We start from the raw sequence: 144,179 nt of genomic DNA, 5'->3' as shown, positions 1-144,179 counted from the left end.
CACAAGCGTAGAGAAGGGAGGGAATGACTGCGGCTGAGAAGACCCGAAGCTTCGTGTGGAGCGACAGACCAGGTAGCTTCCACACAGCGTTACGCAACTGCTGAAAAGATAATGCCGCTCGACTGATTCGGAGTGAGACCTCTGCTGTTAAACCGGAGACGGTCATGAGCACACTGCCCAGGTATGGGAAACTTTCCACTCTCTCCACAACTGCCCCATCACCGATTGGGAGTTGTGGGGGTGGAGTGCTCGATGGTACAAAATACCCAGACAGGTGCTTCATTTTGGTGGGGCTGATGGTAAGGCCCCACCTCTTAGTGGCACACTCCAGTTTTAGCAGAAGCGCCTCCAACTCCTCCTCTGAGTGAGCCGCAATTATCAGGTCATTGGCATACATAACGTGGTTGACCAATAGGGAGCCATCCCTTGACGGCATCCGGGCATTGATCAGCCTCCCACTGTATCTGTACCAGATGGAAATTCCTCCGGTACTGCTACTGAAGGCTTCACGAACTACGTGGTTGAAATAGATGTTAAATAATGTTGCAGCCAGAGGACATCCCTGTCGCACCCCAAGGTGAACAGGGAATGGCTCCGACTCCCGGCCATGTAGTTTTACCCGGGTCCGCTAACCATAATGAAGGTCCTTAAAGATCGTGAGCAGCGGGTCAGGGACTCCGAAAGCACGAAGAACCCAGAGCCCAGGCCTACTGATGGTGTCATAGGCCTTTACCAGGTCAATAAAGCAGAGATGAAGGTCTTGTTGGAATTCCCTACACCTCTGCTTTAGCAAACGGACAGAAAATATGGCATCTGTGCAGGACCGCCCTTTCCTGAAACCACATTGGGGCTCCGCAAGCCTCTCCTCAGCATGCCTGGTAAGGCAGTGTTGAATAATCCTTGCCAGGACCTTTCCCGGCACACTGAGTGAGATGCCCCTGTAGTTGTTACAGTCTGTGCGTTCTCCCTTCTTAAAGATGGGGATCACCATGGCATCCGATCACCTCACTTACACCACCATCACTAATACCACCAACACCAACACCACCATCACTAACACCAGTAACACCACCACTATCACCACTACTAACAACCACAATCACTAACACCACCATCACTAACACAACTAACACCACCACCATCACGAGCACCACCACCACTAACACCACCAACATTAACACCACCACTCCTCCCCCTGCCAGTATGGGACACCAAAGACAAAGATCCCCGTAGAGACTTAACAGGCTGTAGGGGCAAGTGCTGTTAGCCAGCAGTACGTATGAAGGCCGGCACGACACACGAGGGTGTTGGATTGCCAGGACCACGCCCGGCCGCCTTTGTCTCCCCAGTGGCGATCTTTACACACCACACCAGGTACTCATTCGAGGTTAAGTCGATCTAGGGGAGGCCCAGCACCGGTTCAGATAATCGTTACTGCTGTTGGCCTTTAGAGGGAATCCAACTCGGGGACGCCGGGTTCATAGCGCAGCGCGCTGTCAGCTCCACGACCGTTCCACACACACACAGACTCACACAGACTCACACACACAGAGAGACTCACACAGAGCGTCTCACACACACAGACTCACACAGAGACTCACACACACACAGAGACTCACGCAGAGATACACACACACAGACTCACACACACAGACTCACACACACACAGAAACTCACACAGGGAGACTCACACAGAGTCTCACACGCACACAGAGACTCACACAGAGAGACTCACGCACACAGACTCACACACACACAGACTCACACACACACAGACTCGCACAGAGAGACTCACACACAGACTCACACAGAGAGACTCACACAGCCTCGCACAGAGAGACTCACACCACCACCGCCACCACTCACCCACAGCTCGGTTCCACTCCTGCTCTGGGGTCTGTCCGGGCCTCTCTAACGGCCAAACTGCCAATGGGAAGCACGTGGCACGAGACGCGGGGGCGGTACAAAGTAACCACGCCCCCGTGACGTCAGAGCCATGAGCTCCTCCCCCTCACACCTGAGCTCCTCCCCCCCTGCTCCCCATGCGCGACCACGCCCCATGGCCCGACATTTCCCTCCCCCTCGCTACCCCCCCTGCCCCCCCCGCCCCTCCCCGTGACCCCCCTTCCCCCCCCGCCCCTCCACATTCGCAACCCCCCATGCCCCCTCACAACCCCCCATGCCCCCCCTCGCGACCCGCCCCCTCACCCCCCATGCCCCAACCCCCTCCCCTCGTCACCCGCCCCCTCACCCCCCATGCCCCGCCCCCCTCCCCCGCTGCTACTTCCGCTTAGGCCGGGGCCGAGTGGAGGCGGCGCGCGCTGTGGATTGTGGGTGGCGAGCGGCTGATTTGGATTCCAGCTCACGGCCACCGTCAGTGGCTCGCGAAAGCTTCTGAAGCGGCGGCTCGCTGGGCCTCCTCTACGTCGACTCAGCCTGAAGGTGAGAACCTCGCGCGGTGTGTCCACATCAGCAGTGGCGGCGGCGGCGGTGGGGGGAGACAGAGGAGGCGCCTGGCCCACAGCCGTCACGTTCTGCTGAGTTTGCTTCAAGCAGAGCTCGGCCCTGCTGCTGCTGCTGTTGAGAGGCACTCCCAGAGGGCCGTGTGGCTGATGGGAATTATAGTTGTGGTTAAATTATAGTTGTGGTTACAGTTCATAATAACGGTTTTTGGGTTAGATCGCGTTTATTTATAAATGTGTCGTAACCCTCCACCACCCGACACGGCCAATCAGCAAAAAAAGTGTCACGTTGACAAAAGACAAATAATTCACTACTTTAGCCCAGTACTCAAACTGTAAATGTGGATTCACTCTTCAACACACCGGTGGGCTAAAGTAGTGAATTATTTGTCTTTTGTCAACGTGACACTTTTTTTGCTGATTGGCCGTGTCGGGTGGTGGAGGGTTACGACACATTTATAAATAAACGCGATCTAACCCAAAAACCGTTATTATGAATAATATTGGTCGCGAAAGCCTACGTGTTAAACTGTGGTTACAGTTGTTGGTCGTGGTTATTGTTGTGTGGTTGTTATTGTGGTGGTTGTGCAGGTGGTGGCACACGAGTTAACCCATAGCACCAGGGTCTAGCCCTCCTCTTGTACCTAGCCAGGCAGAGCAGTCAACCCATGGCACCTGAGTCTGGCCCGTGGCCTCCTCCTGCACTTAGCCTGGCACAGCCGTCAAACCTTGGCACCTGAGTTATTGTGGGGACATCACCGCCACGTAGTGGTGAATGGCGACAGTTGATGTGTGTGGGCTTGTGTGTGAGTATGATGGTGAATGCGTGAGTATGATGGTGAGTATCATGGCGAGTGTATCATGGTTAGTTAGTAATACTGAGTGTGAGTTTGACTAATTCTCCTCTCTCTCGCTGTCTCTGCTTTCCCCCCTAACTACCTCGCCTGGTGTACAGGAGGTTGTGGGTTCGACCCCGACCCTGATGCCTGCTGTATATTTGGAGTTTGCGTGTCTCTGTCTCTCCCCGTGGTCGTGTGGACTTTTTCTCCGGGTCCTCCGGTTTTTCCCTCCACATTTAGAAACATTCGTTTAAAGTTTTTACTTAAAACTTTCGTGACTGTGATGATGAGCCACTTCGTTGAGCTATCATTGGTGCCAAATCGCTTCTGAAGAAGAGATGTTTAGCTCAGTGGACCTTAGTCTAGTTTTCTCTCTCCTTCCCGAGCACAAAAACAAGCAGGAGCAGGGGTAGGAGCATTCTCCACTTAGTGGTGGTGATGACGCCACGGCGCTTGTGCCAGGATATGTGCACCACAGATATCCATCACATAGAGACCCATAGAGTCATCACACATAGACCTATACACTCACCACGCACATACCCTCAGACTTGCACAGAGAACCATAGACTCACCACAGAGACCCATAGACTCATCAGACAGAGAATCACAGACTCAAACAGATCCACAGACTCGCACAGAGCCCTATAGACTCACCAAACAGAGACATAGACTCACCAAACAGAGACATAGACTCACCAGACAGATACCCATAGACTCAATCGTATCCATACTCACACAGAGACCCATAGACTCACCACAGAGACCCATAGACTCACCACAGAGACCCATAGACTCACCACAGAGACCCATAGACTCACCACAGAGACCCATAGACACATCAGACAGAGACGCATAGACTCACCCCACAAAGACGCATAGACTCACCCCACAGAGACCCATAGACTCAGAGAGAGACCCATAGACTCACCAAACAGACCCATAGAATCACCACATAGAGACCCATAGAGTCATACAAAAACGCATAGACTCATCACACAGAGAACCACCGAATCAAACAGACTCGCACAGAGCCCTATAGACTCATAAAACAGACACACATAAACTCACCACACAGAGACCCACGGACTCTCACAGAGACCCATAGACTCACCACACACAGATCCATCGACTCACAGAGAGCCCCAAGGGCTCGCGTGTGTGGTTATTTAGTTGAAGGTGGAGGGGGATTACCAGCCCCTTGCACCCATCCAGAACTCCCTGTTGCCACTGTGTGGCTGCGAGGCGACGTGAGGTTTACAGCTGGTCAGGTTTGGCGCCCCCCCCCCCCCAAAATGGCATTTCTCACAACCACCGCCGCGTTATCGACCGTCGCCATTCGCCAATATGTGACAGTGACGTCACCACGGCGCCTGTGCCAGGCCAGGTGCACTTTGAAGCCACGTGAAGTGTCGAAGGCTCGCTGACCGGAGGTCCTGGAACAGACCCAGGTGCCATGGGTTGGCTGACTGAGATGACTGGCAGATGCACCACCTGTACCCCGTACTGTGCCAAATTGCTGCATATTTATCATCCGGTGTTCCGCTCGTTGTTGTGAGCGTCACTCCTCCGTTGTTGGTGGAGGGCGACTGTCTCCAACTGCCCAGTAGAAGCGTCCTTCACGAGCCTCCCCCGCAGAGGCCGATCCCGACACCGCTGGTACCAGTCGTCGGCAAAGCCCACTCAGCTCCATATCCTCCCGTAACGCATCAGTCCGCCTCCACTACAGCCCATGGCGTTCCCGCCCATCCCCCTCCATCCACCCACATACTCACCTACCGGCTTACTGACGCACTCACCCACTCATATCTGCTCACGCACCCACACATTACATTTTAAATGCAGGCCACGCAAAGCATCGTGATCAGTTTACACCAAAATCTACTCTCAACCACTTAAACCACATATTCGTGAATGATGCGCACCCTAATCTGCCACTACGGTTGTGTGCAGGGTGTTGTGATGTCACGTAGTACGACGTTTCTCCTGGTCCCCCCCTTCTCCGTTATAACGCGCCGTCTATCTATGGCCTCGTCGCATTGGCCTTCATGGACGAGTGGTGATGGTGAAAGATGATTCAGCGGTGGACACTGAATTTACCGGGGCCCCATTTAACGTTTAGGTGACACGGGACACGGTACGTGAAGAACCTTTTATCTTTCGATTTAAAGCTTTCGTGACTGCAATGATTCATCTTCTTTGGTTCTTTCGGTAAAGTCACGTAGAATTAGAATAAAATAATAAATTGATAAAATAAAATAACACAATAATATTCTCACGACGTTTCGGCCACAACACAAGCGGCCTTCATCGGGTGAAGGGACGAGACTGTCTGGTAGGACAACACTCCAGCGTTGTCCTACCAGACAGTCTCGTCCCTTCACCTGATGAAGGCCGCTTGTGTTGTGGCCGAAACGTCGGGAAAATATTATTGTGTTATTTTATTTTATCAATTTATTATTTTATTCTAATTCTACGTGACTTTACCGAAAGAACCAAAGAAGATGAACCTTTTATCTGTCCTATAAGCAGACTCCTCTGCGTGGGATATTTAACACCTCTTAATGCACAGACAACAGCCAACTCAGCCTCGCCTGCCGGAGGAGCTCACTGATGATCGGACAGTGCCCAGATCTCTCAAGCATCTGTGAGCTACTCGCACACAAAGATCCCCCGTGTAGCCTTTAACAGACTGTTGGGGCAAGTGCTTTATAACATCATCAAAGGGGCGCTGCAATATGATGCAATCCAAATCACCGATCAGAGATTTTCCTATATATGGTCTTTGTTGATCGTGAATCAAGACTAATTGTATTGATTCCACTCAATCGATCCTGCAGCAAGCTCGAAATGTCCGATTTTATCTGCAATATTCTGCGTTTCACAGATCATACAAAGCAACGGTATTGATGCCCGATTTGTATGAGCGAGTGGGTGGCAGGGTGAGTGGGTTTTTGAGTGGGTGAGTGAGGGTGTGGGTGGCTTTAGTAGTTGAGCGGGTGGGTGAGTCAGATAATGAGGCACCGCAGTGGCGAGATGTTAACTCCCTCGCCCAGAATACAGGATGTAATCAATTCGATCCCGACCCTGAAGCCTGTATATTTGGAGTTTTCATCTTCTTCCGTGGTCGCATCGATTTTTTTTATTCCTTGGGATTTGTTTTACACGTAGGCTTTCGCGACCAATATTATCCATAATAGAGGGTTTTTTGGGTTAGATCGCATAAATATATAAATGTGTCGTTAAAACCCACCACCACCCGACACAGCCAACTAGTAAGGGTTGTCACGTAATCAGAACATGCCAATTTATCACTAGTACAGCACACCGGTGTGTTGGAGAGTCAAGCCACAACATTTACAATCTGAGTACAACTTTTCGCCAGTAATTACAACTAGCTTCATCAGGCGACAGCCAGATTTGTGGAGAAGTTAGTCTGTTTCGTTCCTTATAAAGAGGCATAGATGTGGTGACCACACTTTGGCGCTCTTGATGCAAAGTGGGGAGGGGGGGAGAGATTAATGAGTCAACGTACATTATGCATGCGCATTATGTGAACCCTTTGCGCTTGTCCTTCTGGTCCATTGTGTGCATTAAAATAGCCGGGTTTTCCCTCCGCATTTCAAATCAACATGCGTTTAAAGGATTTGAATGCAATAAATGTTTACGTGATAAGCCACTTCGTCGACCTATTATTTGTAACCAGGTCACTTGCTATACCTCTGTGTGCCTTACCTGGTAAAAAAAAAAAATGTTTAGTTTCAGTTTATTGGATGGTTGAGTGGGTAGGTGGGATTTTGAGTGCGTGGGTGGGTCAGTTGGAGATTGAGTGGGTGTCAGGGTGAGTGGGTGGGTAAATTGGTGAGTGAGTGTGTTTGAGATCCAGTGGGTGGGTTTGTGAGTGGGTGGGTGAGTAGGTGGCTGAGTCGGAGTGTGGAGTGCCATGGTGGCGAGATGTTAACTGCCTCGTCTTTTATAAACGAGGTCATGGGTTCGATCCCGACCCTGACGTCTGTATATTTAGAGTGAGTGGGTGTGTAGGTGGGTGCATAGGTAAGTTCTTGAGTGAGTGGCTTGGTGTGTTGATGAGTCAGTGGGTTAGTGAATGAGTGGGTTTGTGAGTGGGTGAGTGAGTGTGTGGGTGGCTTTAGTAGTTGAGTTGGTGGGTGAGTCAGATAATGAGGCGCCACAGTGGTGAGATGTTAACTCCCTCGCCTGGTATATTGGAGTTCGTAGGTTCCCCCCAACCCTAAAGCCTGTATACATTTGGAGTTTGCATCTTCTCCCCATGGTCGGGTGGAATTTTCTCCGGGTTCTCCGGGTTGTCCCTCCGTATTTAGAAACATGCATTTATAGAATGTGGCTGCTATAACGTTCTACGTGAAAAGCCACTTCATTGAGCTGTTATTTGTGGGCAGATTGCTTCTGATAAAGATTTATATAGCTGTGGGCCTTACCTGGAAAAAAAAATCGTTTTAGTTCAGTGTTTTTTTATGATTGGCTGGGTGCGTGGGTGAGTGGGTTGGTGTGTGGGTGGGTGGATGAGTGGATGGGTGAGTAGCTGGATGCATGAGTGTGAGTTATAGATTGAGAGAGTGGCTTGGTGAGTGTGTGAGTGGCTCGGTGGTTGAGTTTGTGGGTGGTTGAGTAAGTAGCTGGTTGAGTAAGTGGCTGGTTGAGTTAGTGGGTGGTTGAGTTCATGGGTTGTTGAGTTAATGGGTGGGTATTTGAGTGGGTGGGTGTGTGGGTTCATGGATGGGAGAGTCGGAGAATGGAGCGCCATTGTGGTGAGATGCGAGCCACTTCACCTGGAAAACAGGAGGTTGTGGTTTCGATCTCGACCCTTCTGCCTGTATATTTGGTGTTTGCACGTTCTCCCCTTGGTCGCATGGATTTTTCTCCATGTCCTCCGGGTTTTCCCTCTGCATATAAAATCAACATGCATTTATAGGATTTGGCTGCAATAAATGTCTACGTGATAAGCCACTTCGTTGGCCTATCATTTGTAACCAGGTCACTACTGAAAGTGATGTACAGTATATAGCTCTGTGACCCTTACCTGGTAAAATAAAATTAGTTTAGTTTATTGGCTGGGTTGGTGAATGGGTAGGTGGGTTGTTGTGTGCTTGGGTTGGTGGGTTAGAGATTGAGTAGTTGTCAGGGTTGAGTGGGTTTGTTGTGAGTGGGTGGGTGAGTGGGTGGCTACGTCAGATAGTGGAGTGCCATTGTGGCGAGATGTTAACTTCCTCGTATTTTATGCAGGAGGTTGTGAGTTCAATCCCGACCCTGACGCCTGGAAATTTGGAGTGTGCATGTTGTTCCTGTGGTCGCGTGACATTTAATCAGAGTTCTCCGGGTTGTCCTGCTGCATTTAGACACATGCATTTATAGAATTTAGCTTCTACATGAAAAGCCACTTCATTGAACTGCTATTTGTGGTCACGTGGCTTCTGAAAAATATCTATTTTGCTGTGGGCCTGACCTGGTAAAATAAAAAAAAATATTTAACATTTAGTTTAGTTTGTGGATAATTGGGTGGGTGGGTGAGTGGGCAAGTGCATGGGTGAGTGCCTGGGTGGGTTTATGGGTACTGAGTGGCTGGGTGAGTCAGTGCCTGGATGCATGTGACGGTGGGTATTTAAGTGAGTGGGTGACTGTGTGGGTTAGTGGGTGGGAGAGTCATATAGTGGGGGGCCACAGTGGCGATATGTTAACTACCTCGCCTCGTATACAGAAGGTTGTGGGTTCGATCCTGACCCTAATGCCTGTAGATTTCCCTCCACATTTAGAAACATGTATTTAGAGGAGTTGGTTGCTATAAATGTATACATGATAAGCCACTTTTTTGAGCTATAATTTTTGGCGATGGTGCTTCTGAAAACGATATTTATAGCTCAGTGGGCCTGACCTGGTAAAATAAACCTGGTTGAGTTAGTGGGTGGTTGAGTTAATGGGTGGTTTAATTATTGGGTGGCTTTATTATTGTTTGGTTGAGTGATGGGTGGATGATTAGTTATTTGGGTAGTGGGTGATTTGGTGAGTCGGTGAGTGGCTGAGGGAGTGGGAGGTGGTTGGGTGAGTGTGTGGGTTAGAAATGGAGTGGGTGGCAGGGTGAGTGGATGTGTAAGTGGGTGAGTGAGTAGGTGAGTGGCTGGGTAATTAGGTGAGTGGCTCGGTAAATTATTGAGCAGCTGGGCGAGTAGGTGAGTGTATGGGTGAGTGTGGGTGGGTATGTGGTTGGGTGAATGAGTGTGTGGGAAGGAGGTTAGGTGGGTAGTGGGTGGGTTATACATTGAGTGAGTGCGTTAGTGACTGGGTGAGTGAGTGGGCAGGTGGGTGGGTGAGTGAGTGGGCAGGTGGGTGGGTGAGTGGGTGGGTTAGCAATTGAGTGGCTCGGTGAGTGAGTGCTGGGTCGGTGAGTGGGTGAGTAGGTGAGTGTGTGGGTGTTAGTTAGTGGGTGGGTGATTGATGGGGTGGGTGTGTGAGTGAGGAGATGGGTGGGTGGGTTGGTGAGTGCATGAGGGAGTAAGTGGGTGGTTGGGCGAGTGCATAAGTGAGTGGGTCAGTGAGTGGGTGTGTGGGTGTGTGTAGATTAGTTTGGTATGAGATTGAGTGGGATGCTGGGTGAGTGGTTGAGAAGATAGGTGGGCAAGTTAATGAGTGAGTGGGTGGGTTAGTGGAGGGGTGAGTGACGGGTTGGGTGAGTGAGTGAATGGGTGAGTGACGGCTGGGTGGGTAATTTAACATGGGAAGTTGAGTGGGTAAGTTAGCGTGTAAGTGAGTGGATGGCTGAGTCAGAGAGTGAGGCGCCAAGGTGGTGAGATGTTCACTATTTTGCCTAGTATACAGGAGGTGGTAGATTCGATCCCGACCCTGTCGCCTGTATATTTGGAGTTTGCAAGTTCTCACCCGTGGTCGCCTGGATTTTGTTCTAGATACTCAGGGTTTTCCCTCTGCATTTAGAAGCAACATGTGTTTAGAGGATTTGGCTGCAATAAATGTATCTGTGATAAGCCACTCGTATATCTATCATTTGTAGCCAGGTCTATTCTGAAAAGGATCTATATAGCTTAATGGGCCTTGCCTGGTGAAATAAAAAGTAAATTTCAGTTTAAAGCTTTCATGACTGCAAGGATTCATCTTCTTGGTTCTTTCGGTAAAGTCACGTAGAATGGGAATAAAATAATAAAATTAAATAAGACAATAAAATTCTCACGACGTTTTGGCCACAACACAAGTGGCCTTCTTCAAGTGAAGAGACAGGTCTGTCCGGAAGACAGAGCTTGAATGAACGCTGACATGCAAGGACCGCGTCTATTAAGCTGTGTGGGCGGAGTTAAAATATGAATTTGCATGTTACCTGCATCACCTCCGGAGAGGAGGAGGGAGGGGGCTGGGAACACAGGCAGAGAGGAAACAAGAAAAGGGGCAAGTGCAACAGCCAAGGTGCGCTGTTGTGTCCTGAGTTGCCTTATGACTATGCTGTAAACTGGACTACTATATAATACAATATTATACCTTCCAATCTAAACTACATTGTATAACATCATATCATAGACAAATTCCACTTTTGAATTATACAATGCGTTACTTTACACTACCCTATACTTTAGATTATAAACTATTAGACTTGTGATATTACACTATGTCTTATTCTATGAACCCAACTATATACCACACTGATGTATATTCATTATGCAATTACGATGCTATATATTGCCTTATGAGTTATGTTAAACATTACAATGTTATACTATTAATTATTATACTCCATGTTGTAAACCATACCATTGACCGTGGTGTGAGAAGTATTAAGAGGCAGTGCCAGCGAAAGGGCTGCGGTCTGAAAATCACCATAAAATACAATCAATTAAGAACCGAAATGGTTTAAAACATCTTTCCAATGGTTACTAAGCCAGAATCCATCTTCTCGGTTGAAATTGTATCTGTGCTTGTATATGTGGATGGCCTCATGAACGAATCTCTCATGGTAGCCGGTTGGCTTGCAAAGAACCTCTGTCTTGGAGAAGTCAATGTCATGTGAGCCCACTGAATTATAACAGTGATCTGCCACGGCAGAGGAGTTCGTCCTACCGTGTTTCAAGTCTGCTTTATGTTCGCGGATGGGGTCTGATATATGTCGTGTGGTTTCTCCAATGTAGCTGCTACCACAGACGCACTTTAGTTTGTAAACGCCCGGGTACTGTATGTCTGGAACCACATCCTTTACAGATGGAACCAGATCACGGATTTTTTTGTACTGTGTTGAATTGGACCTGGATTTTGTGTTTATTCAGGATTTTGGAGATATTTTTGTGACCCCCGCAATGTACAGTGAGGGAAAAAAGTATTTGATCCTCTGCTGATTTTGTACGTTTGCCCACTGACAAAGAAATGATCAGTCTATAATTTTAATGGTCGGTTTATTTGTGGTGAAGGTTGTTTTGAAAACGAGCTACGTAGCTCATTGGGCCTAACCTGGTAAAATAAACATAATTTAGTGTGTAGGTGAGTGGGCGGTGGGTGAGTGAAATATTGGGTTAGAGATATAGGTGGGTGGCTTGCTGAGTGGGTGAGTGGCTCGGTGGTTAAGTTAGTGGGTGGTTGAGGTAGTGGGTGGTTTAATTAATAGGCGATTTAGTTTGTGAGTGGTTGAATTATTGGGTGGTTGACTGATGGGTGGGTGAATAATTCCGTGGTAATGGGTGAGTAGATGAGTGGGCGGGTGGTTGGGTGAGTGGGGGATTAGAAATTGAGTGGATTGCAGGGTAAGTGGATGTGTAAGTGGGGTGGGTAAGTAGGTGAGTGGCTGAGGGAGTGGGCAGCTGGTTGGGTGAGTGGGTGGGTTAGGAATTGAGTGGGTGGCAGAGTCAGTTGATGTGTAAGTACTGGGTGAGAAGATGAGTGGCTCATTGAGTAAGTGAGTGGATGGGCGAGTAGGTGAGTGGATGGATGAGGGAGTGAGTGGGTGGGTGAATTAGTGGGTGGGTGAGTGGATGTTTGGGTGGGTGGATGAGTGAGTGAGTGTGTGGGTGAGTGAGTGAGTGTGTGGGTAGGTTGTTAGGTGGTTAGTGTGTGGGTTATAAGTTGAGTGGGTTAGTACCTGAGTGAGTCGGCGGGTGGGTTGGTGAGTTCGTTGTTGGATGAGTGGGTGAGTATTAGTGGGTAGGTATGTAGGTGAGTGATTGACTGTGTGGGTGGGTGAGTGAGTGAAGAGATGGGTAGGTGGGTTGGTTGGTGGGTGCGTGAGTGAGTAAGTGGGTGCGTGAGTGCATAAATGGGTAGGTGAGTGAGTTAGTGGGTATGAGATTGCGTGGGTGGTTGGGTGAGTGGTTGAGAATTAATTTTGATGAGTTAGTGGGTGGGTGAGTCGGTGAGTGAGTGGTTGGGTTAGCGTATGGGTAAGTGAGCAAGTGGTTGGGTGAGTGTGTGGGGTAGTGAGTGATTGAATAAGTGGGTGAGTGAGGGGCTGGGTGGTTGGCTTGGCTAGTGAGATTGTGGGTGGGTAAGTGAATGGGTGAATGGGTGTATTGGTCGGTGAGTGTGTGAGTAAGTTAGTCGGCACGTGATTGAGCGGGTGGCTGGCTGAGTGCGGGAGAAGATGGGTGGGTGAGTTAGTGGGTAGGTGAGTTGGTGCGTGGTTGGGTGAGTGAGGGGGTGGTTGGGTGAATGGGGGAGTGACTGGTGGGTGGGTAAGTTAATGTGGGAGGTTGAGTGGGTGAGTTAGTGTGTAATTGGGTGAGTGGGTCAGAGAGCGGGGTGCCACTATGGTGAGATATTAACTACCTCACTAAGTATACAGGAAATCGTGTATTCGATTCTGACCCTGCTGCCTGTATATTATGAGTTTTAATGTTTTGCCTGTGTCTTCGTAGATCTTTCTCCGGGTCCTCCAGATTCATCCCTCCCCATTTAGAGTCAAGATTTGTTTAGAAGAAATGTCAGCTTGATAAGCCACTTCGTTCACGTATCAGTTGTAACCAGATCACTTCTAAAATGTTTTATATAGCTCTGTGGGGCTTACCTGGTAAAATACAAAATAGTTTAGTTGTAGTTTATTGGATGGGTGATTGGGTAGGTGGGTAGTTCGGTGCGTGGGTGGGTTAGAGGTTGAGTAGGTGGCAGGATGAGTGGGTGGGTGAGTAGATAAGTGGCTGGTGAGCAGGTGGGTGGATGAGTGCATGAGTTATAGATTAAGTGGGTGAATGGGTCAGTGTGTGATTTGGGGAATGAATAGGTGATTGGGTGGGTTAGTGGAGTGTTGAGTGAGTGGGTCGTTGAGTTAGTGAGTGGGGGGTATGCAGGTGGGTTCGTAGGTAAGTGGTTAAGTGAGTGGCTGGGTGTGTTGATGAGTGAGTGGGTTTCGCGATTAAGTGGGTGCCACGGTGATTGGGTTCATGAGTGCTTGGCTGGGTGTTTGAGTGGGTGGGTGGGAGGCTGAGTCAGAGTGGAGCGCCAGGGTAGCGGAATGTTAACTCCCTCGCCATTTGTATAAGACATCGTGGGTTCGATCTCAATCGTGACGCCTGTATATTTGGAGTTTGCATGTTCTCCCTGTGGTTGCATGGATTTTTCTCTGGGACCTCCGAGTTTTTCATGCATATTTAGAAATATACATTTAGAGGCTTTGGCTGCTATAAATGTCCACGTGATAAGCCACTTCTTTGAGCTATCATTTGTTTGCCACGTCGTTTCCGACAAGGATCTATATAGCTCAGTGGGCCTTGCCTGGTGAATTTAAAATAATTCAATTGTAGTTGAACTATTTTAAGTGAATAGGTGGATGAGTGGGTCGGTGGGTTGGTGAGTGGCTGGTTTAGTAAGTGAGAGGTTGGATGAGTGGGTGGGTGGTTGAGTTGTTGGTTTAGAGATTAAGTACGTGGCAGGGTGAGTGAGTGGGTGGTTGAGTTGTTGGTTTAGAGATTCAGTACGTGGCAGGGTGAGTGAGTGGGTGGCTTTACGAGTGGGTGGGTGGGTGGATAAGTCAGAGAATGGGGCGCCATGGTGGCTAGGAGATGTTAACTGCCTTGCCTGGTATATTGGACTTCGTAGGTTCGATCCCGACCTTGACGCCTGCTGTATATTTTAAGTTTGCATGTTCTCCCCGTGGTCGTGCAGATTTTTCTCCGGTTTCTCCAGTTTTTCCCTGCACATTTAGAAACATGAGTATTTTGAGCATTTGGCTGCTATACATTTCCATGTGATAAGCCACTTCGTTAGGCTATCATTTGTGGCCAGGTCGGTTCTGAAAAATAGCTCTGGTAATATAAAAAATGGTTTCATTTATAGTCTACATAGGATTGACTTCCCAGGAAGTAACACTCATTGTATAAACCCCAGAAGAATATTGTTTTGAGTCACCTAAACCAGAATGTGAACTGATATATTCGTATTTTCAAGCGAGGTTCTTGGCCACAGACCACCTGGACAAATATGATGTAGTTTAGTTTGCATATGAATTATTACTTGGGGTTTGTTGACATGATAAAGTTAATGTTTTCTTTGACAGGTCTATTGTGTTGTACACTCTGACAGGGGCTCAGGCTTGTTGGGGCAGCATCTGGCTGAAATGCACCTTCACAACAGGAAGATTGGAGAGAGGCTTCACAAGGAAGAGAAACTATCGGTATTGAATCATGAAAATGTAAAACATGTGGAAAACTAGGCCCACCGATCCAACCCTAGCATCATGTCAACTATGTATTATGTTGACATTCCTTCGCACTGAGAGTAGGCATGCTAATCGGATCTAATGAATATGTGTAAACAGGCGATTTGTGTGTAAACAAACACACATTTCATACAGCTGTTTATTAATCGTAAAAATCAAGCGATTGAGCTAGTGAATGAGATAGACACATGCTGTCATTATTTCATACATGAACACAACTAGCCAGCCAGCGGTCATGCTTTTCCACACCTAATCACATTCATCTCTTTGTTTTAGCCATCTTTGTGATGAAGGGAACTGTATTGTTCATGTGTGTGCAATGTACTTTTCAGAATATGAATTATGTTGGGTAATATATGAATTATGGCTATTAAAAGTATCTGTATTTAAGTCCATCAGGGCAAACTCTTCTGCAAAGGAGACTTAGAGCATTCAACATTGCGTCCCTTTATATTTTTGCTAATCGCAATATTTTTCGATTTAAAGCTTTCGTGACTGCAGGGATTCATATTTTTGTTTCTTTCGGTAAAGTCACGTGGAAGGGAAATAATAAAATAATACAAATAAAACATTATATAATAAAATTTTCACGAAGTTTCGACCACAACGCAAGCAGACGTCCTCAGATGAAGAAACAGAGCTGTCGGAAAGACAGCGTCTTAATGAACGCTGGGCAGTGTTCATTAAGACGCTGTCTTTCCGACAGCTCTGTTTCTTCACCTGAGGACGGCTGTTTGCGTTGTGGCCGAAATGTCGTGAGAATTTTATTATATTATGTTTTATTTGTATTATTTCCCTTCTACGTGACTTTGCCGAAAGAACCAAGAATATAATCGCAATATGTTCAGGAGATAAATGTCAAGGTCTGCTAGCCAAAAGAAGGCTTTAGGAGAGAGTTCATGTAGTTTTGCTATTCATTCATTAAAGGGCAATAGAGTAAATGCTAAAATAAATGTTTTCAGCTAATTATTTATATACGCTAGATTTACAAGTCTATAATGTACAGAAAATACCATGGTTGGCCAGACCATTGCTCGGCATCTGCATGTGGCTCCTGGGCAGTTCAAGTGTGGCTCTGCAGAGGCGCTGCTAATTTGTAACTCTTCAATTTAACTTTATATGAAGTGAGAACAATCTGGTATCGGAGGCAGGCCATGAGTACTCCCAGGGCACTGAGATTTCTAAAGTCAAAATTCCACAGCCAGTCGACACGAGTCAACTTCTGTATGGCTAATCTTTATCTCTTGTGGCTCCCGCGGCCATCTGAAGATTATGGTATGCTGCTGGTAGGGTCAGGAAAGTTGGTCACCCTTGGTATATATCTGTATATGCGTTGATGATTTTGTGCAATGTTCAGCTGCTCCGTCACGACAGGGGTCCCAGTCAGTTTGAGACTGCTAAATTAAGGTTCTCATGTGTTTTACAGATTTTGATAAAAATTTCAGTCTTGAATTTCTCCCAACAGGTATAGACCCTGGGCAGGAGGATGTAGAGTATGTGGGTTTCATACGGCTATATGCTGTGGTTACATCCCACATGTGATCTCCGCTTTAAAGTCATGAAACTGGTTGTAGCCCATTTAAATTTGAATATACCCGTTTAACACGTAGGCTTTCGCGGCCAATATCATCCATAATATCGGTTTTTTTTGGGTTAGATCGTTGAAATATAAATTTGTCGTTAAACCCGCCACCGACAGCCAATTCGTAAGGTTTGTCACATAAACAGAACATTCCAATTCGTGAAGGGCTCACAAGTGACGTCATCACATCTATCCCTCCAAGGAATGAAACAGGAGGATTTCTCTATGATTTTGGCTGTCCACCTAATGATGATAGTTGTAAATACCAGCGAAACGTCATACTCAGATTGTAAATGTTGTGGATTTTCTCTCCAACACTTCGGTTTGCTGTTCAAGTAGCGGATTGGCATGTTCCGTTTACGTGACAACCTTACTAATTGGCTGTTAGGTGGTGGTAGGTTTAACGGCTCATTCATTTTTATGCGATCTAACCCAGAAAAAACTATGTTATAGATTTAATATACCCTTTTGTTGAAGGACAGCCTGGGTGACCAAAGTTTTATAGGAACGGCAATAATGTTTACTTGATTAAATTAGTTTTATCATGGAGCGGTGAAATCAGCTGTTGTTCAGATGTCAGTCTAATTAGTATTACATCGTAGAAATATGAGAGTCCTTTGTGTAATATTCTATTAACCACTGATGATGGTAACATTGGTTTAAGGTTACATTTTAAGAAGAACTAGATTGGCGTACATTTTATCTTGTGCAAGTACACAAATTTATAAAACAATATATTTGATAAAAAAATGCATATATTTTCTTCCATTGCACACAGTTGTACCATTGATAACAGGGCACACAGTTACAACTGACATCACCAGATATCACTGAAGTTCCCTCAGAGATCGATCTTGCATAACCAGTGTTCACGTAATCAGTTATGTTTTCGCTAATTACCAATTACACTCAGCCGGGTTTGAGAGACTTGTATGAATGTATGTTGAACTTCCTTTCCACCGTACATAGCCAACCGTGCTAAACGGAGGTGTGGGAATTAAGCGCAGAACCTATCGTTAGGATCAATGCTGTTGTAATTTTTTTATGAGGATATCAATTGGTGGCTAAAATGAGATGTTCAAAGACTACAGCATGATAATCGGTACATAACATGAGTGTCGAATTATGTCTTAAGAATTACCCAGCCATTTGTACGTAAAATTCAACGTTTCTGGGTGACATCTTAAGTCCGTGTTCTTCATTGCAAGGCCCGTGGGCCGGTGGCAGTCCCTGGTGTCCTTTTTACTGCGACCCCTGACGTGCAGTCCCCGACAATACACACAAGTGAAAACACCCATCATGCTGTCAAACCCCCCAATGGTTTCAAATGTGAGATGGCTCTTTCACTGATAATGTCTTATTCGCGAAAGTGGCCCCCCTCCGAAAATGAGTGAATATCACTGTTTTAGGTCAAGGATTGGCCAAATAAAGTAGGTATTATTTGCTTATGTTTCTAAATGTCCGTAATAAAACTATATTTATGCCACCAGCTGAATGAGTGGCAGGAGGACTGGGTGACGTTCTTCTCACGGCAGCAACTGCAGCTTCAGCTGGACATGATAGAGAAGGACTACGGTGAACGGGAAACCCGCGAGCTCTGGTCTCGGCTTCAGGTTCGTAAGCTGTTTCACTCTCGCCCTTAACCCTTTCCTGTTCCGAGACGACTGCTCATTTCAGGATGGGTCTCGTTCACCACCGAATCTCGGAACCCGCAAGCGGTTCAGCGGTAATTTTATTTAGAGAGGCATAGCGCCGTTGTTTTTAAAGACATTGTACTCGCCGCAGAGCACCGTAGCAACAGGACAGCACTCTATTATAGCTGGTACCAAACTGTGCTACACACGTTCCCGCACGGCCTTGTGGGATCCTCGGTACTAATAAAGTTAATTAATATTTACTTCCTATTACGTTCCGATGACGTACACGAGATTCAGCGGTGAACGGGATGCACCCCGCAACTTGCGGTCATCTCTGAGCAGGAAAGAGTTAATACATGCAGCAGTGTAGCTCATCATGTGCACAGCCATATGGGAAACCCATTTGATCGCAGTGGGTTTTCGAGGTGACTTTAAAGGTAAAGTGGTGTTTCACACGCAGGCTTTCGCGACCAATATTATTCATGATAAAGTTTTTTTTGGCTTAGATCGCCCATTAGTAATGTTTCTGACATGAACAGAACGTGCCATTTATGTTATTGCTTCGGCACTCTGGTGTGTTAGAGAGGAAACGCGGAACATTTTAAAATGAGTACGACCTTTCGCTGGTGATTACAACCAGCATCATCAAGCAATTGCCAGAAGCGTTCTGACTTCTGGCAATTGCCTCATTGCAATTGGAGGTGGGTGTACGACGCATGTAAATTTATGCGATCTAACTCGAAAAAAACGTTATCATGAATAAAGCGGTGTTGTTTTTTGCGTGGTGTGCAGCTTCGGTTGGGGGATTTTTTCCGGGACGTAGAGGTGGTTCTGGCACTGCTCCACAGTGATATATGGACTGGGAATGCTGCAGAGATTAATGAAGGGCCCGTCATCTTTGACCCAGCCTCCTTCTATGGGCACTCGGAGTACGAGCTTGCCATCGCTGGGTACAAAAAAAAGCTACAAACAACCAAAACAATAGCAGCAACTGCCGTTCACTGCCCTGTCTGTGGCATGCAAGGTTCATTCGTATAACCTCAGTGTGGCAAGGGCTGGCTCATTTAATAAATAACAGAGACCAGGTAGAGTTGTGGTTGAGATGTCTACATGCTGAGGTCTCCACCCTCTCTATTTGCTAACTTACAAAGACTGATCCTTCCTTGCTAAGGCGTTTTGGGCAAATCCTGTTAAAGCTGATACAGTCAACAAAACAATAGTGGAACGATAAAACTCTTACTTATCCACGGCACTTGAGGATGCTTGAATGTTCCAGAAACACAGTTTGTCGAACAAGGAACCCCTGTTTCAGAGACAAGTTGCCACTGATGTGCTTTACCAGAAATCCAAGCTGAAGATAATTCATTACACGTCAAATGGAATTCAAACCCTCAGAGCTGGGATATGCTTCAGTGAACAAAAACACATTTGACATGATGTTTACTGTGCAGCCATTGGTGACCAAGTTGAGACCACAGCATTCCTGCACTTAATTCGCAGGAACGTTTGTTGATAGATGGCTCACTGAATTTTGAATGGAGGACCTCAATGGCATTGGCTCGGTGCTCTGACATTGAAATTAACCTCGAGCCACTCAATTACCTGCATTACGTTGAATTTGTTAAAATGTGTTCATTGTTATGTTGTTCGTGCTGGAACAGCAGCATTGTAAGATTTTGAATGTTTGGTGTTGTTTGGGTACAGGATGTTCCAGGAGCTTTAGCTCTACGCTTCACTCATCCTACCACGCTCTCATCCCAAAGTCACAAGGCTTCGGCAATAACCAGAAGCTCTAGCAACTCTTCCACTACCTGAACCACTGGAATTACTTTGGGACAGGATACCGAGGGTAATCCATCTCCACCATGCGCAGTCTCCTCAAGTGAATGAACGGTGCAGGAAATCGTGGGCTATGGTGTATAACTATAAAAATTCTTATCGGCCATGATATACATTGTTGAATAAAGGCCTTCCCTAAGCCACCAAATAAATCTCACAAAACTAGTCCATTTAATTGCTGTGCAATGCCCTAGGCATTCCACGTGAGTGTGACCGGGGGTCCCTTTGTTCCGCATCCTGGCCATGATATCCGCGCGAAAACTGGGTCAGTTAATGTTAGAATCAGAATCTTTAATTAGGCTGGACGAATCTGATGAGCTATGAAGCTCTTTTTTTCACAGATGTCCAGTCGGGGCGAGTCAGAAAGTTACAACAACAAACAGCAATACAAACAGATAGGAGGGCAAAGTAAAGGAACGCGAAGCAAATTTTGACTTAAAACTTTCGTGACTGCAGGAAATCATATTCTTGGTTCTTTCGGTAAAGTCACGTAAATAGAAAACAAAAAACAATAAAATAAAGACCACTTGTGTTGCGATTGAAACGTCCTGGGTTTTTTGCTTTTATTATTTTCAATTTATTTTTTATTTGTTATTTTTTAATTTATTTTTTTATTTTATTTGAATTTTATTTCTTGTTTTCTATTTACGTGACTTTACCAAGAATATGAACGCTAAGCAAGTCATGAAATGAAAATATATAAGAGTTCAAATTGCATTAGTGCATCAATTCCTGCCAAATTTTTTTATCACCAAATGCCATTTTGGGCAAGGCAGCATAACAAAAACAATCCCAGATGTTTGGCTAGTACCAGTTACAGTGTATGTTTTTGTTGTTGTTTTGCTATGGGAGTAAACCCATGCAGAGAAAGGGACCAGAATTAGGAAAGCGATGCCAGGCACTCCTTCAGAAGATGCCATGCACGGGCGTGACCACTGCACCACCCTGACGCCCAAACAAATGTAATTCAAATAATCTACAATACTGGAAAAATAAACCCTATTAGTATCAACCGAATGTCTGGACAATCTGACCCCCTCTACACAAGTAACAGTTGAGAGTCAACGCTGTGATGTTGTGCGATTGGTGCAAGCGACCCATCGTTGTGTTTTAATGTTGAGCGGTTAAACTTGCACTGTTGTGGGGTGAGGTCAAGTCCGATGGCTGCTTCCAGCGGTGTCAAGGTGAGCGTTTTGAAGAGGCTCGCGAAGGATGATACTTGGCAGTTTGGTGCAGTCTCCCTCCATTAACAACAGAGGACAGAGGAGCGACGCTCACAACAATTGGCTGAGCACTGGGCGTATACAACGCATGAAGTCGGCAGCAAGTTTATCTCAGGGAGTTGACCCGCACACGACAACTGGGTCTGTCCCGCGTGTTCACGCTATAACGCGGTTGCCTTCATTTAGGGAACGCGCACCGCCATAAGGCGACTTGTGAGCAGTCGACGCCGAACTACTTTCTTGAGCTGCGCGGTTGAGCGAGACGAGACGGTAACGCGGCGGCGTCCCCTCAAGTTGTTTGTAACCCAATTCTGACTGCGCTTGGACATTCATTACGGGGGAAATAGTTTTCGCTTAGCGCGGCACTTTTCAGGAACGCATCTACTGCGTTAAACGAGGACCCGTCGTACAGGTGCTGTGCACACTGTACTGGGAATCAAAATCTGTTTTGACCCTGGAGAAATCCGAAGCGCTATCAAGCTCTCACTCACAGGTGTCCAGTAAAAGGCGGTGGGGGGGTCACCAAGTGACACGCAGCTTGACCGTGGAGTAGACCGCGAGGACGCCAACGTCGCCTAGGCAACGCCGCCCCCCCGCCCCTCTGGCTCTGCCTGCCTCGCTCTGTGCACGTGAGGTGCCAACCACGTGACGCGGGCCACTGCGCGCGTTGCGTCACCGCTCACCGTGGGGGGCCCCTCCGCTACGTCCACATCGTACAGTCGCACATTCATTACTAGTTACTCTTAATCATGTTTATGGTCATCGTCATTAAAGGTGAGTTTAATAATAATACCACTACTACACAATGTGTGCATTAATATATACGGCATGAATAAAATGCACCTGTAAATATCCTAAGTAAGTTTGACCTGACATTATTGCACAACAATTGCCCAGCCACCGTGGGATGTTTATCCTCCAATGTGTATCTGGCTCTGACCTGACTTATATAAAAGTGCAGCTCTGCAATTGCTTGGTCACACCACCGCTGGTGAAAAGACTTTCATGAGAGCGAACTCTTTACGAGTATTTGGTCTACTTTTCCATATAACAATAGGTTTTACCCTTTCTGGCAATACAACAGGTGTCAAGATGTTAAAACACCAAACAGAATCCTCATTCAAGGAATACTGTCTGCATTAACCACACGTACTTGTGGTGAACATGCAAACATGCTCTGATAATATATGCATTGTCTTTGAAACTGATTAGTCCACACCAGGAAGGTCCCATATTCTACTTTTCCACGTTGACCAGATGTGTTGGAAGAGCCGGCTGAAAGCCACACTTTGCTGCATCACACATGACTTGCCGATCAGCTAACTGTGGTGTACCCATTTAGCGACCTATGGTCTGTGAGTTCAGTTTACTAACCATTAACAGCATGGCAGCTTTCTAATTGGCTTGTGTGACAATTAACCCATGTCATTATCTCTTGCACAGCCTGAAATAAGTTTTGGCGTCAGGGATGGAAATTATGACTCACCCACCTGCACCTGCCTTGTGCTCCCAGACACCTAAGGACCTTACTACCGCTGTGAGAAATTGACGGGCGTAGACTGCTGCATGGCGATGATGTATTCACGTCGTTCCTGCTGTTTTCCTCTTTTGCTAGGTGATGCAATTGGTGTGCCAACACCTCCAGATGCAGTTCCTGAAGGACGTGGGCATTCGGGACATGTTCGTTTTGCCTGTAATGAATGAGTTTGTCCAAACACACAGGGAAGTCAGCTTGTTCATCGAGGTGCGTTTCCCATGTTTATTTCACTCGATTGGTCGTCTGTTTGCAAGGTCATGCTCTGCCCAGAGGTCACCCACTGAGATTTTTTTTTACCGTAACATTACCGTCACTTGGGTTTGGTGATCGATTCAACAGGGCAAAAATATTTGTAAGAAGCGTAAACATGGCAACGTGATCATTGTCAGACCACGGAGGACCTTCAGAATGCCGAGTATGATCTTTAAATTGATCCTGGATGTCATTCCTGACTTACAGTACCCCGGGGTTTACAAATTGAGTTGTACCTGTGGTGATTGCTATATCGGGGAGACAAAGCGACATGTCTCTGACCGAATTCGCGAGCACAAATGAGATTTGAAACACGGCAGAACGAATTCTTCTGCTGTGGCTGATCATTGTCACAACGCTATGGGTGATCATGAGATTGTCTTCTCCGATACCAAGGTTCTCTGTAAACCTATAGGTTATCACCAGAGATGTGTTCACCAAGCCATTCAGATATACAAATACAGGCATACCTTCAACCGAGAGGATAGTTTCAAATTAAGCAACCACTGGAAGGACGTTTTAAATCATACCAACCGTCAACTAATTTCTAACAGCAATTTCAAGTAGTGGTATACCAAGCATATTCCTTCCGAACTTTCTATTTCCCTTTTTTCTACTTCCCCCTGACAGCACATTCTTGCCGATCTTTAATTTTTCTATTTTTTTTCCGTTTCTATTGCACATACACAGTGACCCATCCCCCGCACCCTCTACACAACAAAAGACGGATTAACTCAGCCCCGCACCCCACCAAGGTCCCCCTACATGGCTCCTCCCACCCGCCCCCCCTTAACCTGCATTTAAGCTTTTCTATTTCCACGGTTTTCTACTCCGCACCTTACAGCACATTCTTGCCGATCTTTAATTTTTTTCTATTTTTCCGTTTCTATTGCACATACACAGTGACCCTCCCCCCACACCCTCTACACAACAAAAGACGGATTAAGTCAGCCCCTCACCCCACCAAGGTCCCCCTACATGGCTCCTCCCCCCCCCCTCCCATAACCTGTATTTAAGCCAGAGGTTTCCAGAGCCTCGCCACTTGGTGCAGCGATTTTTTGCTGTGACTGTTTCCACCTGAAGACGGAAGCTTGTGTTACCTTCGAAACGTCGTGTTTTAATTTATTCTTTTATTTAATTTTAATTTATTTTTTACCTACGTGACTTAACCGAATAAAACCAAAGATTATAAAATAAAACCCCAATTCAGGACCCTACTGTGACTCAGTGTGGATTTCTTGGAGTAAGTCTTTTATTATAAAGAATTACAGGGGCTGTTTGATGACACGACTAGGGAGCTGGCTTGCACTGCGGGGAACTTAATATTCAATTTGGATTCTGCAACCCTCAATAACCTTTTTAAGTTCCATTTGTGCATGTAAAACTCGCACAAACAACCATACCCAGAAACCCATAGACTCCAACAGAGACCCATGCATTCCTACAGACACTCAGACTCACACAGCAACCCCATAGACTCACACAGAGTCCTTTTGACATGCACAGAGACCAATAGCCTCACACAGAGATCCATACACTCAAGAGACCGAAAAACTCACACAGAAATCCATAGATTCGCACAGAGGTCAATAGAATTTTAATCTGAATATTTATTTATACTGGATGAATCTGATGAGCTATAACGATCTGTTTTCACAGACGTCCAATCGGGCGGGTCAGAACATAACAAAAATACAATACAAAAACACGACAGGGAAGGTAAACAAATTGTTTAAATATATACAAATTAAACTGAACTGTTTTTATCTTACCATAGACTAAAATAAACCTGTTGGACTCGCACAGAGACCTTAACCACTAAACCTCGAACAAATAAAACCCTCTAAAACCTCTAAACCCCGTAACTATCTAAATCCCTAACCATTTAAACCCATAACCATCTAAACCGCTAACCCTCTCAAACCCTTTACCCTTAAAACCCTAACCCACCAAAAACCCCTCACTCTCCAAACCCCTTAGTCTTTTAACCCTAACCTTCGAAGCCATTAAAAATCAAACCCTCAACCCTCTGAATCCCTAACCCTCTAAACCTTGAAACTCTAGGCTTCTAAAACCCTACATCCCTAATATTCTAAATACCAACCAATCTAAACCAAAACCCTGTAATGAACTAACCCTCTAGACCCCTAACCCTCTGAACTCACAACCTTATAAATCCTCAACTTCTAAAACCCTAACCCTCAAAACCCTAACGTTCTAAAACCCTAAATCCCTAATCTAATCCCAACACATTTAAACCCCAACCCTCTAAAGAACTAACCCTCTAGATGCCTAACCCTTAAAACACCTATACCCCTAAAATGCTAACCCTCTAAACACATAACCCACTAAACCCCTAACCCTCTAAACCCATAAAAAAAATTTTGGGGTTAGATTGTGTAACTATAAATGTGTCGTTAAACCAGCCACCACCTGACACAGCCAATTAGGAAAATTTGTCACATCAACAAAAAGTGCCATTTAGTGTTGGAGACTAACCCAATATTAGTTGTGAAAGTCTAGGTGTTAAACCCTCAACTCTCAAACCACTAAACCCCTAACACTCTAAATCCCTAACCCTCTAAACACCAAATTCTCTAAAGGACTTTACCCTGAAGACTCCAACCGTCTAAACACCTCACCCTTTAGAACCCTAAACCATAAACCCCAAAAACTCTTAGCTGTCTAAACCCTTAACCTTCTAAACCAGACATGGGAAAAGCACGCCCCCCGGGCCGTATACGGCCCGTTGGGCTTTTTAATCCGGCCCGCCGAACTTGTACAAATATTATTATTACTAAATTAAATTTTACCTTTCTCCTGTAATGCCCCCATTTCCCCATTAGATGGCGGACTTTGACCGGGAGTTACGACATGTTTTTGTATGTTCATGTTCGTACAATTTGTTAAATTGCCTTGCAAATAAATGCTTTGCTACCTGTTAAAGGCCAAATCCTTTCATGTTATTATTTTTACATGCCATTTATATTAGTTCACACAAACACTCCATCCATCTGTTCCTGGCCCGGCCCCTCTGTCAAATTTTAGAACCCATTGTGGCCCGCGAGTCAAAAAATTTGCCCACCCCTGTTCTAAACCCTTAAACCCCAAATTGTCTAAACCCATAAACCTGTAAAACCATAACCCTTTAAACCCCTCACCTTATAAACCTCTAATCCCCGAAACACCGAAACCTCTAAACCCATAACCTTCTCAAACTCGTAACCTTGTAAACCAAAACACCGAGCAATCAAAACCCATAAACCCCCTAAACCTCTAAACACCGACAGTAACTCTAAACCCTTAACCCTCTAAACCCATAACCTAAACTCTACCAAATAAAGACCTCAACCCCTTCACCCTTAAAACCCTCTCCGTCTAAACTCCTCACCGTTTGAAATCCTAACCCAAATACCTTGAAAACCCCAACCCTCTAAACCCCTCACCCTCTAATCCCCTAACCCTCTACACCCTTAACCCACTAAAACCCTAACCCTCAAAACCCCTAATACGCTCAAACCCTAAACATCATAACCCTTAAAACCCCCCAAACCTCTAAACTGCTTACCCCCTAAAAACCCCAAAACCTCTAAACCCCTAAGCCCATAACCTTATAAACTCCTAACCCTCTAAACCACTAACCCTTTAACAATCAAACCCCATAAACCCTCTAAACACCTAATTATCTAAACCGAGAACCCTTTAAAACCATAACCTTCTAAACTGTAACCCTCTAAAACTCAACCCTCAAAACCTCTTTACCCTTAAAACCATAACGGTCTAAACCCATCACGCTCTAAAATCCTAACCCATAAACCCCCAAACCTCTAACCCACTGAACCCCTAACCTAAACCCTTAAACACAAAATCTTTAAACCCAAAACCCTCTAAATTACTAACCCTCTTAACCCCTCTACCCTTAAAACCATATTTTTTTGAACCCCTAAACCCCTAACTCTTTAAAACCCTATACCCCTAATAGCCTAATCCTCTAAACACCTAACCCTTTAAACCCCTTTACCCTTAAAACCCTAACCCTCTAAACCCCTAACTCTAGAATCCCCTAAACCCCTAACACTCTCAACCCCTAAACCCTATAACCCTCGAAATACCTAAACATATAAACCCCTTATCCCCAAAATACCCCAAAACCTCTAAACCCATAAATTTATAAACCCCTAACCCTCTAAACCCCTAGCCCTTTGTGTAGTGTGTGGTGGGTGTCACGGGGTTGGTGGGTGCAGGGTGTGTGTGGTGGGTGGTGGGTATCACAGGGGGGTGTATGTGTGGAGTGTGCATGTGGTGGGTGTGGTGATAGTGGTCGTGGTTCACAACGATCCATGACCACCACCTCTACTGTGTGGTGGACCGGCCACCACACAGCAGCGCGCGTCGGAGGAGTGAACGGATGGTTCTCCCTATGCGGGCCAGGCCCCCTCGCTTCCTCTTCTCCTCCTGCATCACCATCGCCTGATCCTCTTTCCTTGTCATCTCCTTCTCCTCCACCACCATCTCCTGCACCACCATCTCCTCCTCCTGCTCCTTCTTCATCTCCACCTCCTCTGTCTCCCCCTCCATCTCCTCTTTGTCCTGCACCACCAGCTCCTCCACCAAGGTCTCCTCCTCCTGCACCACCAGCTCCTCCACCAGGGTCTCCTCCTCCACCTGCACCACCAGCTCCTCCACCAGGGTCTCCTCCTGCACCACCAGCTCCTCCACCAGAGTCTCCTCCTGCACCACCAGCTCTTCCACCAGGGTCTCCTCCCCCTCCTGCACCACCAGCTCCTCCACCAGGGTCTCCTCCTGCACCACCAGCTCCTCCACCAGGGTGTCCTCCTCCTGCACCACCAGCTCCTCCACAAGGGTTTCCTCCTCCTGCACCACCAGCTCCTCCACCAGGGTCTCCTCCTGCACCACCAGCTCCTCCACCAGGGTCTCCTCCTGCACCACCAGCTCCTCCACCAGGGTCTCCTCTTCCACCACAAACGTCAGCTTCCATTTAGAGGCCAGGGCAAGCGCGGAGGATGGGGGCAGGGCCGGCTCCGCTCTATAAAGAGATGCGCACGACACCGTTCCAACTTCCTGCTACAGCAGAGATCACAGCCCCCCCCCCCCCACCATCGTCCGCGTACGGACTGTGTGCAGAGATAGATTGACCAGGCTAATAACGATGGTGCAATAATGCAGCATACCTTTGCCCATCGTGGGTCTGGTTACAGAATGGGCATTAGTCTTGCGATATCACAAAGGATGAAGGGCTACATGGTAAAGATATGGCTGCCTCATTATTTGTCCTCACCCAGGAACCAATTATAAAAATACATCCGTATATAACCGAATGTATACGTGGGGTTTGAACTGTACATGTGTTCGTTTGCAGGCAGCAGGGCTGGAACTCAGTCAAAGAGGGACCTGGGTTTGATTCCCATACTTGGGCCACTTTCTCCGTGTGGAATGTGGAGTGTGTTCTACCCCCCCCCCCCCCCCCGTTTTGTCCTGCATTGGTTTCCAAAATCAGAATACATTATTTAGACTGGATGAAGAGGAATCCGATAAGCTATGAAGCTCTTCTTTCACAGATATGCAGTCGAGGCACAGGGTCAGCAAGTTACAACAAACAAGAGGAGTGCAACGTGTAAAAATGTAAGCAAGTCACAAAAAATTGAGCACATAAGCACAAAGTACATAAAATCCTGCCAGATTTTCAACACTAAATGTAAACTTGGGCAAGGCAGCAAAACATCAACAAAAACAGCCCCAGACCCCTCCAAGACAACACACAGTCCCTCAATAAAATTGTACATTAAAATGTAACTTTCATTCCTTTGGGTTTGGCATTTTCCTCCACGTAACTGAACCCTGACACACGCCACGCAACCAGTGTTGGATGGACATCCTCGCCAGTGTTAGAAATTGAACCTCCAAATCACTCAATTGGGATCACATAGCAGCAGTAGCAAAAGCAAATTTGTTCTGTACTGCAAACAACTTGGCAGGACTCTACTGAAAAAGAGTCTTGAGACTGAGTGAGGCTCATGCTGGCTAAATAAGGGTAGTAGTAATAAATATAAATACATTAACGGGAGCAGAGCCGTCCCCCGGGTACGGTGTACTGAGGAAACCGCCCCAGGCACCGTGCTTTTGGCGGCCCTGTGCTTCGATGTCACGGTGTCAGACATCAAATGTCTTTTTAACACGTAGGCTTTCGCACCAGATTGGCTCACAAATGATGACATCACATTCACATTTATCACTAAGACCGAAACAGGAGTATTTCTCCACAATTCTGGCCGTCACCTTATGAGGCTGGTTGCAATCCCCGGCAAAATGTCGTACTCGAATAGTAAATGTGGTGGGTTTACTTTCCAACACTGGTGTGCTGATCTAGTAACTAATTGGCACATTTTGTTTACATGATACACCTTACTAATTGGCTGTGTTGGGTGGTGGTGAGTTTAACAACACATGTATATCTATGCGATCTAACCGAAAAAACCCCTGTATTGTTGGTAATACTTCCGATTTAATTGTGACTTGCCCCGGGCCCCACACCTCCCTATGGACTGCCTTGAACATTGGACAAGCAACTCATGGCTTACCGTCACTCAGCAGCTCCAAAACACTGTACACTGCCAGGAGCAGCAATGGTGGTGGCGGTGGCGTTGCTGGTGGTGCTGGTGGCCACGGTCCGGAGCCAGCTGTGACCCAGCGCCTGCGCTGGCGTCATACGACAATCCGGATCCCATCTGTTGAGAGACGCACCGGGGTCACACGTGGCTCACATGCTGAGAGAGGCGTGGTGAGAGGATTGACGTTCCTTCCCTTGTCCCACGAGGTCCAGGATCGCACGGCATCAGCGGTAGTCTTGGTAGCAGCGGCAATCCTTCAATACGCGGTACTCTAATAATGCCCTGAGCCTCGCACTGCCGAGGAGCATCTTTAACGGACCTCCAAAGAGGGCGATCTTAACACCGGTGGTACTGGTTATCGGCAGGTTAACTCAGCTCCACATCTTCCTGGTGATCGGTGGAGGGTGATCGTTGATCACCTTGGTGGGAGAAATCCTCATGGGGAGGGGGGAGGGGGTGGGGGATGATTCTTACCGCAGGCAGGAGCTGACAAAGTCAACAAACTCCGGGTCGTGGCTTTTGAGTGCCCCGTGAAGTGACAAGCTCCCTGGCACCCTTCTCTTGACTGGGGAGAACATCATGCCCAAACGATCTGCAGGAGACATGCACAGCAGGAGAGACACACAGTCACCAACCACCACTTTGCCCACCTACCCACTTGCCCACGCGCCCATTTACACACCCACTCACCCAAGGAATTGAAAATACAAAGAGGCCCCCCCGCATGGCCACCCCCCCAAAATACTACAACAGCTCCAGGCCACACCCTAACACTGAATCCGTCCAGTTGCTCGCCCCACCCTTCAACTAACCAAAGTAGTGCATTCCGTCAGGAGCTGCATACATAATGCATCTTGGAGGCAACCCAAGGATCTGCACATGGTTGAGATAAAGGCAAAAGTCACCCGTGTAGCCGCAGCAGACTGTAGGGGCAAGTGCTTTTAGTAGTGAGTAGAAACAGCAGCAGCAACAGTAGCGGCACCTGTTGAGGGCCAGGACTGTGGTACACACAGAGAGGGGATAGTTGGCCATATTGAAGCAGGTGCACACGGCACCAGGTACTCATTTGAGGCTGATTTGTACTAGGGGATGCCCAGTACCGGTTCAGATAATCCTCACTGATGTTGGCCGTGAATTGGAATCAAACTCGCATTACCGGGTTTGTAGCTGAGCACGCTAACCGCTACACCACTCCTCCCCCCACACGTTCAAGACACACACGTGTACACGCATAAAACATACGATGGCTGCCATTCGCCAGATCACCAAGTAGCCAATCGCCCCCCCTCTCCTGGCTCCCCCCCCCCCCATAGCCTACAACTTCAAGAAAGGAGGGGGGAATCACGAGCGGGTGAACGTCCAGTTGGAAATACCTCCATGCAGCACGGGAGGTGGTCATCGCGGCTGTCCGAATGGAATAATTTCCTGCCGGTCGCCAACTCCGCCACTGTGCAGCCCAGTGCCCACATGTCCACTGCACACGTTAATCTGTAGCCCAGCAATACCTCCGGAGAGAGGTATGGCAGGGTCCCACCCACATGCAGAGCTGCACAACAACAACGAATATATAAGTACGTGTGTGTGTATACTCACTGTGTCATGAACAGCATCGTTATCACACACTGTCACATGTACAGACACTAAGAGACTTGCACACACACACACACACTGGAACACAGACACACCCACACGCAGAAACTCACACCCACACGCAGAAACTCACACCCAGGTGAGGTTACTCACGTTGCCTTTTCACAAAAAAGCTGGTGCCAAAGTCCGTGACCCTGATGGTGCCAGTCACGGTATCCTTGAGTAGAACATTTTCCTAAAGGAAGAAAGGCAGAAGTAATTCACACTCGGAGGTTACGCCGATAGCATTCAGCCAGCAGTGGATCAATCACGTACCACGGTGCAAACTAAACAGGGGAACTAGGTGAGGCGTAGCGCCGTCATCAACCTTGAGTCAAGTGCAACATTCGCTGTTTTCTGACAGCTGCCACTGGGGGTGCCCCTTTCAAATGCGTCAAGATGAGCGATGTTAGTCGAGGCTCATCACATTTAAAGCTCTCTGAAGCACCATCTAAGTAAAAGGGTGCGGCTCTATAGACAACTTATCCTAGTTGCTCACAGCTGCCCGATAACGAGTTACGGACCAAAAAACACACTCGAGGGCGCACGGATTTCGTGACGCTTTCCACCGCACGTTTGTCTTGGGAAGTTTTCCATTCACAGCATGGAAGCTGACAACGGGCAGCTGTCAGTTCAAACGCGTGTTTGGCACGTTTTGAAAATCATTCTTTTCGGCTCCGGTTTGTGTTTCCCAAAGTTTGGGGCAACGCTGTCATCTACATTGCTGGTTTTATCTGTGGTGAGTCCCGCAATAGCGACACGACTCTACACAACAGTTTAATTCATACCAGATCATCACCAGAGGTAAGGTGACCCTGCTTCCTTCCAGATAGACGGACAGAGCTAACACATCGACCCTGTGACCAACGTGGTTAGTTTTCTCTATGGACCGAGTCCCCAATAATGACACAACTCCGGAACAAAGTCACGCTGATTGCTGTGTCCACTCACTGGCTTGATGTCTGCATGGATGATGCTCCTGGCCTTGGTGTAGCAAAGGAACTTGAGGATGCCCCTGGTGTAAGTTTTCACCATCCCCATGTGCAATTTCCGGAACCCCGCTTCCGTAATCACATCATAGAGGCTCTCCCTGTGAAAGAGGCAGCAGCAGCAACAACAATGACAACAACGAAGCAGCGTCAGTGTCATACCCTGCAATACTGCGTGGATTCTGATAACGACAATATTAATATGATATTTGCACATTCACGACTAATATGATTCATAGCTCAGTGTGGGTTTAGGTCATCGGTTTGTTGATAAACCAAATCAGTTAGCACATCTGTCCACTTGCTTTCATTGGCTCTGTTTCCGGGTGGTGGAATTATCCATTAGGAGATACAAACTCCACGCAGAAAGGCGTCCGAGTTGAGAATCGAACTCAGGGATTTTCACCGAGGGGCACAAGCGTCACCACTGCGCTGCAGCCAACCTGCTGATCGAGTGGAGGCGTGGCTATATAAAAGTGGGCGGGGCTGATTGAGAAAAGAGGAGTGGCCTCGTGCACCCGGGACACATTACAGCTCCACAGTATCACAATGCGTGGGTGGCACAGGAATCCCAAAAGTAACATCTAGCCCCGGTGGTGTGACGTTATCACCCTCCCCTGGTGTGGAAGAGATCGGGGCTTTGATCCCGACCGTGACGCATGTATATTTTGAGTTTGCATGTTCTACCCCTGGTCACGTGGATTTTTCTCCGGGTTCTCTGGTTTGTCCCTCCACATTTAGAAACATGTGTTTAGAGTATTTGGCTGCTATACATTTCCACATCAGCCATTTTTTTTAGCTATCATTTGTAGCCAGGCCGCTTGTGAAAAATAACTGATAGGGCAGTGGGCTTTACCTGTTAAATAAAAGTTTTAGTTTAGCTAATGTAGTTAACCACGCTATGGGGGGGGGGGGGGGGGGCGGTGGGAACACATGGTACGTACTTCAACAGCTCCAGGACAATGCAGTGGTGTCCTCTGAAGTCAAAATGGTTCAGGACTTTGATGACGTTGTACTCCTCATCACTGCCCTCGCCCTGAAGTTCCAGAGCCATCTGGAGCTCCTTTCTCTGAAATTTATCATCCTTGGAGCTGTGCAGAGAAAATCCACAAATGAATCATGACTTAGACTTGCTAAAGGAATGACCAGAAACAAATTCTATTCCGAATTAAATAAATAAATATACGTTCCCCAAGTGTAATGGCATTGTGAGTTCCGGTACCGCGCTCATGGAAGGTTCCAGAAAGGATCGGGAAGAGGATCAAATAAGCAAGGGATAGAAGGGGGTTTGGGGTGTTGCCTGAACGTAGTGATTCCCTAATGTGTGAATTGAGCCGACTCCGAGCATGGCCCCAGCCACACTCAGGATTCCCAGAAGCTGAGCCAAGCCACGGCTGAGCCACTCATGTATCTTTAACAGCAGCTGAGCGGCTCAAGCCTGAGCCAAACCACGGCTGAGCGAGAGCTGAGCCTGAGTTTTAGAGACTGAGCCACAGCTGAGTCGTGACTAAATGTGGCTCTCACAGAGCAAGGCATTATAACGTGGGATATCATGGGACCTCCTTTGCCAGTACCAAAATATCAGAATAGATTTTCCCTTTTTTTCTGGCAACAAAACAGGTGTTAAGATGTTAAAACACCAAACTGAAACCTTTTACAAGGAATCATGTCTGCATTAACCATAATACTTGTGGTCAGAATGCAAACAAAAAACATACTCTGATAATATATGCATTGTCTTTGAAACTGATTGGTCCACACCAGAGACAGTTTTCTTTTGAGCCTCGTCTCAAAAACGATGTTAGACCAGAGTACGCCAAAAGGTGTACAGCACAAAGACAAGCGTTATCAGAGTAATGAGAGCTCAGGGTGAACGGCTACATCATGGACCTTCTTTGGGAGTATATTTTGGTACTGGCAAAGGAGGTCCCATGAAGTAGCTGCTATAACGCAGAACGCACCCGTTATAACATGTAACACGCCCGTTATGACATGGGACAACCCCATTACAGCGTGGAACACGCCTTTTATAGCGTGGAACGTGCCCATGATAATGTGGAAGGCTCCCGTTATAACACGGACCGCACCCATTATAATCCGGAATGCTTCTGTTCTAATGCAGGAAGGCGCCCATTATAACGTGGAATGTGCCCGCTATAAAATTGCAAGGCTGAGCGGTATGACACAGTAGGTGGAATGCGGAATGATCACGTGACGTGACAGCATGCCCTCCGTTATTGATCTCTTTACATCACTGTGTGCGTGTATTATATCTTGCAAAACTTTATCGTTACATTATATATGGGGATATTATGTTTGCTTAATGTGCTTTCCCTTAATGCGGCACTTTTCAGGAATGCATCTACCGGGTTAAATGAAGACTTAATGTAATGTAAGAGTGAACTGATCCAGAACAGGGGGAGAACATACAAACTCCACACAGGAGGACACCCGAGTCAGGAGTCGAACCGGGGACCCTCTACGTGAGGCACGAGTTGTCACCACCTCATCACACGGCCGCCCACAGCACTGGACATAACAACAACGTCGTCCTTGTGACGACACCACTCTGAATTCTTACCTCAATGGTGATCTCAAGATCTTCACTGCCACCAGGGTGTTCATCTTTTGGTCAAGGCACCGGATCACCTGGCTTTGAGCTCCATCCCCAATCTTCTTCAGCACCTCATAGCGGTAGTGGAGGTGCTCATGGTGGACCTGCACAAAATTACACAAATTTAGACTGACTATATTTTGAAAATCACAACATGTGAGCATTATTTTACGAAATAATTGCTTTTATTAAGCGTTTGGTTTTCTTAAATCTGTAATTGTGGAATGCTCTGATGTCTGCTGGCCGAGTCACCCTAAAAAAAGCTCTTTAGCTCAATGGGCTTAACTTGGGAAATACACTTCTGATTGTGAAGTGTGTGGGAGAGTGCACGTGTGCTTTCTCTGGTTGGTTGGTGCTTAAATTGAAATGACAAGAAGCCACGAACCCCGCGACTGCTGCGCCCTGTGACCGCCCCCACGGCGGGGGCTTTGTGGCGAGTCTCACCGGAATGTAATGATGTTCGTGGTCGTCGTATCCATCGTTGTTGTGCCCCCGGGATCTGTTGCGGAGCGCAAAGTACCATACTTCCTGTATGGCGACAAGCTCCAACTTCTCCCGGTGGGTCATTTGTGGGCCAAAGAGAGCCAGGATTGCTGCAGGCAAGAGAATAACAACAGCTGTCGGTGATCTTTCATTTAAGCAGCACAGCCTCAAAAAGTCTCAAGATTCCTTTTCAGGAGGTTCCTGCAGATGCTTTACAGAGAATGGGGGCGACGCTGCTGTCATTACGTCTGCTGTGTGATCCCAATTTGAGGAATTTGCAGGGGATTTGGATGTTTTGGCCAATACCAGTTATGTCCGTATGTTAAACCGTGCTTCGGCAGCCCTGCTAATCAGAAGTGAGGGGGAAAGGCAACAAACTAACAAGTTCGCAAAAATTATTGATTTAAAAGTGCATCGCTCCAGTGGCTGCCTAATGTCGGAAGAGCATTCCAGATGACTGCAGAAGCACATCTGAAAGCGTGCCATGCAGTGACCATCTTTGTTCGATGTCCAGCTATATGCAGCTCTGAGGACATCTTAGGTTGCTTGGGTTTGAAAACGGGGTTAACGAATTAGATAAATATAACACAGATATGCCAAGAAGGATTTTATGAAATAAGAATAGCTTTTACCCTTTCTGGCACAAAAACAGGTGTTAATATGTTCAAACACCAAATAGATACCTTTTGCAAGGCATCAAGTCTGCATTTACCACACGTACTTGTGGAAAAATATGCAAACAAACATGCTCCGATAATATATGGGCATTGTCTTTGAAACTGACTGGCCCGCACCAGAGACAGCCTTCTTTATGACCTTGTCTCGTCGGTGTTAGACCAGAGAACGGCAAAATTCGAACGGTACATCACCCATGCAACATGGCCACCATGAAGTCCCCCATGCATCATGGTCACTGTGACGTCCCCCTTGAAACATGACCGTCGTGATGTCCCACCATTCAGCGTGGCCATCTTGACGTCACTCATTTCTATTCTTACCTTGTGGCGATTTGCTGCGGATGGAGCCGGTGCGCGCTGAGGACAGCGCACTCCACGTGGTGCAAGACTCGCCGTTACTCCGAGCCTCTCCAGCTCGGCTGATCTACACACACAAAGACAAACGTCCACCACATGGGCTTGATTAAGATGTTGGAGCAAGTGCAGTGGGCGAGCACTGAGCCAGCATCTCTGACATCCTGGGCTCCACATTCAGGAGGGTCCTGCCGAGATGTTGCCAGTTCTCAGCGTTGGGATATTTGGCCAATATCAGTTGCCATGCTTGGATTTACAATGAAAGACGTGTGGATTTCGAGGTCACACGCAGGTCAATGGCATCGTTCAAACTGTTAAGAGGAGTGAGTGGGACTCGGGCCGGACGAGCCATGGCTAGGAGGGACAACAATGGCTCACGGTCAAGAATAATAACGGAGCGACAACCAAGGAACAGAACACATCAGAGAGGAGAGCCGCTAGAGAGATGGTGCGACGAAATCGGCGCTTGGCAGATTATTCCATCACAGGATGTGAGGGGTAGTAGGGTCTCAGGGAGAGAGGCGTTCATCCATCAGTGGATAGATAACAGCGCTGTAGATGCTCACGCGTAGACGGGCACGTACACCAAAAGGATCTCGGAGAGACACTCTGATAGACGCGCACACACTTAGGCGGGCAAGGAGAAGCACACCCAGGTATACAGGTGACAGGTAGGCACACGCAGAGGGGAGAACACACGTCCACCCATACTTCACCACACGAGTCGAGGAGCCACATGTACCTCCATGGTAGCAACTTGCAGACGAGGGTGCTCAGAGCTCACGGTGTCTCTCGCGCGGTCCGGGTCTCTGCGTGGAGAGCGGCAGACAGAGGCAAGGGACACGCAGAGTTGAAGGGGCATGACACACCCACGTCTAAACCCACGTCACGTCACAATGCGGACTCTCATCAACACGGACTCACATCCTCACCAGTCACACAATACGAAAAATACAAAAAACAACAACTGCCATTCGCCACTAAGTAGCGGTGATGTGACCACGGCGCCTGTGCCAGGCCAGGTGCACTTTGAGACCACGTGAAGTGCCGAAGGCTCACTGACAGGCGGTCACAGGTCAGACCCAGGTGCCATGAGTTGTCTGACTGAGATGACTGTGCCAACTTGCTGCATTTTAGATGCCCGGCTCAAAGGTTGTTGTCGTGAGCGTTGCTCCTCTGTTCGGACACCACTACTAACACTACTCCTAACACCACCAACACCACCACTACGAACACCACCACTACGAACACCACTACTACGAACACCACTACTACGAACACCACTACTAACACCACAATTAACACCACGAACAAAGACAAAGATCCCCCGTATAGCCTTAACAGACTGTTGGGGCAAGTGCTGTCCGCGAGCACCTATGAAGGCCGGCACGGCACACGAGAGGGTGGGTAGCCAACACCACGCCCGGCCGCCTTTGTCTCCCCAGTGGCAATGTTTGCACCTCCCACCAGGTACTCATTTAAGGCTGAGTCGATCTAGGGTGAGGCCCAGGACCAGTTCAGATAATCGTCACCAATGTTGGCTGTGAGCGGGAATCAAACCCAGGTCGCCAGGTTCTTAGAGCAGCGCGCTAACCGCTACACTACCCCACTAACACCATAACTAACACCACTACTAACACCACCACCAATAATACCACCAACACTAACACCACCACTAAGACCACCACGAACACCACTACCAGCACCAATAATACCACCATCACTAACACCACCACGACTAACACCAGCAACAAAAATTCCACCATCACTAACACCAACAACAACAATCGCCATTCGCCACTAAGTGGCGGTGATGTCACCACGACGCTTGTGCCAGGCCATGTGCACCTTGAGGCCAAGTGAAGTGTCGAACGCCCGCCCGCTGGCAGGAGGTCACGGGGCAGACCCAGGTGCCACAGGTCGACTGACTGAGATGACTGGCTGATGCACCACCTGTGCCCCTTACTGTGCCAACTTGCTGTGCTTTAGCCATCCGGCGCTCTGCTCGTTGTTGGGAGCGTCGTTCCTGCGCTCTCCGTTGTTGTTGGAGGGCGACTGCCTCCAACTGCCCAGTAGCGTCCTTCACGAGCCTCTTCCACAGAGGCCGATCTTGACACAGCTGGTACCAGTTATCGGCAAGTCCACTCAGCTCCACATCCTGCTGTACCACATCATTCCATCTCTTCTCTAGCCCGTGCTGCGTCCGTTCAGCCCCCTCGATCCGGCCAAATAAAATCTGCTTGGGCATGCGGTGATTGGGCATGCAGGCTGCATGGCCCAGCCAACGCAGCCTTGACTGCCGGAGGAGCTCACTGATGGGGCTTTGTCCAGATCTTTCGAGGATTTGTGAGCTCCTCACACAATCCAGCCTTGTTAAACCCAGGATTGATCGGAGGCAGGCCAGCCTCAACGTTTCTAACCGGCAAAGATGTTCCATTAGGGGGGTCCACGTTTCACAAGCGTAGAGAAGGGAGGGAATGACTGTGGCTGAGAAGACCCGAAGCTTCGTGTGGAGCGACAGACCAGGTAGCTTCCACACAGCGTTACCCAACTGCTGAAAAGATAATGCCGCTCGACTGATTCGGAGTGAGACCTCTGCTGTTAAACCGGAGACGGTCATGAGCACACTGCCCAGGTATGGGAAACTTTCCACTCTCTCCACAACTGCCCCATCACCGATTGGGAGTTGTGGGGGTGGAGTGCTCGATGGTACAAAATACCCAGGCAGGTGCTTCGTTTTGGTGGGGCTGATGGTAAGGCCCCACCTCTTAGTGGCACACTCCAGTTTTAGCAGCAGCGCCTCCAACTCCTCCTCTGAGTGAGCCGCAATTATCACGTCATCGGCATACATAACGTGGTTGACCAATAGGGAGCCATCCCTTGACGGCATCCGGGCATTGATCAGCCTCCCACTGTATCTGTACCAGATGGAAATTCCTCTGGTACAGCTACTGAAGGCCTCACGAACTACGTGGTCGAAATAGATGTTAAATAATGTTGGAGCCAGAGGACATCCCTGTCGCACCCCAAGGTGAACAGGGAATGGCTCCGACTCCCGGCAATGTAGTTTTACCCGGGTCCGCTAACCATAATGAAGGTCCTTAAAGATCGTGAGCAGCGGGTCAGGGACTCCGAAAGCACGAAGAAGCCAGAGAGCAGGCCTACTTATGGTGTCATAGGCCTTTACCAGGTCAATAAAGCAGAGATGTAGGTCTTGTTGGAATTCCCTACACCTCTGCTTTAGCAAACGGACAGAAAATATGGCATCTGTGCAGGACCACCCTTTCCTGAAACCACATTGGGGCTCCGCAAGCCTCTCCTCAGCATGCCTGGTAAGGCAGTGTTGAATAATCCTTGCCAGGACCTTTCCCGGCACACTGAGGAGTGAGATGCCCCTGTAGTTGTTACAGTCTGTGCGGTCTCCCTTCTTAAAGATGGGGACCACCATGGCATCTGATCACCTCACTTACACCACCATCACTAATACCACCAACACCACCATCACTAACACCAGTAACACCACCACTATCACCACTACTAACAACCACAATCACTAACACCACCCGCAGACTCACAACGGACACGCACAGACTCGCAACGGACACCCACAGACTCACAACGGACACCCGCAGACTCACAACAGACACCCGCAGACTCAGAACGGACACCCACAGACTCGCAACGGACACCCACAGACTCACAATGAACACCCACAGACTCACAACGGACACCCGCAGACTCACAATGAACACCCACAGATTCACAACGGACACCCGCAGACTCACAATGGACACCCACAGACTCACAACAGACACCCACAGACTCGCAATGGACACCAACAGACTCACAAGGAACACCCACAGACTCACAACGGACACCCGCAGACTCACAATGGACATCCACAGACTCACAACGGACACCCGCAGACTCACAACGGACACCCACAGACTCACAATGGACACCCACAGACTCACAACAGACACCCGCAGACTCACAACAGACACCCGCAGACTCAGAACGGACACCCACAGACTCACAACAGACACCCGCAGACTCGCAACGGACACCCACAGACTCGCAACAGACACCCACAGACTCACAACAGACACCCGCAGACTCAGAACAGACACCCACAGACACACAACGGACACAAGCAGACTCACAACGGACGCCGGAAGACTCACAACGGACACCCACAGACTCGCAACAGACACCCGCAGACTCAGAACGGACACCCACAGACTCACAACGGACACAAGCAGACTCACAACGGACGCCGGTAGACTCACAACATACGCCCACAGACTCATAAAGAGACCCATTAACGTGGAAAGGGACCAATCTATTTGGAAAGGGACCAAGGGAAGGCGCCCAACCGCCATCTTGCATAGGGAAGGCACCTAACCGCCATCTTACGTGGGGAAGGCGTCCAATCGCCATCCCACCCTACCTGCCCATTATAAATCCACCCCACCTGTCCATTATGAACCCACTCTACGTGCCCATTATAAACCCACTCTACCTGCCCATTATAAACCCACCCTACCTGTCCATTATAAACCCACTCTACCTGCGCATTATTAACCCACTCTACCTGCCCATTATAAACCCACCCTACCTGTCCATTATAAACCCACCCTACCTGTCCATTATAAACCCATCCTACCTGACCATTAAATACCCACCCTACCTGCCCATTATAAACCCACCCTACCTGCCAATTATAAACCCACCCTACCTGCCCATTGTAAACCCACCCTACCTGTTCATTATAAACCCACCCTACCTGCCCATTATAAACCCACCCTACCTATCCATTATGAACCCACCCTACCTGCCCATTATAAACCCACCCTACCTGCCCATTATAAACCCACCCTACCTGTCCATTATAACCCACCCTACCTGTCCATTATAAACCCACCCTACCTGCCCATTATAAACCCCAGTGACACGGCCAAGATGAACCCACCCTACCTGCCCATTATAAACCCACCCTACCTGTCCATTATAAACCCACCCTACCTGCCCATTATAAACCCACCCTACCTGTCCATTATAAACCCCAGTGACACGGCCAAGATGAACCCACCCTACCTGCCCATTATAAACCCCAGTGACACGGCCAAGATGAACCCAGACCCCACACGTCACTGACAATCGACGGCACCAGACCCCACAAAATCAACGTCCGCAAGGTCATCTCACATCCCGGTGACTTTATGCACAATAACAACCCTCTTAGAAGAACACAACATTCTTACAATAATTATAATATTTACAATAATAACATTCAAAACTACGATATTATGTACAGAGCTATATATGATTAAATTATAACATTTTTTCTTAAACAAACTTCACGTGGCAGGGCCTAGACAGGCTTCTCGCCCAGTGCCTGCACCAGGCCTCCCTTCCCCCTCCCCATGTCCTGGAAACCGTGTGGCGAGGTCACTCCCTCCCTCATCCTCCTCCTTTGAGGACTGCCACCGGATGAAAACCAGCATGGGCTGGAGTCCCGGGGTAAGCGGGCCCTGGGTAGGCTACTGGGCTGAGTGTGTGGTGAGTGAGTGGTGGGCTGAGTGTGTGGTGAGTGCAGTCAGAGTGGCTGTGTCCAGTCCATGTCTGGGTTTCCACTCTTTCGTCTTCTGCCACAGCTATTTCCCCACGGGAGTGTGTGGGGTGAGTGTGTGTGTGTGGTGAGTGTGTGTGGTGAGTGTGTGTGTGTGTGGTGAGTGTGTGTGTGGGGTGAGTGTGTGTGTGGGGTGAGTGTGTGTGGGGTGAGTGTGTGTGTGTGTGGGGTGAGTGTGTGTGTGTGGGGTGAGTGTGTGTGTGTGGGCTGGGTGTGTGTGGCTGGGTGTGTGTGGTGAGTGTGGTGTTACGGGGTGAGTGGGTGGTGCGTGCGGTGGTGGTGCTGCTCGTGGTGGTGGATGGCACCGACTCCACCACCACCACCACGCCGCTACTCTGCCGTGGGCCGTCCACCACACAGCAGCAGGCGGCCGAAGAGCGACCGGAGTGAGCGGAGCGCCCTGCCCAGTTGGGCCAAGCCCCCTCGCTTCCTCTTCTTCTTCTCCTCCTCCTCCTCCTTCTTCTGCTGTTGCCGCATCTCCACCTCCTCCATCTTCTCCATCTTCTCCTTGTTCTCTTCTGTCTCCTCCTCCAACTCCTTCGTCTCGACCTCTTGCACCACGGCCACCACCACCACCACCTCCTTCTCCTCCTCCTTCTCCTCATCCGTCTCCTCCTCCACCTCCTCCACCTCCTTCTCCTCCATCTTCTCGTCCTTCTCCTCCTTCTCCTCCTCCGTCTTCTCCTCCTCCTCCTCCATCTTGTCCTCGTTCACTTCCATCTTCACCACCTTCGTCTCGACCTCTTGCACCACCACAACCACCACCTTCTCCACCTCCTCCTCTGTCTCCTCATCACCCCCCTCCTCCTCACATTTGTTCTCCTGCTCCTCATTCTCATCCTTTTCCTCATCCCCCGTTTCCTCCTCTATCTCCTCATCCATCTCATCCTCATCCAACTCCTCCTCCTCCATCGCCTCCTCCGCCTCCTCGTCCTCCTCCATCTCCTCCTCATCCTCCGTCTCCTCCTCCTCGTCCTCATCCTCCTCCTCATCCTCCTCATCCTCATCCTCCTCATCCTCATCTTCCTCATCCTCCTCCTCATCCTCCTCATCCTCCTCCTCCTCCTCATCCTCCTCATCCTCATCCTCCTCATCCTCATCCTCATCCTCCTCCTCGTCCTCGTCCTCCTCCATCTCCTCCTCATCCTCCTCCTTCTCCTCCTCCTGCTCCTCCTCCTCCCCCTCCTCATCGGAGGAGGAGGATGATGATGATGATGGGAGCCTCTTCTCCGGCTGAGCTCTGTGGAGAGAGAGGCAGCAACACCACAGCACCACCACGTCAGCATCGCGCGACTACGGCCAGAGGTCACAGTCGGTCCCCACCCCCAGGAGTGGACTTGCCCATCACGAGTTTCTACAGACTCATAGACACCCACAGAGATTCACAGAGACCCATACTCATAGAGACCCATACTCATAGAGACCCATGCTCATAGAGACCCATACTCATAAACACCCACAGAGATTCACAGAGACCCATACTCATAGAGACCCACAGAGACTCACAGAGACCCATACTCATAGAGACCCATACTCATAGAGACCCGCAGAGACTCACAGAGACCCATACTCATAGAAACCCACAGAGACTCACAGAGGCCCATACTCATAGAGACCCATACCCATAGAGACCCACAGAGACTCATAGAGACCTATACTCATAGAGATCAGCAGAGACCCATACACACAGAGACCCATACTCATAGAGACCCACAGAGACTCACAGAGACCCATACTCATAGAGACCAGCAGAGACCCATACACACAGAGACCCATACACATAGAGACCCATACTCATAGAGACCCACAGAGACTCACAGAGACCCATACTCATAGAGACCCATACCCATAGAGACCCACAGAGACTCACAGAGACCCATACTCATAGAGACCCACAGAGACTCACAGAGACCCATACTCATAGAGACCCACAGAGACTCACAGAGACCCATACTCATAGAGACCAGCAGAGACCCACAGAGACCCATACTCATAGAGACCCATACTCATAGAGACCCACCGAGACTCACAGAGACCCATACTCATAGAGACCCACCGAGACTCACAGAGACCCATACTCATAGAGACCCACAGAGACTCACAGCGACCCATACTCATAGAGACCAGCAGAGACCCATACTCATAGAGACTCACAGAGACTCACAGAGACTCATACTCATAGAGACCAGCAGAGACCCATACACACAGAGACCCATACTCATAGAGACCCACAGAGACTCACAGAGACCCATACTCATGGAGACCCATACTCATAGAGACCCACAGAGACTCACAGAGACCCATACTCATAGAGACCCACAGAAACTCACAGAGACCCATACTCACAGAGACCCATACTCTTAGAGACCCATACACATACAGAGACACACAGAGACCCATACACACAGAGACCCATACACACAGAGACTCATAGAGACTCATAGAGACCCACAGAGACCCATACACACAGAGAGAGCCTCACCGTGGCTTCACAGCTCTGGGGAGGGCCCGGCTGGTGGTGGGGAGGGCCTGGCTGGTGGTGGGGAGGGCCCGGCTGGTGGTGGGGAGGGCATGGCTGGTGGTGGGGAGGGCCCGGCTGGTGGTGGGGAGGGCCCGGCTGGTGGTGGGGAGGTCGTCGCTGGGGCTGGCGGTGTCGTCGCTCTGGAGCCAGCCGTGAGCCAGCGCCTGCTCCGGTGTCATGCGGAGTTCCGGATCCCAGCTAGGGTGAGGGGGGGCACGGAGGGGGGTGAGGGGGGGCACGGAGGGGGTTAGGGGGGGCACGGAGGGGGGGGGGAAGGACAAGAAGGGGGGTGAGGCGGGGTGAGGATATGACGTTCGCTAGACGTACGTCACGTTCCGATCTGATTGTGTCTGTACGTGTGTGTCTGTACGTGTGTGTGTGTACGTGTGTGTGTGTACGTGTGTGTCTGTACGTGTGTGTGTGTGTACGTGTGTGTGTGTACGTGTGTGTCTGTACGTGTGTGTGTACGTGTGTGTGTGTACGTGTGTGTGTACGTGTGTATCTGTACGTGTGTGTGTACGTGTGTGTAGGTCCGTCCGGCAAAACAACCCCCTACCTCCTCGTGGTGCCGGACGGGCAACTCTGCCGTGGACAGTGCTGTGGGGGGAGGTCCAATTTCGATTGGCTCCTCCCCTCATGGCATCTGTGTCCACCACAGGGTCTAAACGGGAGCTCTGGACGGGTGCGAGGGGCTGGTAACCCCTCCACCTTCAATTAATTACCACTAAACCGCGAATTAAGTATATAGCTAATAAGCTTGTGCCGGAGGCCCCGGGGGGCCAAGCGTCTATGACGTCTCCTGGCCAAACCCCAATTGGCGGAGCCAGGAGATTGAATATCTACCCTCGGGGCTCCTCCAGAAACAACGAAAAACCACTACGGGTGGCAACGTGGAATGTTCGAACGCTCACTGCGGAGGAGAGGCTGCCACTCCTCTGTCGGGAGCTGGACCGGTACCGCCTGGATCTCTGTGGCATTCAGGAGGTCCGGTGGACCGGTTCTGGCTCCTGCCACCATGATGGGTGGACAGTCCTCTACTCGGGGCAGCAGACTGCCAAACAACAGGATGTGGCTCTTCTGTTGAACAAAAGAACGAAGGGGGCGTGGGAGCGTGGCGGTGAGGTGTGGGAAGCTGTAAGCCCCAGGCTACTTTGGGCTCGCCTTCCCATCAACCGGAGGCGAGGAATGGTGGTCGTGGTTACTTATGCCCCCACCGAAGATGAACATCCGTGAAAGGATGCAGGCAAAGCCAATGAGTCAGATGCCTTCTATGACCTCCTGTCACAGGTGCTGGCTAAAGTGGCCCCTCGGGAGAGAGTCATCATGTTGGGTGACTTCAATGGCCGAGTTGGTCATGATGCTGGCACCTGGTCTGGAGTGATTGAAGGGCATGGGCCAGATCAGCTCAATAACAACGGTAGGAGGCTGCTAGATTTTTGTGCAGCCCATGGGCTTGTAATTACCAACACGCTGTTCTGGCATCGGCGCATCCACACAACATCATGGATGCATGCCGGGTCCAAGCAAGAACATCTGCTGGACTACATAGTTACGGACCAGCGGATGCGAGCCCATGTCCTTGACACCAGGATCTACCGTGGAGCTGATCTGCCCTCTGACCATTGATTAGTCATATGTAAGATGCGCCTGCCATTCTTCCACTCCGGTGGTGGGTGTACACCCAGGACCCCATGCCAACCTAAAGTGGCCTGGTCTCAGTTATCTGATGAAAGTTGCAAGCGAGAATTTAATCATCGCTTGCGGCTGGGATTGGCATCGTCCCCGACTCCTCCTGATGTCGAGGGGAAATGGGCGAGGTTTAGGACTGTGACTCATGCAGCTGCAATGGCTGCTTTGGGTACGCGGTCCAGACCTCCCCAGAGACCCTGGCTGACAGAGAAGGTGTTCAGGATGGTTGAGAAAAAACGACAGGCCCACTGTCATCGGCTACAGAATCCCACGTCAGAGAATGAGGAGGCTTACCGCAGCCTTCGCTCGGAGGTTCGGAGAGCCGTGAGGCGCTGCAAGGATGGGTGGTGGTCGCGGGTTGCTGAGGAGATGGAGTCTGTCTCCGTGGCCCGTGATCACAAATCTCTATTTAACTCCATCAAAAAAGTAACCTGCAGCGCCACACCTATTACCATCATTAGGGGAAAAAACGGTGATCTAATCTCCAACCCCCAGGAATAGGTTTGCAGATTTGCTGGGCATTTCTGTGAGGTCCTGGGGGAGGGAAAATCCCTCAGCCAGGAAAACATCGTGGCACAAAGTGAGGATGACCCTGCTGAGGCTGCGGTGCCTCAAATATTGGAAGAAGTCACCCCCTGTGAGTGGCTGGCTGAGGTGCCATCTGTTGAGGAAGTACTGAAGGCGATCCGGAGTCTGAGACCAGGAAAGGCAGCGGGCAGAGATGATCTCCCATGCGAAATGCTGAGGGAGGGTGGCGTTTGTGCACAGACTGCCCTATATGACATCATAACAACAGTCTGGACCACTGGACGGGTTCCGCAGGATTGGAAGGATGCCCTGGTAGTCCCCCTTTTTAAGAAGGGGGACCGCACAGACTGTAACAACTACAGGGGCATCTCACTCCTCAGTGTGCCGGGAAAGGTCCTGGCAAGGATTATTCAGCATCGCCTTGCCAGGCACGCTGAGGAGAGGCTTGCGGAGCCCCAATGTGGTTTCAGGAAAGGGCGGTCCTGCACAGATGCCATATTTTCTGTCCGTCTGCTACAGCAGAGGTGTAGGGAATTCCAACAAGACCTACATCTCTGCTTTATTGACCTGGTCAAGGCCTATGATACCATCAGTAGGCCTGGGCTCTGGGTTGTTCTTCGTGCTTTTGGAGTACCTGACGCTCTGCTCACGATCATTAAAGACCTTCATGATGGTGAGCGGGCCCGGGTAAAACTACGTGGCCGGGAGTCAGAGCCATTACCTGTACACCTTGGGGTGCGACAGGGATGTCCTCTGGCTCCCACATTATTTAACATCTATTTTGACCACATAGTTCGTGAAGCCTTCAATAGCTGTACCGGGGGAATCTCTATATGGTACAGATATAATGGGAGGCTGATCGATGCCCGGGTGCGGTCAAGGGATGGCTCCGTATTGCTCAACCAGGTTATGTATGCTGATGATTGGGTAATAGCTGCTCATTCAGAGGAGGAGTTGGAGACGCTGCTGCTGAGACTGGAGCGTACCACTAAGAGGTGGGGCCTTACCATCAGCCCCACCCAAACTAAGCACCTGCCTGGGTATTGTACCATCGGACACTCCACCCCCACAACTCCCAATCGGTGATGGGGCAGTTGTGGAGCGAGTGGAGAGTTTCCCATACCTGGGCAGTGTGCTTATGACCGGCTCCAGTTTAACAGCAGAGGTCTCACTCCGAATCAGTCGAGCGGCAATATCTTTTAATTGGTTGCGTAACGCTGTGTGGAAGCTACCTGGTCTCTCGCTCCGCACTAAGCTTCAGGTCTTCTCGGCCACCGTCATTCCCTCCCTTCTCTACGCTTGCGAAACGTGGACCCCCCTAATGGAACATCTTTGCCGGTTAGAAACATTTAGGCTGGCCTGCCTACGATCCATCTTGGGTTTAACCAGACTGGATTGTGTGAGGAGCTCACAAATCCTTGAAAGATCTGGGCAAGGTCCCATCGGTGAGCTCCTCCGGCGGGCAAGGCTGCGATGGCTGGGTCATGTAGCCCGCATGCCCAGCCACCGCATGCTGAAACAGCTTTTGTTCAGCCGGATTGAGGGGGCTAAACGGGCACGGCACGGGCTAGAGAAGAGATGGAGTGACGTGGTACAGGAGGACGTGGAGCTGAGTGGACTTGCTGATGACTGGTACCAGCGGTGTCAAGATCGGCCTCTGTGCAGGAGGCTCGTGAAGGACGCTACTGGGCAGTTGGAGGCAGTCGCCCTCCAACAACAACAGAGGGCGGAGGAGCGACGCTCACAACAACGAGCGGAGCGCCGGGTGGCTAAAGCACAGCAGGTTGGCACAGTAGGGGGCACAGGTGGTGCATCAGCCAGTCATCTCAGTCAGTCGACCTGTGGCACCTGGGTCTGCCCCGTGACCTCCGGCCAGCGGGCGGGCGTTCGACACTTCACGTGGCCTCAAGGTGCACATGGCCTGGCACAAGCGTCGTGGTGACATCACTGCCACTTAGTGGCGTGTGAGTGTGTGTACGTGTGTGTACGTGTTCGATTCCCGCTCACAGCCAACACCAGTGACTGCGATTATCTGAACAACCGGTCCTGGTCCTCCCCTCGGTCGACTCAGCCTCAAAAGAGTACCTGGTGCGGTGTGTAAACATCTCCAACCCTGAGACAAAGGCGGCCGGGCGTGGTGCTGGCCACCCACCCCCTCTGTGTGTGCCACAGCACCGGCCTTCATAGATGCTGCTACTCGCTACTACTAACAGCACTTGCCCCTACAGTCTGCTAGAGGCTACATGGGGGATTTTGTCTGTGTGTAGGTGCTGCTACTCGCTACTACTAACAGCACTTGCCCCTACAGCCTGCTAGAGGCTACATGGGGGATCTTTGTCTTTGTTCTTACTGTAGGCAGTTTCTGATAAAGTTCACGAGCTGAGCTCCACATCCCCACAGCACGAAATGCAGGGGAATGCTTCCCGGGTGACGCTTCGTGGCCGGGCAGAGAGGATGGCCGAATCGGTCTGCAGGAGAGCGAGAGAGACAGAGAGAGACACAGATAGACAGAGATAGAGAGATAGAGAGAGATGGATAGAGAGACAGGGAGAGAGACAGAGAGAGACAGAGAGATAGAGAGAGAGGCAGAGAGAGACAGAGACACAGAGAGAGACACATAAAGAGATAAAGAGAGAGACAGGGAGAGAGAGACAGACACACGCACAGTGTCACTAACCACCACGTCAACAACATATCAACTCACCCACCCACACCGACTCCCACCCACCCACTTACTCACCTAACTACCTATCCACTCAACCCACCTACCACCCGACCTATCCACCAACTCACCCACCCACCTACCCACCCACCAACCTATCGACCCACCTATCCATACTTGGGTTGCTTATCAACCCCAACCCAGGTCGTAATTGAGTGGGCCCAAACCCCAACCACCACCTCCTCCCTACCGCTCCCCCCAGGCCCCCCCCACCACCACACCACCACCATCGCCACCACCACATCAACAACACACCACACCACGACACCACCACCACTGAACCACCACCAACACAGCACCACCACCACACCACCACCACACCACCCTTCTACTCACCAAAGAAGTGCTCTTTGTTGCGAGATCTCTCCACCATTTCTTTTGGAGGCATGCCCAGGATCTGCACAACCATTTCAAGACAGCGACAAAGAGAGACACGCTTGTTACACGCATTTTACACGCATGTTACACGCGTGTTACACGCATGTTACACGCGTGTTACACAGAGAGACCCATAGAGATTCAGAGACATATAGAAACATAGGGACTCCTAGAGACCCATACATAGATGCATAGAGACCGACAGAGATTCAGAGACTCACATAGAACCATAGGGACTCACAGAAACCCATACAGAGACCCATAGAGACCCATAGACTTACATAGAACAATAGGGACTCACAGAGACCCATACATAGACCCATAGAGACCCATATACTTATATAGAACAATAAGGACTCACAGAGACCCATACAGAGACCCATAGAGACCCATATACTTACATAGAACAATAGGGACTCACAGAGACCCATACAGAGACCCATAGAGACCCATAGACTTACAAAGAACAAAAGGAACTCACAGAGACCCATAGAGAGCACCTTGGAGATCTAGAGACTCATATAGAAGGACAGTGACCTACACAGGGACCCAAGCTACAGCTAAACTATTTTTCTTTAACCAGGTAAGGCGCCCACAGAGCTACGTAGCTATTTCTCATCGGCCGTACGGCAGAAAAAGATCTCTATGTGACATTGTCACATTGAGCATTATGGGTGCGTAGGTGGGTAGATAGGTGGGTAGGTTGGTAGGTGGGTGGGTGAGTGGGTAGGTGGGTAGATAGGTTGGTAGGTGGGTGGGTGTGTCGGTAGGTAGGTGGGTTGGTAGGTGGGTGGGTGAGTGGGTCGGTCGGTGGGTTTGGCGAGTCGGTGGGTCACTGGCTGGGTGACTGGCTGGGTAACTGCGTATTTGTCTGGGTGTCTGGCTGGGTGATTGGCTGGGTGACTTACTGGGTGACTGACTGGGTGACTGGTCAGGTGGCTGGCCGGGTGGCTGTGTGTCGGGCTGGGTGACTGGCTGGGTGACTGGCTGGGTGACTGGCTGGGTCACTGGCTGCGTGTCTGGCTGGGTGACTGGCTGGGTAACTGGTCAGGTGACTGGCTGGGTAACTGGCCAGGTGACTGGCTGGGTGTCTGGCTGGGTAACTGGCTGGGTGTCTGACTGGGTGTCTGGCAGCGTGACTGGCTGGGTGTCTGGCAGCGTGACTGGCTGGATGACTGGCTGCGTGACTGGCTGGGTGTCTGACTGGGTAACTGGCCAGGTGACTGGCTGGGTGACTAGCTGGGTGTCTAGCTGGGTGTCTGACTGGGTGACTGGCTGCGTGACTGGCTGGGTGTCTGACTGGGTGACTGGCTGGGTGTCTGACTGGGTGGCTGGCTGGGTGTCTGGCTGTGTGGCTGGCTGGGTGTCTGGCTGGGTGACTGGCTGGGTGGATGTCTGCGGGGCCGGTCTGGGCCAAGTCTCCCGCTTGAGGTGTCCCCCCCCCTTTCCCCCAAGGAGGCTCCCCGGTCACCTCGATGCAGCATGCCAGGTGGTCGTCGCGGCCGAAGGAGAGGAAGAGGTCCCTGCCGGTGGCCATCTTGGCGACGGTGCAGCCCAGGGACCACGTGTCCGCGGCGCAGGTGACCGGGTAGCCCAGCAGCACCTCGGGCGCCACGTAGACGAGGGTGCCTCCCACGTGCGAGGCTGTGCGGACGACGGCAAGCGACAGCGGCGGTGATGGTGAATGTGGACTGGGTACGTGCGCGTGTGTGGGGGGCGGTGGTGGGTGGGTGGGTGGGAGGAGAAACCCGCACACAGACACCCACACACCCAAACACACACACCCACTCACACACCCACACACCCATAACCACACACCCACACACCCACACACCCACACCCACACACCCACACACACACACACAGACACCCACTACACACACCCACACACCCACACACACAGACACCCACACACACACCCACACACACACCCACACACCCACACACACCCACACACACAAGTGCAGGTGTATGAGGGTCACCACTCACGTGGACGGTCCACAAAGAAGCTGAAGCCAAAGTCGGTGACTCTGGCAACGCGGCTCGCGATGTTTTTCACCAGAATGTTGCCCTGGATGGGGAGCGAGCGGCAGGGAGAGAGAGGATTCACACTCAGCGGGGTCAAGGCGTCGAACACTCTCTAGGACTGTACGTCTATGTACGGTAACTACCTCTACTTATGAACGTTCAGCTTGCGAACTATCAGAGATACGAACCAAACCCAGTCCGTATGCTCCAGTTGCTGCTGTTCAGAACCGAGAGTGCATAAGTTCGATAGATGGCGGTCGTGGCATCTACATCTGCAGAACGTGAAGAACCAGTGGTAATCTACATCTGCTGAATGTGAAGAACCAGTGGCATCTACATCTGCAGAACGTGAATAACCAGTGGCATCTACATCTGCAGAACGTGAAGAACCAGTGGCATCTACATCTACAGAACGTGAAGAACCAGTGGAATCTGCATCTACAGAACGTGAAGGACCAGTGGCATCTACATCTACAGAACGTGAAGAACCAGTGGCATCTACATCTACAGAACGTAAAGAACCAGTGGAATCTACATCTGCAGACCGTGAAGAACCAGTGGCATCTACATCTGTAGAACGTGAAGAACCAGTGGCATCTACATCTGTAGAACGTGAAGAACCAGTGGCATCTACATCTACAGAACGTGAAGAACCAGTGGCATCTGCGTCTACAGAACGTGAAGGACCAGTGGCATCTACATTTACAGAACGTGAAAAACCAATGGCGTCTAAATCTGCAGAACATGAAGAACCAGTGGCATCTATATCTGTAGAACGTGAAGAACCAGTGGCATCTGTGTCTACAGAACGTGAAGAACCAATGGCGTCTACATCTACAGAACGTGAAGAACCAGTGGCATCTTCTTCTACAGAACGTGAAGGACCAGTGGCATCTACATCTGCAGAACGTGAAGAACCAGTGGCATCTACATCTGTAGAACGTGACGAACCAGTGGCATCTACATCTGCAGAACGTGAAGAACCAGTGGCATCTACATCTACATCTACGGAACGTGGAGAACCAGTGGCATCTACATCTACAGAACGTGAAGAACCAGTGACATCTACATCTAAAGAACGTGAAGAACCAGTGGCATCTACGTCTACAGAATGTGAAGGACCAGTGGCATCTACAGAACGCGAAAAACCAGTGACATCTATATCTCCAGAACGTGAAGAACCAGTGGCATCTACATCTGTAGAACTTGACGAACCAGTGACATCAACATCTACAGAACGTGAAGAACCAGTGGCATATTCGTCTAAAGAATGTGAAGGACCAGTGGCATCTACATCTACAGAACGTGAAGAACCAGTGGCATCTACATCTACAGAAAGTGAAGAACCAGTGGCATCTACGTCTACAGAACGTGAAGGACCAGTGGCATCTGCGTCTACAGAATGTGAAGAACCAGTGGCATCTGCGTCTACAGAATGTGACGAACCAGTGGCTTCTACATCTACAGAATGTGAAGAAGCAGTGGCATCTACATCTGTAGAACGTGATGAACCAGTGGCATCTACATCTACAGAACGTGAAGAACCAGTGGCATCTTCATCTACATAACGTGAAGAACCAATGGCATACACATCTGCAGAACGTGAAGAACCAGTGGCATCTACATCTACAGAACGTAAAGAACCAGTGGCATCTTCGTCTACAGAACATGAAGGACCAGTGGCATCTACATCTGCAGAACGTGAAGAACCAGTGGCATCTACATCTTTAGAACGTGACGAACCAGTGGCATCTACATCTAGAGAACGTGAAGAACCAGTGGCATCTACATCTACAGAACGTGAAGAACTAGTGGCATCTACATATGCAGAACGTAAAGAACCAGAGGCATCTACATCTGTATAACGTGACGAACCAGTGGCATCTACATCTGCAAAACGTGAAAAACCAGTGGTATCTACATCTACAGAACGTGAAGGACCAGTGGCATCTACATCTACAGAGCGTGAAGAACCAGTGGCGTCTACATCTACAGAACGTGAAGAACCAGTGACATCTACATTTAAAGAACGTGAAGAACAAGTGGCATCTACGTCTACAGAATGTGAAGGACTAGTAGCATCTACATCTACAGAACGCGAAAAACCAGTGACATCTATATCTCCAGAACGTGAAGAACCAGTGGCATCTACATCTGTAGAACTTGACGAACCAGTGACATCTACATCTAAAGAACGTGAAGAACCAGTGGCATCTACATCTACAGAATGTGAAGGACCAGTGGCATCTACTTCTACAGAACGCAAAAAAACAGTGACATCTATATCTCTAGAAACGTGAAGAACCAGTGGCATCTACATCTGTAGAACTTGACGAACCAGTGACATCTACATCTACAGAACGTGAAGAACCAGTGGCATATTCGTCTACAGAATGTGAAGGATCAGTGGCATCTACGACTACAGAACGTGAAAAACCAGTTGCATCTGCGTCTACAGAATGTGAAGAACCAGTGGCATCTGCGTCTACAGAATGTGAAGAACCAGTGGAATCTGCGTCTACAGAATGTAACGAACCAGTGGCATCTACATCTACAGAACGTAAAGAACCAGTGGCATCTTCGTCTACAGAACGTGAAGGACCAGTGGCATCTATATCTGCAGAACGTGAAGAACCAGTGGCATCTACATCTTTAGAACGTGACGAACCAGTGGCATCTACATCTGCAAAACGTGAAGAACCAGTGGTATCTACATCTACAGAACATGAAGGACCAGTGGTATCTACATCTACATAACGTCAAGAACCAGTGGCGTCTACATCTACAAAATGTGAAGAACCAGTGACATCTACATTTAAAGAACGTGAAGAACCAGTGGCATCTACGTCTACAGAATGTGAAGGACCAGTGGCATCTACATCTACAGAACGCGAAAAACCAGTGACATCTAAATCTCCAGAACGTGAAGAACCAGTGGCATCTACATCTGTAGAACTTGACGAACCAGTGACATCTACATCTGCAGAACGTGAAGAACCAATGGCATATTCCTCTACAGAATGTGAAGGACCAGTGGCATCTACATCTACAGAACGTGAAGAACCAGTGGCATCTACATCTACAGAAAGTGAAGAACCAGTGGCATCTACATCTACAGAAAGTGAAGAACCAGTGGCATCTACGTCTACAGAACGTGAAGGACCAGTGGCATCTGCGTCTACAGAATGTGAAGAACCAGTGGCATCTGCGTCTACAGAATGTAACGAACCAGTGGCTTCTACCTCTACAGAATGTGAAGAAGCAGTGGCATCTAAATCTACAGAACGTGAAGAACCAGTGGCATCTACATCTGTAGAACGTGATGAACTAGTGGCATCTACATCTACAGAATGTGAAGAACCAGTGGCATCTTCATCTACATAACGTGAAAAACCAGTGGCATATACATCTGCAGAATGTGAAGAACCAGTGTCATCTACATCTACAGTACGTGAAGAACCAGTGGCATCTTCGTCTACAGAACGTGAAGAACCAGTGGCATCTACATCTGTAGAACTTGACGAACCAGTGACATCTACATCTAAAGAACGTGAAGAACCAGTGGCATCTACATCTACAGAATGTGAAGGACCAGTGGCATCTACTTCTACCGAACGCAAAAAACCAGTGACATCTATATCTCTAAAAACGTGAAGAACCATTGGCATCTACATCTGTAGAACTTGACGAACCAGTGACATCTACATCTACAGAACGTGAAGAACCAGTGGCATAATCGTCTACAGAATGTGAAGGATCAGTGGCATCTACGTCTACAGAACGTGAAAAACCAGTTGCATCTGCGTCTACAGAATGTGAAGAACCAGTGGCATCTGCGTCTACAGAATGTGAAGAACCAGTGGAATCTGCGTCTATAGAATGTAACGAACCAGTGGCATCTACATCTACAGAACGTAAAGAACCAGTGGCATCTTCGTCTACAGAACGTGAAGGACCAGTGGCATCTATATCTGCAGAACGTGAAGAACCAGTGGCATCTACATCTGTAGAACGTGAAGAACCAGTGGCATCTACATCTACAGAACGTGAAGAACCAGTGGCATCTGCGTCTACAGAACGTGAAGGACCAGTGGCATCTACATTTACAGAACGTGAAAAACCAATGGCGTCTAAATCTGCAGAACATGAAGAACCAGTGGCATCTATATCTGTAGAACGTGAAGAACCAGTGGCATCTGTGTCTACAGAACGTGAAGAACCAATGGCGTCTACATCTACAGAACGTGAAGAACCAGTGGCATCTTCTTCTACAGAACGTGAAGGACCAGTGGCATCTACATCTGCAGAACGTGAAGAACCAGTGGCATCTACATCTGTAGAACGTGACGAACCAGTGGCATCTACATCTGCAGAACGTGAAGAACCAGTGGCATCTACATCTACATCTACAGAACGTGGAGAACCAGTGGCATCTACATCTACAGAACGTGAAGAACCAGTGACATCTACATCTAAAGAACGTGAAGAACCAGTGGCATCTACGTCTACAGAATGTGAAGGACCAGTGGCATCTACAGAACGCGAAAAACCAGTGACATCTATATCTCCAGAACGTGAAGAACCAGTGGCATCTACATCTGTAGAACTTGACGAACCAGTGACATCAACATCTACAGAACGTGAAGAACCAGTGGCATATTCGTCTAAAGAATGTGAAGGACCAGTGGCATCTACATCTACAGAACGTGAAGAACCAGTGGCATCTACATCTACAGAAAGTGAAGAACCAGTGGCATCTACGTCTACAGAACGTGAAGGACCAGTGGCATCTGCGTCTACAGAATGTGAAGAACCAGTGGCATCTGCGTCTACAGAATGTGACGAACCAGTGGCTTCTACATCTACAGAATGTGAAGAAGCAGTGGCATCTACATCTATAGAACGTGATGAACCAGTGGCATCTACATCTACAGAACGTGAAGAACCAGTGGCATCTTCATCTACATAACGTGAAGAACCAATGGCATACACATCTGCAGAACGTGAAGAACCAGTGGCATCTACATCTACAGAACGTAAAGAACCAGTGGCATCTTCGTCTACAGAACATGAAGGACCAGTGGCATCTACATCTGCAGAACGTGAAGAACCAGTGGCATCTACATCTTTAGAACGTGACGAACCAGTGGCATCTACATCTAGAGAACGTGAAGAACCAGTGGCATCTACATCTACAGAACGTGAAAAACTAGTGGCATCTACATATGCAGAACGTAAAGAACCAGAGGCATCTACATCTGTATAACGTGACGAACCAGTGGCATCTACATCTGCAAAACGTGAAGAACCAGTGGTATCTACATCTACAGAACGTGAAGGACCAGTGGCATCTACATCTACAGAGCGTGAAGAACCAGTGGCGTCTACATCTACAGAACGTGAAGAACCAGTGACATCTACATTTAAAGAACGTGAAGAACAAGTGGCATCTACGTCTACAGAATGTGAAGGACTAGTAGCATCTACATCTACAGAACGCGAAAAACCAGTGACATCTATATCTCCAGAACGTGAAGAACCAGTGGCATCTACATCTGTAGAACTTGACGAACCAGTGACATCTACATCTAAAGAACGTGAAGAACCAGTGGCATCTACATCTACAGAATGTGAAGGACCAGTGGCATCTACTTCTACAGAACGCAAAAAAACAGTGACATCTATATCTCTAGAAACGTGAAGAACCAGTGGCATCTACATCTGTAGAACTTGACGAACCAGTGACATCTACATCTACAGAACGTGAAGAACCAGTGGCATATTCGTCTACAGAATGTGAAGGATCAGTGGCATCTACGACTACAGAACGTGAAAAACCAGTTGCATCTGCGTCTACAGAATGTGAAGAACCAGTGGAATCTGCGTCTACAGAATGTAACGAACCAGTGGCATCTACATCTACAGAACGTAAAGAACCAGTGGCATCTTCGTCTACAGAACGTGAAGGACCAGTGGCATCTATATCTGCAGAACGTGAAGAACCAGTGGCATCTACATCTTTAGAACGTGACGAACCAGTGGCATCTACATCTGCAAAACGTGAAGAACCAGTGGTATCTACATCTACAGAACATGAAGGACCAGTGGTATCTACATCTACATAACGTCAAGAACCAGTGGCGTCTACATCTACAAAATGTGAAGAACCAGTGACATCTACATTTAAAGAACGTGAAGAACCAGTGGCATCTACGTCTACAGAATGTGAAGGACCAGTGGCATCTACATCTACAGAACGCGAAAAACCAGTGACATCTAAATCTCCAGAACGTGAAGAACCAGTGGCATCTACATCTGTAGAACTTGACGAACCAGTGACATCTACATCTGCAGAACGTGAAGAACCAATGGCATATTCCTCTACAGAATGTGAAGGACCAGTGGCATCTACATCTACAGAACGTGAAGAACCAGTGGCATCTACATCTACAGAAAGTGAAGAACCAGTGGCATCTACATCTACAGAAAGTGAAGAACCAGTGGCATCTACATCTACAGAACGTGAAGAACCAGTGGCATCTGCGTCTACAGAACGTGAAGGACCAGTGGCATCTACATTTACAGAACGTGAAAAACCAATGGCGTCTAAATCTGCAGAACATGAAGAACCAGTGGCATCTATATCTGTAGAACGTGAAGAACCAGTGGCATCTGTGTCTACAGAACGTGAAGAACCAATGGCGTCTACATCTACAGAACGTGAAGAACCAGTGGCATCTTCTTCTACAGAACGTGAAGGACCAGTGGCATCTACATCTGCAGAACGTGAAGAACCAGTGGCATCTACATCTGTAGAACGTGACGAACCAGTGGCATCTACATCTGCAGAACGTGAAGAACCAGTGGCATCTACATCTACATCTACAGAACGTGGAGAACCAGTGGCATCTACATCTACAGAACGTGAAGAACCAGTGACATCTACATCTAAAGAACGTGAAGAACCAGTGGCATCTACGTCTACAGAATGTGAAGGACCAGTGGCATCTACAGAACGCGAAAAACCAGTGACATCTATATCTCCAGAACGTGAAGAACCAGTGGCATCTACATCTGTAGAACTTGACGAACCAGTGACATCAACATCTACAGAACGTGAAGAACCAGTGGCATATTCGTCTAAAGAATGTGAAGGACCAGTGGCATCTACATCTACAGAACGTGAAGAACCAGTGGCATCTACATCTACAGAAAGTGAAGAACCAGTGGCATCTACGTCTACAGAACGTGAAGGACCAGTGGCATCTGCGTCTACAGAATGTGAAGAACCAGTGGCATCTGCGTCTACAGAATGTGACGAACCAGTGGCTTCTACATCTACAGAATGTGAAGAAGCAGTGGCATCTACATCTATAGAACGTGATGAACCAGTGGCATCTACATCTACAGAACGTGAAGAACCAGTGGCATCTTCATCTACATAACGTGAAGAACCAATGGCATACACATCTGCAGAACGTGAAGAACCAGTGGCATCTACATCTACAGAACGTAAAGAACCAGTGGCATCTTCGTCTACAGAACATGAAGGACCAGTGGCATCTACATCTGCAGAACGTGAAGAACCAGTGGCATCTACATCTTTAGAACGTGACGAACCAGTGGCATCTACATCTAGAGAACGTGAAGAACCAGTGGCATCTACATCTACAGAACGTGAAAAACTAGTGGCATCTACATATGCAGAACGTAAAGAACCAGAGGCATCTACATCTGTATAACGTGACGAACCAGTGGCATCTACATCTGCAAAACGTGAAGAACCAGTGGTATCTACATCTACAGAACGTGAAGGACCAGTGGCATCTACATCTACAGAGCGTGAAGAACCAGTGGCGTCTACATCTACAGAACGTGAAGAACCAGTGACATCTACATTTAAAGAACGTGAAGAACAAGTGGCATCTACGTCTACAGAATGTGAAGGACTAGTAGCATCTACATCTACAGAACGCGAAAAACCAGTGACATCTATATCTCCAGAACGTGAAGAACCAGTGGCATCTACATCTGTAGAACTTGACGAACCAGTGACATCTACATCTAAAGAACGTGAAGAACCAGTGGCATCTACATCTACAGAATGTGAAGGACCAGTGGCATCTACTTCTACAGAACGCAAAAAAACAGTGACATCTATATCTCTAGAAACGTGAAGAACCAGTGGCATCTACATCTGTAGAACTTGACGAACCAGTGACATCTACATCTACAGAACGTGAAGAACCAGTGGCATATTCGTCTACAGAATGTGAAGGATCAGTGGCATCTACGACTACAGAACGTGAAAAACCAGTTGCATCTGCGTCTACAGAATGTGAAGAACCAGTGGAATCTGCGTCTACAGAATGTAACGAACCAGTGGCATCTACATCTACAGAACGTAAAGAACCAGTGGCATCTTCGTCTACAGAACGTGAAGGACCAGTGGCATCTATATCTGCAGAACGTGAAGAACCAGTGGCATCTACATCTTTAGAACGTGACGAACCAGTGGCATCTACATCTGCAAAACGTGAAGAACCAGTGGTATCTACATCTACAGAACATGAAGGACCAGTGGTATCTACATCTACATAACGTCAAGAACCAGTGGCGTCTACATCTACAAAATGTGAAGAACCAGTGACATCTACATTTAAAGAACGTGAAGAACCAGTGGCATCTACGTCTACAGAATGTGAAGGACCAGTGGCATCTACATCTACAGAACGCGAAAAACCAGTGACATCTACATCTCCAGAACGTGAAGAACCAGTGGCATCTACATCTGTAGAACTTGACGAACCAGTGACATCTACATCTGCAGAACGTGAAGAACCAATGGCATATTCCTCTACAGAATGTGAAGGACCAGTGGCATCTACATCTACAGAACGTGAAGAACCAGTGGCATCTACATCTACAGAAAGTGAAGAACCAGTGGCATCTACATCTACAGAACGTGAAGAAACAGTGGCGTCTACATCTACAGAACGTGAAGAACCAGTGGCATCTTCGTCTACAGAACGTGAAGGACCAGTGGCATCTATATCTGCAGAACGTGAAGAACCAGTGGCATCTACATCTTTAGAACGTGACGAACCAGTGGCATCTACATCTACAGAACGCGAAAAACCAGTGACATCTACATCTCCAGAACGTGAAGAACCAGTGGCATCTACATCTGTAGAACTTGACGAACCAGTGACATCTACATCTGCAGAACGTGAAGAACCAATGGCATATTCCTCTACAGAATGTGAAGGATCAGTGGCATCTACGACTACAGAACGTGAAAAACCAGTTGCATCTGCGTCTACAGAATGTGAAGAACCAGTGGAATCTGCGTCTACAGAATGTAACGAACCAGTGGCATCTACATCTACAGAACGTAAAGAACCAGTGGCATCTTCGTCTACAGAACGTGAAGGACCAGTGGCATCTATATCTGCAGAACGTGAAGAACCAGTGGCATCTACATCTTTAGAACGTGACGAACCAGTGGCATCTACATCTGCAAAACGTGAAGAACCAGTGGTATCTACATCTACAGAACATGAAGGACCAGTGGTATCTACATCTACATAACGTCAAGAACCAGTGGCGTCTACATCTACAAAATGTGAAGAACCAGTGACATCTACATTTAAAGAACGTGAAGAACCAGTGGCATCTACGTCTACAGAATGTGAAGGACCAGTGGCATCTACATCTACAGAACGCGAAAAACCAGTGACATCTAAATCTCCAGAACGTGAAGAACCAGTGGCATCTACATCTGTAGAACTTGACGAACCAGTGACATCTACATCTGCAGAACGTGAAGAACCAATGGCATATTCCTCTACAGAATGTGAAGGACCAGTGGCATCTACATCTACAGAACGTGAAGAACCAGTGGCATCTACATCTACAGAAAGTGAAGAACCAGTGGCATCTACATCTACAGAAAGTGAAGAACCAGTGGCATCTACATCTACAGAACGTGAAGAACCAGTGGCATCTGCGTCTACAGAACGTGAAGGACCAGTGGCATCTACATTTACAGAACGTGAAAAACCAATGGCGTCTAAATCTGCAGAACATGAAGAACCAGTGGCATCTATATCTGTAGAACGTGAAGAACCAGTGGCATCTGTGTCTACAGAACGTGAAGAACCAATGGCGTCTACATCTACAGAACGTGAAGAACCAGTGGCATCTTCTTCTACAGAACGTGAAGGACCAGTGGCATCTACATCTGCAGAACGTGAAGAACCAGTGGCATCTACATCTGTAGAACGTGACGAACCAGTGGCATCTACATCTGCAGAACGTGAAGAACCAGTGGCATCTACATCTACATCTACAGAACGTGGAGAACCAGTGGCATCTACATCTACAGAACGTGAAGAACCAGTGACATCTACATCTAAAGAACGTGAAGAACCAGTGGCATCTACGTCTACAGAATGTGAAGGACCAGTGGCATCTACAGAACGCGAAAAACCAGTGACATCTATATCTCCAGAACGTGAAGAACCAGTGGCATCTACATCTGTAGAACTTGACGAACCAGTGACATCAACATCTACAGAACGTGAAGAACCAGTGGCATATTCGTCTAAAGAATGTGAAGGACCAGTGGCATCTACATCTACAGAACGTGAAGAACCAGTGGCATCTACATCTACAGAAAGTGAAGAACCAGTGGCATCTACGTCTACAGAACGTGAAGGACCAGTGGCATCTGCGTCTACAGAATGTGAAGAACCAGTGGCATCTGCGTCTACAGAATGTGACGAACCAGTGGCTTCTACATCTACAGAATGTGAAGAAGCAGTGGCATCTACATCTATAGAACGTGATGAACCAGTGGCATCTACATCTACAGAACGTGAAGAACCAGTGGCATCTTCATCTACATAACGTGAAGAACCAATGGCATACACATCTGCAGAACGTGAAGAACCAGTGGCATCTACATCTACAGAACGTAAAGAACCAGTGGCATCTTCGTCTACAGAACATGAAGGACCAGTGGCATCTACATCTGCAGAACGTGAAGAACCAGTGGCATCTACATCTTTAGAACGTGACGAACCAGTGGCATCTACATCTAGAGAACGTGAAGAACCAGTGGCATCTACATCTACAGAACGTGAAAAACTAGTGGCATCTACATATGCAGAACGTAAAGAACCAGAGGCATCTACATCTGTATAACGTGACGAACCAGTGGCATCTACATCTGCAAAACGTGAAGAACCAGTGGTATCTACATCTACAGAACGTGAAGGACCAGTGGCATCTACATCTACAGAGCGTGAAGAACCAGTGGCGTCTACATCTACAGAACGTGAAGAACCAGTGACATCTACATTTAAAGAACGTGAAGAACAAGTGGCATCTACGTCTACAGAATGTGAAGGACTAGTAGCATCTACATCTACAGAACGCGAAAAACCAGTGACATCTATATCTCCAGAACGTGAAGAACCAGTGGCATCTACATCTGTAGAACTTGACGAACCAGTGACATCTACATCTAAAGAACGTGAAGAACCAGTGGCATCTACATCTACAGAATGTGAAGGACCAGTGGCATCTACTTCTACAGAACGCAAAAAAACAGTGACATCTATATCTCTAGAAACGTGAAGAACCAGTGGCATCTACATCTGTAGAACTTGACGAACCAGTGACATCTACATCTACAGAACGTGAAGAACCAGTGGCATATTCGTCTACAGAATGTGAAGGATCAGTGGCATCTACGACTACAGAACGTGAAAAACCAGTTGCATCTGCGTCTACAGAATGTGAAGAACCAGTGGAATCTGCGTCTACAGAATGTAACGAACCAGTGGCATCTACATCTACAGAACGTAAAGAACCAGTGGCATCTTCGTCTACAGAACGTGAAGGACCAGTGGCATCTATATCTGCAGAACGTGAAGAACCAGTGGCATCTACATCTTTAGAACGTGACGAACCAGTGGCATCTACATCTGCAAAACGTGAAGAACCAGTGGTATCTACATCTACAGAACATGAAGGACCAGTGGTATCTACATCTACATAACGTCAAGAACCAGTGGCGTCTACATCTACAAAATGTGAAGAACCAGTGACATCTACATTTAAAGAACGTGAAGAACCAGTGGCATCTACGTCTACAGAATGTGAAGGACCAGTGGCATCTACATCTACAGAACGCGAAAAACCAGTGACATCTACATCTCCAGAACGTGAAGAACCAGTGGCATCTACATCTGTAGAACTTGACGAACCAGTGACATCTACATCTGCAGAACGTGAAGAACCAATGGCATATTCCTCTACAGAATGTGAAGGACCAGTGGCATCTACATCTACAGAACGTGAAGAACCAGTGGCATCTACATCTACAGAAAGTGAAGAACCAGTGGCATCTACATCTACAGAAAGTGAAGAACCAGTGGAATCTACGTCTACAGAACGTGAAGGACCAGTGGCATCTGCGTCTACAGAATGTGAAGAACCAGTGGCATCTGCGTCTACAGAATGTAACGAACCAGTGGCTTCTACCTCTACAGAATGTGAAGAAGCAGTGGCATCTAAATCTACAGAACGTGAAGAACCAGTGGCATCTACATCTGTAGAACGTGATGAACTAGTGGCATCTACATCTACAGAACGTGAAGAACCAGTGGCATCTTCATCTACATAACGTGAAAAACCAGTGGCATATACATCTGCAGAATGTGAAGAACCAGTGTCATCTACATCTACAGTACGTGAAGAACCAGTGGCATCTTCGTCTACAGAACGTGAAGGACCAGTGGCATCTACATCTGCAGAACGTGAAGAACCAGTGGCATCTACAGAACGTGAAGAACCAGTGGCATCTACTTCTGCAGAACGTGAAGAACCAGTGACATCTACATCTACAGAACGTGAAGAACCAGTGGAATCTGCATCTACAGAACGTGAAGGACCAGTGGCATCTACATCTACAGAACGTGAAGAACCAGTGGCATCTACATCTGCAGAACGTGAAGAACCAGTGGCATCTACATCTGCAGACCGTGAAGAACCAGTGGCATCTACATCTGTAGAACATAAAGAACCAGTGGCATCTACATCTGTAGAACGTGAAGAACCAGTGGCATCTACATCTACAACACGTGAAGAACTAGTGGCATCTGCGTCTACAGAACGTGAAGGACCAGTGGCATCTATATCTGTAGAACGTGAAGAACCAGTGGCATCTGTGTCTACAGAACGTGAAGGACCAGTGGCATCTACATCTGCAGAACGTGAAGAACCAGTGGCATTTACATCTGTAGAAAGTGACGAACCGTTGGCATCTACATCTGCAGAACGTGAAGAACCAGTGGCATCTACATCTACATCTACAGAACGTGGAGAACCAGCGGCATCTACATCTGCAGAACGTGAAGAACCAGTGGCATCTACGTCTAGAGAATGTGAAGGACCAGTGGCATCTACTTCTACAGAACGCGAAAAACCAGTGACATCTATATCTCCAGAACGTGAAGAACCAGTGGCATTTACATCTGTAGAACTTGACGAACCAGTAACATCTACATCTACAGAACGTGAAGAAGCAGTGGCATATTCGTCTACAGAATGTGAAGGACCAGTGGCATCTACAGCTACAGAACGTGAAGAACCAGTGGCATCTACATCTACAGAAAGTGAAGAACCAGTGTCATCTACATCTGCAGAACGTGAAGAACCAATGGCATATTCGTCTACAGAATGTGAAGGACCAGTGGCATCTACATTTACAGAACGTGAAGAACCAGTGGCATCTACATCTACAGAAAGTGAAGAACCAGTGGCATCTACATCTACAGAAAGTGAAGAACCAGTGGCATCTACGTCTACAGAACGTGAAGGACCAGTGGCATCTGCGTCTACAGAATGTGAAGAAGCAGTGGCATCTAAATCTACAGAAAATGAAGAACCAGTGGCATCTACATCTGTAGAACGTGATGAACCAGTGGCATCTACATCTACAGAACGTGAAGAACCAGTGGCATCTTCATCTACATAACGTGAAGAACCAGTGGCATATACATCTGCAGAACATGAAGAACCAGTGGCATCTTCGTCTACAGAACGTGAAGGAACAGTGGCATCTACATCTGCAGAACGTGAATAACCAGTGGCATCTACATCTACAGAACGTGAAGAACCAGTGGCATCTACTTCTGCAGAACGTGAAGAACCAGTGACATCTACATCTACAGAACGTGAAAAACCAGTGGAATCTGCATCGACAGAACGTGAAGGACCAGTGGCATCTACATTTACAGAACGTGAAAAACCAATGGCGTCTACATCTGCAGAACATGAAGAACCAGTGGCATATATATCTGTAGAACGTGAAGAACCAGTGGCATCTGTGTCTACAGAACGTGAAGGACCAGTGGCATCTACATCTGCAGAACGTTAAGAACCAGTGGCATCTACATCTGTAGAACGTGACGAACCGTTGGCATCTACATCTGCAGAACGTGAAGAACCAGTGGCATCTACATCTACAGAACGTTGAGAACCAGTGGCATCTACATCTGCAGAACGTGAAGAACCAGTGGCATATTCGTCTACAGAATGTGAAGGATCAGTGGCATCTACAGCTACAGAACGTGAAAAACCAGTGGCATCTACATCTACAGAAAGTGAAGAACCAGTGGCATCTACATCTGCAGAACGTGAAGAATCAATGGCATATTCGTCTACAGAATGTGAAGGACCAGTGGCATCTACATCTACAGAACGTGAAGAACCAGTGGCATCTACATCTACAGAAAGTGAAGAACCAGTGGCATCTACATCTAAAGAAAGTGTAGAACCAGTGGCATCTACGTCTACAGAACGTGAATGACCAGTGGCATCTGCGTCTACAGAATGTGAAGAACCAGTGGCATCTGCGTCTACAGAATGTAACGAACCAGTGGCTTCTACATCTACAGAATGTGAAGAACCAGTGGCGTCTACATCTACAGAACGTGAAGAACCAGTGATATCTACATCTGCAGACCGTGAAGAACCAGTGGCATCTACATCTGTAGAACGTGAAGAACCAGTGGCATCTACATCTACAGAACGCGAAGAACCAGTGATATCTACATCTAAAGAACGTGAAGAACCAGTGGCATCTACGTCTACAGAATGTGAAGGACCAGTGGCATCTACTTCTGCAGAAGACGAAAAACCAGTGACATCTATATCTCCAGAACGTGAAGAACCAGTGGCATCAACATCTGTAGAACTTGACGAACCAGTGACATCTACATCTACAGAACGTGAAGAACCAGTGGCATATTCGTCTACAGAATGTGAAGGATCAGTGGCATCTACAGCTACAGAACGTGAAGAACCAGTGGCATCTACATCTACAGAAAGTGAAGAACCAGTGGCATCTACATCTGCAGAACGTGAAGAACCAATGGCATATTCGTCTACAGAATGTGAAGGACCAGTGGCATCTAAATCTACAGAACGTGAAGAACCAGTGGCATCTACATCTACAGAAAGTGAAGAACCAGTGGCATCTACATCTAAAGAAAGTGAAGAACCAGTGGCATCTACGTCTACAGAACGTGAAGGACCAGTGGCATCTGCGTCTACAGAATGTGAAAAAGCAGTGGCATCTAAATCTACAGAAAGTGAAGAACCAGTAGCATCTACATCTGTAGAACGTGATGAACCAGTGGCATCTACATCTACAGAACGTGAAGAACCAGTGGAATCTTCATCTACATAACGTGAAGAACCAGTGGCATATACATCTGCAGAACGTGAAGACCCAGTGGCATTTACATCTACAGAACATGAAGAACCAGTGGCATCTTCGTCTACAGAACGTGAAGGAACATTGGCATCTACATCTGCACAACGTGAAGAACCAGTGACATCTACATCTACAGAACGTGAAGAACCAGTGGCATCTACTTCTGCAGAACGTGAAGAACCAGTGACATCTACATCTACAGAACGTGAAAAACCAGTGGAATCTGCATCGACAGAACGTGACGGACCAGTGGCATCTACATTTACAGAACGTGAAAAACCAATGGCGTCTACATCTGCAGAACATGAAGAACCAGTGGCATATATATCTGCAGAACGTGAAGAACCAGTGGCATCTGTGTCTACAGAACGTGAAGGACCAGTGGCATCTACATCTGCAGAACGTTAAGAACCAGTGGCATCTACATCTGTAGAACGTGACGAACTGTTGGCATCTACATCTGCAGAACGTGAAGAACCAGTGGCATCTACATCTACAGAACGTGGAGAACCAGTGGCATCTACTTCTGCAGAACGTGAAGAACCAGTGACATCTACATCTACAGAACGTGAAAAACCAGTGGAATCTGCATCGACAGAACGTGACGGACCAGTGGCATCTACATTTACAGAACGTGAAAAACCAATGGCGTCTACATCTGCAGAACATGAAGAACCAGTGGCATATATATCTGTAGAACGTGAAGAACCAGTGGCATCTGTGTCTACAGAACGTGAAGGACCAGTGGCATCTACATCTGCAGAACGTTAAGAACCAGTGGCATCTACATCTGTAGAACGTGACGAACTGTTGGCATCTACATCTGCAGAACGTGAAGAACCAGTGGCATCTACATCTACAGAACGTGGAGAACCAGTGGCATCTACATCTGCAGAACGTGAAGAACCAGTGGCATCTACATCTACGGAACGTGAGGGACCAGTGGCATCTACATCTACAGAACGTGAAGAACCAGTGGCATCTACGTCTACAGAATGTGAAGGACCAGTGGCATCTACTTCTACAGAACGCGAAAAACCAGTGACATCTATATCTCCAGAACGTGAAGAACCAGTGGCATCTACATCTGTAGAACTTGACGAACCAGTGACATCTACATCTACAGAACGTGAAGAACCAGTGGCATATTCGTCTACAGAATGTGAAGGACCAGTGGCATCTACATCTACAGAACGTGAAGAACCAGTGGCATCTACATCTACAGAAAGTGAACAACCAGTGGCATCTACGTCTACAGAACGTGAAGGACTAGTGGCATCTGCGTCTACAGAATGTGACGAACCAGTGGCTTCTACATCTACAGAATGTGAAGAAGCAGTGGCATTTAAATCTACAGAACGTGAAGAACCATTGGCATCTACATCTGTAGAACGTAATGAACCAGTGGCATCTACATCTACAGAACGTGAAGAACCAGTGGCATCTTCATCTACATAACGTGAAGAACCAGTGGCATATACATCTACAGAAAGTGAAGAACCAGTGGCATCTACATCTGCAGAACGTGAAGAATCAATGGCATATTCGTCTACAGAATGTGAAGGACCAGTGGCATCTACATCTACAGAACGTGAAGAACCAGTGGCATCTACATCTACAGAAAGTGAAGAACCAGTGGCATCTACATCTAAAGAAAGTGAAGAACCAGTGGCATCTACGTCTACAGAACGTGAATGACCAGTGGCATCTGCGTCTACAGAATGTGAAGAACCAGTGGCATCTGCGTCTACAGAATGTAACGAACCAGTGGCTTCTACATCTACAGAATGTGAAGAACCAGTGGCGTCTACATCTACAGAACGGGAAGAACCAGTGACATCTACATCTGCAGACCGTGAAGAACCAGTGGCATCTACATCTGTAGAACGTGAAGAACCAGTGGCATCTACATCTACAGAACGTGAAGAACCAGTGACATCTACATCTAAAGAACGTGAAGAACCAGTGGCATCTACGTCTACAGAATGTGAAGGACCAGTGCCATCTACTTCTACAGAACGCGAAAAACCAGTGACATCTATATCTCCAGAACGTGAAGAACCAGTGGCATCAACATCTGTAGAACTTGACGAACCAGTGACATCTACATCTACAGAACGTGAAGAACCAGTGGCATATTCGTCTACAGAATGTGAAGGACCAGTGGCATCTACATCTACAGAACGTGAAGAACCAGTGGCATCTACATCTACAGAAAGTGAAGAACCAGTGGCATCTACATCTGCAGAACGTGAAGAACCAATGGCATATTCGTCTACAGAATGTGAAGGACCAGTGGCATCTACATCTACAGAACGTGAAGAACCAGTGGCATCTACATCTACAGAAAGTGAAGAACCAGTGGCATCTACATCTAAAGAAAGTGAAGGACTAGTGGCATCTGCGTCTACAGAATGTGACGAACCAGTGGCTTCTACATCTACAGAATGTGAAGAAGCAGTGTCATTTAAATCTACAGAACGTGAAGAACCAGTGGCATCTACATCTGTAGAACGTGATGAGCCAGTGGCATCTACATCTACAGAACGTGAAGAACCAGTGGCATCTTCATCTACATAACGTGAAGAACCAGTGGCATATACATCTGCAGAACGTGAAAAACCAGTGGCATCTACATCTGCAGACCGTGAAGAACCAGTGGCATCTACATCTGTAGAACATAAAGAACCAGTGGCATCTACATCTGTAGAACGTGAAGAACCAGTGGCATCTACATCTACAACACGTGAAGAACTAGTGGCATCTGCGTCTACAGAACGTGAAGGACCAGTGGCATCTATATCTGTAGAACGTGAAGAACCAGTGGCATCTGTGTCTACAGAACGTGAAGGACCAGTGGCATCTACATCTGCAGAACGTGAAGAACCAGTGGCATTTACATCTGTAGAAAGTGACGAACCGTTGGCATCTACATCTGCAGAACGTGAAGAACCAGTGGCATCTACATCTACATCTACAGAACGTGGAGAACCAGCGGCATCTACATCTGCAGAACGTGAAGAACCAGTGGCATCTACGTCTAGAGAATGTGAAGGACCAGTGGCATCTACTTCTACAGAACGCGAAAAACCAGTGACATCTATATCTCCAGAACGTGAAGAACCAGTGGCATTTACATCTGTAGAACTTGACGAACCAGTAACATCTACATCTACAGAACGTGAAGAAGCAGTGGCATATTCGTCTACAGAATGTGAAGGACCAGTGGCATCTACAGCTACAGAACGTGAAGAACCAGTGGCATCTACATCTACAGAAAGTGAAGAACCAGTGTCATCTACATCTGCAGAACGTGAAGAACCAATGGCATATTCGTCTACAGAATGTGAAGGACCAGTGGCATCTACATTTACAGAACGTGAAGAACCAGTGGCATCTACATCTACAGAAAGTGAAGAACCAGTGGCATCTACATCTACAGAAAGTGAAGAACCAGTGGCATCTACGTCTACAGAACGTGAAGGACCAGTGGCATCTGCGTCTACAGAATGTGAAGAAGCAGTGGCATCTAAATCTACAGAAAGTGAAGAACCAGTGGCATCTACATCTGTAGAACGTGATGAACCAGTGGCATCTACATCTACAGAACGTGAAGAACCAGTGGCATCTTCATCTACATAACGTGAAGAACCAGTGGCATATACATCTGCAGAACATGAAGAACCAGTGGCATCTTCGTCTACAGAACGTGAAGGAACAGTGGCATCTACATCTGCAGAACGTGAATAACCAGTGGCATCTACATCTACAGAACGTGAAGAACCAGTGGCATCTATTTCTGCAGAACGTGAAGAACCAGTGACATCTACATCTACAGAACGTGAAAAACCAGTGGAATCTGCATCGACAGAACGTGAAGGACCAGTGGCATCTACATTTACAGAACGTGAAAAACCAATGGCGTCTACATCTGCAGAACATGAAGAACCAGTGGCATATATATCTGTAGAACGTGAAGAACCAGTGGCATCTGTGTCTACAGAACGTGAAGGACCAGTGGCATCTACATCTGCAGAACGTTAAGAACCAGTGGCATCTACATCTGTAGAACGTGACGAACCGTTGGCATCTACATCTGCAGAACGTGAAGAACCAGTGGCATCTACATCTACAGAACGTTGAGAACCAGTGGCATCTACATCTGCAGAACGTGAAGAACCAGTGGCATATTCGTCTACAGAATGTGAAGGATCAGTGGCATCTACAGCTACAGAACGTGAAAAACCAGTGGCATCTACATCTACAGAAAGTGAAGAACCAGTGGCATCTACATCTGCAGAACGTGAAGAATCAATGGCATATTCGTCTACAGAATGTGAAGGACCAGTGGCATCTACATCTACAGAACGTGAAGAACCAGTGGCATCTACATCTACAGAAAGTGAAGAACCAGTGGCATCTACATCTAAAGAAAGTGTAGAACCAGTGGCATCTACGTCTACAGAACGTGAATGACCAGTGGCATCTGTGTCTACAGAATGTGAAGAACCAGTGGCATCTGCGTCTACAGAATGTAACGAACCAGTGGCTTCTACATCTACAGAATGTGAAGAACCAGTGGCGTCTACATCTACAGAACGTGAAGAACCAGTGATATCTACATCTGCAGACCGTGAAGAACCAGTGGCATCTACATCTGTAGAACGTGAAGAACCAGTGGCATCTACATCTACAGAACGCGAAGAACCAGTGATATCTACATCTAAAGAACGTGAAGAACCAGTGGCATCTACGTCTACAGAATGTGAAGGACCAGTGGCATCTACTTCTGCAGAAGACGAAAAACCAGTGACATCTATATCTCCAGAACGTGAAGAACCAGTGGCATCAACATCTGTAGAACTTGACGAACCAGTGACATCTACATCTACAGAACGTGAAGAACCAGTGGCATATTCGTCTACAGAATGTGAAGGATCAGTGGCATCTACAGCTACAGAACGTGAAGAACCAGTGGCATCTACATCTACAGAAAGTGAAGAACCAGTGGCATCTACATCTGCAGAACGTGAAGAACCAATGGCATATTCGTCTACAGAATGTGAAGGACCAGTGGCATCTACATCTACAGAACGTGAAGAACCAGTGGCATCTACATCTACAGAAAGTGAAGAACCAGTGGCATCTACATCTAAAGAAAGTGAAGAACCAGTGGCATCTACGTCTACAGAACGTGAAGGACCAGTGGCATCTGCGTCTACAGAATGTGAAAAAGCAGTGGCATCTAAATCTACAGAAAGTGAAGAACCAGTAGCATCTACATCTGTAGAACGTGATGAACCAGTGGCATCTACATCTACAGAACGTGAAGAACCAGTGGAATCTTCATCTACATAACGTGAAGAACCAGTGGCATATACATCTGCAGAACGTGAAGACCCAGTGGCATTTACATCTACAGAACATGAAGAACCAGTGGCATCTTCGTCTACAGAACGTGAAGGAACAGTGGCATCTACATCTGCACAACGTGAAGAACCAGTGACATCTACATCTACAGAACGTGAAGAACCAGTGGCATCTACTTCTGCAGAACGTGAAGAACCAGTGACATCTACATCTACAGAACGTGAAAAACCAGTGGAATCTGCATCGACAGAACGTGACGGACCAGTGGCATCTACATTTACAGAACGTGAAAAACCAATGGCGTCTACATCTGCAGAACATGAAAAACCAGTGGCATATATATCTGCAGAACGTGAAGAACCAGTGGCATCTGTGTCTACAGAACGTGAAGGACCAGTGGCATCTACATCTGCAGAACGTTAAGAACCAGTGGCATCTACATCTGTAGAACGTGACGAACTGTTGGCATCTACATCTGCAGAACGTGAAGAACCAGTGGCATCTACATCTACAGAACGTGGAGAACCAGTGGCATCTACTTCTGCAGAACGTGAAGAACCAGTGACATCTACATCTACAGAACGTGAAAAACCAGTGGAATCTGCATCGACAGAACGTGACGGACCAGTGGCATCTACATTTACAGAACGTGAAAAACCAATGGCGTCTACATCTGCAGAACATGAAGAACCAGTGGCATATATATCTGTAGAACGTGAAGAACCAGTGGCATCTGTGTCTACAGAACGTGAAGGACCAGTGGCATCTACATCTGCAGAACGTTAAGAACCAGTGGCATCTACATCTGTAGAACGTGACGAACTGTTGGCATCTACATCTGCAGAACGTGAAGAACCAGTGGCATCTACATCTACAGAACGTGGAGAACCAGTGGCATCTACATCTGCAGAACGTGAAGAACCAGTGGCATCTACATCTACGGAACGTGAGGGACCAGTGGCATCTACATCTACAGAACGTGAAGAACCAGTGGCATCTACGTCTACAGAATGTGAAGGACCAGTGGCATCTACTTCTACAGAACGCGAAAAACCAGTGACATCTATATCTCCAGAACGTGAAGAACCAGTGGCATCTACATCTGTAGAACTTGACGAACCAGTGACATCTACATCTACAGAACGTGAAGAACCAGTGGCATATTCGTCTACAGAATGTGAAGGACCAGTGGCATCTACATCTACAGAACGTGAAGAACCAGTGGCATCTACATCTACAGAAAGTGAACAACCAGTGGCATCTACGTCTACAGAACGTGAAGGACTAGTGGCATCTGCGTCTACAGAATGTGACGAACCAGTGGCTTCTACATCTACAGAATGTGAAGAAGCAGTGGCATTTAAATCTACAGAACGTGAAGAACCATTGGCATCTACATCTGTAGAACGTAATGAACCAGTGGCATCTACATCTACAGAACGTGAAGAACCAGTGGCATCTTCATCTACATAACGTGAAGAACCAGTGGCATATACATCTACAGAAAGTGAAGAACCAGTGGCATCTACATCTGCAGAACGTGAAGAATCAATGGCATATTCGTCTACAGAATGTGAAGGACCAGTGGCATCTACATCTACAGAACGTGAAGAACCAGTGGCATCTACATCTACAGAAAGTGAAGAACCAGTGGCATCTACATCTAAAGAAAGTGAAGAACCAGTGGCATCTACGTCTACAGAACGTGAATGACCAGTGGCATCTGCGTCTACAGAATGTGAAGAACCAGTGGCATCTGCGTCTACAGAATGTAACGAACCAGTGGCTTCTACATCTACAGAATGTGAAGAACCAGTGGCGTCTACATCTACAGAACGGGAAGAACCAGTGACATCTACATCTGCAGACCGTGAAGAACCAGTGGCATCTACATCTGTAGAACGTGAAGAACCAGTGGCATCTACATCTACAGAACGTGAAGAACCAGTGACATCTACATCTAAAGAACGTGAAGAACCAGTGGCATCTACGTCTACAGAATGTGAAGGACCAGTGCCATCTACTTCTACAGAACGCGAAAAACCAGTGACATCTATATCTCCAGAACGTGAAGAACCAGTGGCATCAACATCTGTAGAACTTGACGAACCAGTGACATCTACATCTACAGAACGTGAAGAACCAGTGGCATATTCGTCTACAGAATGTGAAGGACCAGTGGCATCTACATCTACAGAACGTGAAGAACCAGTGGCATCTACATCTACAGAAAGTGAAGAACCAGTGGCATCTACATCTGCAGAACGTGAAGAACCAATGGCATATTCGTCTACAGAATGTGAAGGACCAGTGGCATCTACATCTACAGAACGTGAAGAACCAGTGGCATCTACATCTACAGAAAGTGAAGAACCAGTGGCATCTACATCTAAAGAAAGTGAAGGACTAGTGGCATCTGCGTCTACAGAATGTGACGAACCAGTGGCTTCTACATCTACAGAATGTGAAGAAGCAGTGTCATTTAAATCTACAGAACGTGAAGAACCAGTGGCATCTACATCTGTAGAACGTGATGAGCCAGTGGCATCTACATCTACAGAACGTGAAGAACCAGTGGCATCTTCATCTACATAACGTGAAGAACCAGTGGCATATACATCTGCAGAACGTGAAAAACCAGTGGCATCTACATCTACAGAACGTAAAGAACCAGTGGCATCTTCGTCTACAGAACGTGAATAACCAGTGGCATCTACATCTACAGAACGTGAAGAACCAGTGACATCTACATCTAAAGAACGTGAAGAACCAGTGGCATCTACATCTGTAAAACGTGACGAACCAGTGGCATCTACATCTGCAAAACGTGAAGAACCAGTGGCATCTACAGAACGTGAAGAACCAGTGGCATCTACATCTGCAGAACGTGAAGAACCAGTGGCATCTACATCTGTAGAACGTGACGAACCAGTGGCATCTACATCTACAGAACGTGAATAACCAGTGGCATCTACAACTACAGAACGTGAAGAACCAGTGGCATCTACATCTGCAAAACGTGAAGAACCAGTAGCATCTACATCTGTAAAACGTGACGAACCAGTGGCATCTACATCTGCAAAACGTGAAGAACCAGTGGTATCTACATCTCCAGAACGTGAAGGACCAGTGGAATCTACATCTACAGAACGTGAAGAACCAGTGGCATATTCGTCTACAGAATGTGAAGTACCAGTGGCATCTACATCTACAGAACCTGAAGAACCAGTGGCATCTACATCTACAGAAAGTGAAGAACCAGTGGCATCTACATCTAAAGAAAGTGAAGAACCAGTGGCATCTACGTCTACAGAACGTGAAGGACCAGTGGCATCTGCGTCTACAGAATGTGAAGAAGCAGTGGCATCTAAATCTACAGAAAGTGAAGAACCAGTGGCATCTACATCTGTAGAACGTGATGAACCAGTGGCATCTACATCTACAGAACGTGAAGAACCAGTGGCATCTTCATCTACATAACGTGAAGAACCAGTGGCATATACATCTGCAGAACGTGAAGACCCAGTGGCATTTACATCTCAGAACATGAAGAACCAGTGGCATCTTCGTCTACAGAACGTGAAGGAACAGTGGCATCTACATCTGCAGAACGTGAAGAACCAGTGGCATCTACATCTACAGAACGTGAAGAACCAGTGGCATCTACTTCTGCAGAACGTGAAGAACCAGTGACATCTACATCTACAGAACGTGAAAAACCAGTGGAATCTGCATCGACAGAACGTGACGGACCAGTGGCATCTACATTTACAGAACGTGAAAAACCAATGGCGTCTACATCTGCAGAACATGAAGAACCAGTGGCATATATATCTGTAGAACGTGAAGAACCAGTGGCATCTGTGTCTACAGAAGGTGAAGGACCAGTGGCATCTACCTCTGCAGAACGTTAAGAACCAGTGGCATCTACATCTGTAGAACGTGACGAACCGTTGGCATCTACATCTGCAGAACGTGAAGAACCAGTGGCATCTACATCTACAGAACGTGGAGAACCAGTGGCATCTACATCTGCAGAACGTGAAGAACCAGTGGCATCTACATCTACGGAAAGTGAGGGACCAGTGGCATCTACATCTACAGAACGTGAAGAACCAGTGGCGTCTACATCTACAGAACGTGAAGAACCAGTGACATCTATATCTAAAGAACGTGAAGAACCAGTGGCATCTACGTCTACAGAATGTGAAAGACCAGTGGCATCTACTTCTACAGAACGCGAAAAACCAGTGACATCTATATCTCCAGAACGTGAAGAACCAGTGGCATCTACATCTGTAGAACTTGACGAACCAGTGACATCTACATCTACAGAACGTGAAGAACCAGTGGCATATTCGTCTACAGAATGTGAAGGACCAGTGGCATCTACATCTACAGAACGTGAAGAACCAGTGGCATCTACATCTACAGAAAGTGAACAACCAGTGGCATCTACGTCTACAGAACGTGAAGGACTAGTGGCATCTGCGTCTACAGAATGTGACGAACCAGTGGCTTCTACATCTACAGAATGTGAAGAAGCAGTGGCATTTAAATCTACAGAACGTGAAGAACCAGTGGCATCTACATCTGTAGAACGTAATGAACCAGTGGCATCTACATCTACAGAACGTGAAGAACCAGTGGCATCTTCATCTACATAACGTGAAGAACCAGTGGCATATACATCTACAGAAAGTGAAGAACCAGTGGCATCTACATCTGCAGAACGTGAAGAATCAATGGCATATTCGTCTACAGAATGTGAAGGTCCAGTGGCATCTACAGAACGTGAAGAACCAGTGGCATCTACGTCTACAGAACGTGAATGACCAGTGGCATCTGCGTCTACAGAATGTGAAGAACCAGTGGCATCTGCGTCTACAGAATGTAACGAACCAGTGGCTTCTACATCTACAGAATGTGAAGAACCAGTGGCGTCTACATCTACAGAACGGGAAGAACCAGTGACATCTACATCTGCAGACCGTGAAGAACCAGTGGCATCTACATCTGTAGAACGTGAAGAACCAGTGGCATCTACATCTACAGAACGTGAAGAACCAGTGACATCTACATCTAAAGAACGTGAAGAACCAGTGGCATCTACGTCTACAGAATGTGAAGGACCAGTGGCATCTACTTCTACAGAACGCGAAAAACCAGTGACATCTATATCTCCAGAACGTGAAGAACCAGTGGCATCAACATCTGTAGAACTTGACGAACCAGTGACATCTACATCTACAGAACGTGAAGAACCAGTGGCATATTCGTCTACAGAATGTGAAGGATCAGTGGGATTTACAGCTACAGAACGTGAAGAACCAGTGGCATCTACATCTACAGAAAGTGAAGAACCAGTGGCATCTACATCTGCAGAACGTGAAGAACCAATGGCTTATTCGTCTACAGAATGTGAAGGACCAGTGGCATCTACATCTACAGAACGTGAAGAACCAGTGGCATCTACATCTACAGAAAGTGAAGAACCAGTGGCATCTACATCTAAAGAAAGTGAAGGACTAGTGGCATCTGCGTCTACAGAATGTGACGAACCAGTGGCTTCTACATCTACAGAATGTGAAGAAGCAGTGGCATTTAAATCTACAGAACGTGAAGAACCAGTGGCATCTACATCTGTAGAACGTGATGAACCAGTGGCATCTACATCTACAGAACGTGAAGAACCAGTGGCATCTTCATCTACATAACGTGAAGAACCAGTGGCATATACATCTGCAGAACGTGAAAAACCAGTGGCATCTACATCTACAGAACGTAAAGAACCAGTGGCATCTTCGTCTACAGAACGTGAATAACCAGTGGCATCTACATCTACAGAACGTGAAGAACCAGTGACATCTACATCTAAAGAACGTGAAGAACCAGTGGCATCTACATCTGTAAAACGTGACGAACCAGTGGCATCTACATCTGCAAAACGTGAAGAACCAGTGGCATCTACATCTACAGAACGTGAAGAACCAGCGGCATCTACATCTGCAGAACGTGAAGAACCAGTGGCATCTACATCTGTAGAACGTGACGAACCAGTGGCATCTACATCTACAGAACGTGAATAACCAGTGGCATCTACATCTACAGAACGTGAAGAACCAGTGGCATCTACATCTGCAGAACGTGAAGAACCAGTAGCATCTACATCTGTAAAACGTGACGAACCAGTGGCATCTACATCTGCAAAACGTGAAGAACCAGTGGTATCTACATCTCCAGAACGTGAAGGACCAGTGGAATCTACATCTACAGAACGTGAAGAACCAGTGGCATATTCGTCTACAGAATGTGAAGTACCAGTGGCATCTACATCTACAGAACGTGAAGAACCAGTGGCATCTATATCTACAGAAAGTGAAGAACCAGTGGCATCTACATCTAAAGAAAGTGAAGAACCAGTGGCATCTACGTCTACAGAACGTGAAGGACCAGTGGCATCTGCGTCTACAGAATGTGAAGAAGCAGTGGCATCTAAATCTACAGAAAGTGAAGAACCAGTGGCATCTACATCTGTAGAACGTGATGAACCAGTGGCATCTACATCTACAGAACGTGAAGAACCAGTGGCATCTTCATCTACATAACGTGAAGAACCAGTGGCATATACATCTGCAGAACGTGAAGACCCAGTGGCATTTACATCTACAGAACATGAAGAACCAGTGGCATCTTCGTCTACAGAACGTGAAGGAACAGTGGCATCTACATCTGCAGAACGTGAAGAACCAGTGGCATCTACATCTACAGAACGTGAAGAACCAGTGGCATCTTCATCTACATAACGTGAAGAACCAGTGGCATATACATCTGCAGAACGTGAAAAACCAGTGGCATCTACATCTACAGAACGTAAAGAACCAGTGGCATCTTCGTCTACAGAACGTGAATAACCAGTGGCATCTACATCTACAGAACGTGAAGAACCAGTGACATCTACATCTAAAGAACGTGAAGAACCAGTGGCATCTACATCTGTAAAACGTGACGAACCAGTGGCATCTACATCTGCAAAACGTGAAGAACCAGTGGCATCTACATCTACAGAACGTGAAGAACCAGCGGCATCTACATCTGCAGAACGTGAAGAACCAGTGGCATCTACATCTGTAGAACGTGACGAACCAGTGGCATCTACATCTACAGAACGTGAATAACCAGTGGCATCTACATCTACAGAACGTGAAGAACCAGTGGCATCTACATCTGCAGAACGTGAAGAACCAGTAGCATCTACATCTGTAAAACGTGACGAACCAGTGGCATCTACATCTGCAAAACGTGAAGAACCAGTGGTATCTACATCTCCAGAACGTGAAGGACCAGTGGAATCTACATCTACAGAACGTGAAGAACCAGTGGCATATTCGTCTACAGAATGTGAAGTACCAGTGGCATCTACATCTACAGAACGTGAAGAACCAGTGGCATCTACATCTACAGAAAGTGAAGAACCAGTGGCATCTACATCTAAAGAAAGTGAAGAACCAGTGGCATCTACGTCTACAGAACGTGAAGGACCAGTGGCATCTGCGTCTACAGAATGTGAAGAAGCAGTGGCATCTAAATCTACAGAAAGTGAAGAACCAGTGGCATCTACATCTGTAGAACGTGATGAACCAGTGGCATCTACATCTGCAAAACGTGAAGAACCAGTGGCATCTACATCTACAGAACGTGAAGAACCAGCGGCATCTACATCTGCAGAACGTGAAGAACCAGTGGCATCTACATCTGTAGAATGTGAAGGACCAGTGGCATCTACATCTACAGAACGTGAAGAACCAGTGGCATCTACATCTACAGAAAGTGAACAACCAGTGGCATCTACGTCTACAGAACGTGAAGGACTAGTGGCATCTGCGTCTACAGAATGTGACGAACCAGTGGCTTCTACATCTACAGAATGTGAAGAAGCAGTGGCATTTAAATCTACAGAACGTGAAGAACCAGTGGCATCTACATCTGTAGAACGTAATGAACCAGTGGCATTTACATCTACAGAACGTGAAGAACCAGTGGCATCTTCATCTACATAACGTGAAGAACCAGTGGCATATACATCTACAGAAAGTGAAGAACCAGTGGCATCTACATCTGCAGAACGTGAAGAATCAATGGCATATTCGTCTACAGAATGTGAAGGACCAGTGGCATCTACAGAACGTGAAGAACCAGTGGCATCTACATCTACAGAAAGTGAAGAACCAGTGGCATCTACATCTAAAGAAAGTGAAGAACCAGTGGCATCTACGTCTACAGAACGTGAATGACCAGTGGCATCTGCGTCTACAGAATGTGAAGAACCAGTGGCATCTGCGTCTACAGAATGTAACGAACCAGTGGCTTCTACATCTACAGAATGTGAAGAACCATTGGCGTCTACATCTACAGAACGGGAAGAACCAGTGACATCTACATCTGCAGACCGTGAAGAACCAGTGGCATCTACATCTGTAGAACGTGAAGAACCAGTGGCATCTACATCTACAGAACGTGAAGAACCAGTGACATCTACATCTAAAGAACGTGAAGAACCAGTGGCATCTACGTCTACAGAATGTGAAGGACCAGTGGCATCTACTTCTACAGAACGCGAAAAACCAGTGACATCTATATCTCCAGAACGTGAAGAACCAGTGGCATCAACATCTGTAGAACTTGACGAACCAGTGACATCTACATCTACAGAACGTGAAGAACCAGTGGCATATTCGTCTACAGAATGTGAAGGATCAGTGGGATTTACAGCTACAGAACGTGAAGAACCAGTGGCATCTACATCTACAAAAAGTGAAGAACCAGTGGCATCTACATCTGCAGAACGTGAAGAACCAATGGCTTATTCGTCTACAGAATGTGAAGGACCAGTGGCATCTACATCTACAGAACGTGAAGAACCAGTGGCATCTACATCTACAGAAAGTGAAGAACCAGTGGCATCTACATCTAAAGAAAGTGAAGGACTAGTGGCATCTGCGTCTACAGAATGTGACGAACCAGTGGCTTCTACATCTACAGAATGTGAAGAAGCAGTGGCATTTAAATCTACAGAACGTGAAGAACCAGTGGCATCTACATCTGTAGAACGTGATGAACCAGTGGCATCTACATCTACAGAACGTGAAGAACCAGTGGCATCTTCATCTACATAACGTGAAGAACCAGTGGCATATACATCTGCAGAACGTGAAAAACCAGTGGCATCTACATCTACAGAACGTAAAGAACCAGTGGCATCTTCGTCTACAGAACGTGAATAACCAGTGGCATCTACATCTACAGAACGTGAAGAACCAGTGACATCTACATCTAAAGAACGTGAAGAACCAGTGGCATCTACATCTGTAAAACGTGACGAACCAGTGGCATCTACATCTGCAAAACGTGAAGAACCAGTGGCATCTACATCTACAGAACGTGAAGAACCAGCGGCATCTACATCTGCAGAACGTGAAGAACCAGTGGCATCTACATCTGTAGAACGTGACGAACCAGTGGCATCTACATCTACAGAACGTGAATAACCAGTGGCATCTACATCTACAGAACGTGAAGAACCAGTGGCATCTACATCTGCAGAACGTGAAGAACCAGTAGCATCTACATCTGTAAAACGTGACGAACCAGTGGCATCTACATCTGCAAAACGTGAAGAACCAGTGGTATCTACATCTCCAGAACGTGAAGGACCAGTGGAATCTACATCTACAGAACGTGAAGAACCAGTGGCATATTCGTCTACAGAATGTGAAGTACCAGTGGCATCTACATCTACAGAACGTGAAGAACCAGTGGCATCTATATCTACAGAAAGTGAAGAACCAGTGGCATCTACATCTAAAGAAAGTTAAGAACCAGTGGCATCTACGTCTACAGAACGTGAAGGACCAGTGGCATCTGCGTCTACAGAATGTGAAGAAGCAGTGGCATCTAAATCTACAGAAAGTGAAGAACCAGTGGCATCTACATCTGTAGAACGTGATGAACCAGTGGCATCTACATCTACAGAACGTGAAGAACCAGTGGCATCTTCATCTACATAACGTGAAGAACCAGTGGCATATACATCTGCAGAACGTGAAGACCCAGTGGCATTTACATCTACAGAACATGAAGAACCAGTGGCATCTTCGTCTACAGAACGTGAAGGAACAGTGGCATCTACATCTGCAGAACGTGAAGAACCAGTGGCATCTACATCTACAGAACGTGAAGAACCAGTGGCATCTTCATCTACATAACGTGAAGAACCAGTGGCATATACATCTGCAGAACGTGAAAAACCAGTGGCATCTACATCTACAGAACGTAAAGAACCAGTGGCATCTTCGTCTACAGAACGTGAATAACCAGTGGCATCTACATCTACAGAACGTGAAGAACCAGTGACATCTACATCTAAAGAACGTGAAGAACCAGTGGCATCTACATCTGTAAAACGTGACGAACCAGTGGCATCTACATCTGCAAAACGTGAAGAACATGTGGCATCTACATCTACAGAACGTGAAGAACCAGCGGCATCTACATCTGTAGAACGTGACGAACCAGTGGCATCTACATCTACAGAACGTGAATAACCAGTGGCATCTACATCTACAGAACGTGAAGAACCAGTGGCATCTACATCTGCAGAACGTGAAGAACCAGTAGCATCTACATCTGTAAAACGTGACGAACCAGTGGCATCTACATCTGCAAAACGTGAAGAACCAGTGGTATCTACATCTCCAGAACGTGAAGGACCAGTGGAATCTACATCTACAGAACGTGAAGAACCAGTGGCATATTCGTCTACAGAATGTGAAGTACCAGTGGCATCTACATCTACAGAACGTGAAGAACCAGTGGCATCTACATCTACAGAAAGTGAAGAACCAGTGGCATCTACATCTAAAGAAAGTGAAGAACCAGTGGCATCTACGTCTACAGAACGTGAAGGACCAGTGGCATCTGCGTCTACAGAATGTGAAGAAGCAGTGGCATCTAAATCTACAGAAAGTGAAGAACCAGTGGCATCTACATCTGTAGAACGTGATGAACCAGTGGCATCTACATCTACAGAACGTGAAGAACCAGTGGCATCTTCATCTACATAACGTGAAGAACCAGTGGCATATACATCTGCAGAACGTGAAGACCCAGTGGCATTTACATCTACAGAACATGAAGAACCAGTGGCATCTTCGTCTACAGAACGTGAAGGAACAGTGGCATCTACATCTGCAGAACGTGAAGAACCAGTGGCATCTACATCTACAGAACGTGAAGAACCAGTGGCATCTACTTCTGCAGAACGTGAAGAACCAGTGACATCTACATCTACAGAACGTGAAAAACCAGTGGAATCTGCATCGACAGAACGTGAAGGACCAGTGGCATCTACATTTACAGAACGTGAAAAACCAATGGCGTCTACATCTGCAGAACATGAAGAACCAGTGGCATATATATCTGTAGAACGTGAAGAACCAGTGGCATCTGTGTCTACAGAACGTGAAGGACCAGTGGCATCTACATCTGGAGAACGTTAAGAACTAGTGGCATCTACATCTGTAGAACGTGACGAACCGTTGGCATCTACATCTGCAGAACGTGAAGAACCAGTGGCATCTACATCTACAGAACGTGGAGAACCAGTGGCATCTACATCTGCAGAACGTGAAGAACCAGTGGCATCTACATCTACGGAACGTGAGGGACCAGTGGCATCTACATCTACAGAACGTGAAGAACCAGTGGCGTCTACATCTACAGAACGTGAAGAACCAGTGACATCTACATCTAAAGAACGTGAAGAACCAGTGGCATCTACGTCTACAGAATGTGAAGGACCAGTGGCATCTACTTCTACAGAACGCGAAAAACCAGTGACATCTATATCTCCAGAACGTGAAGAACCAGTGGCATCAACATCTGTAGAACTTGACGAACCAGTGACATCTACATCTACAGAACGTGAAGAACCAGTGGCATATTCGTCTACAGAATGTGAAGGATCAGTGGGATCTACAGCTACAGAACGTGAAGAACCAGTGGCATCTACATATACAGAAAGTGAAGAACCAGTGGCATCTACATCTGCAGAACGTGAAGAACCAATGGCATATTCGTCTACAGAATGTGAAGGACCAGTGGCATCTACATCTACAGAACGTGAAGAACCAGTGGCATCTACATCTACAGAAAGTGAAGAACCAGTGGCATCTACATCTAAAGAAAGTGAAGGACTAGTGGCATCTGCGTCTACAGAACGTGATGAACCGTTGGCATCTACATCTGCAGAACGTGAAGAACCAGTGGCATCTACATCTACAGAACGTGGAGAACCAGTGGCATCTACATCTGCAGAACGTGAAAAACCAGTGGCATCTACATCTACGGAACGTGAGGGACCAGTGGCATCTACATCTACAGAACGTGAAGAAACAGTGGCGTCTACATCTACAGAACGTGAAGAACCAGTGACATCTACATATAAAGAACGTGAAGAACCAGTGGCATCTACGTCTACAGAATGTGAAGGACCAGTGGCATCTACTTCTACAGAACGCGAAAAACCAATGACATCTATATCTCCAGAACGTGAAGAACCAGTGGCATCTACATCTGTAGAACTTTACGAACCAGTGACATCTACATCTACAGAACGAGAAGAACCAGTGGCATATTCGTCTACAGAATGTGAAGGACCAGTGGCATCTACATCTACAGAACGTGAAGAACCAGTGGCATCTACATCTACAGAAAGTGAACAACCAGTGGCATCTACGTCTACAGAACGTGAAGGACTAGTGGCATCTGCGTCTACAGAATGTGACGAACCAGTGGCTTCTACATCTACAGAATGTGAAGAAGCAGTGGCATTTAAATCTACAGAACGTGAAGAACCAGTGGCATCTACATCTGTAGAACGTGATGAACCAGTGGCATCTACATCTACAGAACGTGAAGAACCAGTGGCATCTTCATCTACATAACGTGAAGAACCAGTGGCATATACATCTACAGAAAGTGAAGAACCAGTGGCATCTACATCTGCAGAACGTGAAGAATCAATGGCATATTCGTCTACAGAATGTGAAGGACCAGTGGCATCTACATCTAAAGAAAGTGAAGAACCAGTGGCATCTACGTCTACAGAACGTGAATGACCAGTGGCATCTGCGTCTACAGAATGTGAAGAACCAGTGGCATCTGCGTCTACAGAATGTAACGAACCAGTGGCTTCTACATCTACAGAATGTGAAGAACCAGTGGCGTCTACATCTACAGAACGTGAAGAACCAGTGACATCTACATCTGCAGACCGTGAAGAACCAGTGGCATCTACATCTGTAGAACGTGAAGAACCATTCGCATCTACATCTACAGAACGTGAAGAACCAGTGACATCTACATCTAAAGAACGTGAAGAACCAGTGGCATCTACGTCTACAGAATGTGAAGGACCAGTGGCATCTACTTCCACAGAACGCGAAAAACCAGTGACATCTATATCTCCAGAACGTGAAGAACCAGTGGCATCAACATCTGTAGAACTTGACGAACCAGTGACATCTACATCTACAGAACGTGAAGAACCAGTGGCATATTCGTCTACAGAATGTGAAGGATCAGTGGGATCTACAGCTACAGAACGTGAAGAACCAGTGGCATCTACATCTACAGAAAGTGAAGAACCAGTGGCATCTACATCTGCAGAACGTGAAGAACCAATGGCATATTCGTCTACAGAATGTGAAGGACCAGTGGCATCTACATCTACAGAACGTGAAGAACCAGTGGCATCTACATCTACAGAAAGTGAAGAACCAGTGGCATCTACATCTAAAGAAAGTGAAGGACTAGTGGCATCTGCGTCTACAGAATGTGACGAACCAGTGGCTTCTACATCTACAGAATGTGAAGAAGCAGTGGCATTTAAATCTACAGAACGTGAAGAACCAGTGGCATCTACATCTGTAGAACGTGATGAACCAGTGGCATCTACATCTACAGAACGTGAAGAACCAGTGGCATCTTCATCTACATAACGTGAAGAACCAGTGGCATATACATCTGCAGAACGTGAAAAACCAGTGGCATCTACATCTACAGAACGTAAAGAACCAGTGGCATCTTCGTCTACAGAACGTGAATAACCAGTGGCATCTACAGAACGTGAAGAACCAGTGACATCTACATCTAAAGAACGTGAAGAACCAGTGGCATCTACATCTGTAAAACGTGACGAACCAGTGGCATCTACATCTGCAAAACGTGAAGAACCAGTGGCATCTACATCTACAGAACGTGAAGAACCAGTGGCATCTACATCTGCAGAACGTGAAGAACCAGTGGCATCTACATCTGTAGAACGTGACGAACCAGTGGCATCTACATCTACAGAACGTGAAGAACCAGTAGCATCTACATCTGTAAAACGTGAAGAACCAGTGGTATCTACATCTGTAGAACGTGACGAACCGTTGGCATCTACATCTGCAGAACGTGAATAACCAGTGGCATCTACATCTACATCTACAGAACTTGGAGAACCAGTGGCATCCACATCTGAAGAACGTGAAGAACCAGTGGCATCTACATCTACGGAACGTGAGGGACCAGTGGCATCTACATCTACAGAACGTGAAGAACCAGTGGCGTCTACATCTACAGAACGTGAAGAACCAGTGACATATACATCTAAAGAACGTGAAGAACCAGTGGCATCTACGTCTACAGAATGTGAAGGACCAGTGGCATCTACTTCTACAGAACACGAAAAACCAGTGACATCTATATCTCCAGAACGTGAAGAACCAGTGGCATCTACATCTGTAGAACTTGACGAACCAGTGACATCTAAAGAACGTGAAGAACCAGTGGCATATTCGTCTACAGAATGTGAAGGACCAGTGGCATCTACGTCTACAGAAAGTGAAGAACCAGTGGCATCTACGTCTACAGAACGTGAAGGACTAGTGGCATCTGAATCTACAGAATGTGACGAACCAGTGGCTTCTACATCTACAGAATGTGAAGAAGCAGTGGCATTTAAATCTACAGAACGTGAAGAACCAGTGGCATCTACATCTGTAGAACGTGATGAACCATTGGCATTTACATCTACAGAACGTGAAGAACCAGTGGCATCTTCATCTACATAACGTGAAGAACCAGTGGCATATACATCTGCAGAACGTGAAAAACCAGTGGCATCTACATCTACAGAACGTAAAGAACCAGTGGCATCTTCGTCTACAGAACGTGAATAACCAGTGGCATCTACGTCTACAGAACGTGAAGAACCAGTGGCATCTACATCTGCAGAACGTGAAGAACCAGTGGCATCTACATCTGTAAAACGTGACGAACCAGTGGCATCTACATCTGCAAAACGTGAAGAACCAGTGACATCTACATCTACAGAACGTGAAGAACCAGTGACATCTACATCTACACAACGTGAAGAACCAGTGGAATCTGCATCTAACGAACGTGCAGTGGCATCTACATCTACAGAACGTGAAGAACCAGTGGCATCTACATCTACAGAACGTGAAGAACCAGTGACATCTACATCTAAAGAACGTGAAGAACCAGTGGCATATTCGTCTACAGAATGTGAAGGATCAGTGGCATCTACAGCTACAGAACGTGAAGAACCAGTGGCATCTACATCTACAGAAAGTGAAGAACCAGTGGCATCTACATCTGCAGAACGTGAAGAATCAATGGCATATTCGTCTACAGAATGTGAAGGACCATTGGCATCTACATCTACAGAACGTGAAGAACCAGTGGCATCTACATCTACAGAAAGTGAAGAACCAGTGGCATCTACATCTAAAGAAAGTGTAGAACCAGTGGCATCTACATCTACAGAACGTGAATGACCAGTGGCATCTGCGTCTACAGAATGTGAAGAACCAGTGGCATCTGCGTCTACAGAATGTAATGAACCAGTGGCTTCTACATCTACAGAACGTAAAGAACCAGTGACATCTACATCTGCAGACCGTGAAGAACAAGTGGCATCTACATCTGCAGAACGTTAAGAACCAGTGGCATCTACATCTGTAGAACGTGACGAACCGTTGGCATCTACATCTGCAGAACGTGAATAACCAGTGGCATCTACATCTACATCTACAGAACTTGGAGAACCAGTGGCATCCACATCTGAAGAACGTGAAGAACCAGTGGCATCTACATCTACGGAACGTGAGGGACCAGTGGCATCTACATCTACAGAACGTGAAGAACCAGTGGCGTCTACATCTACAGAACGTGAAGAACCAGTGACATCTACATCTAAAGAACGTGAAGAACCAGTGGCATCTACGTCTACAGAATGTGAAGGACCAGTGGCATCTACTTCTACAGAACGCGAAAAACCAGTGACATCTATATCTCCAGAACGTGAAGAACCAGTGGCATCAACATCTGTAGAACTTGACGAACCAGTGACATCTACATCTACAGAACGCGAAAAACCAATGACATCTATATCTTCAGAACGTAAAGAACCAGTGGCATCTACATCTGTAGAACTTGACGAACCAGTGACATCTACATCTACAGAACGTGAAGAACCAGTGGCATATTCGTCTACAGAATGTGAAGGACCAGTGGCATCTACATCTACAGAACGTGAAGAACCAGTGGCATCTACATCTACAGAAAGTGAACAACCAGTGGCATCTACGTCTACAGAACGTGAAGGACTAGTGGCATCTGCGTCTACAGAATGTGACGAACCAGTGGCTTCTACATCTACAGAATGTGAAGAAGCAGTGGCATTTAAATCTACAGAACGTGAAGAACCAGTGGCATCTACATCTGTAGAACGTGATGAACCAGTGGCATCTACATCTACAGAACGTGAAGAACCAGTGGCATCTTCATCTACATAACGTGAAGAACCAGTGGCATATACATCTACAGAAAGTGAAGAACCAGTGGCATCTACATCTGCAGAACGTGAAGAATCAATGGCATATTCGTCTACAGAATGTGAAGGACCAGTGGCATCTACATCTAAAGAAAGTGAAGAACCAGTGGCATCTACGTCTACAGAACGTGAATGACCAGTGGCATCTGCGTCTACAGAATGTGAAGAACCAGTGGCATCTGCGTCTACAGAATGTAACGAACCAGTGGCTTCTACATCTACAGAATGTGAAGAACCAGTGGCGTCTACATCTACAGAACGTGAAGAACCAGTGACATCTACATCTGCAGACCGTGAAGAACCAGTGGCATCTACATCTGTAGAACGTGAAGAACCAGTGGCATCTACATCTACAGAACGTGAAGAACCAGTGACATCTACATCTAAAGAACGTGAAGAACCAGTGGCATCTACGTCTACAGAATGTGAAGGACCAGTGGCATCTACTTCTACAGAACGCGAAAAACCAGTGACATCTATATCTCCAGAACGTGAAGAACCAGTGGCATCAACATCTGTAGAACTTGACGAACCAGTGACATCTACATCTACAGAACGTGAAGAACCAGTGGCATATTCGTCTACAGAATGTGAAGGATCAGTGGGATCTACAGCTACAGAACGTGAAGAACCAGTGGCATCTACATCTACAGAAAGTGAAGAACCAGTGGCATCTACATCTGCAGAACGTGAAGAACCAATGGCATATTCGTCTACAGAATGTGAAGGACCAGTGGCATCTACATCTACAGAACGTGAAGAACCAGTGGCATCTACATCTACAGAAAGTGAAGAACCAGTGGCATCTACATCTAAAGAAAGTGAAGGACTAGTGGCATCTGCGTCTACAGAATGTGACGAACCAGTGGCTTCTACATCTACAGAATGTGAAGAAGCAGTGGCATTTAAATCTACAGAACGTGAAGAACCAGTGGCATCTACATCTGTAGAACGTGATGAACCAGTGGCATCTACATCTACAGAACGTGAAGAACCAGTGGCATCTTCATCTACATAACGTGAAGAACCAGTGGCATATACATCTGCAGAACGTGAAAAACCAGTGGCATCTACATCTACAGAACGTAAAGAACCAGTGGCATCTTCGTCTACAGAACGTGAATAACCAGTGGCATCTACAGAACGTGAAGAACCAGTGACATCTACATCTAAAGAACGTGAAGAACCAGTGGCATCTACATCTGTAAAACGTGACGAACCAGTGGCATCTACATCTGCAAAACGTGAAGAACCAGTGGCATCTACATCTACAGAACGTGAAGAACCAGTGGCATCTACATCTGCAGAACGTGAAGAACCAGTGGCATCTACATCTGTAGAACGTGACGAACCAGTGGCATCTACATCTACAGAATGTGAATAACCAGTGGCATCTACATCTACAGAACGTGAAGAACCAGTGGCATCTACATCTGCAGAACGTGAAGAACCAGTAGCATCTACATCTGTAAAACGTGAAGAACCAGTGGTATCTACATCTCCAGAACGTGAAGGACCAGTGGAATCTACATCTACAGAACGTGAAGAACCAGTGGCATCTACATCTGCAGAACGTTAAGAACCAGTGGCATCTACATCTGTAGAACGTGACGAACCGTTGGCATCTACATCTGCAGAACGTGAATAACCAGTGGCATCTACATCTACATCTACAGAACTTGGAGAACCAGTGGCATCCACATCTGAAGAACGTGAAGAACCAGTGGCATCTACATCTACGGAACGTGAGGGACCAGTGGCATCTACATCTACAGAACGTGAAGAACCAGTGGCGTCTACATCTACAGAACGTGAAGAACCAGTGACATATACATCTAAAGAACGTGAAGAACCAGTGGCATCTACGTCTACAGAATGTGAAGGACCAGTGGCATCTACTTCTACAGAACACGAAAAACCAGTGACATCTATATCTCCAGAACGTGAAGAACCAGTGGCATCTACATCTGTAGAACTTGACGAACCAGTGACATCTAAAGAACGTGAAGAACCAGTGGCATATTCGTCTACAGAATGTGAAGGACCAGTGGCATCTACGTCTACAGAAAGTGAAGAACCAGTGGCATCTACGTCTACAGAACGTGAAGGACTAGTGGCATCTGAATCTACAGAATGTGACGAACCAGTGGCTTCTACATCTACAGAATGTGAAGAAGCAGTGGCAATTAAATCTACAGAACGTGAAGAACCAGTGGCATCTACATCTGTAGAACGTGATGAACCAGTGGCATTTACATCTACAGAACGTGAAGAACCAGTGGCATCTTCATCTACATAACGTGAAGAACCAGTGGCATATACATCTGCAGAACGTGAAAAACCAGTGGCATCTACATCTACAGAACGTAAAGAACCAGTGGCATCTACATCTGTAGAACTTGACGAACCAGTGACATCTAAAGAACGTGAAGAACCAGTGGCATATTCGTCTACAGAATGTGAAGGACCAGTGGCATCTACAACTACAGAATGTGAAGGACCAGTGGCATCTACGTCTACAGAAAGTGAAGAACCAGTGGGATCTACGTCTACAGAACGTGAAGGACTAGTGGCATCTGCGTCTACAGAATGTGACGAACCAGTGGCTTCTACATCTACAGAATGTGAAGAAGCAGTGGCATTTAAATCTACAGAACGTGAAGAACCAGTGGCATCTACATCTGTAGAACGTGATGAACCAGTGGCATTTACATCTACAGAACGTGAAGAACCAGTGGCATCTTCATCTACATAACGTGAAGAACCAGTGGCATATACATCTGCAGAACGTGAAAAACCAGTGGCATCTACATCTACAGAACGTAAAGAACCAGTGGCATCTTCGTCTACAGAACGTGAATAACCAGTGGCATCTACATCTACAGAACGTGAAGAACCAGTGGCATCTACATCTGCAGAACGTGAAGAACCAGTGGCATCTACATCTGTAAAACGTGACGAACCAGTGGCATCTACATCTGCAAAACGTGAAGAACCAGTGACATCTACATCTACAGAACGTGAAGAACCAGTGACATCTACATCTACACAACGTGAAGAACCAGTGGAATCTGCATCTAACGAACGTGCAGTGGCATCTACATCTACAGAACGTGAAGAACCAGTGGCATCTACATCTGCAGAACGTGAAGAACCAGTGGCATCTACATCTGCAGACCGTGAAGAACCAGTGGCATCTACATCTGTAGAACGTGAAGAACCAGTGGCATCTACATCTACAGAACGTGAAGAACCAGTGACATCTACATCTAAAGAACGTGAAGAACCAGTGGCATATTCGTCTACAGAATGTGAAGGATCAGTGGCATCTACAGCTACAGAACGTGAAGAACCAGTGGCATCTACATCTACAGAAAGTGAAGAACCAGTGGCATCTACATCTGCAGAACGTGAAGAATCAATGGCATATTCGTCTACAGAATGTGAAGGACCAGTGGCATCTACATCTACAGAACGTGAAGAACCAGTGGCATCTACATCTACAGAAAGTGAAGAACCAGTGGCATCTACATCTAAAGAAAGTGAAGAACCAGTGGCATCTACGTCTACAGAATGTGAAGAACCAGTGGCATCTTCATCTACATAACGTGAAGAACCAGTGGCATATACATCTGCAGAACGTGAAAAACCAGTGGCATCTACATCTACAGAACGTAAAGAACCAGTGGCATCTTCGTCTACAGAACGTGAATAACCAGTGGCATCTACAGAACGTGAAGAACCAGTGACATCTACATCTAAAGAACGTGAAGAACCAGTGGCATCTACATCTGTAAAACGTGACGAACCAGTGGCATCTACATCTGCAAAACGTGAAGAACCAGTGGCATCTACATCTACAGAACGTGAAGAACCAGTGGCATCTACATCTGCTGAACGTGAAGAACCAGTGGCATCTACATCTGTAGAACGTGACGAACCAGTGGCATCTACATCTACAGAACGTGAATAACCAGTGGCATCTACATCTACAGAACGTGAAGAACCAGTGGCATCTACATCTGCAGAACGTGAAGAACCAGTAGCATCTACATCTGTAAAACGTGAAGAACCAGTGGTATCTACATCTCCAGAACGTGAAGGACCAGTGGAATCTACATCTACAGAACGTGAAGAACCAGTGGCATCTACATCTGCAGAACGTTAAGAACCAGTGGCATCTACATCTGTAGAACGTGACGAACCGTTGGCATCTACATCTGCAGAACGTGAATAACCAGTGGCATCTACATCTACATCTACAGAACTTGGAAAACCAGTGGCATCCACATCTGAAGAACGTGAAGAACCAGTGGCATCTACATCTACGGAACGTGAGGGACCAGTGGCATCTACATCTACAGAACGTGAAGAACCAGTGGCGTCTACATCTACAGAACGTGAAGAACCAGTGACATATACATCTAAAGAACGTGAAGAACCAGTGGCATCTACGTCTACAGAATGTGAAGGACCAGTGGCATCTACTTCTACAGAACACGAAAAACCAGTGACATCTATATCTCCAGAACGTGAAGAACCAGTGGCATCTACATCTGTAGAACTTGACGAACCAGTGACATCTAAAGAACGTGAAGAACCAGTGGCATATTCGTCTACACAATGTGAAGGACCAGTGGCATCTACAACTACAGAATGTGAAGGACCAGTGGCATCTACGTCTACAGAAAGTGAAGAACCAGTGGCATCTACGTCTACAGAACGTGAAGGACTAGTGGCATCTGCGTCTACAGAATGTGACGAACCAGTGGCTTCTACATCTACAGAATGTGAAGAAGCAGTGGCATTTAAATCTACAGAACGTGAAGAACCAGTGGCATCTACATCTGTAGAACGTGATGAACCAGTGGCATTTACATCTACAGAACGTGAAGAACCAGTGGCATCTTCATCTACATAACGTGAAGAACCAGTGGCATATACATCTGCAGAACGTGAAAAACCAGTGGCATCTACATCTACAGAACGTAAAGAACCAGTGGCATCTTCGTCTACAGAACGTGAATAACCAGTGGCATCTACATCTACAGAACGTGAAGAACCAGTGGCATCTACATCTGCAGAACGTGAAGAACCAGTGGCATCTACATCTGTAAAACGTGACAAACCAGTGGCATCTACATCTGCAAAACGTGAAGAACCAGTGACATCTACATCTACAGAACGTGAAGAACCAGTGACATCTACATCTACACAACGTGAAGAACCAGTGGAATCTGCATCTAACGAACGTGCAGTGGCATCTACATCTACAGAACGTGAAGAACCAGTGGCATCTACATCTGCAGAACGTGAAGAACCAGTGGCATCTACATCTGCAGACCGTGAAGAACCAGTGGCATCTACATCTTTAGAACGTGAAGAACCAGTGGCATCTACATCTACAGAACGTGAAGAACCAGTGACATCTACATCTAAAGAACGTGAAGAACCAGTGGCATATTCGTCTACAGAATGTGAAGGATCAGTGGCATCTACAGCTACAGAACGTGAAGAACCAGTGGCATCTACATCTACAGAAAGTGAAGAACCAGTGGCATCTACATCTGCAGAACGTGAAGAATCAATGGCATATTCGTCTACAGAATGTGAAGGACCAGTGGCATCTACATCTACAGAACGTGAAGAACCAGTGGCATCTACATCTACAGAAAGTGAAGAACCAGTGGCATCTACATCTAAAGAAAGTGAAGAACCAGTGGCATCTACGTCTACAGAACGTGAATGACCAGTGGCATCTGCGTCTACAGAATGTGAAGAACCAGTGGCATCTGCGTCTACAGAATGTAATGAACCAGTGGCTTCTACATCTACAGAATGTGAAGAACCAGTGGCGTCTACATCTACAGAACGTAAAGAACCAGTGACATCTACATCTGCAGACCATGAAGAACCAGTGGCATCTACATCTGCAGAACGTTAAGAACCAGTGGCATCTACATCTGTAGAACGTGACGAACCGTTGGCATCTACATCTGCAGAACGTGAATAACCAGTGGCATCTACATCTACATCTACAGAACTTGGAGAACCAGTGGCATCCACATCTGAAGAACGTGAAGAACCAGTGGCATCTACATCTACGGAAGGTGAGGGACCAGTGGCATCTACATCTACAGAACGTGAAGAACCAGTGGCGTCTACATCTACAGAACGTGAAGAACCAGTCACATCTACATCTAAAGAACGTGAAGAACCAGTGGCATCTACGTCTACAGAATGTGAAGGACCAGTGGCATCTACTTCTACAGAACGCGAAAAACCAGTGACATCTATATCTCCAGAACGTGAAGAACCAGTGGCATCAACATCTGTAGAACTTGACGAACCAGTGACATCTGCATCTACAGAACGTGAAGAACCAGTGGCATATTCGTCTACAGAATGTGAAGGATCAGTGGGATCTACAGCTACAGAACGTGAAGAACCAGTGGCATCTACATCTACAGAAAGTGAAGAACCAGTGGCATCTACATCTGCAGAACGTGAAGAACCAATGGCATATTCGTCTACAGAATGTGAAGGACCAGTGGCATCTACATCTACAGAACGTGAAGAACCAGTGGCATCTACATCTACAGAAAGTGAAGAACCAGTGGCATCTACATCTAAAGAAAGTGAAGGACTAGTGGCATCTGCGTCTACAGAATGCGACGAACCAGTGGCTTCTACATCTACAGAATGTGAAGAAGCAGTGGCATTTAAATCTACAGAACGTGAAGAACCAGTGGCATCTACATCTGTAGAACGTGATGAACCAGTGGCATCTACATCTACAGAACGTGAAGAACCATTGGCATCTTCATCTACATAACGTGAAGAACCAGTGGCATATACATCTGCAGAACGTGAAAAACCAGTGGCATCTACATCTACAGAACGTAAAGAACCAGTGGCATCTTCGTCTACAGAACGTGAATAACCAGTGGCATCTACATCTACAGAACGTGAAGAACCAGTGACATCTACATCTAAAGAACGTGAAGAACCAGTGGCATCTACATCTGTAAAACGTGACGAACCAGTGGCATCTACATCTGCAGAACGTGAAGAACCAGTGGCATCTACATCTGTAGAACGTGACGAACCAGTGGCATCTACATCTACAGAACGTGAATAACCAGTGGCATCTACATCTACAGAACGTGAAGAACCAGTGGCATCTACATCTGCAGAACGTGAAGAACCAGTAGCATCTGCATCTGTAAAACGTGACGAACCAGTGGCATCTACATCTGCAAAACGTGAAGAACCAGTGGTATCTACATCTCCAGAACGTGAAGGACCAGTGGAATCTACATCTACAGAACGTGAAGAACCAATGGCATCTACATCTGCAGAACGTTAAGAACCAGTGGCATCTACATCTGTAGAACGTGACGAACCGTTGGCATCTACATCTGCAGAACGTGAATAACCAGTGGCATCTACATCTACAGAACTTGGAGAACCAGTGGCATCCACATCTGAAGAACGTGAAGAACCAGTGGCATCTACATCTACGGAACGTGAGGGACCAGTGGCATCTACATCTACAGAACGTGAAGAACCAGTGGCGTCTACATCTACAGAACGTGAAAAACCAGTGACATCTACATCTAAAGAACGTGAAGAACCAGTGGCATCTTCATCTACAGAATGTGAAGGACCAGTGGCATCTACTTCTACAGAACACGAAAAACCAGTGACATCTATATCTCCAGAACGTGAAGAACCAGTGGCATCTACATCTGTAGAACTTGACGAACCAGTGACATCTACAGAACGTAAAGAACCAGTGGTATATTCGTCTACAGAATGTGCAGGACCAGTGGCATCTACAACTACAGAATGTGAAGGACCAGTGGCATCTACGTCTACAGAAAGTGAAGAACCAGTGGCATCTACGTCTAGAGAACGTGAAGGACTAGTGGCATCTGCGTCTACAGAATGTGACGAACCAGTGGCTTCTACATCTACAGAATGTGAAGAAGCAGTGGCATTTAAATCTACAGAACGTGAAGAACCAGTGGCATCTACATCTGTAGAACGTGATGAACCAGTGGCATTTACATCTACAGAACGTGAAGAACCAGTGGCATCTTCATCTACATAACGTGAAGAACCAGTGGCATATACATCTGCAGAACGTGAAAAACCAGTGGCATCTACATCTACAGAACGTAAAGAACCAGTGGCATCTTCGTCTACAGAACGTGAATAACCAGTGGCATATACATCTACAGAACGTGAAGAACCAGTGGCATCTACATCTGCAGAAGGTGAAGAACCAGTGGCATCTACATCTGTAAAACGTGACGAACCAGTGGCATCTACATCTGCAAAACGTGAAGAACCAGTGACATCTACATCTACAGAACGTGAAGAACCAGTGACATCTACATCTACACAACGTGAAGAACCAGTGGAATCTGCATCTAACGAACGTGCAGTGGCATCTACATCTACAGAATGTGAAGAACCAGTGGCATCTACATCTGCAGAACGTGAAGAACCAGTGGCATCTACATCTGCAGACCGTGAAGAACCAGTGGCATCTACATCTGTAGAACGTGAAGAACCAGTGGCATCTACATCTACAGAACGTGAAGAACCAGTGACATCTACATCTAAAGAACGTGAAGAACCAGTGGCATATTCGTCTACAGAATGTGAAGGATCAGTGGCATCTACAGCTACAGAACGTGAAGAACCAGTGGCATCTACATCTACAGAAAGTGAAGAACCAGTGGCATCTACATCTACAGAAAGTGAAGAACCAGTGGCATCTACATCTAAAGAAAGTGAAGAACCAGTGGCATCTACGTCTACAGAACGTGAATGACCAGTGACATCTACATCTACAGAACGTGAAGAACCAGTGGCATATTCGTCTACAGAATGTGAAGGATCAGTGGGATCTACAGCTACAGAACGTGAAGAACCAGTGGCATCTACATCTACAGAAAGTGAAGAACCAGTGGCATCTACATCTGCAGAACGTGAAGAACCAATGGCATATTCGTCTACAGAATGTGAAGGACCAGTGGCATCTACATCTACAGAACGTGAAGAACCAGTGGCATCTACATCTACAGAAAGTGAAGAACCAGTGGCATCTACATCTAAAGAAAGTGAAGGACTAGTGGCATCTGCGTCTACAGAATGCGACGAACCAGTGGCTTCTACATCTACAGAATGTGAAGAAGCAGTGGCATTTAAATCTACAGAACGTGAAGAACCAGTGGCATCTACATCTGTAGAACGTGATGAACCAGTGGCATCTACATCTACAGAACGTGAAGAACCATTGGCATCTTCATCTACATAACGTGAAGAACCAGTGGCATATACATCTGCAGAACGTGAAAAACCAGTGGCATCTATATCTACAGAACGTAAAGAACCAGTGGCATCTTCGTCTACAGAACGTGAATAACCAGTGGCATCTACATCTACAGAACGTGAAGAACCAGTGACATCTACATCTAAAGAACGTGAAGAACCAGTGGCATCTACATCTGTAAAACGTGACGAACCAGTGGCATCTACATCTGCAGAACGTGAAGAACCAGTGGCATCTACATCTGTAGAACGTGACGAACCAGTGGCATCTACATCTACAGAACGTGAATAACCAGTGGCATCTACATCTACAGAACGTGAAGAACCAGTGGCATCTACATCTGCAGAACGTGAAGAACCAGTAGCATCTGCATCTGTAAAACGTGACGAACCAGTGGCATCTACATCTGCAAAACGTGAAGAACCAGTGGTATCTACATCTCCAGAACGTGAAGGACCAGTGGAATCTACATCTACAGAACGTGAAGAACCAGTGGCATCTACATCTGCAGAACGTTAAGAACCAGTGGCATCTACATCTGTAGAACGTGACGAACCGTTGGCATCTACATCTGCAGAACGTGAATAACCAGTGGCATCTACATCTACAGAACTTGGAGAACCAGTGGCATCCACATCTGAAGAACGTGAAGAACCAGTGGCATCTACATCTACGGAACGTGAGGGACCAGTGGCATCTACATCTACAGAACGTGAAGAACCAGTGGCGTCTACATCTACAGAACGTGAAAAACCAGTGACATCTACATCTAAAGAACGTGAAGAACCAGTGGCATCTTCATCTACAGAATGTGAAGGACCAGTGGCATCTACTTCTACAGAACACGAAAAACCAGTGACATCTATATCTCCAGAACGTGAAGAACCAGTGGCATCTACATCTGTAGAACTTGACGAACCAGTGACATCTACAGAACGTAAAGAACCAGTGGTATATTCGTCTACAGAATGTGCAGGACCAGTGGCATCTACAACTACAGAATGTGAAGGACCAGTGGCATCTACGTCTACAGAAAGTGAAGAACCAGTGGCATCTACGTCTAGAGAACGTGAAGGACTAGTGGCATCTGCGTCTACAGAATGTGACGAACCAGTGGCTTCTACATCTACAGAATGTGAAGAAGCAGTGGCATTTAAATCTACAGAACGTGAAGAACCAGTGGCATCTACATCTGTAGAACGTGATGAACCAGTGGCATTTACATCTACAGAACGTGAAGAACCAGTGGCATCTTCATCTACATAACGTGAAGAACCAGTGGCATATACATCTGCAGAACGTGAAAAACCAGTGGCATCTACATCTAAAGAACGTAAAGAACCAGTGGCATCTTCGTCTACAGAACGTGAATAACCAGTGGCATATACATCTACAGAACGTGAAGAACCAGTGGCATCTACATCTGCAGAAGGTGAAGAACCAGTGGCATCTACATCTGTAAAACGTGACGAACCAGTGGCATCTACATCTGCAAAACGTGAAGAACCAGTGACATCTACATCTACAGAACGTGAAGAACCAGTGACATCTACATCTACACAACGTGAAGAACCAGTGGAATCTGCATCTAACGAACGTGCAGTGGCATCTACATCTACAGAATGTGAAGAACCAGTGGCATCTACATCTGCAGAACGTGAAGAACCAGTGGCATCTACATCTGCAGACCGTGAAGAACCAGTGGCATCTACATCTGTAGAACGTGAAGAACCAGTGGCATCTACATCTACAGAACGTGAAGAACCAGTGACATCTACATCTAAAGAACGTGAAGAACCAGTGGCATATTCGTCTACAGAATGTGAAGGATCAGTGGCATCTACAGCTACAGAACGTGAAGAACCAGTGGCATCTACATCTACAGAAAGTGAAGAACCAGTGGCATCTACATCTACAGAAAGTGAAGAACCAGTGGCATCTACATCTAAAGAAAGTGAAGAACCAGTGGCATCTACGTCTACAGAACGTGAATGACCAGTGGCATCTGCGTCTACAGAATGTGAAGAACCAGTGGCATCTGCGTCTACAGAATGTAACGAACCAGTGGCTTCTACATCTACAGAATGTGAAGAACCAGTGGCGTCTACATCTACAGAACGTGAAGAACCAGTGACATCTACATCTGCAGACCGTGAAGAACCAGTGGCATCTACATCTGTAGAACGTGAAGAACCAGTGGCATCTACATCTACAGAACGTGAAGAACCAGTGACATCTACATCTAAAGAACGTGAAGAACCAGTGGCATCTACGTCTACAGAATGTGAAGGACCAGTGGCATCTACTTCTACAGAACGCGAAAAACCAGTGACATCTATATCTCCAGAACGTGAAGAACCAGTGGCATCAACATCTGTAGAACTTGACGAACCAGTGACATCTACATCTACAGAACGTGAAGAACCAGTGGCATATTCGTCTACAGAATGTGAAGGATCAGTGGGATCTACAGCTACAGAACGTGAAGAACCAGTGGCAGCTACATCTACAGAAAGTGAAGAATCAGTGGCATCTACATCTGCAGAACGTGAAGAACCAATGGCATATTCGTCTACAGAATGTGAAGGACCAGTGGCATCTACATCTACAGAACGTGAAGAACCAGTGGCATCTACATCTACAGAAAGTGAAGAACCAGTGGCATCTACATCTAAAGAAAGTGAAGAACCAGTGGCATCTACATCTACAGAACGTGAAGAACCAGTGGCATCTAAATCTACAGAAAGTGAAGAACCAGTGGCATCTACATCTGTAGAACGTGATGAACCAGTGGCATCTACATCTACAGAACGTGAAGAACCAGTGGCATCTTCATCTACATAACGTGAAGAACCAGTGGCATATACATCTGCAGAACGTGAAGACCCAGTGGCATTTACATCTACAGAACATGAAGAACCAGTGGCATCTTCGTCTACAGAACGTGAAGGAACAGTGGCATCTACATCTGCAGAACGTGAAGAACCAGTGGCATCTACATCTACAGAACGTGAAGAACCAGTGGCATCTACATCTGCAGAACGTGAAGAATCAATGGCATATTCGTCTACAGAATGTGAAGGACCAGTGGCATCTACATCTACAGAACGTGAAGAACCAGTGGCATCTACATCTACAGAAAGTGAAGAACCAGTGGCATCTACGTCTACAGAACGTGAATGACCAGTGGCATCTGCGTCTACAGAATGTGAAGGACCAGTGGCATCTACATCTACAGAACATGAAGAACCAGTGGCATCTACATCTACAGAAAGTGAAGAACCAGTGGCATCTACATCTAAAGAAAGTGAAGAACCAGTGGCATCTACGTCTACAGAACGTGAATGACCAGTGGCATCTGCGTCTACAGAATGTGAAGAACCAGTGGCATCTGCGTCTACAGAATGTAACGAACCAGTGGCTTATACATCTACAGAATGTGAAGAACCAGTGGCGTCTACATCTACAGAACGTGAAGAACCAGTGACATCTACATCTGCAGACCGTGAAGAACCAGTGGCATCTACATCTGTAGAACGTGAAGAACCAGTGGCATCTACATCTACAGAACGTGAAGAACCAGTGGCATCTACGTCTACAGAATGTGAAGAATCAGTGGCATCTACATCTGCAGACCGTGAAGAACCAGTGGCATCTACATCTGTAGAACGTGAAGAACCAGTGGCATCTACATCTACAGAACGTGAAGAACCAGTGACATCTACATCTAAAGAACGTGAAGAACCAGTGGCATATTCGTCTACAGAATGTGAAGGATCAGTGGCATCTACAGCTACAGAACGTGAAGAACCAGTGGCATCTACATCTACAGAAAGTGAAGAACCAGTGGCATCTACATCTACAGAAAGTGAAGAACCAGTGGCATCTACATCTAAAGAAAGTGAAGAACCAGTGGCATCTACGTCTACAGAACGTGAATGACCAGTGGCATCTGCGTCTACAGAATGTGAAGAACCAGTGGCATCTGCGTATACAGAATGTAACGAACCAGTGGCTTCTACATCTACAGAATGTGAAGAACCAGTGGCGTCTACATCTACAGAACGTGAAGAACCAGTGACATCTACATCTGCAGACCGTGAAGAACCAGTGGCATCTACATCTGTAGAACGTGAAGAACCAGTGGCATCTACATCTACAGAACGTGAAGAACCAGTGACATCTACATCTAAAGAACGTGAAGAACCAGTGGCATCTACGTCTACAGAATGTGAAGGACCAGTGGCATCTACTTCTACAGAACGCGAAAAACCAGTGACATCTATATCTCCAGAACGTGAAGAACCAGTGGCATCAACATCTGTAGAACTTGACGAACCAGTGACATCTACATCTACAGAACGTGAAGAACCAGTGGCATATTCGTCTACAGAATGTGAAGGATCAGTGGGATCTACAGCTACAGAACGTGAAGAACCAGTGGCATCTACATCTACAGAAAGTGAAGAACCAGTGGCATCTACATCTACAGAACGTGAAGAACCAGTGGCATCTACATCTACAGAAAGTGAAGAACCAGTGGCATCTACATATAAAGAAAGTGAAGAACCAGTGGCATCTATGTCTACAGAACGTGAAGGACCAGTGGCATCTGCGTCTACAGAATGTGAAGAAGCAGTGGCATCTAAATCTACAGAAAGTGAAGAACCAGTGGCATCTACATCTGTAGAACGTGATGAACCAGTGGCATCTACATCTACAGAAAGTGAAGAACCAGTGGCATCTACATCTACAGAACGTGAAGAACCAGTGGCATCTACATCTACAGAAAGTGAAGAACCAGTGGCATCTACATATAAAGAAAGTGAAGAACCAGTGGCATCTATGTCTACAGAACGTGAAGGACCAGTGGCATCTGCGTCTACAGAATGTGAAGAAGCAGTGGCATCTAAATCTACAGAAAGTGAAGAACCAGTGGCATCTACATCTGTAGAACGTGATGAACCAGTGGCATCTACATCTACAGAACGTGAAGAACCAGTGGCATCTTCATCTACATAACGTGAAGAACCAGTGGCATATACATCTGCAGAACGTGAAGACCCAGTGGCATTTACATCTACAGAACATGAACAACCAGTGGCATCTTCGTCTACAGAACGTGAAGGAACAGTGGCATCTACATCTGCAGAACGTGAAGAACCAGTGGCATCTACATCTACAGAACGTGAAGAACCAGTGGCATCTACATCTGCAGAACGTGAAGAATCAATGGCATATTTGTCTACAGAATGTGAAGGACCAGTGGCATCTACATCTACAGAACGTGAAGAACCAGTGGCATCTACATCTACAGAAAGTGAAGAACCAGTGGCATCTACATCTAAAGAAAGTGAAGAACCAGTGGCATCTACGTCTACAGAACGTGAATGACCAGTGGCATCTGCGTCTACAGAATGTGAAGGACCAGTGGCATCTACATCTACAGAACGTGAAGAACCAGTGGCATCTACATCTACAGAAAGTGAAGAACCAGTGGCATCTACATCTAAAGAAAGTTAAGAACCAGTGGCATCTACGTCTACAGAACGTGAATGACCAGTGGCATCTGCGTCTACAGAATGTGAAGAACCAGTGGCATCTGCGTCTACAGAATGTAACGAACCAGTGGCTTATACATCTACAGAATGTGAAGAACCAGTGGCGTCTACATCTACAGAACGTGAAGAACCAGTGACATCTACATCTGCAGACCGTGAAGAACCAGTGGCATCTACATCTGTAGAACGTGAAGAACCAGTGGCATCTACATCTACAGAACGTGAAGAACCAGTGGCATCTACGTCTACAGAATGTGAAGGACCAGTGGCATCTACTTCTACAGAACGCGAAAAACCAGTGACAACTATATCTCCAGAACGTGAAGAACCAGTGGCATCAACATCTGTAGAACTTGACGAACCAGTGACATCTACATCTGTAGAACGTGAAGAACCAGTGGCATCTACATCTACAGAACGTGAAGAACCAGTGACATCTACATCTGCAGAACGTGAAGACCCAGTGGCATTTACATCTACAGAACATGAACAACCAGTGGCATCTTCGTCTACAGAACGTGAAGGAACAGTGGCATCTACATCTGCAGAACGTGAAGAACCAGTGGCATCTACATCTACAGAACGTGAAGAACCAGTGGCATCTACATCTGCAGAACGTGAAGAATCAATGGCATATTTGTCTACAGAATGTGAAGGACCAGTGGCATCTACATCTACAGAACGTGAAGAACCAGTGGCATCTACATCTACAGAAAGTGAAGAACCAGTGGCATCTACATCTAAAGAAAGTGAAGAACCAGTGGCATCTACGTCTACAGAACGTGAATGACCAGTGGCATCTGCGTCTACAGAATGTGAAGGACCAGTGGCATCTACATCTACAGAACGTGAAGAACCAGTGGCATCTACATCTACAGAAAGTGAAGAACCAGTGGCATCTACATCTAAAGAAAGTTAAGAACCAGTGGCATCTACGTCTACAGAACGTGAATGACCAGTGGCATCTGCGTCTACAGAATGTGAAGAACCAGTGGCATCTGCGTCTACAGAATGTAACGAACCAGTGGCTTATACATCTACAGAATGTGAAGAACCAGTGGCGTCTACATCTACAGAACGTGAAGAACCAGTGACATCTACATCTGCAGACCGTGAAGAAGCAGTGGCATCTACATCTGTAGAACGTGAAGAACCAGTGGCATCTACATCTACAGAACGTGAAGAACCAGTGGCATCTACGTCTACAGAATGTGAAGGACCAGTGGCATCTACTTCTACAGAACGCGAAAAACCAGTGACAACTATATCTCCAGAACGTGAAGAACCAGTGGCATCAACATCTGTAGAACTTGACGAACCAGTGACATCTACATCTGTAGAACGTGAAGAACCAGTGGCATCTACATCTACAGAACGTGAAGAACCAGTGACATCTACATCTAAAGAACGTGAAGAACCAGTGGCATATTCGTCTACAGAATGTGAAGGATCAGTGGCATCTACAGCTACAGAACGTGAAGAACCAGTGGCATCTACATCTACAGAAAGTGAAGAACCAGTGGCATCTACATCTACAGAAAGTGAAGAACCAGTGGCATCTACATCTAAAGAAAGTGAAGAACCAGTGGCATCTACGTCTACAGAACGTGAATGACCAGTGGCATCTGCGTCTACAGAATGTGAAGAACCAGTGGCATCTGCGTATACAGAATGTAACGAACCAGTGGCTTCTACATCTACAGAATGTGAAGAACCAGTGGCGTCTACATCTACAGAACGTGAAGAACCAGTGACATCTACATCTGCAGACCGTGAAGAACCAGTGGCATCTACATCTGTAGAACGTGAAGAACCAGTGGCATCTACATCTACAGAACGTGAAGAACCAGTGACATCTACATCTAAAGAACGTGAAGAACCAGTGGCATCTACGTCTACAGAATGTGAAGGACCAGTGGCATCTACTTCTACAGAACGCGAAAAACCAGTGACATCTATATCTCCAGAACGTGAAGAACCAGTGGCATCAACATCTGTAGAACTTGACGAACCAGTGACATCTACATCTACAGAACGTGAAGAACCAGTGGCATATTCGTCTACAGAATGTGAAGGATCAGTGGGATTTACAGCTACAGAACGTGAAGAACCAGTGGCATCTACATCTACAGAAAGTGAAGAACCAGTGGCATCTACATCTGCAGAACGTGAAGAACCAATGGCATATTCGTCTACAGAATGTGAAGGACCAGTGGCATCTACATCTACAGAACGTGAAGAACCAGTGGCATCTACATCTACAGAAAGTGAAGAACCAGTGGCATCTACATATAAAGAAAGTGAAGAACCAGTGGCATCTATGTCTACAGAACGTGAAGGACCAGTGGCATCTGCGTCTACAGAATGTGAAGAAGCAGTGGCATCTAAATCTACAGAAAGTGAAGAACCAGTGGCATCTACATCTGTAGAACGTGATGAACCAGTGGCATCTACATCTACAGAACGTGAAGAACCAGTGGCATCTTCATCTACATAACGTGAAGAACCAGTGGCATATACATCTGCAGAACGTGAAGACCCAGTGGCATTTACATCTACAGAACATGAACAACCAGTGGCATCTTCGTCTACAGAACGTGAAGGAACAGTGGCATCTACATCTGCAGAACGTGAAGAACCAGTGGCATCTACATCTACAGAACGTGAAGAACCAGTGGCATCTACATCTGCAGAACGTGAAGAATCAATGGCATATTTGTCTACAGAATGTGAAGGACCAGTGGCATCTACATCTACAGAACGTGAAGAACCAGTGGCATCTACATCTACAGAAAGTGAAGAACCAGTGGCATCTACATCTAAAGAAAGTGAAGAACCAGTGGCATCTACGTCTACAGAACGTGAATGACCAGTGGCATCTGCGTCTACAGAATGTGAAGGACCAGTGGCATCTACATCTACAGAACGTGAAGAACCAGTGGCATCTACATCTACAGAAAGTGAAGAACCAGTGGCATCTACATCTAAAGAAAGTTAAGAACCAGTGGCATCTACGTCTACAGAACGTGAATGACCAGTGGCATCTGCGTCTACAGAATGTGAAGAACCAGTGGCATCTGCGTCTACAGAATGTAACGAACCAGTGGCTTATACATCTACAGAATGTGAAGAACCAGTGGCGTCTACATCTACAGAACGTGAAGAACCAGTGACATCTACATCTGCAGACCGTGAAGAACCAGTGGCATCTACATCTGTAGAACGTGAAGAACCAGTGGCATCTACATCTACAGAACGTGAAGAACCAGTGGCATCTACGTCTACAGAATGTGAAGGACCAGTGGCATCTACTTCTACAGAACGCGAAAAACCAGTGACAACTATATCTCCAGAACGTGAAGAACCAGTGGCATCAACATCTGTAGAACTTGACGAACCAGTGACATCTACATCTGTAGAACGTGAAGAACCAGTGGCATCTACATCTACAGAACGTGAAGAACCAGTGACATCTACATCTAAAGAACGTGAAGAACCAGTGGCATATTCGTCTACAGAATGTGAAGGATCAGTGGCATCTACAGCTACAGAACGTGAAGAACCAGTGGCATCTACATCTACAGAAAGTGAAGAACCAGTGGCATCTACATCTACAGAAAGTGAAGAACCAGTGGCATCTACATCTAAAGAAAGTGAAGAACCAGTGGCATCTACGTCTACAGAACGTGAATGACCAGTGGCATCTGCGTCTACAGAATGTGAAGAACCAGTGGCATCTGCGTATACAGAATGTAACGAACCAGTGGCTTCTACATCTACAGAATGTGAAGAACCAGTGGCGTCTACATCTACAGAACGTGAAGAACCAGTGACATCTACATCTGCAGACCGTGAAGAACCAGTGGCATCTACATCTGTAGAACGTGAAGAACCAGTGGCATCTACATCTACAGAACGTGAAGAACCAGTGACATCTACATCTAAAGAACGTGAAGAACCAGTGGCATCTACGTCTACAGAATGTGAAGGACCAGTGGCATCTACTTCTACAGAACGCGAAAAACCAGTGACATCTATATCTCCAGAACGTGAAGAACCAGTGGCATCAACATCTGTAGAACTTGACGAACCAGTGACATCTACATCTACAGAACGTGAAGAACCAGTGGCATATTCGTCTACAGAATGTGAAGGATCAGTGGGATCTACAGCTACAGAACGTGAAGAACCAGTGGCATCTACATCTACAGAAAGTGAAGAACCAGTGGCATCTACATCTGCAGAACGTGAAGAACCAATGGCATATTCGTCTACAGAATGTGAAGGACCAGTGGCATCTACATCTACAGAACGTGAAGAACCAGTGGCATCTACATCTACAGAAAGTGAAGAACCAGTGGCATCTACATATAAAGAAAGTGAAGAACCAGTGGCATCTATGTCTACAGAACGTGAAGGACCAGTGGCATCTGCGTCTACAGAATGTGAAGAAGCAGTGGCATCTAAATCTACAGAAAGTGAAGAACCAGTGGCATCTACATCTGTAGAACGTGATGAACCAGTGGCATCTACATCTACAGAACGTGAAGAACCAGTGGCATCTTCATCTACATAACGTGAAGAACCAGTGGCATATACATCTGCAGAACGTGAAGACCCAGTGGCATTTACATCTACAGAACATGAACAACCAGTGGCATCTTCGTCTACAGAACGTGAAGGAACAGTGGCATCTACATCTGCAGAACGTGAAGAACCAGTGGCATCTACATCTACAGAACGTGAAGAACCAGTGGCATCTACATCTGCAGAACGTGAAGAATCAATGGCATATTTGTCTACAGAATGTGAAGGACCAGTGGCATCTACATCTACAGAACGTGAAGAACCAGTGGCATCTACATCTACAGAAAGTGAAGAACCAGTGGCATCTACATCTAAAGAAAGTGAAGAACCAGTGGCATCTACGTCTACAGAACGTGAATGACCAGTGGCATCTGCGTCTACAGAATGTGAAGGACCAGTGGCATCTACATCTACAGAACGTGAAGAACCAGTGGCATCTACATCTACAGAAAGTGAAGAACCAGTGGCATCTACATCTAAAGAAAGTTAAGAACCAGTGGCATCTACGTCTACAGAACGTGAATGACCAGTGGCATCTGCGTCTACAGAATGTGAAGAACCAGTGGCATCTGCGTCTACAGAATGTAACGAACCAGTGGCTTATACATCTACAGAATGTGAAGAACCAGTGGCGTCTACATCTACAGAACGTGAAGAACCAGTGACATCTACATCTGCAGACCGTGAAGAACCAGTGGCATCTACATCTGTAGAACGTGAAGAACCAGTGGCATCTACATCTACAGAACGTGAAGAACCAGTGGCATCTACGTCTACAGAATGTGAAGGACCAGTGGCATATACTTCTACAGAACGCGAAAAACCAGTGACAACTATATCTCCAGAACGTGAAGAACCAGTGGCATCAACATCTGTAGAACTTGACGAACCAGTGACATCTATATCTACAGAACGTGAAGAACCAGTGGCATATTCGTCTACAGAATGTGAAGGATCAGTGGCATCTACAGCTACAGAACGTGAAGAACCAGTGGCATCTACATCTACAGAAAGTGAAGAACCAGTGGCATCTACATCTGCAGAACGTGAAGAACCAATGGCATATTCGTCTACAGAATGTGAAGGACCAGTGGCATCTACATCTACAAAACGTGAAGAACCAGTGGCATCTACATCTACAGAAAGTGAAGAACCAGTGGCATCTACATCTAAAGAAAGTGAAGAACCAGTGGCATCTACGTCTACAGAACGTGAAGGACCAGTGGCATCTGCGTCTACAGAATGTGAAGAAGCAGTGGCATCTAAATCTACAGAAAGTGAAGAACCAGTGGCATCTACATCTGTAGAACGTGATGAACCAGTGGCATCTACATCTACAGAACGTGAAGAACCAGTGGTATCTTCATCTACATAACGTGAAGAACCAGTGGCATATACATCTGCAGAACGTGAAGACCCAGTGGCATTTACATCTACAGAACATGAAGAACCAGTGGCATCTTCGTCTACAGAACGTGAAGAAACAGTGGCATCTACATCTGCAGAACATGAAGAACCAGTGGCATCTACATCTACAGAACGTGAAGAACCAGTGGCATCTACTTCTGCAGAACGTGAAGAACCAGTGACATCTACATCTACAGAACGTGAAAAACCAGTGGAATCTGCATCGACAGAACGTGAAGGACCAGTGGCATCTACATTTACAGAACGTGAAAAACCAATGGCGTCTACATCTGAAGAACATGAAGAACCAGTGGCATCTATATCTGTAGAACGTGAAGAACCAGTGGCATCTGTGTCTACAGAACGTGAAGGACCAGTGGCATCTACATCTGCAGAACGTGAAGAACCAGTGGGATCTACATCTGTAGAACGTGACGAACCGTTGGCATCTACATCTGCAGGACGTGAAGAACCAGTGGCATCTACATCTACAGAACGTGGAGAACCAGTGGCATCTACATCTGCAGAACGTGAAGAACCAGTGGCATCTACATCTACGGAACGTGAGGGACCAGTGGCATCTACATCTACAGAACGTGAAGAACCAGTGGCGTCTACATCTACAGAACGTGAAGACCCAGTGACATCTACATCTAAAGAACGTGAAGAACCAGTGGCATCTACGTCTACAGAATGTGAAGGACCAGTGGCATCTACTTCTACAGAACGCGAAAAACCAGTGACATCTATATCTCCAGAACGTGAAGAACCAGTGGCATCTACATCTGTAGAACTTGACGAACCAGTGACATCTACATCTACAGAACGTGAAGAACCAGTGGCATATTCGTCTACAGAATGTGAAGGACCAGTGGCATCTACATCTACAGAACGTGAAGAACCAGTGGCATCTACATCTACAGAAAGTGAATAACCAGTGGCATCTACGTCTACCGAACGTGAAGGACTAGTGGCATCTGCGTCTACAGAATGTGACGAACCAGTGGCTTCTACATCTACAGAATGTGAAGAAGCAGTGGCATTTAAATCTACAGAACGTGAAGAACCAGTGGCATCTACATCTGTAGAACGTGATGAACCAGTGGCATCTACATCTACAGAACGTGAAGAACCAGTGGCATCTTCATCTACATAACGTGAAGAACCAGTGGCATATACATCTGCAGAACGTGAAAAACCAGTGGCATCTACATCTACAGAACGTAAAGAACCAGTGGCATCTTCGTCTACAGAACGTGAATAACCAGTGGCATCTACATCTACAGAACGTGAAGAACCAGTGACATCTACATCTAAAGAACGTGAAGAACCAGTGGCATCTACATCTGTAAAACGTGACGAACCAGTGGCATCTACATCTGCAAAACGTGAAGAACCAGTGGCATCTACATCTACAGAACGTGAAGAACCAGTGGCATCTACATCTGGAGAACGTGAAGAACCAGTGGCATCTACATCTGTAGAACGTGACGAACCAGTGGCATCTACATCTACAGAACGTGAATAACCAGTGGCATCTACATCTACAGAACGTGAAGAAGCAGTGGCATCTACATCTGCAGAACGTGAAGAACCAGTAGCATCTACATCTGTAAAACGTGACGAACCAGTGGCATCTACATCTGCAAAACGTGAAGAACCAGTGGTATCTACATCTCCAGAACGTGAAGGACCAGTGGAATCTACATCTACAGAACGTGAAAAACCAGTGGAATCTGCATCGACAGAACGTGAAGGACCAGTGGCATCTACATTTACAGAACGTGAAAAACCAATGGCGTCTACATCTGAAGAACATGAAGAACCAGTGGCATCTATATCTGTAGAACGTGAAGAACCAGTGGCATCTGTGTCTACAGAACGTGAAGGACCAGTGGCATCTACATCTGCAGAACGTGAAGAACCAGTGGGATCTACATCTGTAGAACGTGACGAACCGTTGGCATCTACATCTGCAGGACGTGAAGAACCAGTGGCATCTACATCTGTAGAACGTGACGAACCAGTGGCATCTACATCTACAGAACGTGAATAACCAGTGGCATCTAAATCTACAGAACGTGAAGAACCAGTGGCATCTACATCTGCAGAACGTGAAGAACCAGTAGCATCTACATCTGTAAAACGTGACGAACCAGTGGCATCTACATCTGCAAAACGTGAAGAACCAGTGGTATCTACATCTCCAGAACGTGAAGGACCAGTGGAATCTACATCTACAGAACGTGAAGAACCAGTGGCATCTACATCTGCAGAACGTTAAGAACCAGTGGCATCTACATCTGTAGAACGTGACGAACCGTTGGCATCTACATCTGCAGAACGTGAATAACCAGTGGCATCTACATCTACAGAACTTGGAGAACCAGTGGCATCCACATCTGAAGAACGTGAAGAACCAGTGGCATCTACATCTACGGAACGTGAGGGACCAGTGGCAGCTACATCTACAGAACGTGAAGAACCAGTGGCGTCTACATCTACAGAACGTGAAGAACCAGTGACATCTACATCTAAAGAACGTGAAGAACCAGTGGCATCTACGTCTACAGAATGTGAAGGACCATTGGCATCTACTTCTACAGAACACGAAAAACCAGTGACATCTATATCTCCAGAACGTGAAGAACCAGTGGCATCTACATCTGTAGAACTTGACGAACCAGTGACATCTACAGAACGTGAAGAACCAGTGGCATATTCGTCTACAGAATGTGAAGGACCAGTGGCATCTACAACTACAGAATGTGAAGGACCAGTGGCATCTACGTCTACAGAAAGTGAAGAACCAGTGGCATCTACGTCTACAGAACGTGAAGGACTAGTGGCATCTGCGTCTACAGAATGTGACGAACCAGTGGCTTCTACATCTACAGAATGTGAAGAAGCAGTGGCATTTAAATCTACAGAACGTGAATAACCAGTGGCATCTACATCTGTAGAACGTGATGAACCAGTGGCATTTACATCTACAGAACGTGAATAACCAGTGGCATTTTCATCTACATAACGTGAAGAACCAGTGGCATATACAACTACAGAACGTGAAGAACCAGTGGCGTCTACATCTACAGAACGTGAAGACCCAGTGACATCTACATCTAAAGAACGTGAAGAACCAGTGGCATCTACGTCTACAGAATGTGAAGGACCAGTGGCATCTACTTCTACAGAACGCGAAAAACCAGTGACATCTATATCTCCAGAACGTGAAGAACCAGTGGCATCTACATCTGTAGAACTTGACGAACCAGTGACATCTACATCTACAGAACGTGAAGAACCAGTGGCATATTCGTCTACAGAATGTGAAGGACCAGTGGCATCTACATCTACAGAACGTGAAGAACCAGTGGCATCTACATCTACAGAAAGTGAATAACCAGTGGCATCTACGTCTACCGAACGTGAAGGACTAGTGGCATCTGCGTCTACAGAATGTGACGAACCAGTGGCTTCTACATCTACAGAATGTGAAGAAGCAGTGGCATTTAAATCTACAGAACGTGAAGAACCAGTGGCATCTACATCTGTAGAACGTGATGAACCAGTGGCATCTACATCTACAGAACGTGAAGAACCAGTGGCATCTTCATCTACATAACGTGAAGAACCAGTGGCATATACATCTGCAGAACGTGAAAAACCAGTGGCATCTACATCTACAGAACGTAAAGAACCAGTGGCATCTTCGTCTACAGAACGTGAATAACCAGTGGCATCTACATCTACAGAACGTGAAGAACCAGTGACATCTACATCTAAAGAACGTGAAGAACCAGTGGCATCTACATCTGTAAAACGTGACGAACCAGTGGCATCTACATCTGCAAAACGTGAAGAACCAGTGGCATCTACATCTACAGAACGTGAAGAACCAGTGGCATCTACATCTGGAGAACGTGAAGAACCAGTGGCATCTACATCTGTAGAACGTGACGAACCAGTGGCATCTACATCTACAGAACGTGAATAACCAGTGGCATCTAAATCTACAGAACGTGAAGAACCAGTGGCATCTACATCTGCAGAACGTGAAGAACCAGTAGCATCTACATCTGTAAAACGTGACGAACCAGTGGCATCTACATCTGCAAAACGTGAAGAACCAGTGGTATCTACATCTCCAGAACGTGAAGGACCAGTGGAATCTACATCTACAGAAGGTGAAGAACCAGTGGCATCTATATCTGCAGAACGTTAAGAACCAGTGGCATCTACATCTGTAGAACGTGACGAACCGTTGGCATCTACATCTGCAGAACGTGAATAACCAGTGGCATCTACATCTACAGAACTTGGAGAACCAGTGGCATCCACATCTGAAGAACGTGAAGAACCAGTGGCATCTACATCTACGGAACGTGAGGGACCAGTGGCAGCTACATCTACAGAACGTGAAGAACCAGTGGCGTCTACATCTACAGAACGTGAAGAACCAGTGACATCTACATCTAAAGAACGTGAAGAACCAGTGGCATCTACGTCTACAGAATGTGAAGGACCATTGGCATCTACTTCTACAGAACACGAAAAACCAGTGACATCTATATCTCCAGAACGTGAAGAACCAGTGGCATCTACATCTGTAGAACTTGACGAACCAGTGACATCTACAGAACGTGAAGAACCAGTGGCATATTCGTCTACAGAATGTGAAGGACCAGTGGCATCTACAACTACAGAATGTGAAGGACCAGTGGCATCTACGTCTACAGAAAGTGAAGAACCAGTGGCATCTACGTCTACAGAACGTGAAGGACTAGTGGCATCTGCGTCTACAGAATGTGACGAACCAGTGGCTTCTACATCTACAGAATGTGAAGAAGCAGTGGCATTTAAATCTACAGAACGTGAATAACCAGTGGCATCTACATCTGTAGAACGTGATGAACCAGTGGCATTTACATCTACAGAACGTGAATAACCAGTGGCATTTTCATCTACATAACGTGAAGAACCAGTGGCATATACATCTGCAGAACGTGAAAAACCAGTGGCATCTACATCTACAGAACGTAAAGAACCAGTGGCATCTTCGTCTACAGAACGTGAATAACCAGTGGCATCTACATCTACAGAACTTGAAGAACCAGTGGCATCTACATCTGCAGAACGTGAAGAACCAGTAGCATCTACATCTGTAAAACGTGACGAACCAGTGGCATCTACATCTGCAAAACGTGAAGAACCAGTGACATCTACATCTACAGAACGTGAAGAACCAGTGGCATCTACATCTGCAGAACGTGAAGAACCAGTGGCATCTACATCTGTATAACGTGACGAACCAGTGGCATCTACATCTACAGAACGTGAATAACCAGTGGCATCTACATCTACAGAACGGGAAGAACCAGTGGCACCTACATCTGCATAACGTGAAGAACCAGTAGCATCTACATCTGTAAAACGTGACGAACCAGTGGCATCTACATCTGCAAAACGTGAAGAACCAGTGGTATCTACATCTCCAGAACGTGAAGAACCAGTGGCGTCTACATCTACAGAACGTGAAGAACCAGTGACATCTACATTTAAAGAACGTGAAGAACCAGTGGCATCGACGTCTACAGAATGTGAAGGACCAGTGGCATCTACATCTACAGAACGCGAAAAACCAGTGACATCTATATCTCCAGAACGTGAAGAACCAGTGGCATCTACATCTGTAGAACTTGATGAACCTGTGACATCTACATCTGCAGAACGTGAAGAATCAATGGCATATTCGTCTACAGAATGTGAAGGACCAGTGGCATCTACATCTAAAGAACGTGAAGAACCAGTGGCATCTACATCTACAGAAAGTGAAGAACCAGTGGCATCTACATCTACAGAAAGTGAAGAACCAGTGGCATCTACGTCTACAGAACGTGAAGGACCAGTGGCATCGGCGTCTACAGAATGTGAAGAACCAGTGGCATCTGCGTCTACAGAAAGTGACGAACCAGTGGCTTCTACATCTACAGAATGTGAAGAAGCAGTGGCATCTAAATCTACAGAACATGAAGAACCAGTGGCATCTACATCTGTAGAACGTGATGAACCAGTGGCGTCTACATCTACAGAACGTGAAGAACCAGTGGCATCTTCATCTACATAACGTGAAGAACCAGTGGCATATACATCTGCAGAACGTGAAAAACCAGTGGCATCTAAATCTACAGAACGTGAAGAACCAGTGGCATCTTCGTCTACAGAACGTGAAGGACCAGTGGCATCTACATCTGCAGAATGTGAAGAACCAGTGGCATCTACATCTTTCGAACGTGACGAACCAGTGGCATCTACATCTACAGAATGTGAAGGACCAGTGGCATCTACATCTACAGAACGCGAAAAACCAGTGACATCTATATCTCCAGAACGTGAAGAACCAGTGGCATCTACATCTGTAACCAGTGACATCTACATCTGCAGAACGTGAAGAAGCAATGGCATATTCGTCTCCAGAATGTGAAGGACCAGTGGCATCTACATCTACAGAACGTGAAGAACCAGTGGCATCTACATCTACAGAAAGTGAAGAACCAGTGGCATCTACATCAACAGAAAGTGAAGAACCAGTGGCATCTACATCTACAGAACGTGAAGAACCAGTGACATCTACAACTACAGAATGTGAAGAACCAGTGACATCTACATTTAAAGAACGTGAAGAACCAGTGGCATCGACGTCTACAGAATGTGAAGGACCAGTGGCATCTACATCTACAGAACGCGAAAAACCAGTGACATCTATATCTCCAGAACGTGAAGAACCAGTGGCATCTACATCTGTAGAACTTGATGAACCTGTGACATCTACATCTGCAGAACGTGAAGAATCAATGGCATATTCGTCTACAGAATGTGAAGGACCAGTGGCATCTACATCTAAAGAACGTGAAGAACCAGTGGCATCTACATCTACAGAAAGTGAAGAACCAGTGGCATCTACATCTACAGAAAGTGAAGAACCATTGGCATCTACGTCTACAGAACGTGAAGGACCAGTGGCATCTGCGTCTACAGAATGTGAAGAACCAGTGGCATCTGCGTCTACAGAAAGTGACGAACCAGTGGCTTCTACATCTACAGAATGTGAAGAAGCAGTGGCATCTAAATCTACAGAACATGAAGAACCAGTGGCATCTACATCTGTAGAACGTGATGAACCAGTGGCGTCTACATCTACAGAACGTGAAGAACCAGTGGCATCTTCATCTACATAACGTGAAGAACCAGTGGCATATACATCTGCAGAACGTGAAAAACCAGTGGCATCTAAATCTACAGAACGTGAAGAACCAGTGGCATCTTCGTCTACAGAACGTGAAGGACCAGTGGCATCTACATCTGCAGAATGTGAAGAACCAGTGGCATCTACATCTTTCGAACGTGACGAACCAGTGGCATCTACATCTACAGAATGTGAAGGACCAGTGGCATCTACATCTACAGAACGCGAAAAACCAGTGACATCTATATCTCCAGAACGTGAAGAACCAGTGGCATCTACATCTGTAACCAGTGACATCTACATCTGCAGAACGTGAAGAAGCAATGGCATATTAGTCTCCAGAATGTGAAGGACCAGTGGCATCTACATCTACAGAACGTGAAGAACCAGTGGCATCTACATCTACAGAAAGTGAAGAACCAGTGGCATCTACATCAACAGAAAGTGAAGAACCAGTGGCATCTACATCTACAGAACGTGAAGAACCAGTGACATCTACAACTACAGAATGTGAAGAACAGTGGCATCTGCGTCTACAGAACGTGAAGAACCAGTGGCATCTACATCTAGAGAACGTGAAGGACCAGTGGCATCTACATCTACAGAACGTGAAGGACCAGTGGCATCTACATCTACAGAACGTGAAGGACCAGTGGCATCTACATCTACAGAGCGTGAAGAACCAGTGGCATCTACATCTGGAGAACGTGAAGGACCAGTGGCATCTACATCTACAGAACGCGAAAAACCAGTGACATCTATATCTCCAGAACGTGAAGAACCAGTGGCATCTACATCTGTAACCAGTGACATCTACATCTGCAGAACGTGAAGAAGCAATGGCATATTCGTCTCCAGAATGTGAAGGACCAGTGGCATCTACATCTACAGAACGTGAAGAACCAGTGGCATCTACATCTACAGAAAGTGAAGAACCAGTGGCATCTACATCAACAGAAAGTGAAGAACCAGTGGCATCTACATCTACAGAACGTGAAGAACCAGTGACATCTACAACTACAAAATGTGAAGAACCAGTGACATCTACATCTAAAGAACGTGAAGAACCAGTGGCATCTACGTCTACAGAATGTGAAGGACCAGTGGCATCTACTTCTACAGAACACGAAAAACCAGTGACATCTATATCTCCAGAACGTGAAGAACCAGTGGCATCTACATCTGTAGAACTTGACGAACCAGTGACATCTACAGAACGTGAAGAACCAGTGGCATATTCGTCTACAGAATGTGAAGGACCAGTGGCATCTACAACTACAGAATGTGAAGGACCAGTGGCATCTACGTCTACAGAAAGTGAAGAACCAGTGGCATCTACGTCTACAGAACGTGAAGGACTAGTGGCATCTGCGTCTACAGAATGTGACGAACCAGTGGCTTCTACATCTACAGAATGTGAAGAAGCAGTGGCATTTAAATCTACAGAACGTGAATAACCAGTGGCATCTACATCTGTAGAACGTGATGAACCAGTGGCATTTACATCTACAGAACGTGAATAACCAGTGGCATCTTCATCTACATAACGTGAAGAACCAGTGGCATATACATCTGCAGAACGTGAAAAACCAGTGGCATCTACATCTACAGAACGTAAAGAACCAGTGGCATCTTCGTCTACAGAACGTGAATAACCAGTGGCATCTACATCTACAGAACTTGAAGAACCAGTGGCATCTACATCTGCAGAACGTGAAGAACCAGTAGCATCTACATCTGTAAAACGTGACGAACCAGTGGCATCTACATCTGCAAAACGTGAAGAACCAGTGACATCTACATCTACAGAACGTGAAGAACCAGTGGCATCTACATCTGCAGAACGTGAAGAACCAGTGGCATCTACATCTGTATAACGTGACGAACCAGTGGCATCTACATCTACAGAACGTGAATAACCAGTGGCATCTACATCTACAGAACGGGAAGAACCAGTGGCATCTACATCTGCATAACGTGAAGAACCAGTAGCATCTACATCTGTAAAACGTGACGAACCAGTGGCATCTACATCTGCAAAACGTGAAGAACCAGTGGTATCTACATCTCCAGAACGTGAAGAACCAGTGGCGTCTACATCTACAGAACGTGAAGAACCAGTGACATCTACATTTAAAGAACGTGAAGAACCAGTGGCATCGACGTCTACAGAATGTGAAGGACCAGTGGCATCTACATCTACAGAACGCGAAAAACCAGTGACATCTATATCTCCAGAACGTGAAGAACCAGTGGCATCTACATCTGTAGAACTTGATGAACCTGTGACATCTACATCTGCAGAACGTGAAGAATCAATGGCATATTCGTCTACAGAATGTGAAGGACCAGTGGCATCTACATCTAAAGAACGTGAAGAACCAGTGGCATCTACATCTACAGAAAGTGAAGAACCAGTGGCATCTACATCTACAGAAAGTGAAGAACCAGTGGCATCTACGTCTACAGAACGTGAAGGACCAGTGGCATCGGCGTCTACAGAATGTGAAGAACCAGTGGCATCTGCGTCTACAGAAAGTGACGAACCAGTGGCTTCTACATCTACAGAATGTGAAGAAGCAGTGGCATCTAAATCTACAGAACATGAAGAACCAGTGGCATCTACATCTGTAGAACGTGATGAACCAGTGGCGTCTACATCTACAGAACGTGAAGAACCAGTGGCATCTTCATCTACATAACGTGAAGAACCAGTGGCATATACATCTGCAGAACGTGAAAAACCAGTGGCATCTAAATCTACAGAACGTGAAGAACCAGTGGCATCTTCGTCTACAGAACGTGAAGGACCAGTGGCATCTACATCTGCAGAATGTGAAGAACCAGTGGCATCTACATCTTTCGAACGTGACGAACCAGTGGCATCTACATCTACAGAATGTGAAGGACCAGTGGCATCTACATCTACAGAACGCGAAAAACCAGTGACATCTATATCTCCAGAACGTGAAGAACCAGTGGCATCTACATCTGTAACCAGTGACATCTACATCTGCAGAACGTGAAGAAGCAATGGCATATTCGTCTCCAGAATGTGAAGGACCAGTGGCATCTACATCTACAGAACGTGAAGAACCAGTGGCATCTACATCAACAGAAAGTGAAGAACCAGTGGCATCTACATCTACAGAACGTGAAGAACCAGTGACATCTACAACTACAGAATTTGAAGAACCTGTGACATCTACATTTAAAGAACGTGAAGAACCAGTGGCATCGACGTCTACAGAATGTGAAGGACCAGTGGCATCTACATCTACAGAACGCGAAAAACCAGTGACATCTATATCTCCAGAACGTGAAGAACCAGTGGCATCTACATCTGTAGAACTTGATGAACCTGTGACATCTACATCTGCAGAACGTGAAGAATCAATGGCATATTCGTCTACAGAATGTGAAGGACCAGTGGCATCTACATCTAAAGAACGTGAAGAACCAGTGGCATCTACATCTACAGAAAGTGAAGAACCAGTGGCATCTACATCTACAGAAAGTGAAGAACCAGTGGCATCTACGTCTACAGAACGTGAAGGACCAGTGGCATCTGCGTCTACAGAATGTGAAGAACCAGTGGCATCTGCGTCTACAGAAAGTGACGAACCAGTGGCTTCTACATCTACAGAATGTGAAGAAGCAGTGGCATCTAAATCTACAGAACATGAAGAACCAGTGGCATCTACATCTGTAGAACGTGATGAACCAGTGGCGTCTACATCTACAGAACGTGAAGAACCAGTGGCATCTTCATCTACATAACGTGAAGAACCAGTGGCATATACATCTGCAGAACGTGAAAAACCAGTGGCATCTAAATCTACAGAACGTGAAGAACCAGTGGCATCTTCGTCTACAGAACGTGAAGGACCAGTGGCATCTACATCTGCAGAATGTGAAGAACCAGTGGCATCTACATCTTTCGAACGTGACGAACCAGTGGCATCTACATCTACAGAATGTGAAGGACCAGTGGCATCTACATCTACAGAACGCGAAAAACCAGTGACATCTATATCTCCAGAACGTGAAGAACCAGTGGCATCTACATCTGTAACCAGTGACATCTACATCTGCAGAACGTGAAGAAGCAATGGCATATTAGTCTCCAGAATGTGAAGGACCAGTGGCATCTACATCTACAGAACGTGAAGAACCAGTGGCATCTACATCTACAGAAAGTGAAGAACCAGTGGCATCTACATCAACAGAAAGTGAAGAACCAGTGGCATCTACATCTACAGAACGTGAAGAACCAGTGACATCTACAACTACAGAATGTGAAGAACAGTGGCATCTGCGTCTACAGAACGTGAAGAACCAGTGGCATCTACATCTACAGAACGTGAAGGACCAGTGGCATCTACATCTACAGAACGTGAAGGACCAGTGGCATCTACATCTACAGAACGTGAAGGACCAGTGGCATCTACATCTACAGAGCGTGAAGAACCAGTGGCATCTACATCTGGAGAACGTGAAGGACCAGTGGCATCTACATCTACAGAACGCGAAAAACCAGTGACATCTATATCTCCAGAACGTGAAGAACCAGTGGCATCTACATCTGTAACCAGTGACATCTACATCTGCAGAACGTGAAGAAGCAATGGCATATTCGTCTCCAGAATGTGAAGGACCAGTGGCATCTACATCTACAGAACGTGAAGAACCAGTGGCATCTACATCTACAGAAAGTGAAGAACCAGTGGCATCTACATCAACAGAAAGTGAAGAACCAGTGGCATCTACATCTACAGAACGTGAAGAACCAGTGACATCTACAACTACAGAATGTGAAGAACCAGTGACATCTACATTTAAAGAACGTGAAGAACCAGTGGCATCGACGTCTACAGAATGTGAAGGACCAGTGGCATCTACATCTACAGAACGCGAAAAACCAGTGACATCTATATCTCCAGAACGTGAAGAACCAGTGGCATCTACATCTGTAGAACTTGATGAACCTGTGACATCTACATCTGCAGAACGTGAAGAATCAATGGCATATTCGTCTACAGAATGTGAAGGACCAGTGGCATCTACATCTAAAGAACGTGAAGAACCAGTGGCATCTACATCTACAGAAAGTGAAGAACCAGTGGCATCTACATCTACAGAAAGTGAAGAACCAGTGGCATCTACGTCTACAGAACGTGAAGGACCAGTGGCATCTGCGTCTACAGAATGTGAAGAACCAGTGGCATCTGCGTCTACAGAAAGTGACGAACCAGTGGCTTCTACATCTACAGAATGTGAAGAAGCAGTGGCATCTAAATCTACAGAACATGAAGAACCAGTGGCATCTACATCTGTAGAACGTGATGAACCAGTGGCGTCTACATCTACAGAACGTGAAGAACCAGTGGCATCTTCATCTACATAACGTGAAGAACCAGTGGCATATACATCTGCAGAACGTGAAAAACCAGTGGCATCTAAATCTACAGAACGTGAAGAACCAGTGGCATCTTCGTCTACAGAACGTGAAGGACCAGTGGCATCTACATCTGCAGAATGTGAAGAACCAGTGGCATCTACATCTTTCGAACGTGACGAACCAGTGGCATCTACATCTACAGAATGTGAAGGACCAGTGGCATCTACATCTACAGAACGCGAAAAACCAGTGACATCTATATCTCCAGAACGTGAAGAACCAGTGGCATCTACATCTGTAACCAGTGACATCTACATCTGCAGAACGTGAAGAAGCAATGGCATATTCGTCTCCAGAATGTGAAGGACCAGTGGCATCTACATCTACAGAACGTGAAGAACCAGTGGCATCTACATCTACAGAAAGTGAAGAACCAGTGGCATCTACATCAACAGAAAGTGAAGAACCAGTGGCATCTACATCTACAGAACGTGAAGAACCAGTGACATCTACAACTACAGAATGTGAAGAACAGTGGCATCTGCGTCTACAGAACGTGAAGAACCAGTGGCATCTACATCTACAGAACGTGAAGGACCAGTGGCATCTACATCTACAGAACGTGAAGGACCAGTGGCATCTACATCTACAGAACGTGAAGGACCAGTGGCATCTACATCTACAGAGCGTGAAGAACCAGTGGCATCTACATCTGGAGAACGTGAAGGACCAGTGGCATCTACATCTACAGAACGTGAAGGACCAGTGGCATCTACATCTACAGAACGTGGAGGACCAGTTTCATCTACATCTGTCAGAGTGCCGAGCGTCGAAGCGAGCGTCCGCGCCCCCAGCCTGCCCTCCGCTCACCAGCTTTATGTCCCCGTGGACGATGCCCCGGGACTTGGCATAGGCGAGGAAGCGGAGGATGCCCCTGGTGTAGGCCCTCGCGATGTCCTCGTCGATGTGCCCCTGCCCCATGTCTCTGAGCAGCCAATGGAGGTTCGTGCTGTGACGGGGAGACAGAGGCGTCAGCGATGCCCCTCTCTGTGGGTCTCTGTGGGTGGTGGTGTGGTGGTGGTGAGTGGGTGGTGATGGTGGTAGTGGTGATGGTGAGTGGTGGTGATGGTGGGTGAGTGAGTGGTGGTGGTAGTGGTGAGTGAGTGAGTGAGTGGTGGTGAGTGAGTAGGTGGTGGTGGTGGTGGTGGTGATGGTGGTGATGGTGGTAGTAGTGATGGTGAGTGAGTGGTGGTGCTGGTGGTAGTGGTGATGGTGAATGAGTGAGTGAGTGGTGGTGGTGTTGGTGGTAGTGGTGATGGTGAGTGAGTGAGTGGTGGTGCTGGTGGTAGTGGTGATGGTGAGTGAGTGAGTCGTGGTGGTAGCGGTGATGATGGTGGTAGTCGTGATGGTAAGTGAGTGGTGGTGATGGCGGTAGTGGTGATGGTGAGTGAGTGAGTGGTGCTGGTGCTGGTGCTGTTCGTACCTCAACAGCTCCATGACAAGGCATTTATGTCCTCGGAAGGAGAAAGTCTCCAGGACTCTGGCAACGTTGAAGTCCACGTCGCTACGGTGGCTCTGCAGCTCCATGGACATCTGCATCTCCCTCAGCTGGTTCTCCTCTTGCATGGAGCTGCGCGCGAGTGAGCGAGTGCACAGAGAGAGACACAGAGACAGAGAGACAGAGAGTTTAGACATAACGTAGAGGAGGGATGGTGGTGATGGTGGGGAAGGGTGGTGGTGGTGTGGGGGTGGTGGTGGTAGTAGTCGTGATGGTGGTGGTAGTGTGGGGGTGGTGGTGGTGGTAGTGTGATGGTGATGGTGGTGGTAGTGTGATGGTGATGATGGTGGTGGTGGTGGTAGTGTGATGGTGGTCCGGCAAAACAACCCCCTACCTCCGTGCGGTGCCGGACGGGCAACTCTGTCGTGGAGAGTGCTGTGGGGAGAGGTCCAATTTTGATTGGCTCCTCCCCTCATGGCATATGTGTCCACCACAGGGGCTAAACGGGGGCTCTGGACGGGTGCGAGGGGCTGGTAACCCCTCCACCTTCAATTAATTACCACTAAACCACGAGTTAAACTGAAATATGTAACTAATAAGCTTGTGCCGGAGGCCCCGGGGGGCCAGGCATCTATGACGTCTCCTGGCCAAACCCCAATTGGCGGAGCCAGGAGATTGAATATCTACCCTCGGGGCTCCTCCAGAAACAACGAAAAGTCATTACGGGTGGCCACGTGGAATGTTCGAACGCTCACTGCGGAGGAGAGGCTGCCACTCCTCTGTCGGGAGCTGGACCGGTACCGCCTGGATCTCTGTGGCATTCAGGAGGTCCGGTGGACCGGCTCTGGCTCCTGCCACCATGAGGGGTGGACAGTCCTCTACTCGGGGCAGCAGACTGCCAAACAACAGGGTGTGGCTCTTCTTTTGAACAAAAGAATGAAGGGGGCGTGGGAGCGTGGCGGTGAGGTGTGGGAAGCTGTAAGTCCCAGGCTACTTTGGGCTCGCCTTCCCATCAACCGGAGGCGAGGAATGGTGGTCGTCGTTACTTATGCCCCCATTGAAGATGAACATCCGTGGAGGGATGCAGGCAAAGCCGATGAGTCAGATGCCTTCTATGACCTCCTGTCGCAGGTGCTGGCTAAAGTGGCCCCTCGGGATAGAGTCATCATGCTGGGTGAATTCAATGCCCGAGTTGGTCATGATACTGGCACCTGGTCTGGAGTGATTGGAGGGCAGGGGCCAGATCAGCTCAATAACAACGGTAGGAGGCTGCTAGATTGTTGTGCAGCCCATGGGCTTGTAATTACCAACACGCTGTTCCGGCATCGGCGCATCCACACAACATCATGGATGCATGCCGGGTCCAAGCAAGAACATCTGCTGGACTACATAGTGACGGACAAGCAGATGCGAGCCCATGTCCTTGACACCAGGACCTACCGTGGAGCTGATCTGCCCCCTGACCATCGACTAGTCATCTGTAAGATGCGCCTGCCATTCTTCCACTCCGATGGTGGGTATTCACCCAGGACCCCATTCCAACCTAAAGTGGCCTGGTCTCAGTTATCTGATGAAAGTTGCAAGCGAGAATTTCATCATCGCTTGCGGCTGGGATTGGCATCGTCCCTGACTCCTCCTGATGTCGAGGATAAATGGGCGAGGTTTAGGACTGTGACTCATGCAGCTGCAATGGCTGCTTTGGGTACGCGGTCCAGACCTCCCCAGAGACCCTGGCTGACAGAGGAGGTGTTCAGGATGGTTGAGAAAAAGCGACAGGCCCACTGTCATCGGCTACAGAATCCCACGTCAGAGAATGAGGAGGCTTACCGCAGCCTTCACTCGGAGGTTCGGAGAGCCGTGAGGCGCTGCAAGGATGGGTGGTGGTCGCGGGTTGCTGAGGAGATGGAGTCTGCCTCAGTGGCCCGTGATCACAAATCTCTATTTAACTCCATCAAAAAAGTAATCTGCAGCGCCACACCTATTACCATCATTAGGGGAAAAAACGGTGACCCAATCTCCAACCCCCAGGAACAGGTTTGCAGATTTGCTGAGCATTTCTGTGAGGTCCTGGGGGAGGGAAAATCCCTCAGCCAGGAAAACATTGTGGCACAAAGTGAGGATGACCCTGCTGAGACTGCGGTGCCTCAAATATTGGAAGAAGTCACCCCCTGTGAGTGGCTGGCTGAGGTGCCATCTGTTGAGGAAGTACTGAAGGCAATCCGAAGTCTGAGACGAGGAAAGGCAGCGGGCAGAGATGATCTCCCAAGCGAAATGCTGAGGGAGGGCGGCGTTTGTGCACAGACTGCCCTATATGACATCATAACAACAGTCTGGACCACTGGACGGGTTCCGCAGGATTGGAAGGATGCCCTGGTGGTCCCCCTTTTTAAGAAGTGGGACCGCACAGACTGTAACAACTACAGGGGCATCTCACTCCTCAGTGTGCCGGGAAAGGTCCTGGCAAGGATTATTCAACATCGCCTTGCCAGGCACGCTGAGGAGAGGCTTGCGGAGTCCCAATGTGGTTTCAGGAAAGGGCGGTCCTGCACAGATGCCATATTTTCTGTCCGTCTGCTACAGCAGAGGTGTAGGGAATTCCAACAAGACCTACATCTCTGCTTTATTGACCTGGTCAAGGCCTATGATACCATCAGTAGGCCTGGGCTCTGGGTTGTTCTTCGTGCTTTTGGAGTACCTGACGCTCTGCTCATGATCATTAAGGACCTTCATGATGGTGAGCGGGCCCGGGTAAAACTACGTGGCCGGGAGTCAGAGCCATTCCCTGTTAACCTTGGGGTGCGACAGGGATGTCCTCTGGCTCCCCCATTATTTAACATCTATTTTGACCACGTAGTTCGTGAAGCCTGCAATAGCTGTACCGGGGGAATCTCCATATAGTACAGATATAATGGGAGGCTGATCGACGCCCGGGTGCGGTCAAGGGATGGCTCCCTATAGCTCAACCACGTTATGTATGCTGATGATTTGGTAATAGCTGCTCATTCAGAGGAGGAGTTGGAGACGCTGCTGCTGAGACAGGAGCGTGCCACTAAGAGGTGGGGCCTTACCATCAGCCCCATCAAAACTAGCACCTGCCTGGGTATTTTGTGCCATCGGACACTCCACCCCCACAACTCTCAATCGGTGATGGGGCAGTTGTGGAGAGAGTGGAGAGTTTCCCATACCTGGGCAGTGTGCTTATGACTGGCTCCAGTTTAACAGCAGAGGTCTCTCTCCGAATCAGTCGAGCGGCAATATATTTTCATCGGTTGCGTAACGCTGTGAGGAAGCTACCTGGTCTGTCGCTCCGCACTAAGCTTCAGGTCTTCTCAGCCACGGTCATTCCCTCCCTTCTCTATGCTTGCGAAACGTGGAACCCCTAATGGAACATCTTCGCCGGTTAGAAACATTTAGGCTGACCTGCCTACGATCCATCCTGGGTTTAACCAGACTGGATTGTGTGAGGAGCTCACAAATCCTTGAAAGATCTGGGCAAGGTCCCATCGGTGAGCTCCTCCGGCGGGGAAGGCTGCGATGGCTGGGTCATGCCGAAACAGCTTTTGTTCGGCCGGATTGAGGGGGCTAGGCGGGCGCGGCACGGGCTAGAGAAGAGATGGAGTGATGTGGTACAGGAGGACGTGGAGCTGAGTGGACTTGCCAATGACTGGTACCAGCGGTGTCAAGATCGGCCTCTGTGGAGGAGGCTCGTGAAGGACGCTACTGGGCAGTTGGAGGTAGTCGCCCTCCAACAACAACGGAGGGCGGAGGAGCGACACTCAGAATAACGAGCGGAGTGCCGGGTGGCTAAAGCACAGCAGGTTGGCACAGTAGGGGGCAAAGGTGGTGCATCAGCCAGTCATCTCAGTCAGTCCACCCGTGGCACCTGGGTCTGCCCCGTGACCTCCTGCCAGCGGGCGTTCGACACTTCACGTGGCCTCAGGGTGCACATAGCCTGGCACAAGCGTCGTGGTGACGTCACCGCCACTTAGTGGCGAATGGCGGTTGTTGTTGTTGTGATGGTGGTGGTGGTAGTGTGATGGTGGTAGTGTGGTGGTGGTAGTGAGAGAGGGGTGGTGGCAGTGGTCGTGATGGTGGTGGTAGTGTGATGGTGGTGGTGGTAGTGTGATGGTGGTGGTGATGGTGGTGGCAGTGGTCGTGATGGTGGTGGTAGCGAGAGAGGGGTGGTGGTAGTGTGATGGTGGTGATGGTGGTGGCAGTGGTGGTGGTGATGGGGGTGGCAGTGGTCGTGATGGTGGTGGGTGCTCGAGCGAGTCAAGTAAAGGATGTTTCAGCCATAGTTTGTTATTGTTGTCACTGTGAGTGTTAGCTCACAGTGACAACAGCAGTCCCATAGTTGGCCCATTGTTGTTGTTGACATCGTTGTTGTTGTTGGTGCTGCTGCTGCTGCTGTTGACTGCACCGCTGCACCAGGGCCCACTCACTTGGAGGGCGAGGCGAGGATCTTGAGCGCCACCATTGTCCGAGTCTTGTGGTCCAGACACTGCACCACCACGCCCTGTCCGCCATGCCCAATCGTCTCGTTCAGCTCGAAGCGGTAGTAGAAGTGCTCGTTCTGGACCTTGCAGGGGTCACGAGGGAGGTCACGCGGAGTGGTCAGGGTGAAGGTCAAAGTGGGGTCACGGGGAGGTCACGGAAAGCATCAGGGTGAAGGTCAAATTGGGGGTCTGTGTGTGTCTGTGTGTGTGGGGAGTGGTGGTGCAGCGGTTAGCGTTACGCTGCGTTATCAACCTGGCGACCCGGGGTTCGATTCCCACTCACGGCCAACACCAACAGTGACGATTATCTGAACCGGTCCCGGGCCTCCCCTAGGTCGACTCAGCCTCAAATGAGTAGCTGGTGCGGTGTGTAAACATCGCCACTGGGGAGACAAAGGCGGTCGGGCGTGGTGCTGGCCACCCACCCCCTCGTGTAACGTTCTGGCCTTCATAGGTGCTCGCTAACAGCACTTGCCCCTACAGTCTGTGAAGGCTATATAGGGGATCTTTGTCTTTGTCTTGTGTGTGAGTCTCACAGGGATGTAGTTGTGTGTGTGTCTGTGTGTGTCGGTGTGTGTCTGTGTGTGTCTGTGTGTGTCTGTGTGTGTCTGTGTGTGTGTCTGTGTGTGTGTGTCTGTGTGTGTGTCTGTGTCTGTGTGTGTCTGTGTGTGTCTGTGTCTGTGTGTATGTGTCTGTGTGTGTCTGTATGTGTCTGTGTTTGTGTGTGTGGCTGTGTGAGTGTCTGTATGTGTCTGTGTGTGTCTGTGTGTATGTGTGTGTCTGTGTGTGTCTGTGTGTGTCTGTGTGTGTGTGTCTGTGTGTGTCTGTGTGTGCGTGTGTGTCTGTGTGTCTGTGTGTGTGAGTCTCACAAGGATGTAGTTGTGTGTGTCTGTGTGTGTGTGTCTGTGTATGTGTGTGTCTGTGTGTGTGTGTGTGACTGTGTGTGTGAGTCTCACAAGGATGTAGTTGTTATCGTCGTCGTCATATCCTCCATTGGCCACGCCCCCTCGGCTTTCCTCCTCCCCCTCGTCCAAAGTAAAAAACCAAACCGCGTCCATGGCGGCGAGCTCCAGCTTCTGGCGCTTCGTCAGGGAAGTCTTGAAGATACGCTGGATCGCTGCACACGTGACAACAACAACAACATCAGCCACAACAACTGAAGCTATCAACTTGTTTTGTATACACAAACCGCGCTATGCCCCCCCCCCCCCAAAGTGGCTGGTGTCATCATCATCGTCGTCATCATCACCGTCGTCATCATCGTCATCATCATCATCGTTATCATCACGTGGCAGACAAATGCTCTAAACGCATTTTTCTACAGACTCAAAGAGACCCACAGAGACTCATTGAGACCCACAGAGACCCACAGAGACTCATAGAGACCCACAGAGAGCCACAGAGACCCACTGACACCCACAGAGACTCACAGAGACTCACCAGAGACCTTTACTAATGCAGAGGAGTCAAATGGAAACGTGTCGTCAGGTGTGCCGTCCGGCGCGATGGCGTCACGAAACGTGACGTCATGCGCGCCGGGCGGCTCCATGACGTCACGTCTCCCCTTGGTATAAAAAGGGGAACCCCGTGACGTAGGCGGGGTCGTTGCTGGAGCCAGGGCTCGGAGTAGGGTGGAACGGGGGGAGCCAGGGGCAAGAGGGTAGGAGTAGGGGATAGCACAGCGTACAGGGCTGGAGGTGACCGCGCTCCTCGGTCGGCCGGGTTGGCTGAACCCACGGTCGGACGCAGAGGAGGCAGCACGGGGCAGCCGGCTGTGACGGGGGGGCTAGTGGGACGTAGCCCGGGACCCCTGGGGAAGTTGTTACACCCTCGTGTACTGTAATAAGCTTCGAGTAAACTTACGGCGAAAGCCCCTAAACCTCCGAGTCGTCGGGAACCCTTCAACGCTAATGTAGACCCACGTGGCGGTACAGGTTGCATCTACGAAAGTTAAACTTCTTTTTGGGTCTGGGTGTCTCTGTGGGTCTCTGTGTGTCTACGGGTGTATCTGTGTGTCTCTGTGTGTCTATGAGTGTCTATGGGTGTATGTGGGTGTCTATGAGTGTCTCTGTGTGTCTATGGGTGTCTCTGTCTATGGTTGTCAGTGTATGTCTATGGGTGTCTCTGTGTATCTATGGGTGTCTCTGTGAGTATCTCCCCGCTCAACATTTAGAGGAATCAACATCACCACGCTTGTATCCAAGTGTTATTTGGCTGCTGCTATGCATTTCGACAATGATGATGACGACGATGATGATGATGACGACGATGATGACGGCGATGATGATGACGACGATGATGATGACGATGATATCAGCCCACTTGGTTGAGCTGCTTTGATCTGAGCTGCCATCATTCTTAGACTTTGATGATTCTCCTGCTCCTCTCTCGTTCTTACCTTTGGGTGATTTGGGGCGGATTAACGTGGAGCTGGCGGTCAGCGCACTCCACCTGGTGATAGGCGGAGGCTGCCTCCCGCTCGGTCCAGCTTGCCTCGTCTACACGCACACAAATTCATACATACATACACAACAACAACCGCCATTCGCCACTAAGTGGCGGTGACGTCACCACGACGCTTGTGCCAGGCTATGTGCACCGTGAGGCCACGTGAAGTGTCGAACGCCCGCTGGCAGGAGGTCACGGGGCAGACCCAGGTGCCACGGGTCGACTGACTGAGATGACTGGCTGATGCACCACCTGTGCCCCCTACTGTGCCAACCTGCTGTGCTTTAGCCACCCGGCGCTCCGCTCGTTGTTCTGAGCGTCGCTCCTCCGTCCTCCGTTGTTGTTGGAGGGCAACTGCCTCCAACTGCCCAGTAGCATCCTTCACGAGCCTCCTCCACAGAGGCTGATCTTGACACCGCTGGTACCAGTCATCGGCAAGTCCACTCAGCTCCACGTCCTCCTGTACCACATCACTCCATCTCTTCTCTAGCCCGTGCCGCGCCCGCTTAGCCCCCTCAATCCGGCCAAACAAAAGCTGTTTCGGCATGCGGTGGCTGGGCATGCGGGCTACATGACCCAGCCATCGCAGCCTTGCCTACCGAAGGAGCTCACCGATGGGACCCTGCCCAGATCTTTCAAGGATTTGTGAGCTCCTCACACAATCCAGTCTGGTTAAACCCAGGATGGATCGTAGGCAGGCCAGTCTAAATGTTTCTAACCAGCGAAGATGTTCCATTAGGGGGGTCCACGTTTCGCAAGCGTAGAGAAGGGAGGGAATGACCGTGGCCGAGAAGACCTGAAGCTTAGTGCGGAGCGACAGACCAGGTAGCTTCCACACAGCGTTACGCAACCGATGAAAATATATTGCCGCTCGACTGATTCGGAGTGAGACCTCTGCTGTTAAACTGGAGCCAGTCATAAGCACACTGCCCAGGTATGGGAAACTCTCCACTCTCTCCACAACTGCCCCATCACCGATTGGGAGTTGTGGGGGTGGAGTGTCCGATGGTACAAAATACCCAGGCAGGTGCTTAGTTTTGGTGGGGCTGATGGTAAGGCCCCACCTCTTAGTGGCACGCTCCTGTCTCAGCAGCAGCGTCTCCAACTCCTCCTCTGACTGAGCAGCTATTACCAAATCATCAGCATACATAACGTGGTTGAGTAATAGGGAGCCATCCCTTGACCGCACCCGGGCATCGATTAGCCTCCCATTATATCTGTACCATATGGAGATTCCCCCGGTACAGCTATTGAAGGCTTCACGAACTACGTGGTCAAAATAGATGTTAAATAATGTGGGAGCCAGAGGACATCCCTGTCGCACCCCAAGGTGTACAGGGAATGGCTCTGACTCCCGGCCACGTAGTTTTACCCGGGCCCGCTCACCATCATGAAGGTCCTTAATGATCGTGAGCAGAGGGTCAGGTACTCCAAAAGCACGAAGAACGACCCAGAGCCCAGGCCTACTGATGGTATCATAGGCCTTGACCAGGTCAATAAAGCAGAGATGTAGGTCTTGTTGGAATTCCCTACACCTCTGCTGTAGCAGACGGACAGAAAATATGGCATCTGTGCAGGACCGCCCTTTCCTGAAACCGCATTGGGGCTCCGCAAGCCTCTCCTCAGCGTGCCTGGCAAGGTGATGTTGAATAATCCTTGCCAGGACCTTTCCCGGCACACTGAGGAGTGAGATGCCCCTGTAGTTGTTACAGTCTGTGCGGTCCCCCTTCTTGAAAAGGGGGACCACCAGGGCATACACACACACATACACACACACATACACATATACACACATATATACACATACACGCATACACACACATTCATACATACTTACACACACATACACACATACACATTCATACACACACACATATACACAGACATACACACATACATACACACATACATACACATTCCTACACACATACACATTCATAGATACATATATACACACACATACACACATACACACACATACATACACATTCACACACACACATACACATTCATACATACATATATACACACACATACATATGTATATATGTATACATATATGGGTGGTGTTTGTAAGTGTGAGTGGTGTTCACAGGTGTGGGTGGTGTTTGTAAGTGTGGGTGGTGTTTGTAAGTGAGGGTGGTGTTTGTAATAGTGGATGGTGTTTGTAAGTGTGAGTGGTGTTTGTAAGTGAGGGTGGTGTTCGTAAGTGAGGGTGGTGTTTGTAAGTGAGGGTGGTGTTCGTAAGTGAGGGTGGTGTTTGTAAGTGAGGGTGGTGTTTGTAATAGTGGATGGTGTTTGTAAGTGAGGGTGGTGTTCGTAAGTGAGGGTGGTGTTCGTAAGTGAGGGTGGTGTTTGTAAGTGTGGATGGTGTTTGTAAGTGAGGGTGGTGTTTGTAAGTGAGGGTGGTGTTCGTAAGTGAGGGTGGTGTTTGTAAGTGAGGGTGGTGTTTGTAAGTGAGGGTGGTGTTGTAAGTGTGGGTGGTGTTCGTAAGTGTGGGTGGTGTTTGTAAGTGAGGGTGGTGTTTGTAAGTGTGGGTGGTGTTTGTAAGTGTGGGTGGTGTTTGTAAGTGTGGGTGGTGTTTGTAAGTGAGGGTGGTGTTTGTAAGTGAGGGTGGTATTTGTAAGTGTGGGTGGTGTTTGTAAGTGAGGGTGGTCTATGTAAGTGAGGATGGTGTTTGTAAGTGTGGGTGGTGTTTGTAAGTCTGAGTGGTGTTTGTAAGTGTGGGTGGTGTTTGTAAGTGAGGGTGGTGTTTGTAAGTGTGAGTGGTGTTTGTAAGTGTGGATGGTGTTTGTAAGTGTGGGTGGTGTTTGTAAGTGAGGGTGGTGTTCGTAAGTGAGGGTGGTGTTTGTAAGTGAGGGTGGTGTTTGTAAGTGTAGGTGGTGTTTGTAAGTTAGGGTGGTGTTCATATGTTGAGTGGAGGGGGCCACGCCTACCTGCATGGCGTTGCTGTGCTCCGTAAATCTCTCGGCGTCTCTGCGTGGAGAGTGGAGAGTGGGGAGAGTCAGGCAGAGTTCAGTAGAGGGCGATTGCACCGCTACCACGTGGACTCACATTGTTAGCACGGACTCACGCACCACAAACCCACATCCTCACCACGAACCCACCAACCCTCACCAAGAACCCACATCCTCACCACGAACCCTCACAACTCACCACAAACCCACATCTACACCACAAACCCTCACAACTCACCACAAACCCACATCCTCACCACGAACCCTCACAACTCACCACAAACCCAAACCTACACCACGAACCCTCACAACTCGCCACAAACCCACATCCTCACCACGAACCCACACAACTCACCACAAACCCACATCCTCACCACTAACCCACACATCAAACCAAGAACCCACATCCTCACCACGAACCCACACAACTCACCACGAACCCACATCCTCACCACGAACCCACACAACTCACCACGAACCCACACAACTCACCACAAACCCACATCATCACCACGAATCCACACAACTCACCACGAACCCATATCCTCACCACGGACTCTCACAACTCACCATGAATCCTCACCACGGACACCCACACTCACCAATAAGCCACAATAAGGACCCACACAACTCACCACGAACCAACACTCTCACCAAGAACCCACACAACTCACCACGGATCCACAACACGGACCCACACAACTCACCACAGACCCAGACAACTCACCACAGACCCACAACACTGACCCACACAACTCACCACGTCAATGGCTTCAGCAGAAGGTGCTCAGCGATTAGGATGATGAAGAATCTGAAGATGTCGACGCTAAAGACGAAAAAGCAGCCGCCTCCTTCACGTCCGTCTCGAACTGTGACGAGCCACGTGGCCACGTGACGTCACCGATGACGTTCAGTGCGATGGAAGTGACCACGCCCACGCCAAGCCACGCCCACGCGGAGCCACGCCCCTGCCGAATGACGTGGTTAACGCGGCCACGCCCCCGGCAGCCGGGCGCCCCCAAATCTACAGCTTCTACTTCCGCTTCCGGGTCGGGACGAGTGGAGGCGGTGGCGGGAAAATCTGAACCCTGTCTGGGCCTCCTCAAGGTCGACTCAGCCTGAAGATGCCCACACGGGGCTCTGTGTGGTGAGTCTGTGGGTCTCTGTGTGGTGAGTCTGTGGGTCTCTGTGTGGTGAGTCTGTGGGTCTCTGTGTGGTGAGTCTGTGGGTCTCTGTGTGGTGAGTCTGTGGGTCTCTGTGTGGTGAGTCTGTGGGTCTCTGTGTGATGAGTCTGTGGGTCTCTGTGTGGTGAGTCTGTGGGTCTCTGTGTGGTGAGTCTGTGGGTCTCTGTGTGGTGAGTCTGTGGGTCTCTGTGTGGTGAGTCTGTGGGTCTCTGTGTGGTGAGTCTGTGGGTCTCTGTGTGGTGAGTCTGTGGGTGTCTGTGTGGTGAGTCTTTGGGTCTCTGTGTGGTGAGTCTGTGGGTCTCTGTGTGGTGAGTCTGTGGGTCTCTGTGTGGTGAGTCTGTGGGTCTCTGTGTGGTGAGTCTGTGGGTCTCTGTGTGGTGAGTCTGTGGGTCTCTGTGTGGTGAATCTGTGGGTCTCTGTGTGGTGAATCTGTGGGTCTCTGTGTGGTGAGTCTGTGGGTCTCTGTGTGGTGAATCTATGGGTCTCTGCGTGGTGAGTCTGTGGGTCTCTGCGTGGTGAGTCTGTGGGTCTCTGCGTGGTGAGTCTGTGGGTCTCTGTGTGGTGAGTCTGTGTGTCTCTGTGTGGTGAGTCTGTGTATCACTGTGTGGTGAGTCTGTGTATCACTGTGTGATGAGTCTGTGGTTATCTGTGTGGTGAGTCTGTGGGTCTCTGTGTGGTGAGTCTATGGGTCTCTGTGTGGTGAGTCTGTGGGTCTCTATGCGGTGAGTCTGTGGGTGTCTGTGTGGTGAGTCTGTGGGTCTCTGTGCGGTGAGTCTGTGGGTCTCTGTGTGGTGAGTCTGTGGGTCTCTGTGTGGTGAGTCTATGTGTCTCTGTGTGATGAGTCTATGTGTCTCTGTGTGATGAGTCTGTGGGTCTCTGTGTGGTGAGTCTGTGTGTCTCTGTGTGATGAGTCTGTGGGTCTCTGTGTGATGAGTCTGTGGGTCTCTGTGTGGTGAGACAGTGGGTCTCCGTGTGGTAAGTCTGTGGGTCTCTGTGTGGTGAGTCTATGGGTCTCTGTGTGATGAGTCTGTGGGTCTCTGTGTGGTGAGACAGTGGGTCTCCGTGTGGTAAGTCTGTGGGTCTCTGTGTGGTGAGTCTATGGGTCTCTTTGTGATGAGTCTATGTGTTTCTGTGTGATGAGTCTGTGGGTCTCTGTGTGGTGAGTCTATGGGTCTCTGTGTGATGAGTCTATGTGTCTCTGTGTGATGAGTCTGTGGGTCTCTGTGTGGTGAGTCTGTGGGTCTCTGTGTGGTGAGTCTGTGGGTTTCTGTGGTGAGTCAGTGGGTCTCCGTGTGGTGAGTCTGTGGGTCTCTGTGTGGTGAGTCTATGGATCTCTGTGTGGTGAGTCTGTGGGTGTCTGTGTGGTGAGTCTGTAGGTCTCTGTGTGGTGAGTCTGTTGGTGTCTGTGTGTGGTGAGTCTGTGGGTCTCTGTGCGGTGAGTCTCTGGGTGTTTGTGGTGAGTCTATGGGTCTCTGTGTGGTGAGTCTGTGTGTCTCTGTGTGATGAGTCTGTGGGTCTCTGTGTGATGAGTCTGTGGGTCTCTGATGAGTCAGTGGGTCTCTGTGTGGTGAGTCTGTGGGTCTCTGTGTGATGAGTCTGTGGGTTTCTGTGTGGTGAGTCTGTGGGTCTCTGTGGTGAGTCAGTGGGTCTCTGTGTGGTGAGTCTGTGGGTCTCTGTGTGGTGAGTCTGTGGGTGTCTGTGTGTGGTGAGTCTGTGGGTCTCTGTGTGGTGAGTCTGTGGGTCTCTGTGTGGTGAGTCTGTGGGTGTCTGTGTGTGGTGAGTCTGTGGGTTTCTGTGCGGTGAGTCTCTGGGTGTTTGTGGTGAGTCTATGGGTCTCTGTGTGGTGAGTCTGTGGGTATCTGTGTGGTGAGTCTGTGGGTCTCTGTGTGGTGAGTCTGTGTGTCTCTGTGTGATGAGTCTGTGGGTCTCTGTGTGATGAGTCTGTGGGTCTCTGTGTGGTGAGTCTGTGGGTCTCTGTGTGGTGAGTCTATGGGTCTCTGTGTGGTGAGTCTGTGGGTCTCTGTGTGGTGAGTCTGTGGGTCTCTGTGTGGTTAGTCTGTGGGTCTCTGTGTGGTGAGTCTGTGTGTCTCTGTGTGATGAGTCTATGGGTCTATGTGTGGTGAGTCTGTGTGTATCTGTGTGGTGAGTCTGTGGGTCTCTGTGTGGTGAGTCTGTGGGTCTCTGTGTGGTGAGTCTGTGGGTCTCTGTGTGATGAGTCTATGGGTCTCTGTGTGGTGAGTCTGTGGGACTCTGTGTGGTGAGTCTGTAGGTCTCTGTGTGGTGAGTCTGTGGGTCTCTGTGTGGTGAGTCTGTGGGTCTCTTTGTGGTGAGACTGTGGGTCTCTGTGTGGTGAGTCTATCGGTCTCTGTGTGGTGAGTCTGTGGGTCTCTGTGTGGTGAGTCTGTGGGTCTCTGTGTGGTGAGTCTGTGGGTCTCTGTGTGGTGAGTCTGTGTGTCTCTGTTTGATGAGTCTATGGGTCTCTGTGTGGTGAGTCTCTGGGTATCTGTGTGGTGAGTCTGTGGGTCTCTGTGTGGTGAGTCTGTGGGTCTCTGTGTGGTGAGTCTGTGGGTCTCTGTGTGGTGAGTCTGTGGGTCTCTGTGTGGTGAGTCTGTGGGTCTCTGTGTGGTGAGTCTGTGGGTCTCTGTGTGGTGAGTCTGTGGGTACTCTTTGGTTCTATTGGGTAAAGTCAAGTAGGTAAAAAAATAAAATAACAAAAATCACGACGTTTCGGCCACAACACAAGCGGCCTTCATCAGGTGAAGGGACGAGACTGTCTGGAGGACAGCGCTGGAGTGAAAAAAGCCACGCTCAGATCACGACCTTTAAGCTGTGTGAGAAGAAACAAAGCGCCTTGACAAAGGAATTAGCATATAATTTAGCATTGAAATGGCTGAGTGATTAGCTTGTGGCTGGTGACAGAAATGGCTATGTTAAAGTTAAAGCATACACATCCGCAAAGGCACCCCTTGACAAAGGAATTAGCATAGAATTTAGCAATGAAATAGCTAAGTTAAAGTATACACATCCGTAGAGGCACCTTTTGACAAAGGAATTAGCATAGAATTTAGCATTGAAATAGCTGAGTGATTAGCTTGTAACTGGTCGCAGAAATAGCTATGTTAAAGTCAGAGCATATACATTCACCGAGGCACCTAGTACAAATCAAACAGGAGAATTAAGCAACCATTGGAAAGATGTTCTAAATCGAACTAAACATTAAAGTAACTTCAATGGTACAGTATATTTTTCAAGTAGTGGTACCCCAAACTTTCGCAGCTCTTATAAATTCCCTTTTCACACCATCAATAGGTAAACTCCCCCCACGCGCCAAACGGCCAGTCCACCGGCACGTACACCACCTCTTTTCTATAATCGGCCAATCAAATGCTAATTTTTATGCTAATTTCTTTGTCAGGACACCTTGTTTGCTCGCACACAGCTTAAAGGTCCGCGGTCTGAGCATGGTTGTGTTTCGCTAAATTATCCTGTTTGATTTGTACTAGGTGCCTCGGTGAATGTATATGCTCTGACTTTAACATAGCTATTTCTGAGTCCAGTTACAAGCTAATCACTCAGCTATTTCAATGCTAAATTCTATGCTAATTCCTTTGTCAAGGGGTGCCTCTGCGGATGTGTATACTTTAACTTAGCTATTTCAATGCTAAATTCTATGCTAATTCCTTTATCAAGGGGTGCCTTTGCGGATGTGTATGCTTTAACTTTAACATAGCCATTTCTGTGACCAGCCACAAGCTAATCACTCAGCCATTTCATTCCTTTGTCAAGGCGCTTTGTTTCTTCTCACACGGCTTAAAGGTCGTGATCTGAGCGTGGCTTTTTTCACTCCACCAGAACTCACACAGCCAGCCCCAAACACTGACCCAGAACTCATACGGCCTGCACCAAACACTCACCCAGAACTCACACAGCCACCCCCAACACTCATGCAGAACTCACACAGCCAGCCCCAAACACTCACCCAGAACTCACAAGGCCAGCACCAAACACTCACCCAGAACTCACTGTCACCCCCAAACACTCACCCAGAACTCACACAGCCACCCACAAACACTCACCCAGAACTCACACAGCCAGCCCCAAACCCTCACCCAGAACTCACACAGCAAGCACCAAACCATCACCCAGAACTCACACAGCCAGCCCCAAACACTCACCCAGCACTCACACAGCCAGCCCCAAGCCCTCACCCAGCACTCACACAGCCAGCCCCAAACACTCACCCAGAACTCACACAGCCAGCCCCAAACCCTCACCCAGAACTCACACAGCCAGCTCCAAACCCTCACCCAGCACTCACACAGCCAGCCCCAAACACTCACCCAGAACTCACACAGCCAGCCCCAAACACTCACCCAGAACTCACACAGTCAGCCCCAAACACTCACCCAGAACTCAAACAGCCAGCCCCAAACACTCACCCAGAACTCACACAGCCAGCCCCAAACACTCACCCAGAACTCACACAGCCAGCCCCAAACACTCATCCAGAACTCACACAGCCATCCCCAAACACTCACCCAGAACTCACTGCCACCCCCAAACACTCACCCAGAACTCACACAGCCACCCACAAACACTCACCCAGAACTCACACAGCCAGCCCCAAACCCTCACCCAGAACTCACACAGCAAGCACCAAACCATCACCCAGAACTCACACAGCCAGCCCCAAACACTCACCCAGCACTCACACAGCCAGCCCCAAGCCCTCACCCAGCACTCACACAGCCAGCCCCAAACACTCACCCAGAACTCACACAGCCACCCACAAACACTCACCCAGAACTCACACAGCCAGCCCCAAACCCTCACCCAGAACTCACACAGCAAGCACCAAACCATCACCCAGAACTCACACAGCCAGCCCCAAACCCTCACCCAGCACTCACACAGCCAGCCCCAAGCTCTCACCCAGCACTCACACAGCCAGCCCCAAACACTCACCCAGAACTCACACAGCCAGCCCCAAACCCTCACCCAAAACTTACACAGCCAGCTCCAAACCCTCACCCAGCACTCACACAGCCAGCCCCAAACAATCACCCAGAACTCACACAGCCAGCCCCAAACACTCACCCAGAACTCACACAGTCAGCCCCAAACACTCACCCAGAACTCAAACAGCCAGCCCCAAACACTCACCCAGAACTCACACAGCCAGCAGCAAACCCTCACCCAGAACTCACACAGCAAGCACCAAACCATCACCCAGAACTCACACAGCCAGCCCCAAACACTCACCCAGAACTCACACAGCCAGCCCCAAACCCTCACCCAGAACTCACACAGCCAGCTCCAAACCCTCACCCAGCACTCACACAGCCAGCCCCAAACACTCACCCAGAACTCACACAGCCAGCCCCAAACACTCACCCAGAACTCACACAGTCAGCCCCAAACACTCACCCAGAACTCAAACAGCCAGCCCCAAACACTCACCCAGAACTCACACAGCCAGCCCCAAACACTCACCCAGAACTCACACAGCCTGCCCCAAACACTCATCCAGAACTCACACAGCCATCCCCAAACACTCACCCAGAACTCACAAGGCCAGCACCAAACACTCACCCAGAACTCACTGCCACCCCCAAACACTCACCCAGAACTCACACAGCCACCCACAAACACTCACCCAGAACTCACACAGCCAGCCCCAAACCCTCACCCAGAACTCACACAGCAAGCACCAAACCATCACCCAGAACTCACACAGCCAGCCCCAAACACTCACCCAGCACTCACACAGCCAGCCCCAAGCCCTCACCCAGCACTCACACAGCCAGCCCCAAACACTCACCCAGAACTCACACAGCCACCCACAAACACTCACCCAGAACTCACACAGCAAGCACCAAACCATCACCCAGAACTCACACAGCCAGCCCCAAACACTCACCCAGAACTCACACAGCCAGCCCCAAACCCTCACCCAAAACTTACACAGCCAGCTCCAAACCCTCACCCAGCACTCACACAGCCAGCCCCAAACAATCACCCAGAACTCACACAGCCAGCCCCAAACACTCACCCAGAACTCACACAGTCAGCCCCAAACACTCACCCAGAACTCAAACAGCCAGCCCCAAACACTCACCCAGAACTCACACAGCCAGCAGCAAACCCTCACCCAGAACTCACACAGCAAGCACCAAACCATCACCCAGAACTCACACAGCCAGCCCCAAACACTCACCCAGAACTCACACAGCCAGCCCCAAACCCTCACCCAGAACTCACACAGCCAGCTCCAAACCCTCACCCAGCACTCACACAGCCAGCCCCAAACACTCACCCAGAACTCACACAGCCAGCCCCAAACACTCACCCAGAACTCACACAGTCAGCCCCAAACACTCACCCAGAACTCAAACAGCCAGCCCCAAACACTCACCCAGAACTCACACAGCCAGCCCCAAACACTCACCCAGAACTCACACAGCCTGCCCCAAACACTCATCCAGAACTCACACAACCATCCCCAAACACTCACCCAGAACTCACAAGGCCAGCACCAAACACTCACCCAGAACTCACTGCCACCCCCAAACACTCACCCAGAACTCACACAGCCACCCACAAACACTCACCCAGAACTCACACAGCCAGCCCCAAACCCTCACCCAGAACTCACACAGCAAGCACCAAACCATCACCCAGAACTCACACAGCCAGCCCCAAACACTCACCCAGCACTCACACAGCCAGCCCCAAGCCCTCACCCAGCACTCACACAGCCAGCCCCAAACACTCACCCAGAACTCACACAGCCAGCCCCAAACCCTCACCCAAAACTTACACAGCCAGCTCCAAACCCTCACCCAGCACTCACACAGCCAGCCCCAAACAATCACCCAGAACTCACACAGCCAGCCCCAAACACTCACCCAGAACTCACACAGTCAGCCCCAAACGCTCACCCAGAACTCAAACAGCCAGCCCCAAACACTCACCCAGAACTCACACAGCCAGCCCCAAACCCTCACGCAGAACTCACACAGCCAGCAGCAAACACTCACCCAGAACTCACACGGCCAGCCCCAAACACTCACCCAGAACTCACACAGCCAGCCCCAAACCCTCACGCAGAACTCACACAGCCAGCCCCAAACACTCATCCAGAAATCACACAGCCAGCCCCAAACACTCACCCAGAACTCACACAGCCAGCACCAAACACTCACCCAAAACTCACACAGCCAGCCCCAAGCACTCATCCAGAACTCACACAGCCAGCCCCAAACACTCACCCAGAACTCACACAGCCAGCACCAAACACTCCCCCAGAACTCACACAGCCAGCCCCAAACACTCACCCAGAACTCACACAGCCAGCCCCAAACACTCACCCAGAACTCACACGGCCAGCCCCAATCCCTCACCCAGAACTCACCCAGCCAGCCCCAAACACTAACCTATAACTCACACAGCCAGCCCCAAACACTCACCCAGAACTCACACAGCCAGCCCCAAACCCTCACCCAGAACTCACACAGCCAGCCCCAAACACTCACCCAGAACTCACACAGCCAGCCCCATACCCTCACGCAGAACTCACACAGCCAGCCCCAAACACTCATCCAGAACTCACACAGCCAGCCCCAAACACTCACCCAGAACTCACACAGCCAGCCCCAAACACTCACCCAGACCTCACACAGCCAGCCCTATACCCACCTAGCAATCAAACAGCCAGATAGTCTAATCTACAGCCCATACACCCAACTCGAATACAAACACCCATCCTCGTACACACCTTGCACACCCCCAACTCCTATACCCAGCCTCATACACACCTAGCAACATACGATCAGCCTCTTTGTCCGGTCCACATACCACCGACCACTCGCCCCAACACTCAGCGCACACAGCCTACCCAAACCTCCACATTATCTCAGAGCCAGGATCTCCAATACACAACCTTCTTCCTGCCCACATCCCACATTCCATGTATCTGGCCCCAGACTCTTCTTCCCCCTACATGCACAT

The 144,179-nt window shown here is 47.8% G+C and overlaps 1 protein-coding gene and 1 long non-coding RNA gene across 4 annotated transcripts; one reads left to right on the top strand and one right to left on the bottom strand.

The window, feature by feature from the left end:
* The first annotated feature begins 2,264 nt into the window (after positions 1-2,264).
* On the top strand, positions 2,265-21,042 carry LOC142905902 (uncharacterized). 2 transcript variants are annotated; one of them, XR_012929914.1, is made up of 4 exons: positions 2,265-2,442; positions 14,811-14,927; positions 18,045-18,167; positions 18,984-19,363. It is a non-coding gene; the product is annotated as an uncharacterized LOC142905902 (long non-coding RNA). The 2 variants fall into 2 exon arrangements; XR_012929913.1 differs by lacking the exon at positions 18,984-19,363 and adding an exon at positions 19,896-21,042 and having other exon boundaries at positions 2,267-2,442.
* A 23,314-nt stretch (positions 21,043-44,356) lies between these two features.
* LOC142905901 (dual specificity tyrosine-phosphorylation-regulated kinase 2-like) lies at positions 44,357-135,875 on the bottom strand. Of its 2 annotated transcripts, XM_076053135.1 has the most exons (12): positions 135,746-135,875; positions 134,965-135,004; positions 131,979-132,078; positions 130,537-130,697; positions 129,527-129,663; positions 125,070-125,216; positions 124,457-124,595; positions 51,877-51,958; positions 51,359-51,531; positions 49,846-49,906; positions 49,138-49,255; positions 44,357-44,768 (listed from the first exon to the last, which is right to left on the bottom strand). In XM_076053135.1, exons 2-12 carry the CDS (start codon positions 134,968-134,970, stop codon positions 44,528-44,530), a joined length of 1,365 nt encoding a protein of 454 aa, XP_075909250.1. In that variant the 5' UTR covers positions 134,971-135,004; positions 135,746-135,875; the 3' UTR covers positions 44,357-44,527. The 2 variants fall into 2 exon arrangements, with proteins under 2 accessions (XP_075909250.1, XP_075909249.1); XM_076053134.1 differs by lacking the exons at positions 44,357-44,768; positions 49,138-49,255; positions 49,846-49,906 and having other exon boundaries at positions 49,933-51,531.
* Positions 135,876-144,179: the final 8,304 nt, after the last annotated feature.

Source organism: Petromyzon marinus, chromosome 59, assembly GCF_048934315.1.
Source record: "Petromyzon marinus isolate PM22_M1 ecotype Great Lakes invasive population chromosome 59, UKy_Petmar_22M1.pri1.0, whole genome shotgun sequence".
Classification (NCBI taxonomy): Eukaryota; Metazoa; Chordata; class Hyperoartia; order Petromyzontiformes; family Petromyzontidae; genus Petromyzon; species Petromyzon marinus.
Note: the sequence above shows the minus strand (reverse complement) of the source record. Positions and strands in the feature narration are given on the sequence as shown.

What these genes read in the sequence shown, in the direction of transcription:
- LOC142905901 (XM_076053134.1), bottom strand. An exon ending in ACGATAACAACTACATCCTT is followed by an intron (nt 129,664 to 130,536) that starts GTGAGACTCACA and finishes GACCCCTGCAAG; the next exon opens with GTCCAGAACGAGCACTTCTA. An exon ending in ATCCTCGCCTCGCCCTCCAA is followed by an intron (nt 125,217 to 129,526) that starts GTGAGTGGGCCC and finishes ACTCGCGCGCAG; the next exon opens with CTCCATGCAAGAGGAGAACC.